Source organism: Acomys minous (assembly GCF_964271855.1).
Source record: "Acomys minous genome assembly, chromosome: 6".
Lineage (NCBI taxonomy): Eukaryota > Metazoa > Chordata > Mammalia > Rodentia > Muridae > Acomys > Acomys minous.
In genome coordinates, this window is record NC_140487.1 from 4,570,127 (window position 1) to 4,714,305 (window position 144,179).

At 41.6% G+C, this 144,179-nt stretch overlaps 3 protein-coding genes and 1 pseudogene across 11 annotated transcripts; 3 read left to right on the forward strand and 1 right to left on the reverse strand.

Annotated features, from left to right (window-relative positions):
* Positions 1-2,785: 2,785 nt before the first annotated feature.
* ASB15 (ankyrin repeat and SOCS box containing 15) lies at positions 2,786-48,108 on the reverse strand. Of its 3 annotated transcripts, none has more exons than XM_084785385.1 (11): positions 47,975-48,108; positions 23,742-23,813; positions 18,431-18,539; positions 16,725-16,777; positions 16,505-16,636; positions 14,901-15,059; positions 11,322-11,567; positions 9,662-9,833; positions 7,616-8,186; positions 6,636-6,789; positions 2,786-3,430 (listed from the first exon to the last, which is right to left on the reverse strand). In XM_084785385.1, exons 2-11 carry the CDS (start codon positions 23,806-23,808, stop codon positions 3,258-3,260), a joined length of 1,836 nt encoding a protein of 611 aa, XP_084641511.1. In that variant the 5' UTR covers positions 23,809-23,813; positions 47,975-48,108; the 3' UTR covers positions 2,786-3,257. The 3 variants fall into 3 exon arrangements, with proteins under 3 accessions (XP_084641511.1, XP_084641513.1, XP_084641512.1); XM_084785387.1 differs by lacking the exon at positions 47,975-48,108 and adding an exon at positions 47,408-47,487; XM_084785386.1 differs by lacking the exon at positions 47,975-48,108 and adding an exon at positions 47,193-47,359.
* Positions 48,109-48,563: 455 nt separating this feature from the next.
* On the forward strand, positions 48,564-57,660 carry NDUFA5 (NADH:ubiquinone oxidoreductase subunit A5). The gene is made up of 5 exons (XM_084785388.1): positions 48,564-48,717; positions 48,957-49,001; positions 54,049-54,165; positions 57,129-57,194; positions 57,504-57,660. Exons 1-5 carry the CDS (start codon positions 48,697-48,699, stop codon positions 57,603-57,605), a joined length of 351 nt encoding a protein of 116 aa, XP_084641514.1. The 5' UTR covers positions 48,564-48,696; the 3' UTR covers positions 57,606-57,660.
* A 135-nt stretch (positions 57,661-57,795) lies between these two features.
* IQUB (IQ motif and ubiquitin domain containing) lies at positions 57,796-112,148 on the forward strand. 6 transcript variants are annotated; one of them, XM_084785378.1, is made up of 16 exons: positions 57,796-59,634; positions 61,536-61,585; positions 66,395-66,450; positions 67,572-67,968; positions 69,785-69,919; positions 71,323-71,484; positions 71,571-71,743; positions 72,362-72,517; positions 74,762-74,972; positions 86,151-86,326; positions 95,835-96,005; positions 99,721-99,897; positions 100,662-100,877; positions 104,201-104,449; positions 105,160-105,345; positions 111,340-112,148. In XM_084785378.1, the coding sequence occupies exons 1-16, from the start codon at positions 59,603-59,605 to the stop codon at positions 111,529-111,531; spliced, it is 2,739 nt and encodes a 912-aa protein (XP_084641504.1). In that variant the 5' UTR covers positions 57,796-59,602; the 3' UTR covers positions 111,532-112,148. The 6 variants fall into 6 exon arrangements, with proteins under 6 accessions (XP_084641504.1, XP_084641509.1, XP_084641508.1 ...); XM_084785383.1 differs by lacking the exon at positions 100,662-100,877; XM_084785382.1 differs by lacking the exon at positions 95,835-96,005.
* An 18,773-nt stretch (positions 112,149-130,921) lies between these two features.
* On the forward strand, positions 130,922-131,483 carry LOC311599092 (peptidyl-prolyl cis-trans isomerase A-like; annotated as a pseudogene). Its single transcript has 2 exons — positions 130,922-131,274; positions 131,328-131,483. The product of its transcript is annotated as a peptidyl-prolyl cis-trans isomerase A-like (transcript).
* The last annotated feature ends 12,696 nt before the right edge of the window (positions 131,484-144,179 follow it).

Below are 144,179 nucleotides of genomic sequence, written 5' to 3' on the forward strand. Positions count from 1 at the left end.
TTTTTAAATGGTTGTTTTCTCTGTGTCATGAATCTCTTGAATTTTCATGCTGTCTGATGCACATATTAACCTTTTTTAAAGCCTGCAATTGAAGGGAGTATTTCACATTTAACTAATGGTTTTCTCATCTCCTATATTGTCTTTTTTTGCCTGAAAATATGTCCTATAATCAGTTAAAATTATTAAAGCATATTCTTCAAGAAAATGGCTTCAGTGCAGCTGTTGAATATGTTTAACCAGAAATGAAAGTTGAATGGACTGCAGTCTATAGACATACTAACCCTGAGCCCACTCAGATAAGAGACCATTTCACTCTCCCCCACCCAGGTTCTCTGAATGGCACTAAGCAGGAGCTACAGTGACTAAAGCAGCCACACACTGCTGGGCAGCATGGGGCGATGGCATGCACGCCTCGTCTTGTCAGTCACAGGGGAGACACTGGCACCACTGCAGAGTCCTTGGCTTCTTAGCCTGACTGTGGGGGACAGCTGTTGCCCTCTTCCAGATTAAGTGACAGAGGAGGAGACTCACAGTTCTAGTGAGACAGGAATTCACTCCTCTTTCCATCCAGCAAAAACACTGCTGGAAAATGCGAATTGCAATGTGCTTCAGATAGAGCATCATTCCAGTTAAGAAAAATGTTGTCCTTTCAAAAAGTGAAGGCCATAACTTTAAAGACATTTACCATGCGCACCCAGTTCGCATCTTTATATCCAAGTAGTTCTTGTACTTATTTACCCCAAATACCTTTAATATCTGAAGTATCAAACAGCAGACTTACACCTTCAATTCTATTTCTCATTTATTTGGAGTAAAATTTATAAGAAACAACGAATTTTAAGCACAATAAAGAAAGCAACACAGGAATTATGAAACATTGTACATAAAACATCACAGTTCAAATTAAATGCATTATGGTATAATTTATATTAAAAACATACTCAAGGAAACCAATACATTAAAACTATAACCTTAATTATACAGTTTTTTTCCAGACTTACTTATCTTTCAAAGATAACTGAAAGTAAACACAATTCAGAAAATTTGCAAACTAGTGAGATTTTACTACCAAAAATCACTCTTATGATAAAATAAATATAAAAAATAACTATTAAAATGAAAGAATAATCAATCTAAATAATTAAATTACTAAGTTTATACACCCAGTCGGAAATTCAAGCCTATCATGTCCCCATGAAGTCACTGATTATTTTAGTCTGGTTCTTGTGTAACATTCACATTCCAGGAAACGTGTTTGGCTCTGAGGATACACAGGGAGATAAAGCAGACATGATCCTGCCCTCACGGAACTTCCAGTCTAGTGCAACACAGACTGCTACAACAGCACAGCTCTGGGCAGTGAGTGGCCTCTATGCCGAGGAAGCGATGGCTGAACCAAGATCTGCTGTGTAAGGGTCAGTTAGTCAGTGGGGGAGGGGCAGAGAGGAGAGGAGAGAAAGCCTCAGGTTAAAGGGCAAAGGAAGCACAGAGGCCCTGCTTCTCAGTGGTCGCCACATCAAAGATGCCCATGTGCTTGGGGCCCACAGTGAGATGCCGGTTTTCAGTGAGGAGCAGAGAACAGCATGGTCAGTCTTTTCAAGGCTAACATCAATCCATTTTAATGAGTGAGCTCACCACCATCTTGTTTTCTAGCATTCTAAGGAATAACCCCTTTTAACAATGAGGCAGTGATAATAGATGGTATCCTTTAAAAAGATGACCTTTTTTTTTTTAATTAGTAAAATGAAAACCTCTGGTCTTCTAAAACCACAAAGCCTAGGGAATCCCTGTAGAAGAGGTTTACCAACGACACTGCTGAAAAAGGCATGGGGGTATGCAGGCAGGCTACACGGGAAGGGGGTCGTTAAAGCACAGAGGTCACGTGAGAACTCGGGGGATTTTTAATCGCAAAATAATGGGAGTGATTTTCAGCAAGGAAATGAGCTATATTAAAGTCTCTGAAAAGACCATTCTGAGCTGTGGTTAGGGACTCTGTAGAGGACAGGGAAGACAGAAGGCAGAGGAGCCGGTGAGCAGCCCTGTAGTGTTTCAGGAAGAGGAAGAATAGGGTCAGGTGCATAGTGAACTTTCTGGGATGGAGTAGGAGGAAATGCATCGAAGAAAGAAATCCAGTGGCATTTGGTGAGTTAGCGGCATGCTGGGTGAGAAAATAGGGGGGCGGGGTGTCGAGACTGATGCCAAGCCTTTTTCATTTGGATACTGGATTGACTGTTAATACTGAATTGCACAACTAAAGAGAAAAGTGTTTGGTGAAGGAAGTACGTGAGAACGTGCTAAATTACAGATATTAGGTCAATGTCAGAAGCAGAGGAGACAAAAGGTTGAACCTCGGCTGGAAGTGCTGCAGTCCCCAGCAAAGTGAACGGAGCTTCTCAGACAGCACGGGGCCTCAGGAAAGGACAGAGGACATCCCTTACAAGACGGAGGAAGAGGAACGGCGTAAGGAAGCAGAGGCGGAGAGGCCGGGGAGGAGGTCAACATCGAGAGATCAGTATGGAGAAAGCCAAGGATGGAACAGGAAATGGAGTCAGTTGCTGCAAGAATCAACAGGAAGGTCGGGTGAAAGTTGTTTATGGAACCTAGAGGCAAGGAAGTCAGGGCTTCTGAGCGCAGGAGAGGTGAATCTGCAGGTAAAAATGAACTCTTCTAAGGCAGTGGTCCTAACAACAGAACAGGGCGGCAGCTGGCCTGTGTGTGTGTGTGTGTGTGTGTGTGTGTGTGTGTGTGTGTGTGTGTGTCTCGGGGGGGGGGGGGTTAGGGGGTAGGGGGCTGGGGGTGGGGCAAGGCAGGAGTGGTTATTTACCTTTTAATCCTAGACTACTTTTAGTTTTTGGTTTTTCAAGACAGGGTTTCTCTGTGTAGACTTGGCTGCCCTGGACTCACTTTGTAGACCAGGCTGACCTTGAACTCACAGAGATCCGCCTGGCTGTACCTCCCAAAGTGCTGGGATTAAAGGTGTGCGCCACTGTGCCTGGCTTAAGGATAGACTCTCAGTCATTGATAGTCAGTTGATAGGGAGAATTTGAAGACTTGTAACAACTGAAGACAATCAATAGAAATTAATATACAGGATATTACTTATCTTAGAAACTCAAAAGTCTTTAAGAATGTGCGTGCTCTTCCCATAGGGACATGACACAACTACAAAATTCTCAGTGGATTTAAGTACACGTAAGAATATAAAATGATTCCAAAGACATCTCTAGGGAATCACATTTTAAAATATAATTTTAAAGTTATATTAACTTTAGCTGTTGTCCATAGAGATCATATTCTTTAAATAATAAGTATCTTCGAATCGCTGCTGGGAGAGGAAGCTTCTCCACGGAGGCTGGCTGGCAGAGCCGCTGCAGTCCCATAACGCGTCGAATTTTTAGCCGACACAGGTGCTTTAGTGAGCAAGGATTCTCTAAAACAAACAGGGAAACAAACACAAAATTGAAGGATCCTATTGGCTTCACATCTGAGATACAGAGTGTTTTAGAGTAGCATGCGGAGTGTTTTTCTGAAAATACAGCCGCTAGCAGCTGAAGGCTTTGACCTCAGTTCACACTTCAGTTAAATGGTCCAGCCCTTTCCTCATGATCTCAGCCCCACAAGGGCAGGGACTCCACCTGCATCTGTGCCAGGAGCGCCTGCTCTGCCTCCTGATTTGTGTCCAGCAACAGCTTGTTAAATAAACAAATTGATTTGATTATTAAAAAAGCAAATGGTCACACATTTCTCTCTCTCTTTTTTAAGGAACTAAATATTATACAGACATATTTATTTCCTCTCTTTTCTACTACTAATTCTGATGAATAAAATTATCAGTGAAATATTGCTAGGTGGTTCCACAAATCATTTATGATTCAATCTGAGGCCTGTTTCCAGTGTCTGATACACAGGATACTAACATGTACATATCTGGTGATATGTAAATATATCTTTCAAATTATTACTTTATATTAGAATTATATATAACACGGATGGTTTATGCCAACAAAAAGAACCAGTGAAGGGCAGCACAATGCAAGTACACGAATAAATGTTGGCTCTAGACTCCGTCTGCTGGGATTAAGATCCAGCCTGTTACTTTGTGTGACCTTGCACAGTGGCTTTACCCTATAATTAGTATTCTCATTTATGTAAGGTGGATAACAACAGTACCTACTTCATAGGATTGTCTGAAGGCTAAATGGCTCATATAAACTACTACAAAAATCTCTAATACACTGGACTGTAGCATTCAATAAATGTTGGGGGGCGGGAAGGGGGGTGGAACGGCTCCATAGTAATATGTTTGCTGTGCAAGCATTAAGACCCGAGTTTACTAGGGAGGTTAACAGGTAGATACTGGAAGCTCACTGGCCAGCCAAGCTACCTAATCAGAAAACCCCACAGGAATGACATCCAATGTCAACTTCTGGCCTACAATATGTACAAACACGTTCACTTGAGCTGCCACAGTCGGGTGGGTACACACACACACACACACACACACACACACACCACAAAAAGGAACAGGAGGGATCAGTCACTTCTTTGCTGAAAGTGACCAAATTTTTGTTATATTTGATTATAAAATTTCAAATTACATTCTTTAAATATTAAAACAAAGTTAGCTTTGCTGGCATATACCTATAATCCAGGATTTGAAGGCTAAAGCAGGAAGGTCACAGGTGTGAGGTCAGCCTGGGATACAGAGAGAGTTTCAGACTAGACTGGGATGCATAGAAAAATCCCATCTCAAAAATAAATTAGGACATTTTCTACAAATGAGGCAAAAATATTATGCTCAAAACAGCCATCCTCCCACGTTTTAATGAAATGACAATTTAATCGTGTTCCTTGATGGTCGAACCTCCTTCCCACCAGCTGGAGATGCTGACATCCAGTGGGTTACCAGGCTCACAGCAATGAGCTGGCAAGCTGCAAATAAGTCACTGAAACAACAGAAAGGCATTCTGACTTCCTTCTTACCTGGAATATCTTTCTAAAATCATTACAACTAGGAGTTCATTTGCATAAAAATACACGGACTGTTTACTCTCATTTCCCAGAGAAGCCTGTGCTACTTATGACAGAAACAACAGAAATTATTGCAGAAAAAGCCAGAGTTACCATGTAGAACAAACAAGGTTCAACCCCTGGCTCTGTTGTTCCCAGTGCCTAAAACTTGAGGAAATTAGTTTATTTATGCTGGTGTCTTCATTTTGAAATAGCCAAACCATGTAAGCATTTGCCTTTGAGAAGCTTAAATGTGAGGCTAGCTCCAGACACGCCTAGTCTCATGAATCATAAGCATCAGGCAGACGAGCCTCTTGACTACCTCTCAGGTTATAAAACGGAACTTCGTCAGCCTTGGCGACCTTCGTTCCTCCTTCTCCCACAAACCACTGCGACTCACACTTATATAGCCATCACCCCATTTGAAGTTTCTTCACCTAAGTGACCTGTCCCTACACTAACTACAGGGTCGACACAAGTGGTGGCCTTCCTGCCTCGGCCTCCAAATGCTGGGATTTCAGGTATATGCCACCAAGGCTAACTTTATTTTCATATTTAAAGAATGTAATTTGAAGTTTTATAATCAAACATAACGTTGAAGTGACTGATCCCTCACATTTATTTTGTGTTTTGTGGTGTTTGTGTTTGTGTGATGTGTGTGTGTGTGTGTCTGTGTGTGTGTGTCTGTGTGTGTGTGTGTCTGTGTGTGTGTGTGTGTGTGTGTGTGTGTGTGTGTGTGCACGTGCACGCCGGCCTGACTGTGGCAGCTCAAGTGAACGTGTATGTGCATACGTAGGCCGGAAGTCATCTCCAGATGTCTTTCCTTGGGGCTTTGCTACTGCTGTGGGATTAAAAGGTTATTAAAGAGTTAATACCCTTTAGATGCCTTCTGATCTAAAAGTTCTTTTTTCTATCCATTTTTGCCATGTCACATGACCGCTGGAGAACCCTGATGCCTGTAAAATGACAGTTATGTAAATTTCCACTTATTACTTGAGACACTTTGATGATGAGAGTCTCCTCACCTATTTTTGGTTTCTGGTGACATGAATCATATAAACAAGGCAGAAAAGCGGCTTAAATGTTTTTAGCAAATTTTAAAATAAGTTGATTTTCTATAACCCCCCCCCTTCTTTTTTAAATATAGACCAGGCTGGCCTTGAACTCATGGTCATCCGCCTGCCTCAGCCTACAGTCAGGTTTTATCACATATGTAGACATTTTGGACATATTTATGTTACTCATTGAAACAATTGTGGTTTTGAAACTTGAGTGGTTCTGTTTGGCCCCCGAGAGTGTCTTCAAGTTGGCTATGGAGTCTTCTGACTCAGTGCCGGGAGCCCCTGTGTCTCTTGGCTGCCCGCCTGCTCTGAGGTGGTGCCTCCACAGGCATACCCATCCTCAGGCCTGAAGCCATCGTTTACTATTTATTTATTTATTTATTTATTTTAGGAATTAGCTTTTCCACCCTGAATTCCGTGTGAGAAGGATGCTGAGGAGTGCTAGGGTCATTGCTAGCAGTTAAGTTTTCCTAAAGCTAGAAACACACTCGTAACCACACTCACAGCACATACCCACAAGCAAAACGAACAAAGCCCGAAAGTCAAGAGAGCGTTTGTTTTCACCTATTATTCGGCGGATTTCCGGCCATTCTCTCTGTACTTCTAGCACCGACTTCAGTTTAGCACACAGAGGGACATAATCCATGTAATCTACGAGGGTCCGGACCGTGCTGCCCACCAGGTGCTTCATCCATGGAACTGTAATAAACTCACAGAACTGAAGGAGCCCACGAGTTAGCTTAGTAGTGTTGTAACATAGCGCGCACATAGTCAGTACATAGTTGCACATAGTCAGTACATAGCGCGCACATAGTCAGTACATAGCGCGCACATAGTCAGTACTTCTGTGAGAAGTTACTCTTTGTATTTTTTCAGGAAAGAAAATATTCCTGATTATGACGAACACAAAGGAAAAGGAGATGCCACGATTATCGCTGTGAGCTGACAGTACCACAGGCACAGTCACACTTCTGTTACGGTCAGAGTGGACATGATACAGAAGGCCCCCGCCTCTTGCTAGCCCCTCTGTTCCACCAGGTGAGTAACTGCATTTTTACATTATTTGATACTCTGTTTCCAATCCAAGAAAAGAAACAGCCTTGTTTCCTGGCTCATTGTATGCTTATCTGTCTATAGTAATATGAAGTTAAAAAAAAAGAAGCACATAAATTAAAATAGATTTTCCCCTGCTGTGCTATCCTTAAATGAGTGACATTTTATGAGTTAAACTGCAGATTCTGTATTTTACTTAAAACATAGTATACCCTCCAGAATAGATTCAGCTATCAAACAAGACCTAATGTCTTTAATGCTAAAGCCATTTTGATGCTATTTTATGACTACAATGGTATATGTCTAAGAATCAGTAACAGGAAGAAATGTGGATATTTTATAAATTAATAAAAGATAAACAACACACTCTTGATGAATTTTGTCAGTCAATGAATAAACCAAAAGGGTTAAAAAAAAAACTTAAAGGTCCTTGAGACAATTATAAGTTAGGGTGCTGATCCGAAACGAAGAAGGAAGAGGATGCAACTCACCGGGTTATCTTTTATTATGCAAGATGTCCATCCTGGCAGTCCCTCCCCTTCTGTCTCGGGCCACATGAATGAATTTCCAAAGACGTCGCCGTGCATGCAGTCGAAGCACAGCTCCACTTGGTAGCCGTTGTTCAGCAGGAGCCTCAGCATAAGCTCATCGTTCAGGGCGTACTGAATGGCACTGGGGAAACGAGTGTCGTTCACGTGCATGAAATAGCAGTTGACGTTAGCCCCGTAGGAGAGAAGCAGCCGGACGATTTCATGTCTATTGGCCCTCACTGCCACAAGTAGACAGTTGAGGGGATCTAGGTTGGGGTCTGCCCCTGCAGCCAGGAGGACTTCGGTGCAGTGGATATCATTGTTAGAGACAGCGAAATACAGCGCAGTCTTTCTCTCGTCGTCGTAGCTCTGGGAAATGTGGTCAGCAAGCAGGGCGTTGACATCAAAACCGTTCTCAATGAGCAGCTCCAGGCACTGGGCGTTCTGTCCGTCTGCTGCTGAGTGAACTGGAGTGAGGCCGCTTTTCCGGATTGCGTGTTTGGATGTTACTGGGATAAGGTATTTCAGAGCACTAGAGCAAAAACCAACCAAACAAAAACTCTTTAAATATCCCATTGTATAAAGAAAAATCAATAACTGAATAACATTTTCTCTTCAGACAAGTGAATTAACTTTGTTTAATATAGTTTAGTTGAGTTTTTTTTTAATTTAGTTTCCCATTCTAAAAATCCCTAAGGAACATCCTGGGCCTTACATGTTTGCTTCTAGGATTGAGTCCGCAGGACTCTGTCACCTTTCCAGTTCTGCCTCTCAACAATAAAGTTGTTGTTTTTTTTTTAAAATAATCAACAGGTGCAACTGCAAAAATGGCAAAGCCAGTTAAGCGCCTCTGATGGCACAGAAATACACTGCACAGTCCTGACCACGGGAAACCATGCGAGCTTGGCAAATGACCTTGGACAGCTTACATACAACCTCCTTGCTTAAGGATGAACAATAGAAAGGCTTAGGAAGGAATATAACTTGTCCAAGGGCCTAAGCTCCCTGTGAAAGGAAGGGATAGAGCTTTAATCTTTTGATTCTTATTAATTCTTTCTTTTTCACGGACTCTTAAGCCACTTATTCATATTGTCGGTGTACGTCTGCCACTCACAAGTGAATTCTTAGGGAAAAGAAGGGTCTTCAATGTCCCATCAGCGTGCATCCATCCAAATGAAAGAACTGTCCCTAGCTCATGTTTCTAAAGGCATTCTTGTCAATTTCACACTTCACTAACCGTTTAGACACCCATGAGAGCCACAGGCAAGGATAACCTGATCTCCTGTGCCTAATTCAGACCTATCATGTGTGAATTTATGAACGCTGGGAGTAAATCCAGGTAAACTTTAACAACATGTCACTTCACATCAATTATGCGTCATTGGTCCCTTAACTTTGCCAATATGGCTACCAGAAATAATAAAGCCTAGTTACCTCAAAGGTTTTGAACTTGTAAGATATTTTTAATTTCTTGAAACCATCTTTTCTTGGTGGATAGTTTAATGTTGTGACTCTAGACTCCTATTACTGTGTTGGTGTAACATATTTTGTGGTTGAAAATTCCACTCAATCTAAGTTACAATGAATATTTTCTATTCAATAATATATTCACCATTATAGTATTGTGTACATCCTGGCAGTGATAGGAAAAAAAAAACCTGGAATAAAACACAGTATCATTACAAGCTATAGTCCTCTATCAGTGGCCATTTTTGAACCATTTTTATTTTAAAACAGAAAGATATACCTGCCAGTTGGTGAAGATTTTTCAATTACAACTTTATTCCTCTACAAGGAATACTTTATAGTATAAATTCACTCTGTGAAAATCAACATTATACAATGAAAGAGGAAAAGCTACAAAATCAATTCCAAGCATTGAAATACAAAATGTGTGAATATTTCCCTTTGAGATTTGGGAAGTATCACATATCGAAAGATTATACTGTACACACAACTTAGCTTTTTAAAAAAAATTTAAAGCAATCACCTCAATCTCTTACTTACAGGTAATGTCCCTCATAGGCGGCTCGGTGTATTGGAAGATGCCCTGCTCTGTTAGGCACATTGCCGCTTCCTCCGTATTTCAGCAGGAGGGAAATGCAGTCAGGGTTTCCACCTCCTGCTGCCTCAAATAGCACAGATGCCCCATCATCCGCCAAAGCAAACACATCACCACCTGGCGGTGTAAAACACGTGGCTTAGCTGGCTGAGTAGTGTTAAGAGAGCCTGTTAAAGTAATCTGTCATTTTCCTTTCTGATTAACACTGTAGAATTTTGAGTTGTTTGTTTTTTCATTTTAATAGCTTCAATAACAGCTAGGCAACATGCTTCATCTTACCAAACTTTCAGGGAAAGGGAGTCACAAAATGTGACTTTTTTATTTGATGATAACAGGTAGCATTCTTTCAATTCAACAAATATTAATGGACATCTATGAGGTGTAGACACTGTGTGTGGCCCTAAGCTGAATAGGCCCAACTGAAGGTGCAAAAAGAGGAGATGAGGCTGTAACTAGAGGACATGTGATGCAGGACGCTGGCGTGAAGGCTTGAGTGGAATCGTACTGTAGAGGGGAGACAGCCATCTTTGATCTGCTGCAATAGGGTTTTCATGCATCTCTGTTTCTTTATCTGTAAACTAATTAGCATGTTTCCCAGGGGTTATGTGGCAAGTCAATGAAGTTACATTGGGAAACACAAAAAATGCTAATTTTCACCTGTACAAGATCCTTTGGGGATCGTGTGGTTCACTTATGGGGCCTGAGCATGTAAATAGACAAGTGCCTCATAAACAGTAGGTGGAGGTTGGAGCTAGGAGCTGGGAATTGAGTTTCTTTATTCCTTGTTGTACAGTTGACGCATTCTGAGGTCTCAGGACTGGGGAAAGACACCGTCTGTTGGAGGGACTTAGGAAAGGACTTATGAGACTGTCTCAAGAGACTGGCTTTCAATTTTGCTGAGTACTATTCCAAATGAGAGCAGGAATCCGACCTAAATTAAGGCTGAGAATACCCATATTTTCTCTTGCCCAGAGTAAGATACTGAGGGTTGGAATAGTGAAACATAAGCCTGGAAAAACAGTTCTAATTATCAAAAGCAGTTGCGGCGGTGCTTTGAGTAGAACGCGTCATTGATGTTGCACTTGCGTGAGAGGAACTGAGCTGCAGTGCATAGTATGGCTTCGCTGACAGGCCGAACGGGAACCTAAAGAACAGTTGGTAAATGATGACACTGGTCCAGGGAAGGTGGGAAGGACCCGGCCAGGAAGGCAGGCCGACCGGCAACACAAAGACAAGAGAGACTTCAGTACTATGCAGCCAGCTGGATTTGGGAAAGAAAGTGATAGAAGACACAGAGGTAAACCTGACCTCTCTCGGTCCTGGTTAAGAGAGATTGACACACCAACAGGTGGAAAAGGAGGAGGAAGTCAGCAAAGATGACAGTAAAAAACCTTCCCACAAAATCTGCACGGGAACTGTGCTGTCTCTAGAGAAAGCAATCGGAGCTGGTCCTGCAGATCTCGGCAGGTCACAAGGAACAGAGCTTTGGTGGTGAGACGGGGGTTTGATGTGGGCCTGGGGTAAAGTCTCACCCACTTGTATCTAGAAGAGAAGGGGACGCCCATCAGCGATAAAGAGCGGGACAGATTACCTCACCTCACATACCTTTGTGAATAAGATGTTCTAACACATCGCAGTGGCCGAACTCAGCAGCAACTCCTAAGGGCGTCACTCCAAAGCCGTCTCGCAGGTGGACGTTGCCTCTGTGGTGCAGGAGCAGGGCCACGATGTCTTTGCGGCCTTGCTTTGCTGCTTCATGCATCGCTGACCATCGCTTGACACAGGGCTGGTCAAGGCTGGTGTTGTATTTAATCAGTGCAGACACCATGTCATAGGAGCCCCTTTTTATAGCTTGAACAGGAATGTTAACACAAAGTTTGCCTCGTCAACTTGAGTACTTTACATGCAATTAAACGAATAGGTAAAAAACTATCCCATTTCTTCTACAAAAGGATATTGTACTACACATGTGCTTTCTCTCTCTTTCTCGTGCTCAAATTTCTGTTTGTGGAGCCTAAGTCTTTTGGACTCAGAGTGGGTAAGGATTTCACAACAAATGCTCATCATCAAGGTGGTGCATGCCTTTAATCTCAGTACCGAGGAGGCAAAGGCAGGCAGATCTCCTTGAGTTCAAGACTGGCCTGGTCTACAGAGTGACTTCCAGGACAGCCAGGGCTACATAGAGAAACCCTGTCTTAAAAAACAAAAACAGGGGGGAAAAAAGATATAATTTTGTGTGTAGTCATTCCAAACTTCATCCTCTTTTCCAAAATATGGGAACAGTGTACTATAGGGTTGTACAAATTAAATAACGTATGTCAACCATTTAGTATAGTGCCCAGTATAAAATATGATTACAATAAATTATTCTAAGTACTGGCATCATTTCTAGGACTCTGGTGCTCCATATAAATATTTATCAGGTTTCTGCCCTTTATAGCGCAAGTATCATTTTCCCCACCAAAGATAGTATTTGTCAACAGATTGTGCTTCAGACAATGGACAGAGGAAGAGGTAGACTCTGCCTCACAGGGAAGTCCATCTCCTCCTCCTCCTCCCTGTCTTCCTCTTCCTCCTTCTCCTCCTCCTCTTCCTCCTCCTCCTCCTCTTCCTCCTCTACTTGAAAAATGTCTCTCCCTGAACTGTTCGCCTGCCACTGTGGCACAAATTGTGCTGTGTTACCTCATCCTCACTTCTGTCACTGTAGAGACGAGCGAGCTGGATTTTTATCTTAACTACTGCCGTTTCAGATTTTTAAGTTTTAGAGGAGAACAATCTCATGCAATGAGGCACTTCCCTTTAAGACACTGCCTTTCTGCTTCCCTCTGGAACTTGTTAGTAGCAAGATTAACTGTTCTTCATGAAAACAACAGTGTATGCATGGAATCTACAACTTAATTACTTAACATTTGTAACATCTATGAAATACTTTGTAATAATATAATAATGTAATAATGGCAATGGTAGGGACTCATTCTTTACAGATAACCTGTGAAGACAGTCTAAACCAATGCCAACCAAAATAATTAAATCCATAAGGCACATTATTAGTTTATTATAGTTGATAATAATATATAAATGTATGTATACAGCTTTATACATAAATTCTACGTAATTTGAAAATCAGATTTCAATTGCATTTTTAGAATTTATATGTAAAGCATATAGAATCTGAAGTTCAGATTTCAATTAGAATTGATTAGTGTTATTTAGGATTTCTTTGGAGATCTGTGGTTGTCTGGCTTTCCCTTTTTACTTCTATCTTGACATATTCTCTCTTTTTCTTAAGGCATGAGTTTCATTGGTAATTTACATAGCAGCTCCGAATGATTTTCTGACTCATAAAGCACACATGAGTTGTATTCCACTGGGATCACACAGACCTAGAAGGACTTTGGATGTGATCTCTTGCCAGAGCAGCCTTGTTCTGAATTAAAATTCCTCTACTGTCATAGAAAACAGATGCCTGAAAATGGGACCTGGGACCCCAAGGGAAACAGGTCTCAGAGCTTCTTCCACAACTAACTGTGCTGCCTGGGGCAAACATGCCTTCCCAGCAAAAGAAAGGTGAGTAGGGGGTCCATCCAAGAGCAAAACACCATAAAAGGTGTCAAATGACCACAAATCTGATACCCACCACTCATCAAGGAATGCTAACATGGCTGTGATAATTCAAGCATTGCAAGTTAGAGCCAGATGGCCAAGCAGGAGTAAGAGCCCTGGGTAGATTTAACGTTATTTTACTTTTGCCATCTGAACATGCTTCATGAACACATGCAAAGATGAGGAATTAAGTCAAGAAAAATGTTAAAGAGGGAGTGACATGGACCAAGGATTTTCGCCCTCTTATCTCTGTTTTGCAAGTTAATGAGCCATGGGTAGCAAATTTTAAGGTAGCCCAAGAGCAAACTTGATAAACTCATATGGCTGAACCAGTTTCTTATAAAACTTAAAAGTCCCATTGGTGCTGTCGCCATGGTGCTCAAGACAGTTCAGGGAATCAAGTCCCTGTAGAGTTTTGACAGATGCAATGAGTTCTTTTATTCCCTTCATTTATGTTAAGTATGTGCCTTCATTATAGCATTTACATTAATTTTCCACTTAGGTTTATCGAGCTTTCCTACAATCTTGAAGCAGAAGATTATTCGATGTCTTTGTACCCAGAATGCCCAGTGAAGCATCTGGCTTCACATGACTTCTCTGTCCCTAGGCAACTATTCTATATGTGGATGTGAAGCTTATTAGTGCAGAGTTGCAGCCAAGATTAGTCAGGTGCCAAACCTCAAGTTCTTATTCTACCCCTGTATCCCCCAAAAAGGCAACGATTATTTTAGGTCACATACAGTCAATCTCCTCTCTCTCTCTCTCTCTCTCTTTTTTTTTTTCCTTCAGTCATCAGATTCTCTTTGTTCGTTCATTTGTTTTCATTTTTTCAAGACAGGGTTTCATTGGGTAACCCTAGATGTCCCAGAACTTGCTCTGTAGACTGGCTTTGAACTCAGAGACCCTCCTGCCTCTGCCTCTCAAGTGGTGGGGTTAAGGGCATGTTTGGCTGAAGCTGCCTTCACCACCACCACCACTACCACCACCACCACCACCACCACCACAGGGCCTGTCATCAGATTCTTACTCAACATTCACAGAGGATGTAAGATTGAGAAGTTGATGCACGGTAAGTTGTGACTGCCGTCCTTTCTAGACAATGTCACTGCTCTAAGCCCTCATGGGGATCAAGCTCAATGCCTCCCAGGGGATCTCCTTTTTCTTTCCTTCAGTCTTGTTTGACTATTCCGATGTGGAATTCATGCTTTTTTTTTTTTTTGGTCTCCCCTTTCTTCCTCTTTCTTCTGGCAGTGTTACACACATAACCCTCCCTTTCCACTTGACCCTACCTCGAGGATATTTCTATAGAATTGACACCTTTGGTGTCACTGAACTAACTTAAGTCCCTCCCAGTTATCTGCACTCTGTATTTGAGAGTTAAACTATGTGGCCTTCTTTCACGATGCTCTTTGTGGGACAGGATAATGAAATTCATGGGCGGGTAGGATAGGGCTGGGAACATGAAAAGGGAACATGTCCAGGTAGCAAAATTTTAGCCATTGCACCGTAGTTTCTAATAAACACTTATTAGATATTTATGTTTGTTTAAAATTATAAAAGTTCTAGAAAAAAATTATTTACCAATCAGAAGAGGTGTCTCTCCTTTGTCATTTTTGGTGTTGGGACAGACCCCCTTTTCCAGCAACGTCTTGACATTTTCCACCAGACCAGCTTTGACAGCCAGAGTCAAGGGTGTTTCTCCATCACTGGTTTTGAATCCCCAGAGTCTTTTATAGGATGCTGAGATGTGAAGGCATTTTGTTGAGAAGTTAAAAACCATTATCTGCTTAGGTGATTTTATGTAAATCAGAATCGCCTAACATTATACACATAGTATTGAGCAAAGTAATTAATGTTAAATTGCTTAATAAGAGAAGATACAATAAAGAGATTACAAAAGGCCAGTGATGATTAGCAGACATACAGACCTGCTAACCCAGTTGACAGCTAGAGAGCCAACACCTACGCATGAACTTGTTTTCCTTAAAATGAGTTACTAGTTCTCATTTCTGAATACATTGGAAGTTGCTTTCCAACCCTTTTAAATACATAAATTATATATGAGGTTGGTTTTGTCAAATAAGGAATATCTTATGATACAGAAGAAAAACTATCAGGGTCATCCTATATATGTCAGTGTGGCCACTTCATTCTCTAATTGGCTGGCTACTTATCAAGTATTTCTCATCTCTCAAAGTAAAAAAAAGTAGGAAGCTGGGCTGGAGAGATAGCTCAGAGGTCAAGAGCAGTGGCTGCTCTTCCAGAGGTCCTGAGTTCAATTCCCAGCAGCCACATGATGGCTCACACCATCTATAATGTGATCTGATACCCTCTTCTGGCCTACAGGTATATATGCAAGCAGAGCACTATATGCACAATAGTAAATAAATAAATCTTCTTTTAAAAAGTAGGAAGTAACACTGAAGCTCAAAAGGTAAGACATTCTTATATGTTCTATAAAATATGGAGATGTAAAAAATATGTAAGACAACACTGTGTTGACAGTGATGTTTACAGTATAAAAAAGTAACGTAGTATAAGGATAATCATTATTTATTGTAATAAACAAATATAAATAATGTATATATGTATATATGATATATATCCTCTTGGAAACTAGATCAAGAATAGTCAAAGATAAACATTTTCTAAATTAACATTTAGAAATCCTTTATTTTTATTTCTCTACTTATGCACATGTGAGAGCCTATGTAAATGTATGCCACACGTGAGCAGGTGCCCACTCAGGACAGGAGAAGGTGTCAGATCCCTCAGAGCTGGAGCTACAGGTGTTGATGAGCTGCCTGATGTGGGTTCTGGGAACCAAGCTCACCCCATTTGTAGGAGTGGCAAGTGCTCTTAACTGATGAGCCATCTCTCCAGCGCCTCAAATTAACCTTTAAAAGGAAAAAGTAACTTCCTATTTGAATCAACTAAGCTGTGACCTATGAAGCACCTATCGGTCACACGTGGTAGCAGTGCCTCTCTCCCGCCCTGCACAGCAGTCCTAGGTGAATGGATGCAACTGCTGACTTGCCGAAGCCTCGGATTGTGCTAGCCTTTTATTCTGCTTTTTATTTTGGCTTCTTTCTTATGCCCATTTGATCCACCATAACGTCTACATTTTTACTCTAGTATTTTTTCTTCTTTTTTCTTTTCTTTTTTCTTTTTTTATGTTTTCTTACCATCCAGAACAGTCTCAAGGATCTGTTGAATGGGTTGGACAACGGCCTCGTGCAACGGGAACCACCCTTTCTCGTCGGCTTCATCCAGAGCAGACTGATATTGCACACACTCCTGGAGCTCAAGAATGCGACCTACATGAAACATGTGCACCCATTACACACTGGTCGTGACGTAGGGCGTGCTCGGCTCCACCCCACTGTGGAATAGATGCCCACTCACCTCGCCTTATGGCCTCTACAAGCTTTCTGTTTTGATCACTTAGTGGCACAAACCTAGCAGAGAAGAAGAAAAACAAGCTGTATTTGTACTCGAGGTGTATTTTAAGGAGTTTTTATAAATATCTGTAATAATGAAATTACAAAAAAAAAAAACCATATAGAAGATTTTCTTCACCTTAAAAATTTTCAGGAGCCAGACACAGAGTTTACTAGTGAAGCGAGCAAATCACAAGATTAAGAAGGTTTGAGGGTCCCTCTAAGAAATACAAATGGGGTAAGTGAGCGTGTTAGCCTTCCTGGGTATTGTTTTCTTCATCTAGGTGGGGTTCAATAGGAAGACTCTTCCAACTTTCAAAACTATGTATTCAGTAAATGTTACCTGGGTCTTAGTAGCTGCTGAGAGGCCCTTGGGAGTTTACGGCTCACATGCATGTTACAGGTATTTAACCAAAAATCAATTAACAGGCAGAACATGTACTGAATGTGCTTCATTTCAGTGGCCCAGCAGGTCAGGGGTTAAGCTCACAGAGCGATTATGTGGCATGTGTCCTTCTTGAATGGCAACAGGCACATGTAATGCAGGCATTTGCAGTGTTAGGCAGGAGCACCTGCCAACATTACAGGGTTCTGAGTGCCCTGTTGGGAGTGCTCAGGTCTGAGGATCTGTCACGGGTTTCAGTGCTATGAAAAAGTTTAAAGACCATACATTGTATGTAGCATGTGCCCTTTTAAAAGTTAAAAGATTTATGTGCTCTGAAGAGAATCCAGAGTATTACATGTCTCAAAAGTTCAAGAGGAGGAAAGTTGGAGAGATGTCTAGCTCATAAAGGGCTAGCTGCATAGGCGGAGGGATCCGAGTTCAGTTCCCAGCATGCGCCTGTAATCCCAGCACTGGGAGGTGGGGACAGCTGGATGCCTGGGGCCTGTGCAGCTAGGCAACCTAGCTAGACTCCAAGCTCAGTGAGAGACCCTGCTATAAACAGAAAAGCAAGAGAAGCCACTCAGTATCGATCTCTGGCCTCCCTAGAGTCATGTGCACACATGCCCATGTATCTGTACAAACACCCCCCCCACACACACAGAACCACCCATCCAGACACAGGTGCACATGTGTGTACACACACACACACACACACACACACACACACACACACACATGGGCACTGTGCACACAGCTCAAAAGCAATAATCTCATAGCAATGAGTATACTCACAAGCACTAGTAAGTTCCAGACTATAAATTTCTAAACACGAGAATGTAGTGTAAAGGTAAAACAAGGTCTATTTTTTTTATTGTGTCATATATAACATATTTATTTTTGTGATTTTAGATTCTATTGATACTATGCTTGTAATTTGTATGTATGTTTTAGTGTGCCTACTCACAAAGGTCGGCTGACAAGGTGGCAGGACGTGTTACACACAGACCCCTGTCAATCTGTCTATTTTATATTCTTCTCACAAATGTCTTCCAATTCTATTCATTGTCCTTCTTAACTCCACATTAATTTAGAATAAAGGCAGTCTCCAGACAAGTTCAGCTAGGGATTTTCCACTTGGGAAATTTCCATTTTCTACACACGGTGAGTATTTGTAGATTAGATTATTAAAATATCTTCAAAGTTGACATTTTAAAGTTGTTAGACCAGAAAAGAGTATGCATGTTGTGGGGGAAGTAAGTGTTGAGGGTAGTTGGTCCAACTGCTACCTTTCGGGATGGAATACAGCCTGGCTCGCTTCAATGGATTCCTGGATGCACAGCTGAATGTCGTAACTTGCAAGATGGTCGTCATTAGGGTCAGCGTGAATATCCATACCTGCAAATCATTTTGAAAGAGATGACTTCTTATTCTCCACAAGGGGTTCAGAACAATAGGCGCAATTAATGTAACAAATGCGAAACAAAAACCAGAATATATTTACCTTTCCTTGGTAAATACGGATAAACACCTGAGATCTTAATCCACGTGAATGTAAACGCCACCCTATTAGCTTCAGCTACTCTGCTGAAACTCTGATTACCTGCTCCTTCAGTGGCTGTGCCATTTAACTCGGACTTCCCGGCACTGTCTACAGAAGGGCTCTTGCCTTTCGTTGGCTTCTGACGACTACTGTCTCGGGCCAATCATCTTACACAGCCCACCAAAACCTTAGAACTCAGCTAGAGGTGGAGGGCTCAGTCAGCAGCGGCTCTCTCCTGCTCTCTACAGTCCTCACCAGTCAGCGCCTGCTGCTCTCAGAGTAACATCGTTTGCACATTTGAGATGAGGATCACCTTAATGTCAGCTTTACCGAGGTCTAGTGCTTTTGTAGATGCCCATTAATTCTACTGATCATTTCTGCCCACTCATCACAAGCCACAGCTTTTGACTAGCCTGACTCCCCTGGGGACAATATACAAAATGAAAGTAAGTGATGTTTTTTGTTTGTTTGTTTTTTGTTTTTGTTTTTGTCTTTTACTATCTAACTAAAAGAGTAAATATCTCTCTTTAAAATTAAATCAGACCCTTTGGTTATTGGCATGGATTTTAGTAAGTATAGAGGCTGAAGATAGTCTTACAGTTGGGTGACTTAGCAATATGCAGTTATCATTAGCTGGCAGAACTTGCGAGCCCAGTGCATTCCTTCTGACAGCTGGCATAGGACTGTGCTTTTTAAAGGGGGAGAAACAGAAATAAGGTCTGCAAGCAATTTCCAGGCACAGATGACAACGTGCTGTGTGTCTTCTCAGCTTTCAAGGTCAGGTAATCTTGAGAGACAGCTCTAAATGTGCTGACAGTCAAGATCCCCAACCTCCGGACAGACTGCACAGAAACTCTACAACATTTTGTTCTTCGTTTTTCTGTAAGAAGCCTTGCCTGGTGGGATGCCTTCTGTGGTCCCAGCACTCAGGAAGTGGAGACAGGAGGATCACAAGTTTCAGGCCAGCCTGAGCTGCATCAATGAGACCTTGTCTCAAAGCTTCAAATAAAAATAAAAACAAAAAACATTGTCCCGTATAGGCAGCCTTACAACTGTTTTAGAACAGGAAATATGGTGGTGACACTAGGAGACTGAATGGGAGATTGTCCCATGCTCCACTGGGCTTACTCCTATTGCTGCCATAACTGTCTCCTTGCAGGCCAATGTGTACATCGGGGGTCTTCTTCACCAAAAAAATTCAAATGGACTTATTTATTTATTATAAACTGGCCCACTGTCTCTTGTCTATCAACTCTAACCACACATGATCAGAGAACGATGGTGCAACCTCCTCGGTGTCTGGAGAAGCACGTCCTCATGGTCTGGGGTCCCCACAGGTACCTCGAATGACGAGTGAAGGGGCTGATGAATGAACGAGGAGTCATCTAGCTCTTCCTTGTTCTTACAATTGACCGCTTCTCTCAGGGATGCAGTTTTTCTTCCAGCTGAACAGACTGACCGCTGACTCTGGGTCTGGCCTCATTTTCCTGGGACCCATGGATTTACATCCGCTTCTTTCTTCACAAGGCTGTCCCAGCTGCTCTGTACCCTGGTCCCCACAGCCTCGAGCCTGGCACAGGAGGCTTCCTCCTACTGCAGGCGGGGTTGGAATTCTCCACTTCCTCTCTCGCCCTCTTTCTGTGAATATCTCTTCTGATGTGACATTTTCCTGCCATTTGAATTAACATGCGTTCCATATTTGCTTTGCAAGTTCTTCACATATTTCTGTATTTGTTCTAACTGGACTATTGCTTTCCTGAGAGAGAAAGGGAACAAACTGCTTTTCTCTCTCCTCTCCCCTCTCCCCTCTCTCCTCTTCTCTGTCCTCCTCCCCCTTTCCCTCCCCCTTCTCCCCTCCCTTCTCTCTCTCACCCCCTCTCAAAGTGCTGGGGCCTCAGGGCATCACACCTGTGAGGCAAGCACTAAGCCACACCACTCCATGCTTTCTCCTTTATAGCGCTTTCTTTGATACCCCCACCCCTAATTTATCTACTCTAAGTGACAAGTGACTTTCATCAGTGGTGACAGGAAAAGTTCTGGACTCATTCCTAGCAAGTATGCACTGAGTTCTTCAGATAACACAATTCAACAGCAGGGTTAACCCTTAAGCGGTCTGCCTTACTTGCGGATGTAACCGCAGAGGCGGAGCTTGGCAGAGGCGGGGCTTGCTCAGAGGCGGGGCTTGCGTGGTTATGGGACTGGCGTGGGATGAAGAGCAGCTCCCCTCTTCAAACACCCAGTTTAAATCTAACCCTGTTTTAAATGTGGGCAGCCGGTGCCTGATGCACTGCATGCCCCTTAGAGGCTAGAGTTAGTCTGTCCAACCGATCCCTAACATTTTTCTGTTGTATTTTAACTATTGTCAAGAGGGATGTTATCAGCTGGGCCTTGTGGCCCACGCTTTCAGTCCCAGCACTGGGGAGGCAGAGGCAGGCAGGTCTATGTGAGGTTTAAAAGAGTTCCAGAACAGCCAGGGCTGTTACACAGAGAGACCCTGTTTCAAAAAAACCAAAACCAAAACCAAACAACCACTACCACAACAACAAAAACAAAAAAAGGGATGTTAGTAAAAACCTGGTTACTGGAAAGTCATGACAGAACAGCTTGACTCCAGAAGAACTGAGCGTTTGGATGAATGTTGTTAAGGCTCTCACTTCTCAGTCTAGAGAAATCACTTGGCACTCTCTTAAGAACGGTGCGCCACAGAGCACTGAACTTTCTTCCAGAGAAGCCAACTAGTGAGAGCATCCACTCTTCACTTGTACAGTCGTAGCTGACTTACAAAGTGACTGAAGCAATCCCCGCCCCCACCCCTGCCTCTTCCCCTCTGCCTGTCTTCCTTCCCCTCTCCTCTCTCTCGCTATAGGTCAGCAGTCAAAGTTGGGTGTCTTCCTCTATGGCTCTCACATTATTTTTAAAGAGACCTTCTCTCGGAGCCTGGAGCCCACAGTTTCAGACTGACTGGCTGGCCTGTGAGCTCCCAAGATCCAGATGTCTTCTTCGTCCGCGGCACGGAGGTTACAGGTGTTCACCACCGAGCTTGGTGTTTGATGTGGGTGCTGGGGATCTGAACCCAGGTCCTTACAGTTGCTCAGCTGACGCTCGTTTTCCCAGACCAATACTCAGAATGTTTGACCTACACTGATTTCATTCACAGCACTTATGAACCTCGCTAAGGGTGGAAACACACTTCATGACACATTAAGGATTCTTTCTCTGAAAGGCCATGCCAACTTTGAATATAAAGTTAACTCATGGACACTCTGAAGCTTTTTTTATGTTTTAGATATTGTTTAAAAAAAAAAACAGCTGAATTCCAGATTTCTAAATGCTAAGTCCCCAAATGTTTAGTTAAGATTTAAATGGTTCTCAATTTGTTTTACAGATGCACATGAGTTCAGTCCCACACTTAGATGTAGAGAAAAGGGAAGTTTGGTGACTCTGAAAACTATAAAATAGGTTTGGAAGGAGTAAGCATGGCGCCGAGCGGTGCTGGCGCACGCCTGTAATCCCAGCACTCAGGAGACAGAGGCAGGTGGATCTCTGTGAGTTTGAGACCAGCCTGGTCTATAGGGTGAGTCCAGGACAGCCAAGGCTACACAGAGAAACCTTGTCTCAAAAAACCAAAAGAGAGAAAGAAAGAAGGAGAAGAATAAGGAAGACGATAGTGCCGTAAGCCGTGAATCATGGAGGGCCGGCTTTGTCTCAAGAACCATGCAAAGCGCTTTTCACCCATGCCTGGTTTTAACTCCGTACTCTAATTGTATGTGTTACGGACCGTTGCAGATAAGTGGAAGTTGAGCCTTATCCCTTTAAACTCTCACGCTGCTAAGCGAGCCTGAGCAGAGCAAGGAGCATGGACTCCTCCCAGGCCTCTCAGAAGCCGCAGACTGTTGCTTTTAACAGAAAACACGTCGATCCTGTACTTGACAGTCAGCTCTCGGTGACAATAACTTCCAAAAATAAACAGCAGCTTCCCAAGGCACATAAATCACTTGCTTTGGCTCTGCGAGGGGAGGTGTTGTGTTGCATAGGGTGGTCTGAGGTTTCCTAAGCTTGTCTTCATTCTGGACTTTTTTGTTTGTTTGTTTGTTTTGGAGTCTAAACATCACTGTCTAGAAAAAAAATAGGATGAGCATGCTATCCTGCCTGACTGAAGTAGTCAGGAGGTGGGGATGCTGGAGAGAGCACCAGGGCGTGTCGCCTCGTTCCATCAGGCTCTCTAAGCTGCCCCCAATCCTGCACCTGCACTGATGCCTTCCTGTCCAGGTGCAAAGCATCCCTAGGATTGTGCTAGCTCCTGTGTCATGAAAGCACTGCATTCCTCCCCTCCCCCCCAAAAAAACAAGGATAAAAACAAACGATCACATCTTTCATGAGCTGTTTTGTAGGGTCACTTTCGATTACAGCCAAGTCTGTTGCCCTACCTGCCATGACTCTGTCTTGGGCATAATAAAACAAAAACTCTCATCAGTCGGTAACAAGGGTGGTGTGAGAAGCAGCTGAGTGGACAGCTGCCTCCACTCTGCAAGGAGAGGCTCTGTGTCCATAAATATCGCACCGCGCTCAGCACCTGTCAAGTCAACATCATTCTGCCACACTGGTGAGGGATTCTGTCCTTTAGGGCACATTGTCCCCCCTTCCAGTGTCCTTTTTAAAATGCCAGTAGCAGCCTGGTATTGCGGCACAGTCCTCTAGTCTTCGGCCGCATGCAGATGACTGAAGCAGGAGGTCAGCCGGAACCATACAGCAGAGAGGACTTCAAAACAGACAGACAAACAAATCAAAACGTAAAATGTCTGTGGCACCATGCTGGCCCCCACCACAGAGGCAGAAATTCTAGAAAGAGTTTCAGGCATATGAAGCAAGAAGGCTGATGGTCAACAGGCCGAAATACAGTGGGAAGTGAAAGTGGATTAAAGCAAGCACAATCCTGAAAGATTGTGTCTTCTTTTCTGCAAGTGTAGGCCAGACTCAGACCCTGGGTTCCCAAAAGAAGTGCAGGTGTCTGCTGTGTGGAACGCAGAGCCTAGTCCACAGGGGGTATTTTCTTTTACCTTGAAAGTGTTGTGATTCCTGACTGGTGAGCTGGTCTCCTGGCATCCCAGGGAGGATCGTGGACATTTCCCCTACCAGAGGAAAGGCAAGAGTTAAGGGGTTTTTTTTTTTGGTTTTGTTAAGAAAAAGGTTATTATATTATATAGTATTAAATGATGTTCATTTTTATTTATCTACATTATGCCTTTTGTATTTATAACTTTAAATACATAGCAAAATAAAATATTTTTTATGACTTTGATGCTTCGTGGTAGTCATACCATTTATTTTGCCAGAGTCCCTGAATACTAAATAGCAGATCGGATACATGGTTTTAATTGCTGATCTGAGCAGCAGAGTTCACTAGCCCTGAAGAGTTTCCGGAGAGAGGCATGCCTGTCAGAATTGGGCTCCACTTCACAGTCACGTCTGACCCTGGTTTACAGCTGACACAGTATAACTGACAATTCTTTCTTTCTGGCACTGGAGTTGTCTCTAAGAGAGACACCCTCTGAGTGACAGGAAGAACTAGATAGATTCAAATAGTGTCTGTCTTTCTTAACACACACACACACACACACACACACACACACACACACAGAGAGAGAGAGAGAGAGAGAGAGAGAGAGAGAGAGAGAGAGAGACCTACCTACCTTAGTCCAGAAAACAATATCATTTTTGTATTGCCTCAAAGATGTGTAATTTTCTATTTTGGAAAAAGAAATGAAAAGCCAGATGAGTCCTAGTGTGACAGCTGGTACCTGGTGAGAATTTAGAAAGAGCTGGCTGGATGAATGAAAACTTACATAAGCTGGTATACACAGCCCTTAAGATAAGACTGGAAGTGGATTTATCTTTTTTCTTTTTTCTTTTTCTTTCAGTTTTTCAAGACAGGGCTTCTCTGTGTAGCCTTGCCTGTCCTGGACACACTTTGTAGACCAGGCTGGCCTGTTTATTTTTTCTTTACATCATACATATCTTTTTTGGGCCCAGTTCACTTCCAGGTTTGGGAGTGCATTTATTAATAATTGATTTCTGTATAAATTCTCTATTGACAGGACCTGCTACACCAGCTTTGTTTACCTTCCGTTGCACATTGCAAAGGTTGACATTTTCTTCTCCACTATTAATTTCTAAATCAAATTCATTTGTGACAGAAAGGTAGGTGGAATTATGCTAGCTTTAGGAAATGACTCAGAGTGTAGGAAGAAGCTTTTCATGATACCCACATGGACTTCCGGAGGAAAACAAACTCACTAGAAAGGGAATAGCCTTGTGCAAAGGACGACTGATGAACACAGAGCCTCGTCTATTGCACCAACAGAGCCCCTCCTATTGTACCAACAGAGCCCCTCCCACTGCACCAACAGAGCCCCTCCCACTGCACCAACGGAGCCCCTCCCACTGCACCAACAGAGCCCCTCCCACTGCACCAATGGAGCCCCTCCCACTGCACCAACAGAGCCCCTCCCACTGCACCAACAGAGCCCCTCCCACTGCACCAACGGAGCCCCTCCCACTGCACCAACAGAGCCCCTCCCACTGCACCAATGGAGCCCCTCCCACTGCACCAACGGAGCCCCTCCCCTGCACCAACAGAGCCCCTCCCACTGCACCAACGGAGCCCCTCCCACTGCACCAATGGAGCCCCTCCCACTGCACCATCGGAGCCCCTCCCACTGCACCAACGGAGCCCCTCCCACTGCACCAACGGAGCCCTTCCCACTGCACCAATGGAGCCCCTCCCACTGCACCAACGGAGCCCCTCCCACTGCACCAACGGAGCCCCTCCCACTGTACCAACAGAGCCCCTCCCACTGCACCAACGGAGCCCCTCCCACTGCAAGCAAAAAATTAAAAATAGTTTTCTTCTTTATATTGCTCCATTTAGACATCTATCTTATAAAAACTACCAGGGTTGTAGGAAAAGATATGTATGTGAGAAACTTTCTCTCAACTTAAACAACCAAAACCTTAGAAACAACTCAAATGGACAATGATAATGAATGAATATGAAAGATTGATGTGCATGCAATACAATAGAGTTACCAAAATTAATAGATGAGAAGAATCCTAGAGTCACACTCAATAGTCATCATTAACCAAATATTACCAGATGCTTATAAGAAAAAAAATGAGATCGAGCATTTATTCCCTCAGTTTTACTAAGATAAAGGAAAACAAGACTTGGCTTTAAAACTCTTTGAAGCACTGTAATACTTTTCTACTGTTGTGATAAAACACTATGACCAAGGTAACCTATAAAAGGAAAGGTTTATTTTGGGCTTATGATTCCAGAGGGTTAAGAATCCATTACCACCGTGGCAGGGAAGTGTGGCAGGAGGCACATCTGAGAGTTCACATCTCAAACCACAAGCAGGAATGGCACCACAACTTGAAATGGCACTAGGCTTTTAAATTTTCAAAGCCAGTTCCCAGTGACACACCTCCTCCAGCAAGGGCACACACACACACACACACACACACACACACACACACACACACATTTACCACAATATATATATTTAGTTGCCACAATACAGCCAATTTGAAAATACCATCCCGCATAGCTTTTAATTTTCTTTTGGTAAAAACAGTATGGGGTTTCATCAAAAACTAAAAATAGAGATAGATGATGATCTAGTCTATTTCTCAGAATTTCTGGAGGAACTGAGGTCTGCACTCCCATGCCCACTGTGGCATTCATTATTCACAATAACCAAAGATGTAATAAAGCTAACTGTTCAGGTGAATGGATAAAGTAAATGTTCTGTATATTACTGTGGAATGTTATACTGTCATAAACAGAAGGGAATAAAGTCATGTGACAAGAAGGACGAAGCCATAGAGCATTATATTACATACAATGAAAAAAAAATCCACCAGAGAAAAGATACTGTAAGATCTCAAAACACGCAAATCCAAAAGCGTTGACTCAAGGAAACAGAATTGGATGATAATTGCCAAGGGCTTTGAGGTGGGCATTTAAGGAGGTGTCTTTCAAACGGCATAAAGTTTCAGTTATGCAAAATGGAGGAATCCCCGGACTTATCATATGGCAGTGAGTCCACAGCTCACACACAGTGCTCTACACCTGAAATGCTGGAATTTCAGCAAAGCAGGTGAATTTCAGAAAAGCAGGTGGTGCCCCATGGGGATGTTTCGTGGTCTGGGAAACAACAGATATCTGACAGACGAATCACTTAACAGGTCTCATCAAGCACAGGAGTCCTTTCCTAAGGTGTTACATCTGTGTGCATGAGGACAAATGTTTATATTTCAACAATTAGTGAGAGGCAGCTCCGCAGGGAAATTTCAAATAACTTAAAAAGTGCCTTTGGCTTACTCAGCTGGGAAAGGTGAATGAATAAATTAGCTATAATTACAATAAATACGTCTTAAAGATGATCATGTGTTGCACACATGTCAGAGACAGAGAGAGAAACAGAGAGACAGAGAGACAGAGACAGAGAGACAGAGAGAGAGAGAGAGAGAGAGAGAGAGAGAGAGAGAGGGAGGGAGAGAGTGAGAGAGAGAGAGAGAGAGGGAGAGAGAGAGAGAGAGGGGGGGGGAGGGAGAGAGAGGGAGAAGGGCTGTACATGTATGTGGAAGCTAGTGCTTTCTTTGTGGTCCTCCACTTTACTTACTGAGGACTAAGGCAGGGTCTGTTTCTGAACCCAGAGCTCAGCGACTTAGCTGGTTTGCCCCAGGGATCCTCTGTTCTGTCTCTGGATGGTTGGGATAATAGCTGATCTCCATGGCTACCTTGATCTTGTGTAGACACTGGGAATCTGACTCTAGTTGTAAGCACTGTATACATTGAGCCATTTCCCAAGCCTCTTATTATTCATACATATGCACATATGCACACACATATAAATATGCATAAATATGAGTATATACAGATCTTCTCTCTAAAAAATTTTTTCCGAGGCATGGTTCATTTTGTTGGACATAACAATCCCAGTGCAATATTCAACTCTATTCCAGACTCAAACAATGCTGAGGTGTTGTATAACTTAGTATCTTATGCTAAAACCATGCACGAGCCATTAACTTTCTCCTGCTGGAGACAGTGGAGATTAGAGGCTGGACCTCTGCCCCAGTACTGGCCTGTCCACATCAGCTGTCAGTAAACACTATTGGATGTCTGACCTTTTCCGGAATGAGGAAGTAGAGCTTATGGTGTCTGAGCAATCTTGATTCAACTATGGACGTGTCCTCTGACATCTCTATTATTTTATTCTTCTTCCTTTTCCATGGACCAAGCCACCCACAGAGCTGAAAGTCACCGGGCAGCCCATGCAGAAGCCCCATTTTCAACATGCCCAGTGCTTGTCTGGCTTCATCTTAAGTCCAGTGCCAGGGAGCTGCCTTATCTCTGCCAGACCCCTTGATACCTTGTCTAGGTTTATGGGTTGGGAGAAACATAAAACTCCATCCTACCTCGAAACCAAAACTGAGTAGCCTGAGTTCTTTCTTCTTCAGAACCACGCTGAGAAACTGTGGCTCCTCTGGAGCCCTTTTAAGCATCTCCTGAGAAGCTATCAGGACTCCATTGAGCCTTCTCTTCCCAAGGCTGCATAATTTCTCTCGCTGTGACATGGTTGAACCTCTCGTCATCTCCACAGCTTTCCTGTGAACACGCTCATTTATCCATCTCTTTCTGAAAGAGACCCTGACCTGTAGGGGGCTCAGCGGGTGCAAGGCAGAACAGCGCGCCACCAAGCGGCCATACCCACCTCCTGCTTATGCGGCAAGCTTCTGTTAACTTAGGCAACATCAGATAAGCCTGGAGGCTGTCATGCCACACAGTGGAACCCCTCCTGCCCCCACGACTACAATCTATACCTCCCCCACCATCTGCTAAGCCACCCTCCGCGTTGCTCGTGGCTTACTCCTACTGCCTTTCATCTTGTTAGAGTTAGACCTTTATTCCCATCTGCTAAGACTGAATGCATCTCTCCCCTCCCAACTACTCTCCTAGTCACAGACTTCATAAGCATGTCCTTTATGTTCTTGTACCCTGTTGACGAGGACAAAAGTGGAACAGAAGTTAGCATAGGACAGAGGCCTCCAGGCTTGCGTGGCTCTGCTGCTTAGCACCCTTGGGAAAAGCTGTTTATGCACTTACAAATCCTCTTACAGACACTACCATGCGGTCTTCACCTCTCAATTTTGATATCCAGATCATCACAGAACGTCCTCAAATCCTTCTTGAAAGACAGACGCGGAGCATGGGCAACATTCTTCTACTTTATATTTATTTATTTATTTATTTATTTATTTATTTGAGACAGAGTTTCTCTGTATGTAGCCCTGGCTGTCCTGGAATTTGATTTGTAGTCCAGGCTGGCCTCGAACTCACAGAGAGCTATCTTCCTCTGCCTCCCAAGTGCTGGGTTTAAAGGTATGCGCCACCACACTTGACTTCTATTTTTTGTTTCATTTTAACCTTCCTCTACTGATGGAGAAAAACACCAAGGAAAACTGGCCCATGGGTTCCCAAGGGATTCGGGCTATTCTATCCACCAATCAAAATCCACATTCAGTGTCAGTTGTGTTTCAGGCTCAGGGCCCTCCAGGGCCTACCCAGTCATACAGTACGGACATTAGTAGAGTTTCTTGCTTTTAAATACTGTGTTCTAGCTGCTGGGCGATGATGGCTTAGTCAGTAAAGCACCTACTGCATAAAAGTGTGACGACCTGAAACAGAGTGCCCAGCACCCACACAAGAGCTAAGCCAAATACAGACAGACAGACAGACAGACACAAAACCCAGGATGGCAGGCAGACTTGTGGAGATCACTCTCCAGGTCCAGCTAAAGTCCCTTTCTAAAGAGCTAAGGTGGAGAGTGACAGTGGGACAGTCTACGGCCATACCACCCTGAAGGTGCCTGATCTCGTCTGATCTCGGAAGCTAAGCAGGGTCGGGCCTGGTTAGTACTTGGATGGGAGACAGTGGGACATACTCAGTGTTCACCTCAGGCCTCCACATGCACATGCACATACACATATGTAGACACATAGACACACATGTGCATGTGCAAATAAAAAATAATAAACAGGCTATCAAAATAGATTAGTAGGTAAAGTTGTTTGCTGCCAAGGACAAATGACCTGGGATCAATCCTTGGTTCCCATATGGTCGGAGAGAACACACTCCTGAAAGTTCTTTCCTGAGCTTCACAGTGTGCCAATGGCATACACATGCATGCACACATGTGTATACATATGTAAATAAGTGTGATGAACTTATTAAAATAAATAAATAAAACTTTTAAAAAGCAGTGCATGGTAGGCACTCTCCCCATTCTTTCTCTTCTCTTTCAATGTTAACACTGAGGCAGAGCTGCTCCTCAAGAGTGTACATGTTTAGTGAATTTAATAATTACCACAGCAAATGGCTACCGAGGCCTCCTGTATATGCATCGAATGGATTGAGTAATTCAGTGTTCACAACAAACCCCTCCAGTTTTACAGGTGAAACCACAGCCAAGCTGGTCAGACAGTCTGCGCATGCTCACACAGTCTGCGCATGCTCACACATCAAAGGGACGGTGAGGATGAGGTCATCTCTAACTGAGCACACAGGTGTAGCTGGTTCCTACAGCTGAAGGGATTCATGAAGCACAGGTCTCATTTCATAACCTGAACACTCATACGTGTCAGAAAGAGTTTTGTAAAGGAATTTAAACAATCCACAAACTAATTAACTCCAGGGGGGAAAGTAGGCATATTTTAATTTGAAATTATTAGGTTTTCTTATAAAAACAAAGTATCAAATTATGATTTTTTTTATGCTCCAGCCACAAAGCAGTGATAGGTATGTTATAGAAATAAAACCGTTTTCTGCATAGCCAATTTCCCAGAAATTCTTCAGTTAATAGCCAATAAACACCAGCCTCTGCTGCATTTTAAGGGCTTGCAGTGCCATATGCAGGGGTAAATTTCCAGATCTACTGAGTTCAGCTTTTTTCTTTTCTATTGTAAAGGGCATTAGAAAGAAATCTGAACACAAAACATCAATCTTTGCAATTTATGACAAAAAAAAAAAGCCTCCATAGGAATTTATGTTAATTACTCACAAGTTGTTCTCCCCCCCCCCCCCACACACCTCAGAAACCATGAGAACAGATAAGGCCCCTGGGGTTTCTTTCACATGGGTTTTCTCCATGGGTATACTCCTACTTCAGATGTTTTTCTCATGATCTAGTTCTGTGACGCATAATAATTACTGCGTTGATAATCATTGAATCAATCTCGGCTTTATGCTATAATTAGATAGGTGAGCCCATTGGTGATCAATCAGACTTCAAGTGACAGGTTTCCACAACACCCTGTGTGTCCATCTGTTACGAATATTTCCAGTGCTGATACTCCAAAAGCAAGCTGATGAGGTGCAGATCAAATATTTCATAATCTCACCTTTTGGAACGGTCGTCTTGTTATTCCTATCCAGGGCCTTGCCTTCCTAAACCAGAGGAAGTGCCGGGGAGCTAATGTGTTCCTCGGTGATTCTAAAATTAAGCATCCAGTCGGTTGTTAAATTAAGATCTGACCTTGTGCAGCAGAAAACACAAGTGTTCCCTGGCACCGGGAAAGAATTATGCATGACTTCTGTTGACTCCCATCAAAAGAAATGCAAGCCCATAGAAGACTAATAAGATTAACTGTGTCCTGATTGGTTCAAGGAGTTTACAGAAACCATGATCTGCCAGCCCAGCTCCAGGGACACTTCTTAATGAAGGAACAAGACCTTCCACCCACACCAGTCGAAGTGTACAGTAGTATAAAACCAAGAGGTGAATTTGTGAGTGTATGTTCCAGCAGATCCCCCTCCTCCGGGTAAGTCTCAGTGCCCGTTATTTTTCATTCTTCAACTTTTCCACCCAAATCAAATGGCATTGGATGCAATCATCTTATACCAATTTACTACTGTCTTGAGTATGGTTTGCTCTTAGTAATTGCCAGTTACCAACAGGTACAGCGCTCTCAGCTGTATCCATTTTGACCAAAAATGCACAGGTCAACAAGCAAGTACATAGAATATACATACATTCATACATACATACATACATATATACACACACGTGTGTGTGTAGCAGATGTAAAGCAAACAAAAACAAAACAGAAAAATATTTTAGTTTAAGGAGCTAGTTCCTTAAAGGACCACAAAATCAGAAGAAAAAAAAAATTAACTACAGCTAATAAAACTTGCTGCCTTAACTGGCTGACGGATGGGAACAACATGCCTTGAGTTTATTTTGACAGGGCTATCTTTGTGTTACCCAGGCCACTGTCAACATTCACAGAGCCATCTGGCTTCTGTCTGTCCCCCCTCCCTTCCCCACTGACACTGCCCTACCCAAGCATGTCTGGCCTCCTGGCTTCTGGCCTTGACTGACTCCTCATTCCTCCTCTCAGAGCTCCATGTTGCATTAGTTGGCATGGATCTTCCCGAGTTTTCCACTGTAGGATTCTGGAAGCAGAAGCACGCTAGGCTTCATTTTTCTTCTCAACTCTTTGTCTTTTGTGCCACTGAGTAAATATGAATACTGTACCAAATCTGCCATTGACTTTCCGTTTCAGAAACACACAAGTGTGGAAGGAGCCTGCCTGCTCTTTAGCTGTGATGAGCAAGGTGTGCTTCTGTGGTCCTTGAAGAAAACTTAGAAAAACAATTGTTTACATCACCACTAACTGAAGACCTAGAGAGTAAAGGATGGGAATTAAGAGTTATGCACATTTTCTAAATTACTAACTGGATGGAATGTTTCCATAAAAATTGTTATGAAAGGCACCAGAGAATGCTAAATACTTCAATTTTCATACAATGCTGTTATCATGTCCATATTAAAAATTCAAATAAATCTTCAGAGTTTAATGGGATTTATGGAAAAAAATGTAAACTCAACATTTTCAAATGTGGTTCAGTGCATTGCAGTAATGTGTTAGCACCTGAATCATTTTGGGCTATCACACTTATAGAATAGTGACTGTAGATTCCTGTTCCAAATCACATTTAATGTAGTGTTTAAAGCAACTCAGAGAGGGAAAGCATGAGAGACTCCGTGGTTAAATCAGTGACATGGGCTACTGAATAACAGACTTACAAGTGCACATTCCTTATCTCACAGCCTCTGACACCTTTGACTTGCTTTAAAATTTCGAGTTCCATTTAGTGGCAGACGCCTGTAAAACTAGTACTGGGGCAGCAGAGGCAGAGGGACCATTGCTCAAGGCCAGCTTGCTACAGACTAAGATCTGATCTCAAATAGCAAGAATACAGAGACTCAGTGTACTCACCAGATTATGGAAACAGTACTAACACTGGGACTATGCCATTGACCACCTTTATAAGGCCATTCCTCGGGTAGGCAGCCATCCATCCACATGCTTAATAACACCCTCTGAGCAAAGACTGACCTGCGCATGCTATTAACGATTATCCTCACAGCTGAGTTTTTAAGTGTCATTTCCCGTGCATTTTTCTCAAAGTGGAAATGAAATGAATCTGACTTCAAGCAATGTGCCTGTGAAATTTTAAAATAGTAAATATTTTTTTAAACTGTGCCTTTGGTTGGCTAGTGGGGGTGAGTTTCAGAGAGAAGTGTGACTGAACAGCAAGCAAAGGATTATTGGACAGCACCATTCTGATGAAGGTTCATGGACTGTGAATGAAGTCCAGAGACACCTCCCTTCTCTCTATATTTAGGAACACATGCATGTCTTGGTTCGAGGTGATAATTATAGCAAAGGACATGGAGACTCTGAGGTTAGAATGCCTGCTAGAGACCGCCCTTGGACTCAGCAGTTTCTATTTAGGGAATTGGGGAGTTTGGGTGGTATTGAATGGGAATTCCAACGGAGTGGTGGAGTATCCCTGTGTTCATAGCTAATTAAGGCACTCACTGCCCCCTGAATGCCTTTACCACAGGTCCTCCATGTTCCTGAAAACAAGTGTGAGGTCGGCAGGCTTGTCACCATGAAATGAAATATATCTCTTGCTATTGTTACACACAATCCATGCATCATCCCTCAAAGCCTTTTATCACACTCCCACTAGTCCAGGTCACTTTTATAAAGAACTGTAGATCAAGTTCTGCATTCTGGAAAAAAAAACCTCATATTATTCAAATACCATGAGGAAATCTTAGTCCTTGTCATCCTAGTGTTGTGCTGACAGTGAGCAATACGTGTATATACCCCATTAGAAACAAAGTAGAAAAAAAAAAAAAGAAACAAAGTAGAAATGCAAGAAAGGAAACCATCAGTTTCCAGCTTGATTCCAAAGTACTTGGATGATTGTCCTGTTGTTTCAGGCTGGAACCCAAAGAACTGACATTGAGTCAAATGTATTAGCACCAAGCTCCCGCATGAGTGCTGATGTCATACGTCTGTGGGGGACCCATACTGCTGACCCCATCCTAGTCATTTCACTGACAAGTAGCATTACAAACTCAAATGCAGGAGAGGAAGTTAAAAAAATAAATAAAACTACAATATGATCCAGCATTCTTTTTTTTTTTTTTTTAATTTTCTGGTTTTTTGAGACAGAGTTTCTCTGTGTAGCCTTGGTTGGTCTGGACTCTCTTGGTTGACCAGACTGACCTTGAAGTCACAGAGATCTGCCTACCTCTGCCTCTCAAGTGCTGGGATTAAAGGTGTGTACCACCACACTTGGCTCTATTTCTTATTACATGGCCACTGGACTTAAAAAACTAGCATCTCAAAGAGAAATATGCATGTCTGTGAATATCTAGCAATAGATGCCCAGTATTTATTATAATAGAATGTTATCCAGGCCTACATAAGAAAAAAATCTATCATTTGCAACAAGATAGATGCGTCTTGGAAGACCAGTGTGAAATAATCCATATACAGAGAGACAAACATCACTTATATGTGGAAACTAAAAAACATAATGCACAGAAACTGAGTAGAATAGTGTTTTCCAGGGTCACAAGGCTAGGCAAAAACAAAAACAAAAACAAAAACATAATTATTTCAGCTATGAGATGAATCATCTTAAGTGTTCTAATGTATAACATAATATGTTACCCACTCATAGCTTGGTAAAATAGTAGATCTTAAGTGTTCTCATCATACACAATGGTAATTATCCCAGATGACATCAATATTAATCATGACAATTATTTTGCTTATCTAAATACATCAAACCACCACGTTATATATTTTAAGTTTAAATAAATTCCACTTGTCAATGGGACCTCTACAAAACTAAAGTCTTTTCTTTTTTATTTTTATACACTATATATTTTGACCATGTCCTTTCCCTCCTCCAACTTCTCCAAGATCCTCCCCACCTCCGTAACAACCCAACGACATAACCCTTCCCTCTTTAGAAAAAATCAAATCAAAACAAAACAACACAACACACACCATCACCACCATCACCATCACCACAACAACTACAAAATACTACAGAGTCCATCCTGTGTTGGCCAGCTACTCCTGAGTGCAAGGTCTCTCCTAGAGTGTAGCTGATAGACCCGCTGAGGATCCCTTTTCAGGATCAACTGCAAATAGCTTCCTAGTTAGAGGTGGGGCTTTGTGCCCATTTCCCACCCTTCATGCTGCTGTCTGACAACTCCATACACGAATGCATGGTTTTCTGATCACCTCCCCCTGTATCTCTCTCCCGGGTCTATTGATCTTCGTCCTCCCTGGCACCACTCATCACCCTTTTTCTAGTTCTATGACTTTTGACTTAGTTTTTTTTATAAATTTAGTTTAACCAGGGACATCAGTGCGACCACTGGATCAGAGCTGTCCGCTGGAGTTTGCGGGGGGCGGGGAGCTGTGTGTGTGTCATCAAGCTTGAAATTTTTTAAAAATAAAAACAAAATAAGGTTGAAATCCAGGTCGGACAGTACAATGTTAGTCTAGCCGTGTTATATATTAGTTCTTGACTATCTATACTAGTTATTTCTAAATCGTTTCTTAGGGCAAAGGGAAAAAAGTTTCCTCTTTTTTTGTGAATAAGCTTGTTTCATCAACACTTAACAAAGTTAAACCGCTTATTGTTTTTAGAATTGTTAGTCTACAACAGTAAGAGGAGGAACATATATAATTTAAATGCAACATTATTTGGTTCCTTTGTTCAGTTAATTACATCTCACAAATTTATTTGCCTGTCTATTCCCTTTACTGGTACCACAGTATCTTTATAATTGCAACAGCACAGAATGATGTGGCATTTGGAAGAGCAGGCCTTTATTTTTATTTCAAAATCGTTTATGTCACATGTTGTTTCTTACATATGATTTTCAGAATCATTGCCAGTAATAAAAATGAAATTGCAACTGAAAGCACACCAAGAATAAATTCATTTGGGAAAAAACTGACATGCAAAACACTGACTCTTCTTGGGAAAATTCTGCCTTCTCTAATATACTTGAAATCACAGAGTTTGATATATCGAGTGCTAGCTTTCTCTGCATGCTTGTTTTGATTCCGTTGTTTTTCAGTGCTCTTTTCTGGTCCAGTGATTTCAGGTTGGTTTTTTTAACGTGTGTGTGTGTGTGTGTGTGTGTGTGTGTGTGTGTGTGTGTAGTGTCTCAGCATTATGGGTGCTGAAAGGTTGGAGATCTCTGTCTATGACTGACCTGCTGTGGGCTTGGAAGGATAGATTTTACTAAAATTTTGGAACAGGAAACTAATATGTAAGCACCAGCGTTTGATAAGCTCATGAAGTAAATATATCATAAAGAGACATTTCATGGCTCAACCTGGCAGCTCAGAGAAGAGGAAAGGCCTTTCCTTCCTAACCACAGCTCCAGAGACCACCAGGAAACAAAGCGCCTGGGCCCTGTCTCCCTGGGGTGGAGCCTCCCACTTACATGAAGTGCTGCTGTTGGGCTCGGGAGTTGGATGAACTCTGATTTTCCTTTAATTATATGGTCTATGATGCTGTTGTCAGAAGTTCTGTCTTTTAAGCATTCCCTAATTTTACAGTTTGGGACTTTGCTAAAATATTTAAGTAGTTTTTACCTTTTATATGAGTTATATTTTAATCAGAGGCTAATGATTTCCCAGACGAGATGTACAATGGCTTCTTTCACAGTTCTCGAGTTGCCTCTGGGCACCTGACTGAGATGCATCCCCAGATTGTGTTCAAAGTCCATTCATCTGCTAAGCATGTGCCTATTAGTTACCATGTGCCGGATACAGGACTGTAGCAAGCTCTCATAATTTGGCTTGTACAAGTTTACATCAAAGAACATCAATGGTTGGAGAGATGACAGGGAGAATCGTGCCTGCCATGAAGCCTGGAGCCCTGACTTCAGGTCTCTAGCACTTACAGGCCACCAGGGTGATGGACATCTGCAATCCTGGTGTTGTGAGGGAGGAGGCAGGGTGCGGAGACAGATTCTTGGATCTTGCCCACCAGCCAGTGAACTTCAGGTTCAGTGAGAAGTGTGGTTTTGAAAAAAATAAGGTGGTCATCCATAGAGGAAGATACCCAATGTTGACCTCTGGTTTACACACACACACACACACACACACACACACACACACACACACATGCACACACACATGCACACGCACATACACACACATGCACCCGTGTGTGCGTGCACACACACATGCACATACACATGCACATACACACACACACGCATGCACGCACACATACTTACATACACATACACACACATACACATACACACGCACACACCTATGCACACACCTATGCACACATACACATGCACACACACACATACACACACACACACACACACACACACACACACACACACACATTTTAAAGGGATATTTAGAAACTTATCTGTTGTGTAGTGAAACCTGACGCCAGAACATGGAGCGTCGGATAAAGGTGTAAACACACCCTCAGGACTTCCGCTGGGCAGGATCCCCCTTCCGTAGCCTGAATCTAGGCATCTGGGAAGTGATTTATTTTTTATAGTTGCATAATCAAATGGTCATATCCCACCTCTACTCCAGAACTCTAACTCCAATGAGCACAAATAAAGTGAAAGTGTTAGTTCATAAGTTAATTATTGATGCTATTCCGTTTTCAAATTCTAAGTGCTGGGAGGTTAGAGAGTCTCCACACACAGTTTATGACTCCTAGACTTCTACCCGCTGTGTTTAGGAACGTTGTTCAGCCTGCACTCTCTGTGAGAGACATGACACGTCCCCCACAGCAGAGAGCTGAAGGAGGCGTTGTGGAGAGCGATACTACGCGGCTTCTGAGGGCTTCTGAGGTATCAGAAATAGAAGACACTTTAAAAGGGAAGTAAGGTCTACTCCAGCTGACGCTGGGCCCACAATACAGGCAGCACTAGGGTAACGGGAGGTGAGCTCGCGGGCAGAGGTTGCTGTTCAGCTTGCTTCCCAGTTACGTATTTTGAACTCTTCCAGGATGGAGATACATATTATAAATATCAGTCTCTTCTCATAACACTCCTACATAGGCAGTCTCCTACAGTCCTCAGCACTGTTGCTTTTGGAGTGCTTTGTCCCTTAGTAGTCATAATGTTGGGTAGCATTCGATGAATTTTTGTAACAACTAAGTTCTACGCAAAGCTCTTTGCTTGGGGCTCATACAGCGTTATCCTGTACTAAGAGACTGGGGTGAAGGAACGAAGGCATGAAATCCGCTTTCATCTTCTGGCACCTATGTGGTGCTTCAGTGGCGGGTCGCCTCCCCCAGGAGAACAGCTTCACAGTTCCTGACCTGAGCAAACCAATTTTTATCCTTTATATGAATAATCCCATTTGATTGCCACAGCCTGCCTAAAAGATAGGTGACATGTCCTAACACTGTGACCATTTTCCAGGGAGGAGAGGGAAAATTACATTAAATTTATGCACAGTCATCTAGCTAATGAGAGGACCAGCTATGATTTCAACCCAGACAGAGTTAAGCAACATGCTAGAAGTTCTCAGGAGAGGGGACGTGTGGGGACAGACAGTTGGCATGATCTACAAGGAGCCTTTCTGCTCCTAGTAAAGCCAGAGATGCTGTATCTTCCCACAGGGCTGAGTGGCAGCCTCACTGACTGGAGGCAGAGGCACACTCGGAGCTGTCCCTGTGCCTAGCAAGTTTGGTGGTGATGGTTATTTCTCCCAGTGACTCGAGCCACTCAAGTAGCAGAACTAAGAAGGTGTCAGTTCTGTGTTAGAGAACCTTAGTATGTAACACATCTTAGGGCGTTAACTTTTTTAGTTAACGTAGTTAAATTTTGTTTCCCTCTCTGAACAGGCAGGTGTACAAGACTCTGGAGCAAGAGGGAAGGATGGGTAAAATGAAGGGGCCTCGCCCTCAGGGATCGTGTTTTCATTGCTTGCTGGGTGAGAGCCAGCAATTTTCCTTTCCTTTCTTTTTCTTTTTCTTTTTCCTATTTTTTTTTAAAGACAGATTTTCTCTGTGTATCCTTGGCTGTCCTAGACTCACTTTGTAGAACAGGCTGGACTCGAACTCATGGAGATCCACTTGCTTCTGCCCCCTCAAACACTGGGATTTCAGGTGTGCACCACCGCACATGGCAAGCCAAGAATTTTCTACACAACTCATGAACTCAAAACTGCTGTGAAGATAGACTATATTAAAAACAAAAGCCTCTTTGAGAAATGACTCAAACAAGGCTGTTAGAGTGACACAGGATCAGACTGGAAGCCAACAGCTACCCACTCTGAGTTTAACGTTGTTAGCACTCCTCTCCACCTGAATGCTGTGCCTCAAAAGTTGCTACACAGCTTCATTTACAAGAAGAAATTATTTAAGAGAAATAAACAAGCCAGCTTATATTCTTAACCTAACTTTAATCTTTACCTAATTTTTAAACCTTGCTTAAATTGATTATAGATGTTAAGATAAATCTACCTCTTGCTCAACAGTGGGTCATACTTAAATATTAAAGTATGTTCTATCTTTATTGAAAAAGAAACTTTGTGTCACAATGACTCACTCTGTATAGTCATTTTTTTAAATAAGAATAACCCCCATAGGTTTGTAGATCTGAATATTTGGGCCCTAGTTGGTGAAACTGTTTGGGAAGGATTAGTAGGTGTGGTCTTGTTGGAAGAGGTGGGGGAGGGCTTTGATGCCATTTCCAGTTAGCTCTCTCTGTCTCATGCTTATTGGTTAGACGTAAACTCTTAGCTCCAGCTCCCGTGCCATGCCTGCCCATCTGCTGCCATGCTCCCTACCATGGTGGTCATAGACTAACCTCTGAAACTGTAAGCCTGAAGTAAATTCTTTCTTCTGTAAGTTACCTTGGTCATCGTCTCTTCACTGCAATAGAAAAGTAACTAAGACACTGAAATTCTATTCTTCAGAATAAGTCAAGATACCGGCTGCACTGAGGTTCATGGGAGAGGGTTGTCTCAGGCTGCAGCCCACTGCCTCGGGCTGCACCTTCTGTTGCTCCTAACATTCACTCTAGGTTCTAAGTCACCTGTCACTTGGGTCCCAGGCCCTTCTTGTCACTTTACCATTCCTGTCTGTACAAGTCTTTTTGTTCCATTAAGACAAGACTGTCTTAGTCACTGTTCTATTGCTGTAAAGAGAAACCATGACCAAGGCCACTAGTCCAAGAGAAGGCAATTAACTGAGGGCTTGCTTACAGTCTCAGAGGTTTAGTGCGTTATTATGGTGGGGAGCATGGCGGCACACATGGTTCTAGAGCAGTGACTGAGAGCTAACTTCTGATCTGTTGGCAGAGAGGGAGGTCCAGACACAGTTGGCCTGGTGTGGGCTTTTGAAACCTCAAAGCTCCACCTCCAGTGACACACTTCCTTCTGTAAGCCACACCCACACCAACAAGGCCACATCTCATCCTTCTCAAATAGAGCCACTCCCCAGTCACTAAAAATTTAAATGTATAAGCCTATATGCGTCATTTTCATACAAGCTACCACAATGACTCAGCTTAAGTCTCCTTCTTTTTCCAAGATTCTTCTCCTCCTGCTAGAACCCATCTCCTTCTTCCTTCATTTCCATACGATGCCTCACTAGTCCTCAAGAGTAATTATTTACGTCCCTGTAACAGGTTTTATTGTGAACATTTTGAAGACAGGGAGGGTGACACTTTTTTTTTTTTAACAGTGTGGACATTTGCCAATTATGAATTTAACTAAAGGGCAGGGTCCGAACAACAGCGAGAGGGACTTCCTGCTCCACCGTGCATTTTACACCGTTTACTTCAACTAATATTGAAATAGGAGAAAATAAGCTAAGAATCTTAAACCAAATCCACAAAGCATTCCATAGCAAAGTCAACTTGGTTTTAAATAAGAAGTTAGTGAATAATTGACTTAATTTGTAAGATTTTCCCCCATAATTAACTGTGTTCACAGAAGCTAATGGGATTTCTATAGATATGTGAATCCCATAGGATCAGGTAGATTTCAAATGTGCTCTCAGTTGAGTTTTAACTTTCATTTTAACCATAATTGCCTACTGAGTTGTCAGACAAGAGTCAGGCAGAGATTAAATAAAAGGAGAAAAGTAGAAAAACTACTCAGGTATTTATGTGATTATTCACAATTTATTTTGCATAAACAAAAACTGGTAATGACAAAGAATTCAGAAACAAACATGTAACTATTAGAAGTGAATACACAGCAATACAGAGATTAATGAGCACTACTTTAATAACAATCATAACAAAAAGATATTTAAGATATTCCAACTGAACTCTGAAATAGTTAAGGGAAAACAAAATACAAGTCAATAAAACATTTAAAAAGACAGCACAGTGTATTAAACACACACACACACACACACACACACACACACACACACACACTTGAGAAAGGCCTCAAAAGGTATAGCTAGAGACCCTAGACAAAGAAGATGTTAAAATAACAAGCAAGAATTTAGACATATATCAAGGAAATATGCCTGAACTAAAAGAAGATTTAAATGTAAACTGAAGAGAAGCTACACAAGCCAGGGGACGTCATAGTAGCTGTCAGTGCAGAGGCATGAACTAGCAATACCAGTGGATTTTGAAGAAACAAGAACATGTGAGTTAAAAAATTCTTTGATCTGATATGGAGAGATTTATTGAAGAAGCATGGGGAGAGAAAGAAGTGGGGGTGCCCCAGAGGGACAGAGAGAAAGACAGAGAAATAGGTAAAGTTAGAGAGAGAGAGAGAGAGAGAGAGAGAGAGAGAGAGAGAGAGAGAGAGAGAGAAAGGAAGAGGGATCCAAGAGAGCTGAGTTCAGATTTTTTTTAAAAAAATCTAATCATTTATAAGAAGAAACATGGCTCCATGTAACAGGTCTCCAAAGCTATGACTTCTAAATACTCAAACTTGACACAGTTGGTCTGTTTTCCACTCAGTTATAGGAAGAGTCCCACAACACTTTAGAAAATTGCCAGAGACTGACTCATAAAGACAGAAATTGTGAGAAATGGATTAGTGGAGACCAGTGGAAGCGTCCCACTGTAGGATTAATTATTAAATACACACAGGGCTTGGGATTACCAAGTACAATGCTGATATCCTACACCCTGAAGTCAGAACTGAGTCTATTAATATACTTTAGAGACAAGAGAGAAGTCATGTGGTCCCGGGTATCTCAGCTGGAGTAGTGAGGGTGAAAGCAGAGAGCCTGGGTGATGCAGCAAATACTGGAAGTCTGAGCATATTTACACAAAGGCAAATGCTGAGAAACACGAGCTTTTATTAAAAACAATAGAAGAGGAGATGCGGAGGAGACAAGAGGAAGGATATACTATATAAAATAAATCAGGGTGCTATAGAACAAAACTGGAAACCAAGGGAGATATATAGTAGAGTGACGTACTAAATTAAAAAATAAAAGTCAGCCCTCCTAAACACTTAATGAACTGCAAATAAAAATTGAGTGTATGAAGATATTTTTAAAATAACCGGAGTGTTGCTATATTGATCATATAAAATGCAAATGAACCTCACTGACTAAGAGAAAGATTAAAACGTGCACACTGGATGTTTTTCCTCTCTTCGTATTTTCTTTATTTGGTATCTTAGAAGCCAAAGGACATGCAAGATAACAGGATCACTATAAACCCCATGAAGAATTTAAGATTGAAAGAGTAAAGTAGATAAAGAAATAAGAATGCATCAAGGAAAATGAGATAGGAACCATTTCCACCTGTGAGTAGTGAATTTATTTCTCAAAAACATGTTACATGACATAAAATCTTTTATATGGAGTACAGGGATTGAGGGGAGAAATGTCGTACCGTAAGATCATGGGGGAGACAGGGTCAGTAAAATCGGTAGGTAGGACAAGACACTGGGAGGGAAGTCCTCAGACATGGGCAGTGGGTGCGCTGCTGCTGGACTGCTCCTGAGTGTACTAGGTAGGATCGTGCTAGGATGCCAGCAACAAGGGAAAGATGTTTCTGGAGTGTGGTCCACCCTCTCCCCCACATTATCACCTGGGAATTACTTAGAAATTCATCTTGAGGTCTTACCCTAGACTTCAAAACCCTGCTAAGCATCAGAAACTGGACTATGAGAGGTCCTTTGGGGCAGGTGATCATTCACGTTGGAAGAGCAATGTTTTGTAAGTTGTCTGGGTTGGTCAGTTACTTAGAAACAGTTTAAAGTGCTGAGAAACTGGGACAGAATAAGGAGAAGTATTAGACCATGTATCAAAAGCAGCTGGGACGTGCTAGCCAGTCTTACCTAAAGGAAACAAGAGGCAAAGCGACCTCGAGGGACATTTTGGGGGAAAAACTAGGAACAAGGAAAAAGAATGAATGCTGAAGTAATAATCAGTAGAGAGGGACTTGTTCCTTTTTTTTTTTTCACGAAATTTCAAAGTATAACTTTTATTTGTCATATCATCAAAGATTTATAAAAGTGGTTATTGAGTGAAATTCAGTAAAAATAATATGGTTGTTTGAATTTCCCTTCTCCTTGCCCCCTCCCAAACAAAGCAATGTAAGTGTTTTGCTGGTTTGCTGACTTAGTAAGATGTAACCATGCTAAAAAAAAATAATAATTTCAAACCTGGGGTGGAGGGAGAGGTGTGCAAGCACACTTCCTGGAGTACATGAGGAGACTTGAAGGCAGTTTCCTGTTCCAGTCAGCCTTACCTGGTCACCTCTTAGAGAGCCCATAGAGAGGACAGGACTACTCAAAAGAGGCAAGCCAAGGGGCCTCATGATGTGTCCAGCAGTAACAGTAGCCTGGAGAGGGATTTTAATTCAGAACATGGCTGTTCTGGCAAGAGATCTCATCCAAAGACCCAGGTCTGTGTGATCCCACTGGAACACAGATAAACCTTTAATCCCAGGAGACAGAGGCAAGCAGCTCTGTGAGTTCTGTCTAGGTAGTTCAGTTGAGTCAGTGAGTTGAGAGGGAGTTGATTTCCTGGTAGGTAGTGGAATTCAAAGGCAGTTATTATCAGGAGAGCTTTACAGAGAGTGGTTGAAGAGAGAAGAAGCTAGACACAGGTGAAGACAAAACAGGCCAGAGAATGAGAAAGAGCCAGAAGATTAGAACAGATTGCCAGAGTTAGTTTGAAGCCAAGCAGAGCAATATAGTGATAAACTGAGAGAGGCCAGATTGAATCAGTCAGCGTGGAGAGGAGTTTGAGTCACAACAGCTGACTTGAATTAACCAGGCAGAGTTCAGAAAGAACTAGAAAGGGTGAGCTTATTCAGCAGTAAGTGTTTCTCAGAAGCTAAAACATTCTAGGCCTAGAAAAGAGTTTATGGAGGCTAGAAGCCTCCAGGAAGAGGCCAAGGTTAGCGGACAAAGGCAGTAAGGCTTGGAGATGACAAATATATCTGGTGAATAAAAGTGACTTTAACAGCAGCCTCAGTGAAAGGACAAATTGAAAGCCACCAGGAGGGATAACATGGGATGACAGAGGGAAAAACCTTCTATACCTAAGAGCAGGCAAAGATTTAACCATATCCCATCATAATGCATTTTCCTTTAACAGAAACAAATTCTTTTTACTTTGTATTTCTAATTGTCTAAATCACTCCCTGAAGTCATTTTCACCAGGCTGTGCTTCCCGCCTGCATCTTTTTTCTGGTAACTTCCCAGGCAACCAGTTTAGTTTTGTTTGGTTTTCCTCCCAACGTTTCCTTAAAAGTCTCTTCGCTAGCCCCTCCCCCACCCCCATCCAGCACAGATTTGCTATGCTCTTAAGACATGATGCAATCCCATTTAAATTTCTGTCTCCAGTTCATTGGTGTTGAGTGGCTGGGAGCATTGCTGTCGCATCTCTTGCTTAGCTGGATTTTATTTTAATCATATACCCCTTTCTCCAGCCCAGTCTCGCTCAAGGTTCTCTTATTTCCCCCAGCTTCTTAAGTCAGTCTCACACATCCTCTATTAAAAATGTGTGTGACGTAACACACTTAAGCATCGCACAAGGCTGCATGAGCAAGGCTGCTGTAGTTACTTAGTTACTAGCTATGAATGTTTGAATGGCAGATGGACTCTGAGTTCATGCTACTTGGGATAGATGTTTTCCCCCCTACAATCAACACAATGCTGAGATATTTGGGGCCAGGTTCTTTAATGCTGTACTGATTATATTTCATCTCAAATGAATCTGCCAGAACACGTAAAAGAACTCACACACAGGCATGCACGAGCATACCACAACACACACACACACACACACACACACACACACACACACACACACACCAAACAAACAGCAAAGTCTTCCATCATCTAAGTGATATAAGATTGTTATTAACCTCTATCACCACCTGCTGGTCAAAAAGCTGTATGTCTTACGAATTAACTGGGAAAGGCAGAGGCAGTTTGGGATGTTTCCACTATTTCTGCATTACGGATTAGACTGTAGCATAGAAAAGGGAAAGTTGTTTAAATAAAAAGATTCCTAAGACTATTTCTTTCTGCATTATGAGTTACACATTCTGCATTGTGTAATATTTTATGCTGCAAACAAGGAAGTTCTCAGGCCTCAGAGCTATGCTGACTGTGAAATTTTAAGGCCGGTGGACAGGAGTGGGGCTGGGGGCAGGGAGCATATGATTAAAATATTTACCCTGGCTTTCAAAATATACAGAGTCGTATGAAAATTTCACCCTGTACCACTCTAAAAGACTTCATAATTTTAGGCAGAATTGGGGAGGTTTTGAAGTTTCTTTCCCCCAGTAGTTAATGAAGATGTTGTTGTCCATGGCACTGTCCTTGTTAACAGGGGTGTAAATTCTTAAAGCACGCATCACACTTTAAATTCATTCCTCCGTTATGCCACTGTACTGTTCTTTAAATGTCCTCAGCAGTGCTCATTGTAAACAAGACATTTTTGTTATTGTTTGCTTTTTTTTTCTGGTGGAAATTTTCCAAAGATGTAAGTGAAAAGTGGGAGGGTCAGGGTTAGTTGGAACAATGTTACAGCTGACGGTTTTGCATTTATCCAGAAGGTGCATTGGCCAAATGACTTTGGCCTTGAAGCTGCCCAGGGAACAGGACTTTCTGTCCTCAGCACTTGTGCTGTGACTGCTCCCTCTGGCTGCAGCATCCTTTAGCTAGTTCTGTGTGACAAGAATTCCTTACTCAGCTGCCTGTCACCACATAAACATCACCGCCTCACAAACATGCCTGCCCACTGTTCACTCCCTTTGAAAATGGTCACACTGGACGACTTTACTCATTCGTTGCTGTGCTGTTTCTTCTCTGCCTCGCCACCACAAAGCTTGGTGGTGACTGGCAGCTCCCTCACTGCTATCAGAGCCCTACTGTCCCTACACCTCTGAGTCTCTGTGACAGAATAAACTATCTGTACAACAGCCTGGCGAGTGATTAGTTTAGCCTTGCATTGTGTGATCACACTTCAACTCATTTGCAAAGTCCCATCTATGTATTAGTTATTCTGTGTCCATTTAGTCTTGTTTATGTCATTTAATTTACTATTTCATGTGAGATGAGAGAAATTAGTCAAATATGAAGTATTAACACTTGGGAAATATTTTTACTTTCTGCCATATTTAAACTTTATTCCTTATGCCTAACTTTATGGTTTTATTTATACTTTTAATATTAATATATTCACATATAATAATCTATTAATATATTCTTATCATTTACATTGACCATGCTTGTTTAGCAAAAATATTCTTGTCTTTTATACTGTTCTTTCTTGCTTCTAAATGAGGTTTGCAGAAGTGGACTGAGACAGCTTCCAGAGCAGGATGAGGTAGCCACAAATCTTTATTTGGTGCCCCATTGGATTTTCTCCCTCTATTTTCAGTGGACAATATATTTAAACTCAATATTTAACTTAATTTCCCTCCGGGTCAGAGTATTAGATGTTACCATCTTCATACTTTCTAGGAGTATCCATAGCAACATTGAGAAATGCTGGGGAAAGTGTAAATAGTTGGAAACAAGCCTGTTCCTGGACAAATGGTATAAGAGAGAGATAGATAATCTCCAAATGTCTGGGATTTTGTTATGTTTATTCTACTTTAATGACTCACTTGAACAGGGCTTTTTTCTTCCTTCCTCTTTCTTTCTTTCTTTCTTTCTTTCTTTCTTTCTTTCTTTCTTTCTTTCATCCTAGCTTTTGGAAAGGGATGCAAACTGTCTGGATTGGCATTATCATCGCCTTTGCTACACTCTATGAGAGATAAATGAGCGATGTCAAAGGAAGGAACTGTTGTCCCCTTGGGCAGGTTTTCAGGAATGACCTCACCTTTGCCAGGGAACTAAGGCACTTCCCTTCAGTTGTTTTCCTAGTTTTCCCTCAGTCAAGTCAGAGCCCTGGGGTCCAGGGCAAAGGTTTGACCACCTAATTTTGATAAGACGGAACCTCTCATAATAAAAGCCTCCATCACCAGAAGCAGGACGGAAGGCTCCAACTCTTTTTGGACAGGCCACATGGCCTGAAGAATAAATTCTGTAAGATGTGGCTCTGTAAGAGTTAGGCTCTAGCTCTCCCATCTCTAATCTCTCTCTAGCATTGACAAAATTTCCTAACAGCCATCTTTCCCAGCTTTGGAACATTAACTCCTCTGGTCCAAACATGCACCTCTACCACCTGAGAGCCCTGAACATTCTATCCTTACAATGTTTGTTAAAACATTCCTAGATCTCCTGATATCACAGATGCCATGTGATGTGTCCCTTTACAGTGAATCCTACTGTCACTAGCTTAGAATACCTTTAGCAAGCCTTCAGTCACAGCGCGCCCCTCTACAAAGGCTTGGTTTAGAAACCTACTTATTTTTGTACCACATGGAAGCGATCGGTTTTGTAGTACCTTATAGCCAGGATCAGCTACCCTCGGTGTCTTTAGCAAATATCGCTTGAATACTGTCTTTAGCAGACAACTGAATCCAAAGTTACAAAGAACACATGCATCTTTTATAAAGCCATGATTCCACATTCTACAACACATTCAACAACAGGCATTCTTAGGATCTGGAGGGACAGAGAACAGAGACTGTGACCTCATAAAACTCCCATTGGAACAAAACCTATGACTTCGTAACATTCCGTTCATCAGTCTCCTCAGGAGCAAACCAATGCATCAGATGGTTAATTCCACTTTATTGCTTGCATTTATGAGTATGTATTCACACAGGTAGAAAGCGTTTTTGTTTTCAATGACGCTCAGGCCTGCTTCCACCCTCATTTCTACAAGCTGAGGAAGTGGGGATAAAATATTAATCAAAGGCTAAGCAAAATCAAAGTCCCTGCAGTGACGACATTGGAGGTTTTCCCGTAATGTGGCGGTTTTCTTAACCTTTAGCCCTAACAGTGGGGCCAGTCAATCTCCGTAGCGCCCAAAGCCCAGCATAGAGCCCGGGAGCACGAGCTGCACATGCGCAAATCTTTCCATTCCAGATGGGCGGGAGTTATCTCCAGCTGGAGCCAAGTCGTTGCCTAGGTGACGCTGCGGCAGCCGCGTCCACGCTCGATTGAGCGGGACTGGGAAACGTTCCCAGAGGGCCGCGCGCGCTGCAGGCTCCGGTAGCTGTCATGGCGGGCTTGCTGAAGAAGGTGAGCGGACGGAGGCCGCTGTGGATGGGTTGTGGGTGGGCAGGGGGCAGCCGCGTCTGCCTCACCTGTGGGGGGACTGCTCCGCGGCTGTGGGAGGGGGCGGCGGCCGGGCTCGTGGCCAGCCAGCCGGCTGGAGACCGCGGCCCTCCGGCGGGGCGGCCCCCGGAGTGGCGGGGTGGCCTTTTCTGCGTGCGTTCACGCTTGGGCTTACGGCGTGGTCGTGTTTTGTTTCTGTACAGACTACTGGCCTTGTGGGACTGGCGGTGTGCGACACTCCACACGAGGTAAGCCCGGCTTCTGGGGTCTTTGCCAGCGTCCTTGCTCTTCTTGCAAGGTTAAAGCAAGGGCAGCAGGACACCCTCCTTTGATACTGCCTTTGCCATGACCTCTTTATTAAGACATTTTTCGTGATCTTTTTCTTGGCATTCTCGTGGCTTCCGTTGAACTACTCTCAGCTCCCTCCAAATAACAACATTTTAGTTTTCCATCCTTTCCCAGCCGTAAACATCTCTGCCTTGGTCTGTACACATGGCTTACCCCGTCACCCTAACAGTTGCCTTCTCCAGTGTCCCTGGGGTGGGGGTGGGGACGGGGAGGGGAGGCCATACAAACCTAAACAAAAATCCCGTAACTTCCCTCTCTCTTTAGCCGTTAAACCATTTCTCTCCTTCCTTTATACATACGTAACTCGAAAGAGTTGTCAATACCCACTGTCTCCAGCGTCTCGCTGCTCCGTGAATGTACTTTAGTCGGACCTGGTCTGAACGGTTCTTTTTCGCTGTTACCTGTGATGCTAAGTGTTCTAGTCAGCACACATTTCCCTTAACCGTATCAAGAGTGGCGTTGAAGACAACACGTTTATTTATTTGTGTGTATGCCAGTCAGAAAACAACTCTCTGAAATTGGATTTCCTCTTTCCCCGTGTCGGTCCTGGGGATATAACTCTGGTTATCCGGCCAGTGGCAAGCACCTTTACCCTTGCGCCATACAGCGACCCGAGAGCAGGATATATATATATTTGACATTAACTACTTTGTTTACTGGGTGTCGAGGCTTCTCAGCTGGTTTGGTTTGGTTTTGTTGTTTATTGCTTTTTTCCTGATCCTCTGCCTTCCTCAGTTGTTCATTTTCCCACTTTCCTACTTTGTTGTTGTAGTCAAGACGAAGTTCTTAGTTTTTAAATTTAGGTTTGCTCTCATGGAGTGGAGACAACCTAATGATTTCAAACACTGTAAACAGTTAGTTTTTATATTTCCATACCAAGTACTGACCTCTCCTTTTATAGTCACATATATGCACATATATACACACACGTATGCTCCTAGTGAACAGTTGCACTTACCTGTCAGACAGGTAGCTACATTTAACATACCCACTAAGGTTTCCCATTTGAAGTGATACTGCATTGCTTTCGGTATCTCACACCTCACTTGCTACTTGAGTAAATCTTCTGGATTCTGCGCCCAGAATATATCTAGATTTTGTACCTACCTTACCATCTCCTTTGCTAGGGCTATTTTCTTTTTCTGTCACTGTCCTCACTCCTGTGATAAGTACATTTCTTCAGTAACTCCTTTTCCTTGTGCACCTCACCCCTAACCCCCTTCCCACCCGCCAGGTGATTTGCCTAAATGTGTTACTTTTTTTTTTTTTTTTAACCCTCCAGTGGTTTTATCTTAGGGCCTTTCAGGGCTTCTCCAGATGAGTGTGTAGTAGACCACATTCTGCCGACAAGTCTTGTCCACCCAGGTTTCACAGAGATGAAACTTTATTGTGTGTTCGCCGCTGAAATCTGACTAGTACACGGTGTGTAGTCGGGTCATAGTGAGTGGGCCTCTGGTATTCTTCATGAGTTTGTACTTCAGACTTGTGGAGAGCAGGACTCACAGTTTTCTATTTCTAAATATTCTTCCTCTATGGTTTATATTTCCCTTGATGGCATATGAATCTTTCTGCTCCCAGCTCAAGTTTGGATGTTGTTATGGTATTGAAACACTTCACCTTCACAGTTATTCTAGTGATGGATTGTGCTGAATCTCTCTGTGACAAGTTCCAGTTTGACCTCTTCATCTTCCTTCAGTTACTACTGCAGGTTAAGCCCTTGTTCTTGTTTAAACTATTGCAACAGCTTTATTATTGGCCTTGCTGATTTTGTTTCTTTCGTTCCTTTAACTCATGACTTAAACATAGACCTAACTGCACTTTAAAAAAAAAAAAGCCTTTTAGTTCCCCCCACAAAAAGACCCAAGTGCTTAGACTTGGGATATAGCATCAGACATAACTATCATCGTAGTATTCAGTCAGTGTGGAAATTAGTACTGGTCTCCAGCCTTTTTCACAGTATTGTGTTCCATACCTCATAGCCCATATGCATTTCAAGCACGCAGCAGCCACATTTGACTAGTGGCTACTTACTGCCCAGCTCAGCTATGGAGTAATATACTTTTTCCTTAATGTTCTGGTGTTTTTGTCATCTAGTCCTCTAATACTTCATATGTCAACTGCTTCTTCCAACATCTTCAAGTTCCCAACTCCTGTTATCTCTCAGGCTCATCTCAGATGCATCCTTTTTATGAACTGTTTGCTGCTGGAGTGATTCTTCCTCATAGGATGCTAGTTCTGCGAGTGAGACAACATGTGGCTGGTGCTGCTCTGATCCAGCATCCTATAAAGTATTGTGTGCATTTCATTGATGAAGAGCGAGGGCTTCTGGGTAGAAGCAGCTTGTGTGGGCAGCTGGGCAGTGGAGCCTGTGAATGCAGGTAGTCGGCTCTTACTGTTGGTTAGCAGCACCTCTCTGCTCTGTGTCTTACCCTGGCCTGCCGTAAGTGGTTTTGTGTTTTATGATGCCTATCATCTTTTCCTTCTTTTTTTTTTTCCATATAGTTTCTTATATATAGGAAGAGTGGAATCCATGTCCAGTCTGTCTTTATATACAAAGAACACATTATATTTTACATGGCAGCACTGAAGAATTCATGGTTACTGAAAAAGAAAAGTGTTCTTTACAAGAGGAAGTTGCTTGTGGTTGCTGAACTGTGCAGGGATGGGCTGGGCGTGTCTGGTGTGCGAGGACTGCTCTGGTCACGCCCGTGTTCTGGTGTAACCATGAGCAGTCTCTTCTCAGTCTGGATAATAAGTTAGACAGCCACCTTTTTACAGCATTCTTTTCATTGTCCTGGGCTGATCATTCTGACTCTCATCTGGATTTCTATAACACCTGCTTTCTTTTTTATCCTGAAAGATAAAAAAATTGTTTTCAATTTGTTTGATATTTGTATGTATGAGTGTTTTGCCTGCATGTATGTATACACACCATTGTATGCCTGGTCCCAGTGAAGAGGGTGTCATAGCCCCCAGGACTAGGGTTACAGATGTTGTAAGCTGCCATGTGGATGCTGGGAATAGAACCCAGGTCCCCTAGAAGGGCAACCAAGGCTCTTAAGCACTGAGCCATCTCTTTTTTTTTTTTTAAAGATTTATTTATTTTATCATTATTTATATAGTTGTATGTACACCTGCATGCAAGAAGAGGACACCAGATCACATTATAGATGTTTGTGAGCCACCATGTGGTTGCTGGGAATTGAACTCAGGACCTTTGGAAGAGCCACCAGTGCTCTTAACCTCTGAGCTATCTCTCCAGGCCCACTGAGCCATCTCTTGACCCCCTTCCTCCAATCTTTTTAAAAAACTCAAGACTTGAATCAGATTGAAATAATAAAGTATTTTATTAAAAATTAATATATTATATTCATAAATTTGAGAGGATAAGAGTTAAAAGGATGTCAAAATGAAGAGTTTAAATCAGATCACATTCTTTCAAAATTCTTTGAAAAAAAATTCAACTTACCAAACTTAAATCTTAGAAACTATGTAAATGCTGTGTGAGCCTTTGGATATCTATCTGGCACTATCTCAGAAAACTGGGAATAGAGCTTCCTGAAGACCCAGCTATTCCACTCCTTAGAATATACGCAGAAGATGCTCCACCACACAACAAGGACATATGCCCAACCATGTTCATAGTGGCCTTATTCATAATAGCCAGAACATGGAAACAGCCTAAGTGTCCCTCAGTAGAAGAATGGATAAAGAAAATGTGGTACATTTACACTATGAAATACTGCTCAGCTATTAAAAACAAGGAATTTCCAAAATTTGTGGACAAATGGATTGAACTAGAAATGATCATAATGAGTGAGTTAACTCAGAAGCAGAAAGAGTCAAATGGTATATACTCACTTATATCTGGACACTAGCCCAAGGGACAGGTCTCATGAAAGTCTTCACTTACCAGGAAAGTAGGATAGAGATAAGGACATCATATTGGGACTCTAGCTGGGAGAAGTATGGGAAAATGGGGAAATAGAAGGATCCAGAGGGTCCTAGAGACCTACAAGAAGAACACTATGATGGGCGGATCTGAGCCCAGGGGTCCTGCTCAAACTACGGCACCAGCCAAGGACAATACATGCAGTAAACTTCAAACCCCTACCCAGATCTAGCCAATGGACAGGACATTCTTCACAGGTGAGTGGAGAGTGGGGTCTGACTTTCACATGAACTTTGGTGCCTCATATTTGACCACGTCCCCTGGATGGGGAGACCTGGTGGCACTCAGAGGAAGGACAGCAGGTTACCAAGAAGAGACTTGATACCCTATGAGCATATACAGAGGGAGGAAGTCCCCCTCAGTCACAGTCATAGAGGAGGGGAATAGGATAAAAATGGGAGGGAGGAACAAGAGGATACAAGGGATGGGATAACAATTGAGATGTAATATGAATGAATTAATTAAAAAATTGTGATACAAAAAAAAATGCTGCATGGGCGTGTCAGCTAGCTGTAATTCCAGCGTTCGGAAGGCAAAGGTGGGATCTTCAGAGTGAGCTCTATCTTGTCAGTCCTGCCCACTGCCCCTGAGTTCCAGCAGGAGACCATCCTCAATGGATAACGTGGAAGCATGAAGGTAGATTGCCAGCATCAGCCTGGGTTCTCCACACACATCCATACACACCTGCATGCTTACACATGGAAACATGCATGCATATGTACATACATAGCATACCATGTTATCCAAAGTCTCTTAATTACGGTCTGCTTTAAGATCAAAACCACAATTTTTCATACAGGAAGAATTTTCCTATCTGTATACCACTGTTCCTTAGGTTATAAAGAGTGAGATTGAACATACATATGAATTTCAGTAAAGCACAGTTTAAAACTGTGAATCCTCTTTCAGTTTTTCCTGTGAAATAGTTAAAAGTGTTGTGTGTGATCTTGCGTGGTGTCTGCAGTTACTGAGTTGTGTACGGCTTGTCTTTGCAGAGGCTCACAATATTGTATACAAAGATTCTTGATCTCCTGAAGCACTTCCCTCAGCATGCCGCCTACAGAAAGTACACAGAGCAGATCACCAGTGAGAAGCTGGACATGGTCAAAGCGGTGAGTGCCTGTCAGCCGGCTTCGGTTGGCTTTGCACATCCAGCAGGACTCTTAAGGAGTGTTTCAGTTGTTTGTTTAGCTCTCAATTTCCTTTAGTGCTGTTCTTGTATTTTTCCCTCCTTTGCATTCAGCAAACATACGCTTTGACTGGTTACTATGTGTGGAGCACTGGGAAGGGACAGGAGTAAGCTCAGGCCCATGCCCCGAGGTGACACTGCAGGTCCTGCTTGCCAGTGACCTTGATCTCTGATGGCAGCACAGAAGAGCTGAAGCACAGCAGGAGGACCGTGTGCTGCTGAGGCTACAGGAAACTGTCAAAACAGTTATTTTTATAAGTACTTTGTCCTGGGCCTGGTGGTGCAGGCCTGTAGTTCCCAGCTTCTAGGGAGGCTGAGGCAGGGGGATTACAAATCTGCCGTGGACTACAGAGGAAGCTCAAAGTGAGCCGGGGTAAGTTTGTGAAGCTTTGTTTCAAAATCAAAAGCCAGATCTGTGGCCCAGGGGTGGAAATCATCGCACGTGTGAGCCCTGGGTTCAGCCACCAACACCAGCGACACCCGAGCACTTTGTTGTATAGGAAGAGAGTCTCATTTGATTCTCTGACCTACCCAAAGCTGCAGTGACAGTGTCAACACTGAAACTGAATACTCTGTCCCTAGAAATCTGTATGTCAAAGCTGTAATACATAGTATTGCCTGACTTAGAAATAAGCCAGTGGGAATAAGGGTGGAGCACTAATTCCATAAGGATTAGCATACATAGAAAGTAGGAAAGAGAAAATAGATTTCCAGTGCTTGCCCCTTGCGCGTGAGTGCCCAGCAAAGAAAGGAAGCGGGAGCATATAGCAGTGTGCAAGCTGGGTGTGACTTCAGGGGAAAACACCCTCACTAGATTCAGTTGTGTTGTCACCTTGATTTTGGACTTCTGGCCTCTATAAGAACTATAAGAAAAGTGTGTGAGAGAGAGTGTGTGTGTGTGTGTGTGTGTGTGTGTGTGTGTGTGTGTGTTGCTCAGGATTGAGCCTAGGCCCTTACACAAGGGAGGCAAGCACACCGTCTGGATCCCAACCCCTCCTTCTACTTTCTATTTTGACACAGGGTTTCACTTAACTGCCGAGGATGGACTTGAACTTACTTTGTATATGGCTCAGGCATGCCTAGAACTTGTAACTCTCCTGCCTCAGTACCCAGAATTGGTGAGATTACACATCTGGATCACCAGGCTCAGCTGAAATTTCTGATGTTTAATCCAGTCATTCTGTGTATTTTGTTGTAGTGGCACATGGAGCCTTTTACATCTTTAGATCCAGTGCCTGGTGCGAGGGCAGTGAGAGCAATGACATTTTGCTTAGAACTTGTCAAACTGTGCCTAAGTTTTCACCTCTGTAGTTATTTCACAGACCTTGAAGAATTCAAAGCTGTTCATCCAGGCACAAGTGACAACAGCATAGAAATTATTGCTGGGTCAGTCAGTGAGATCTCATCCTCATAGGTCTACAGCAGTTTGGGTTTTAACTTTGACTCTTAGCTTGCCCAGTCTCACAGTAACTTACAAACTGTCTTTGAAGGAGTTTAACAGTAACTTGATTCACTCAAGGAAAAGGAACGCTCACTTTGACTGGTGGGTTTGGAGGTAGGGTTGTGATGGGAGCTACAGTCTCGCAGGTTCATTTTGCCTTGGTCTGGAAGGTCTAACTTTCGTTTGTCTTCTTACTCCCCTGTCATTTCCTTTGGGCCTCACACGTCAGCAGCTTAGAGTTGCTGGGGTTCTGTGGATCCCTGCACTTTCATTTTTGTGGTCACTTCATTTTTTTTCTCTTGAATGCCCCTTACCTTGTAGACTGGTTTGAATATGTTCGCTCCGAAATCCAGGTGCTCTGGGGTGTAGCTTAGCAGGTGCACATCGCCTCACATGCAGGGGCCTGGCTTTCTCTCCCACACTATCAGAGGCGAAGAGCTGCTACTAACACTTGTCATTTCATTTATGAGTATGACTGTCTTATTTACGCACATGCATAAATTACAGTTCCTGGCTTTCAAGAAGCTCAGCCTATTAGAAAAGGATTTCCTTGGTTATTCTAGGTACCATATTAGCAATTTTCTTAAAGAGTAATATACATTAAAGTTATGCAGAAATTATAAGTGTAAGGCTTGATGGATTTTCAGAATTAACACATTCTAATTAATACCAGACAAAAAAAAGTGACATTTCCACAACATCAAAACACTTCCTCTAAGATATTACCTTCCTAATAGTAGCTACTATTTTGAATTTTTCTCCTATTTTAAATTCTTAGGAATGGAATAATTTTCATATACTATGAAAATTCATGAAATATGTGGTATACTCAGGTCTGTTTTTTTGTACTTAATCAAACATTTGAGAAAATCACCTGAGTTATTGCATATAGTTATAATTTGTCTCTCATGACCTTATAGTATTATAATGGATCAGTTCTTTTGATGGTGGTAATTTAGGTTATTTCTAGCTTGGGGCTGTAATTTGTGGCTGCTATGATATATTATTTATTCATTATTTAGTATATACCCAGAAGAGTTCTTTGGTCATATGATAGCATTTACTGTTAATTCTTTTATAAGTATAGAAAATATTTACATAAAATTAAATAAATACAATTATTAGTTAATTCATTAAATAGATTAAATAAATAAAATATTTAAAAATCTATTTTAGTAAGTCTAAATTGTGCATCATATATCTTACCTTTGCTAAGTATGTCAATATTTAGTAGTTCTTAATATTTAGACAAAAGTAATGGAATAGCAGAGAAGTGAAATGGATTTCCATCAAATTTTGGTAAATTAAGACCATGGTGAGTGAAAAAATGATTTGTTGTAGGAGCTTTTATATATGGCTTTTTTGTTTTAACATGTAGGATATTAAAATATTCAGATATTATGCTCCTGTATTTAACTTTTTTCCTTTTCTCCTTGAAATTGTAGGAGCCAGATGTTAAAAAATTAGAAGACTTGCTTCAGGGTGGTGAAGTGGAAGAGGTGATTCTTCAGGTAAAGAACCCTGAGCACCTAGTGCTGCTCCTGACTTGCACCCTGGCTGAGTGAGGCCCAGGCTGACATTGGAGAGCAGCTGATGGGCATGGAGGACAGGCTTTACATCCTCAGAGCTTGTGAGTTCTAATTCCTGCAGACCCCGAGCTGAGAAGTCAGGTATTTATTTGATGGTAGAATATGTCATGACTTTGGAACCCTGACTATGAAAGTCTGAGTTCTAGTCGTTAACTTCCAGGCAGTACTCTGAAAAGACATCTTGAATAATCAATTGAATGATCTTATTTTCAAATTTTGTTTTATTAATAGGCTGAAAATGAACTAAGTCTGGCAAGGAAAATGCTGCAGTGGAAGCCGTGGGAGCCGCTGGTGGAAGAGCCTCCTGCTGACCAGTGGAAGTGGCCCATATGATCAGTGTCTGATGGCTGATGCAAATTTAATGTGCAATTAAATTTTATGCGCTAAACTGTGTCCATGTTATTGACATCTTATAATTAAGAAAAGTAGCGCGTATGTATCCTATTTCAGGGACATACTTAGGAGACAGCATTGGCTATGACTTGGTTAAGACAAGTCGGACCTTGTGAATTCTTTCACACTGGATTCCTGTTTTTCATTTCTGAGGTCTCGCAGTGAGCTTGCTGTGTCTTTGTCATTCCTCAGTGAATCTCCGCTGTCAGGTTTGAGCATCTTTGAAGGTTCCCTAACAGGGCTGCTGTAGCTTTGTTTAGTGGGAGGGGGGTTTATTGGTATTTGCATAGAGTTGCCGGTGGTTAAGGTGGTTAATCTGTCAGTGTGATGGTAATGAGCTTTGAACCTTGAGCATGAGGCCAGACGCTGTTACTAGTTCCTAACTAGATCACAGCACTTTTCAGAGTGGGAGCCGTGGTTTATCGCTGTTGTTCTGATAAGGAAACTACAGGCCTCCGAGTGCTGTGAGCACCATGTGGCTCCTTGCTCACTCACTCGGGGCATCACAGTCAGACCAGCCCACACAGTAGACTGTTCCAAACACACCAGGCTCCCTTTCTTGACTGGCCTGGCAGAGGGCCTGAGCTGAACACTGGGAATTGTGCAAAGATCTTTACATTGGGCACAGACAGAGTAGACGTAGCTGTCTGAAAGATGTCTACGCTTTCACTCACATTGCCCTTCCTACGGCCCACACAACCTTACACTTGTTTTCAGTCCTTCAGTTTTTCCTGGGTTTTTTTTTTTTTATAAACATCCAGATTAAGTGTCCTGATGTTACAGATGATCCTGCTAGTCCTAGATTTTTACTGTTGCTGAGTGTCTTGTAGACTAATTAGTTTTTACAATGTCTGTTCCAGTTCCGATAGCTCCTGTTCAAATGCTTCCCATGCCCTAGGTGCTCTCTTTCAAAGGAAAACCAGTGAGATTAACTGTGCAGACAAGAAAATGATCTTCCAGTTTGAAGCCTCCTGGCCTTGTTTCACACATGTGGACTGAAGGCTGACTGTTTCACTTACTGGATGGCCTTCCTTTTGGAATGAAATGGCCTTTTCCTTGATAGCCATATGTGTATTTAGCTTGGAATGATTGTGAATGGGTGTGAAATGATTTCACTATACACTAGGACTCTGCTGCTCAAACAGCTTGTGGGACACTCACAATACAGGAGTAATGTTACAGTGCCTCTGACTGTTGAGTGTGGCATCAGCAGGATGCCCTGTTAGCCTCATTCTCCCCTCCTAAAGCATAGTCAGCAGTGTGACGCTTAGTCTGGGCGTCTCTTCAGAAGGATGACAACGACTATCTGTGGGGCTAGGCTCATGTAAAAGCTGCTCTCAGCTTCTTAGAGTCTGGTTATACAAGGTATGACCCTGTATAAGCATGTGTGGGGCATTACTGATAAATGCTAAGTTGCCAAAAATAATACATTTTTGTTTGTATTAAATAAGTACAGTCTCCCATAAACATTTCTTTAGTGAGATCCTAAATTGTACATTCAGATTGATAAGGAATTCGATGAGTTAATTGGTGGGACTACAGAAATGTATGTGAAAGTCTCTGTAGAGGTGGCCAACTAAAACTCAGTGAAATGAAGCAGTATGGAGCCACGTAGCCCAGTCCTGACTCAGAGGGCGTGTGTGTGTGTGTGTGTGTGTGTGTGTGTGTGTGTGTGTGTGTGTGTGTGTATGTGTGTGTGCGCGCGCGTGCGCGCACCCTCGTGCGCTTCGGTGCACAGTCCTGACTCAGGGGCACATGTGTGCGGGCGCTTCTGAGCCGTAGGACAACTTGGGGTGTGGTTTTCCTCAAGTACAGTTCACTTTTTTTTTCTTTTTACAATTTTTTTCTAGACAGTTATTTCATTGATGTAGAAAGGTTCCCTAGCCTTGGAATTCAAAGCACATGCCAGCAACCCTGCCTTCTTTTGTTCTGTAAACATGGCTCCTGGGGGTCACCTGGTCCTTGCAAGGTAAGCATTCTACAGACCTCTTTTCTCCAGGTTCCTAGTGCGAATTTCGTGTTGATTCATAGTACATGTGGGAAGGATTGACAAAGAGTGCTCCTAAGAGTTCTTCCAAGGACACAGGCTGAGTCACTGCTACCAGAACATTCTTCGTGAACATGGCTGTGCAGAATGTGAACATATCAGATCACATGAAGAAAGACAAAGTTAAAAGTCGGCTTTGAATGTGCCATTATGTTCCCCGCATTGCTGGTTAATTTTCATAGCAGTTTTCAAATGTGGCATATCTAAATCAATGGCATTTATTTCTGTATATGTAAATTACAAGATGCATTTCAGGATTATAGTACATAGTGTTGTGCCTGCATGTGTGCCTGTGCACACTAGAAGAGGGCACCAGATCTCATTACAGATGGTCATGAGCCATCAAATGGTTACTGAGAATTAAACTCAGGACCTCTGGAAGAGCAGACAGTGCTCCTAATCTCTGACTCATCTCTCTAGCCTGATTCTCAGTTTTTTGTTTTTGGGTTTGTGTGTGTGTGTGTGTGTACCTTGTAGCTTTCTTAGAGTTAAACTTACACTACTTCTTTATAGAATGTCACATTTCACTCTTGGAGCATGGATTCCTTTTCTTTAGGGTAAAATAGGCCTGCAAATCTTTTTTAAAAAGATTTTAAAAGCTTTTTAAAGATAAAAGTTTTTAAAGATAAAAAAGATTTTTTAAAAGTTTTAAAAACATCTGGAATATTATTACACAGGTAAAATAAACTACAGCAAGAAGAACCATGAAACAATCAGGAATTATATTAATGTTACATTCATAGTGTTTTGGCTATTAAAAAATAGCGTATATAGAAGTATATAGAAACAACATGAAAATGCATGTTTACAGTGAAAAGATGACACATTAAAGGTTATATCCTGATACCAAGTTGACATAATTTGCATATTCTGTATATTTATTCATTCAGTCATTAAGAATGACTTAAACATTAAAAAAAAATCTAGAATAGGAAGTTTTCCATAGCTCATTTGTAAATAAACCCAACCTAAATTGATATAAGGCTATTTGTGGTCTATATCCCACTTAAATATGAGTAAATGGTTTTGTCACACAAGTGTCAATGTATTTGATTTGGGATTGAAGATGTGTCCACAGTACCTTTCAAAATTGATTGAAATTTTAAATATCAAACATCTGACACATCTCAAAAATTTTAGGGAAGTGAGATGGGCCTTCATAAGTTCACAAATTTTGCAAATTTAATCCAGAGATAATTTCCAAACAATTTTCAGGTCCTTAGTATTTAAATAATTATATAATAACATTTCTACTTACCCATTTCCATCTGGAGTTACTTTGAAATGCTTGATTTCATAAGGCCACTAGGTGGTGTCTTTGTAAAAGTGGAAGCACATTAAAAGAAATAGCATAGAGTAAATGCCAAGATGATAAGATAGATGAGTCACTTTGAAAAAAAAAAAAAAGACCTCAGCAAGTGCACAGATTTAGGGTAAAAAGTAAAATCAGATTAAGTACAGCACTTTTTATCGTGTAATGTAATAATATTTTTTCTATTGCTGTTTTCATTCGAGGGACATTGACACTGATATAGCCAAACATGTTTATGTGTTTGTGAGAAAGTGTGTGTGTATGTGTTTGATGTGTTAGTAACTTATTCAAGTTACATAGACCACCTAAGAAAAGTACATTCTAAAAAGACTGTTGTAAAATTGAGCATATAAAGTGAAGTTCATAGCACATTATCAGTAAGTTATTAAAACAGGCAGTAACTGTTAGGCTGCACTTAACAGTGGAAAGGACACGAACCTGTCTGCTGCCTATTTTTGTGCCATTTCCGGCCTCTATTTCTAACCCTCGTGTTTTCACATTGCCCCTGTAGGAGGACGGTGAATGATGATGACCCTTTGAAGGTGACGATGGGGTGCGACAGTGAGTGCTACTGCAGAATTGAGAGTGTAGTTGTAGCACAAGGTATAAAAATGACAGTGACTGTCACAAGTGAGGGAAGCGGACTGTATAACAAGTTTTTAATTTCATCAATATCTTTAAATATCAAAGGATGTTAAATATAGTATCACACTATAAAGGTTTAAAATTTGACTCTCGAATCAGACTGCGTTTAATCCTTGGCTCTCTCATTCAGTCTTTGCCCTATTTTTCTCAGTAGTACAAAAATGCTAATAGCGGTCCTTCAGTAGAATTGTTGCACTGACTGTTCCAAATACAGACAACGTGCTTAATAACGATATTTAACTAACATTTGTTGCTATTGTGAGATAACCACATGAAATTTGTGCAGGGAACATATTTGATCCTTTCTCCAAAACTGATGTTAAAGCTTTAAAGATTTTTCATGACAGAAAAACAAAAGCTTGCTTCTCCTGATTTATAAATGGAGTTAATAGGTCTCTTCCTGTTCTCGCTGGCTGCCAGGAAGCTAGAGCAAAGATCCGGGACAAAAGCGAGTAGATAGACACTGCTATAGACTAGTGTTCTTCCAGTGTTCATATTGGCATTTTAAAAAAAAATAACCCGTAAGCTTAGACTGCTTACAGACTGCCTTCTCAGAAGTGAGAGAGCTCCCAGAGAGAGGTTAACTTTGAATAATCTTAAAGTCTATGTCCCTGGCAGCTAGCTATCTCCACTTCTGGCTCCTTGGCTTCTGCTATTGTTGGTTGGTTCCTTTGCAACTGCGCGGGGCTGGTGCCCTGGCTGGTGAAGCTGCCGGTTGCTAGGATACGGCCAGCAACAGAACATCTAAGCAGAAAGGTGCTGCCTCCCAGGACTGGAGAAACCTCTTGGTCTGTAATAGCTGTGCTTCTTTAGCAGGTAAGAGGACACTTTTGGCAGCCCTCTTCTATATGGCTGCTGTTTCTAAATGGGGGTGACTCTGGTGTGCTAGACTCTGCAGGGGTGCGGATCTCGCTTGGGCACAGGGCTCTCTGGTCAGGGGATAATGCTCCTTAACTTTATTAAAAAACAAAAGCCTTACAAAGAAAGCATCGCGCCTCTTCTGACCTTCTCTAGTTAACCCCTCCCCACTGATTTGGTATCTTGAATCAATAGAGTCAAGATGGGAAGTTTACTTAACCCCACTTCCTGGATGCTGATCATGGTAACTGTAACGCTACCATGGAGAGGAGGGTGCCTGGATCTGCCCTTCTACGGAGACAGGTTGCAGTCTGCAGGGAATTCAGGGCCTTTACGCTTTCCTCGCTAGGCACGCTGCTTTCCTTCAGTCATCCGCTCACCTACTAACAAACGCTTCATAGGCCTATCCCACAGAAGGTAAGACGTGATCTCTGCCTTCCCAGTATTCCAGAGGCAGCAGGCTTAAAGGGAAGAAAAGAAATCAAGCTGAGGTTTAGGGGCAGATTATATATTTATTTATATACATTCTTAATAGTCACTGAGTTTTATTATTAAACCAAAGGCTAAAACCCATTTGAATAGATAATATATATAAAAAAAGAGGAAGTTCCGCATTCTTGGGGATGTATGCCCCTAGCACTGAGGAGATGAGGCAGGAAGATGGCAGGTTTAGGGCCAACCTGGGGTACATAGTGAGCTGCTGTGTAGAGGTCTGCACCTCCACCAAATAGTTTCACAGTCTTAGTCACTGTTCTATTGCTGTGAAAAGACACCACGACTAAGACAACTTTATAAAAGAAAGCATTTAATTGAGACTTGCTTACAGTATCGGAAGTTAGCAAATTATTATTAGGGCAGGGAGTATGGTGGCATATGGGCAGGCAGCTGAAGGAATAGCAGAGTGCGCTATATCCTGATGCGCATGTGCACGCACACAAACACAGAGAGAGAGAGAGAGAGAGAGAGAGAGAGAGAGAGAGAGAGAGAGAGAGAAGAAGAAGAAGAAGAAGAAGAAGAAGAAGAAGAAGAAGAAGAGGAGGAGGAGGAGGAGGAGGAGGAGGAGGAGGAGGAGGAGGAGGAGGAGGGGAGAGGAGAGGAGAGGAGAGGAGAGACTGTTTCTGACATGGGTTTTTTGAAACCGTAAAGCCCACCCCCAGAGACACACTTCTGACAAGACCACACCTCCAAATCCTTCTAATCCTATCAAAGAGTTACATTCCTTGGTGACTAAGCATTCAAATATATGAGCCTATAGGGTATTGGGCTATTTTTTAAAATCTATTTTATTTGGGTTCCTGTATCTACCACCTTTCTCCACTTTAATCCTTTTCAACAACCCAAAACCAGGTAGGAGAGACAGGAGGCTAGTAGGGAGAGGAGGCATTGAGATCTTTTCAGACTACTTCCTGCTGATTAGGGGCGTTGAGTCCAATCTTTGTCTCGTCAGGATATCTCCAATTTCTTATTATCTCTTTTCTCATAACCACTTGATAAGTTAGCAACATCAGCAGCAGGAGCAGGAACCAGCAGAAGGAAAAGCCACCCCTAACCCCCTCATGGCTCTGGTCTTTTTATACCCTCTCAAGAGTCCCCAGAATTAAACTGTCTTCAGCTGGCAGAATCACGCCCCTGCCAGAGCATGAGGCAAAGAGTCTGCTGCTGTGGACAGTCTGAAGCAGCCCCATATCCCATACCTGGTATTAAAACAGAACATAGTCACACAACAGAACTGAGTTTTTAAAGACACTAAAACTCTCACTACAGTAAGGGCCATTCTAATCCAAACCACCACATGCTTTAACAATGAAAAACTGAATAGCAAACATCTCTCACCATTTCACATCTCCACCCATTCACCTTCCAGAAGTGTTCAAAACGTGTGTGCCGCATTGCTGAAGCTGGCATGTGTGCGCACCGTTCTGTGCTAGCACTGTGTGCCTCACAGTGGCTTCCTCTTGGTGTTGCCTGCTCTGCCTTAGTTTTCATATATTTGTGTGAGTCCGTGGAAGTTCTGATGCTACGTTGTGAGACAGCGTTTCTAAGCACACTATGAAACTTGGAAAATCGAAAGCAGAAAAACTCATAAATTTCACTACCAAAGAATCCAAAACTTCACTGGAGTAAAAGACAATATAACATCAAGTATATTGGCAGTGACATCATAACATAAACAAAGGGATATTAAATGAAGATACTTAATTTTTCAATACAAAGATGAAAAATACCAAGGGACTGCAATATGGTGTTGAATCTTAAGAAAACAATTTTATGGAATTTAATGGAGAGCTGCAAGTTTTTTTGACTTTCTACCTAACTAGGAACTTTTTTGTAATATTTTAAACTTGAAAATAAGAATGATGTATATTTGTTATAGTCCTAATTTTTACTTGTATAAAATGTCAGTAGATCAACAATAGACCATATGTGGCTCACTTAGCTCTGTAATGAAGTTACTATACAATTATTGAGAAAAATGAGGTAGAAATAAATGTTTAAAATGTTAAGTATATAATAACTGAAAAACAAGTAAAATTGAATCAATGTTTATAATATACAGAAAAGTTTATATATTTAAAAATAGATGATTTCAATTATAAATTAATCACTGAACAATTTGTGGAATTATATTGTTTGACACAGAAATAAAACTAGAGTATTAACAGTATGAGGTTTATTTTACCCTTTCTGTTCTATTAGCTTAATTTTTCTTTTAAGCACATTCTGTTCTCATAAAACTATATTAATTTAATTATAATAATCTTATAACATTAATTTTAAAACTTGAAAATAAAACACTACAAACCAAAATTAGACAGACCCAAAGTCTATGCAGCTCAGTGGACTTCTGTGCAGTTAGAACAAGCATCTGGAACAGAAGCTGTGAAGCTGGACATTAAGTTTTATACTTTCAATATGAAATCTATTTAAGCCCAAAATACTTCACGACAAAATTAGAATTACAAGATAGTTATCTTCATATCATCTTTCATAGCTTGTGCTATGAAAATTGTAATAACGTTTATAAAGTTGAAAATTAACTTGAAAGATCTTTCCAAATTGTAGCTGGGTTGCTGCTGTTAGTATTTAAGCTGGAGCTCCCAGGAGCTCCTAGAAGCTCATACTGTAATATGTGTGCTTGATCATTTACATGTAAAACTTGCTACAGTGGGTGTTTACACATGTTCATATATGTAAGTGGAGTGTGTTAAGAGACATATGGGGAGTGTTAGGAATAGATATTAATTAATGGTTTGTCCTAGCTAAGGGAAAATAAAAACCTGTCGTACACCCCCTGCTCCACTTTAAATCATTCCCGTGTACCTGACTTGCAAATACAGGATATTCTCCGATTGTGAAATGACTGTTTAACTTTGGAGATGACCCCTTGCAGCATACAGTGCAGCATGGAAATATTAGCTTGTTGATATGGCCAGAATTGGCGGTCCCAAGACCACACCTGTTATGGTGCCGTCTGATCTGAGGTGATAGAGCGAGGGGGTCCTTGCCAGGTAGGCACCATGTAGTTTGGACTTCAGTCTTCAGGACTGTGGGGTAGATAAGCCGCCTTTCTTTCCAAAACATTAACCCCAGGCTCCTGGGATAGCTGCCTCCGTTCCTTCTGAAGGCTACGCTGGTGACCTTGTGCTCGGTTTCATCATGTAAAGGCTGGCCACTTCCTTCTAGGGCCAACCTTGCAGCGCACAAATCCCTGCTTACACACTCAACCCAAACCCATACCAGTTCAACGAGACAAATGGATGTCTGTACACTCGCTCTTAATGCTTTTGTGCTAAACCAAAGGAAGCCTGTTATATTTGTTTGGAGAAGAGGTTTTCTCAGCCTTCATTTTTTTTTTTTTAACCTCAGTAAACCAAACCTCATGTAACTGTCTAAGCAGTGGCCGTAGCTTTGCATCTGTCACAGTAAGTAAGAGCATGAGAGGACATGCAGGGCGTGCCTGTGTGGCAGGCTGCTCCTGTCCGCGGGATGCTTTATATTTTATTCACTCACTTCACTAAGTGTGTTTTTTACTTCAAATACACACATCCATGCACAGACATAGCACACTCGCTCGCCTTCTAGTAGTGAGATAGCTCCCACTGATATTTTTCTTCATAAGGGTGGTACTCAAAATGGAAGACCCAGACAGAGCATTCAGCCCTCCCTGTGGCCGCACCAGAGCACCTTAACAACTCAGCTCACAGGCTGCAGCATCCTCTGCTGTGGCTGCCACCTTCTGAGCCGGCTCCTTCTGCAGCCTGGCTGTGGGGTGCGCTGGACCACACTGGTCTAAACACAGAGGCGCTGCTGTTCTGCTTCCCAAGCCCAATCCCCTCAGTTACCGTAACTTTGACTTCAATTACCTTGCAGCATGCCCTGCATTTGACTTACATTTGATATGATCCCTGTGTTGGGGTCAGAGGTCATTAAGGTCTCTTTCTATTTGTGAGAGTAGAGCTAATGCAGAGTCTAATTTTTATCCAGGGGACATTGCCTGGTTGGTTGCTTGAAATATTTAATCCTTTCTATTGCCAAAGTATATATACCATATCAATTTTCTATTCCAAAAAATATTAACAAGTCCTTTCTTAAAGAAGTATACTTCATTGAATAATAAAGAAATAAGGGTTTTCCCCCTCCCAAATGCCCTCAGCGAATATCATATTCCATTTCTATTTTTAAGGTTCTCTGTTATTTTTATTTTTTGTAATTTTTTAAAAATTAAAATCTTATTTGATGCCTGCCGCTGGTAAGAAAATAAACATTAAAAAAATAAGTACCAATATTTTAGGTGTCTGAGAGTTTTGTCTGCATATGTTTCTGTGCACCACATGTGTGGCTGGTGTTCATGAAGGCCAAAAAGGGAGAGCAGATGCCCTGGAGCTCTAGTCTCAGGTTGCTGTGAGCCAGGCTGTGGTTCTGGACAACCAAACCTAGGTCTTCTGCATGATCAGCAAGTGCTCTTAACCCAGAGCCATTTGTCCAGCCCCGGTGAAGAAACACTTACATGTGTAGTAACTTTATTTATTTGTTTTAATTTAAGAAAATGTCTGATACAGAGGAGAATGTTGATCATAAGAAAGAAGTTGACACCACGGGCGACAGCGAAGCAGCCGCTGAAGTCATCAGCATCCCTCGCCCTTTAGAAGTGGAAGGGTCAGATGTAACTGCAGAGGAAGAGTCAGTGCTGGAGGAGCTCACCACCGAGAGTGAGGGGACCACGGAGGGGCAGAGCGAACGCAGCATTTCCACTGCGAAGTCGTATGACGTCAGACACATGACAGAGGACTTGTCCTCTGAGACTGCTGCGCTATCTCAGGGACAAGAACAGAAACATCCCGAGAACCAGACAACAGAGGATGACGCCATGTCATTTCTGACTAGAATAAAAGAGATAAAGGAGAATGTGCAGATATCAATAAGAGACGCTTCAGCAACAGGTACCAGCTGTAGGGGACCAGATGTGTGTGTGTATTTATTTTTTGTTTTTGTTTTTGTTTTTTTCTTTTTCGAGACAGGGTCTCTCTGTGTTGCCTTGGCTGTCCTGGACTCACTTTGTAGACCAGGCTGGTCTCGAACTCACATTGATCCACCTGCCTCTGCCTCCCAAATGCTGGGATTAAAGGTGTGCGCCACCACACCCGGCGGACCAGATATTTTATTTCTTTGTTTCAAAGGGTAGTTTTTTGTTTTTTGTTTTGTTTGTTTGTTTCATTTAAAATTCTATTAAAAGATTTAAAAGTACAATTAAAAGCCTTTCTTCCTCTCTCTCTCTCTCTCTCTCTCTCTCTGGTTCAAATAGAGTAAATAGGAATAGGTTCTGGGTATAAATGAATTATTGCACATAGTTAGCAAGGTATAGTGTGGAACTGGAATCCAGATATCCTTTGCATTTGGTATTCCCTTATTCCATGGTTGATTTTTGTTTTGTTGTTTTCTGCCTGGTACACACTGTATATACAGATCAGGAAAACACATTTTGGCTTTCATCATAGGTCAGTTTTAATGATATGCAGAGAACAATGTGGGTCTCATGTATGCATTGTCATTGCTTGATGACAGAGCAAGGGACAGTGACACAATGGTTGCACAGCTGCTGGCTGCTCCTTCTCTTCTTTGCCATTGACGTTTGAGAATATCCACCTGCGATAAAAGAACATGGGATCTGATTAACAGCAGTAACAGTATCAGCAGTGAGGGGACAGAGAGAGAGGAGAGAGGAGAGAGGGAAGAGAGAGAGAGAGAGAGAGAGAGAGAGAGAGAGGGAGAGCACACTGTCATCTTCAGCAGCAATCAGGCTCCCTTGATCTTTTTAAGGAACTCACTCAACTTAGGCCAAACTAGGATCTGTACCGCCATCATAGAAAGAAGTTTTAGAACAAGCCCCAATGCTGCAGAGCTGGAGGCTTTATTAAAGACATCTTACGACAGGCTTTAAGCATGAAGGTTAGAAGAAAGAGAGACACTCAGCGGGAAACCAAGCTGCACCTGAGGGCGTGGACTCCTGGGACAGCGTCCTAATTACTTGTCTTACCATTTCCCATATGTACCATTTTCTGTAGTTTTCAAGCAACACCTCAAAAAGTTGCTAAGACACACTTCTTTCCTTTTCTCTCTCTTTTGATAAGCAAGGTCATAGGATGGCTTCCGAGCTGCATTGGATGGAATTACAGTCTGATAAAGCAGAATCACAAGCCAGCAGGGTTACATAAGGGGGCTCACCTTAGGCCCTTTTTCTGCGGGCGTATGGTATTTCTGGTGAGATTCCTAGAGGACTGCAGGCATAAAGCTGGTCTGGGGGCAAGGCTGTAAGAAGTTTCAATCGTGCTGGAATCTTCGCTTCTCACCCAGGGAGTGGCAGCAGCCCGACGGGTGAGGAGCTCCTTTCTCGTGGCCCCATGGTTCCCCTGTCTTTCTAATCCACACCAGCAACAGCAGTTTGTTTTTGTGAAATGGTAGCTCGGCGGTGTCTCAGACGACCTTTGTGCCGAGTCTGCACAAGGCAAGAATGGCAAGGAACAGGGCAAGGAGGTAGAGTGAGGCCGTCTCACCAGGCAGGACTTAGTAGCTCTCAGTTTAGTTACTCCATGTGAATTTCTGGTGTTTTGGGTGTTTCAGTCATCCCCGATATTGTAACTTATACCAAACACATAGTGATTTTAAAAAGCCTGTGTTGTGTTGCCCCTTCCTCTAGATATAGGTTGCTGACCCTTGCTGCCTTTGATGATAATTACTCTTTTCTCTTTTTGTTTACAGTAAAAATTGTACTCATCCCTGTGGCCCAGGAAGTTACAATGCCTGTTAGGGTCGATGTCCCACTTAGATTGCTCAAGGAGCACTTTGCACGCTTATTACGTATCCCACATTATGTAGTGCAAATAAGTCATGCAGGTAAGTTAGAGTGCCCATGAATTTATCGAGACTATCCTGGTTTTAACATGCAAATTACCCAAGATTTTAAATCTATCTCAATATTTAGCATTTCAGCATTAGGTTGTGATTATGTCTTCATTCATTTAATGCATTTCTATAAACATACATTTTATTCTAGATCCTTTGGATACAACTGAACACTCTCATCACTGCCAAGCACCATTCCTGACCTGAAGTCGTTTACAGACTAACAGGGAGGGAGTGCACGAGGCAGCTACCATGTGCTGTGTGCCACGGAGATGCTTTCAGGGCCACAGCCACCCAGACTTGAGTATTACAGAGGAAGGAGCCTGGGTGGCTGTCGAATGGTTCCGTCAATAAAAGTGACAATTATTGGAATAAGTCCCAAGGGAGCTGGAGGACTTTTAACCTCTACAAGAATGAACAAACTCTAAACATTAAGATTTTAGGAAAGCGTCCAGAAGATTTGAGTGGGTGGAGGGGAAATGAGATTGAACAAAAAAATGGATGATGAGGAAGAGCATATGGAACACAAATAAAGATCATTTCTGAGCTTTCTTAAACATTAAGGCAATTTTCACAATGTAAATTTTATTACATTTTGTGGATGTTGTTGATAATCTTTGCTTGAGTTATCCAGCCTTATGCTATAATTAGATAACTTGTTTATAACTGTGGTAGTCTAACAGGTTAGCACAGCTGACATTTTCACATAGGGCACATATGAACAAACCCTAATATTTTCATTAAAATAGTTTTTTTTATTGACTTATAAAGATGTTACAAATAGTTTACAGAGCATACATTTAGTTCTAAGTTAATTTTTAAATTCTGCAAGGAGGCTGGTGGTAAGGTGGCACAGCAGGTCAAGGTACTTTATACAAACATGAGTTCTACCTCTGGGACCATGTGGTGGGAGGAGAGAACTGACCCTTTAAGTTGTCCTCTGTATGTCACTTCTGTGCCATAACATGCACATATATACATGAGCGCACGCACAGACACACACACACACACACACACACACACACACACACACACACAATAAATAAGTGAATAAAAATGCAACAAAAAGTTTTAACTCTTACTAGAGTAAATGAACTCCAAACATTAAGATGTATTGAAATAACCAGTTAAATGTTGATTGTGCAAACCAAGCAGAAGTATAGTGATTACAAACAAAAATTGTAGTGATGATCGCAAAGGTTGGTATGCTGAGTCCTTAGCATGCTGGTACTTCTACAGAATATTCTGCTTATTTCATCATTAACTTATATAACAACCCTCAGAGGAAGATACTATTGCTGAAAAGAAACACCCACTTCCTTGCCATAAAACACCCTGACATTTTCATTCATTCATTCATTCACTCATTCATTTCTTTCTTTCTTTATTTTAAGGACTTGTTGTTGGGAACAAGGAGACACTACAACAATATGGAGTTAAACCTCAAGACACTGTCCAAATGGAGGTGTTTTCCACAGATCCCAAGCAATATCCAGTCAGAAGAATAGAGGGCTTGGGTGAGAGCTCCAGGGTCATAACAGTCACCGTACAGAAGAGTGAGTCCTCTCATGTCTGTTAGACAAAATATGTCAGTGTGCCCTTGTGTTGAACTTTGCTTCAGTCTTGGTTTTCATCTCCTTAGGCACTGATCACTACGAGGAAGTAGTAGTTGAGATAATAAAATCTGACTTCCACAAGCCGTTTCTCGGTGGATTTAGACATAAAATAACAGGAGTGGAATATCACAATGCTGGGACACAAACTGTACCTAAAAAGATTCCCGAAAACTTCAATCTGTTCTGTAGGGACTCACAGGTAATATTATTATTTTCCTGTTTATGTGCGTGACTTTATAGGAGCAGCAACCATATACTGTATGGCCCCCTCAAATATTCTTTATTGTGACCCAACCTGCACAGCTTTTGGATGGACCTTCCTGGGGGTGACAGGTAAGGAAGGGATGGCAGGGAAGCTGACATCCAGTGAGTCATGTGCTCTGGCAGAGATGTACCAGTGGCCCAGGAACTCAGGGCGTTTGTTATGTAGCACTAAGTATGGACTCTGCTGTGGAAGGAGGAGCTGTGTGTATTAGGAACAGCTGGATAAGGAGTCAGCCAGTCTCCCGGGGCCTCCAAGGGCAGTGTCAGGCCACCGTGCCTGGGAGGAGGAAGGGGTGCATGATATTTTCGATGTACACTGTCAGCTTCCGCTTTCCGTGAGCCTGACCTGGCGAAGGACTAGCCATTTCCACAGGTCTGAGGCACTGGGATTGTTGACATGGCTGTGCTCGCTCTGGACTTCACCCACTAAGATAATAAAAGAACGACCAGTGTAAATATGTTGACAAGCACTCTCCACTTGCAGATGTTTATAAGATTTTCCTTACTGCAGAAATTGTGTGGTAGGTGCTTATTTTCAATGGTTTTATTTTAGACAGTGTTTCAAAGGAAAAAGACACAACAAACCACAAATACAACATCCACTCAGATGACCAAAATTGGTGTGTATGTATCAAACATGACGGATAAACTGCTCAAACCAGGGAAGTACTTCACGGCAGAGGAGTACCACCGGCGAAGGTTGAATGCGGTAAGATAGCAGCATTCCCTGGGGTTGAACACTAAAAATTCGCTGTTTAATGCCGGTTTCTCTTTGTGTATTTCTTAAGTCATTATTGTACCCCAAGTGTCATACTATGCTTGTTGTTGTCATACTATGCTTGTTGCTGGTATGACTCAAAGACATCCTATCTGGGTAGGATTGGTGGCTGCTTCCCTCCTTTGGAACCTTGTGTGGTGCCTTCTGCTACCATGGAAGCCAGTCCTCAGGGAGAGAGTATTCAGGGCAGTTCCAGCTCAGGGATCTTTGTACCCTGTTTCTTGAGTGTATAGTGTCTTCAGCAATAGGGATTTGCTGCCCACCTCTTGCTGTTAACCAAGGGCAATTTGAAAAGATCATATTGAGTGAGGTAACTCAGACCCAGAAAGACACATGTGACACGTTCTCTTTCATTGGAGGCTCCAAGCCCCAAATCTTCAGGTGGGAACACGTGGCCTGTAGTAGTCACAGAAACCAAGATAGTAAAATGGTACCATTGCCAATTAGTGGGAACGAGGAGCACGGAGTGTGGACCAGCAGGGTACAGTGGGTCTGGTCAGGGAAATGGCAAAGGGGGGGGAGAGAAGCTAAATATAGAAGGAGGTAGGAGGAGGGTAAGGAGTAGTATAAGGACAAAAGCGATCTGATAGGAGAACAGGGGAAAGAAGGAGGGGACGTGGAGGGAGGTAATACAGGAGGAGGAGGTGGGTAAAATAACAATATGAATGTCAGACAAAGCCACAAAAAAATCATCGACTTAACCATTTACCTAAAACACTACAGTACACGCAATTCTGTGTATAAACACACATATACAGTTTTAATGAATTTTTCTAATCTGGACTGATGATGGTGCTCCCTCATAAGCCAAAGACCACTGAACACAACACCCAGTACCAGACATGTGAAGCCCCCTTTCAAGTTGTTGGCCAAGGCTGTCCAAAGACTCCCAAAACATGCGACCTATTCATGTTGCCCAGATTTCTTAGGTAAGAATGGGAAGGCATTTGAAATAATGCAAATGAGCTTACCAACTTCGAAAGCACCCTGGTGCAAATATGTATCCTATTTATTTACTTATTTTTAATTTTGAAATGTATTTTTTCTTTTAACACTGACTGTCTTATGCTGACGTCTTTTCCTTTACTCTAAAGACATCAACTCTGTCTAGTGTAGTGCTATTTTTGTTGTGTTTCGTGTTAGTAAAGTGGTTCAGAGGCTTCGGCTTTAGAATTAGCTGAAGAGATTGTTGCTGTGTTGGATGCTTTGTTCCTCAGCAGCTCTGGGTAGCACCTGAGAATGCACACTGGTGGAAGTTTCCAGACAACCAGTGATGCTGTCGACCCCGGATCTATTCTGTTAGCTGCGTTTACCAGTGATTCTCTCCACAAAAGAACATTGTTCCTATTGTTCCACGAGGGGCCTTCTCTTTTGTTGGCTCTTTTAAAATGGTCAATTATTCTTCGGTGTATACTCGAAGGAAATTCTGATGTGGTCAGAGGGATTAAAACAGAGAGCAGTTCCCCACTGACCTCCAAGGTTAATTTCCCCAGGGACCCTGGGGCCACAAAGTCTTGTAAACAGGGGGTGGGGGGGGTGGGGGGGGAGAATCACCTGTTCTCATGCTGAGGGAGGCTGTGGAGACACCATTAGGTAGACTACGTCTTGTGCAATCAACACAGGGAGGGTCCACACAGGAAAAACTTCATTCATGCTTCCAAATAAAACAATGGTCTAGCCGGAAGAGCCTCAACTTGTTTTTGATGATATACGTGTAGACCTCCTTGTTATGTGTTTAGAAAGTGCGGCTGTATTGTAACTATGTGCTCAAACTTGTAGCTGTTCTGTAAGCCAGAGACAGTTAACATTCCCAGCTGCTGTAATGCTTATCCAACTACTTTGGGCCAAGCCTGCTGCTATTGTAGAGAGAATGGTTAGTTTCCCAAAGCCAGACATGGAGGAAAAGCAGAAAGATGATTTGTGTTAACCGCCTCTCCAGAGTCTGTGCTCTTCAGCACATACTAATAGCAATGTATTGCTAGATTTCAAAGCTAAAGAGTAGTGGCACATTATTCATACTTTTTAAAATTATTGTGCATAATGTCTCAGAAAGAATTAAATACTGTGAGTATTGTTTTGTTGTAGTCTTTGAATCAAAAGCATCATTGTTGCTGTTCTTTATGCTCTGGTCAACTTGCTAGGGACTCCTTTTGTTTCCTTTTGACTTGCACACAGGTGTTAGTGATACAGACAAACTACAGGCGGTGGCATGCTAAACGCTACGTAGATAGCTTGAGAAGACGCAAGCAAATAAGGTTGCAGTGGGAGGAAGACGAAGAGCTCAGGAAGATGGCAGAAAAGGAAGAGTGGATACGAATGGACTATTACCGGAGGCACAACCCTAAAACAAACGAAGACTTTGAGCTCGTTTACAACGCTCTAGAACGTAAGTACTGTGAGAGCTTTGTGTGACAGACAGATGGGAACAAAGGAAAATCTATAAAACTACACATAGGTGTATATACATATATTTACAAACATATGTATGTGTATATTTAAAGGCATATACACAGGGTTATAAACGGCTGCCCTGGGACGCCCTGTGTAGAGTAGCCTGCCTTTGAGATGTCATTTGTGTGTGCATGTGTGTGCCCCGGTGTGTAAGGAGGTTGGAGGACAATTGCAGGGTCAGCTTCTTCTTTCCATCACGTAGGTCCTAACAATCAAACTCAGGTTGTCAGGCATGGCAGCAAATACCTTCATCCACTAAACCTCCTGACAGTCCCAGTAATGATATATTTTTTTTGTTCTGTCTTTCTTTTTAGATTTATTTATTTATTTTACATCATTCTTTAAAAACTATGTTTTTAAGCTGTATGAGGTGGTGCACACCTGTAATCCCAGCACTGTGAGTTTGAGGCCATCCTGGTCTACAAAGCAAGTCCAGGACAGCCAAGGCTTCACAGAGAAACTCTGTCCCCCAAAACCAACCCGCCCCCCCAACCAAACCAAGCAAACAAAAAAAGTTTTAAATTCAAATAGAATTGTAACACAACACCTCTTTCCCCTTTACTGCAATCTCTTCCAGGTACCCCGGCCCCGCCCCCCCCCCCCCCCCCACCGCTCCCGCAACCCTTCCCAAGCTCACCTCACCCATAAGCTTTGTTACTTGTGTGTGTGCGGTTTCAGAGCTGACCACGCTGCACTGGACAACCAATAAATTCTCCTTCTGCCAGCCAGCATTAGTTGTCTGTAGCTCTTTGTCCAGAGGTAGGAGCCCATGAAGAGTTCCCCTGTGTGGCAGCATGCCCATTGATAGGTACTGCAATTGTTCCAGCTTGTTTATGCAGCCATTTGCAGGAGCAGGCACTTCACTGCAGATTTCTCAGTGTTCTGCCCCCTCTTCCACGATGTTCCCTGAGCCACAGACGCAGGCGCTGCGATGCAGCTGTGTCTCGTGGCTCTGGGCTCCCTTCCCCAAGCCACAGACGCAGGGGTTGCGGTGTAGATGCGTCTCTTGGCTCTGGGCTCCCATGGATGTTGATGTTTGTATCCTGTCTGGTTGTGGTTTTCTGTGCCGGTCTTCATTTTCTGTAAAGAGAGGCTTCTTTAGCCGGGGTGGGGTGGGGGTGGGGTGGGGCAGTAGCTGTTCATATCTATTGTGGTTAATTCCTGTTTTATATGGATCAATTCTTAAATTGATGATGCAATTGAGATTATTAGCCACATTTCTTTAAAAAAAATCCTATAATCATAAAACATGTTCTATCATAGCAGGAATCTATGAGAATAACGTTTCAAATCATATATGAATTAGCCAAAGATGTCACTATTATTTTGTCATGTTGATGAACAATTGTGAAAAATATCATAAAACAACAAATTCTGCCTTTTCCGCTCGTTGACAGTGATAGATAATACACAATGCTCCCTTCCTGTGAACCCCAGTTCCCCAACTCTGGGTAGAAGACAGACATCTCAGCCACATCTTATTCAATACAGTGAAAAACACAACTATAGCATATAGGGAAATACATATAGGGAAATACATACTGACTTCCTGTCCTGAGGTGACTAATCCTTGCATGTGTTTTATATATGACCACATAGGAATTGTATGGAGAAAATAAAAACAAATAGAAGTTTCTTACATAGAAAATTTATGTCAGTTTTCCCATCTTAGAATTGTAAATTAAAATATGTGAATAATTTAGAGAATTGGGAAGTTACTTAATATCTGTGTACATGCTGAGTGTAAACCATTGCCTAAATTTAATACGTTTTTTTTTTCATTCCATTTTCCTAGCTGTGCCTTGTAACTGCTGCCCCCTTGTGGCTCCCAGTGACAATTGCATGCTTTGCACTGCAATTCATAAGTCAAGTTTCCGTTTTAAAGGCAGTCTTTCTTCAGTAATAAAAGCAATATTCATTTAAGAAGATAAGCACTGTTATCTAATGTACATCAGACAAGATCATCTCCAGCTGGGGCTTGATGTTTGTGTCCTTTCTATAGCACTGTGGCAGGGCTGATTTCCATGGACCTGAACTCCCACGAATGTCAAGAAGCCGAGAAACTTTGGTTTGAGTACTTGTATACTCGTATTCTTTTTCTTTTCTTAACATAGTATTTTTACTGACTGGGAATTTTATATATTGGACCCGGTTACACTCACTTCTCAGTTCTCGCAGGTCTGTTCCCTGGCCCTTATGACTCCCACTGCTCAAAAGAAGAAAAAAGAAAAAAAAAAAAAAGATCCCAAGAAATGAAAACATAAGTCCAATTTGTTTTGCCCATATTCTTGCTGGAACGTGGTCAAATTCCCCGTAGCCGGCTCCCAAGTTCCCATATTCTACAGAGGGCCTGGAGTCCCACAGCTTGTTTTGCTTGTTTTTATGTAAGTAGAATTATTCAGAACAATTTTTTACGTCTGTCTTTTAAATGTCAGTATTCTGTTTATGTTATTGTACACAATTCAGATTTTCACTTTCATTTCTATAGCATATGCTATATCAAAAAAGGATCACAATTATTTTATCCATATTACTGTGGATTTGTACCCAGGCTCTGTTTTTCAAAATATAAGTAATGCTTTTTGTTGAAGAAGACAAGTGTGCTTGTCTCTAGGGTCTAAGACCTAGGACTGGGGAATTCTAGTTCACAAGACATGCATTTTAAAGCTTTCATGTGCTGATAGACAGCCTTGCAAAGATCATACCTGTTTGTGCTTTTCGAGGAAAAGTATAGACTGTAATTACTCCCCCATCTGATCCAATGTCAGACACTTCTGTCCTCTGTGCTCTTTCTGGAAGATGTACAGCACTATCACCCACACTCATTTTTGGTTTAGAGCCCAAGAGTTGGGACTCTGTGTTAGGCATTCTCTCCCCTTGTAAGGACTTTGTAGAAGAAATAAATCAAGAACCAATCCTTGGCTCATGTACCCCTCAGTAAGCTCACAGAAATTAAAAAAGAAGGACAGATTGACGAGGCTAGTCGCTGTTTTTTGTTTTTTGTTTTTATTTTTCAAAGCGAGCCATTACTTTGAAGTGGTTTCCCAGAGAATCGTGAGAGGTATTTCAAGGGAGCGCCCTCTTGGGTGTTTTCGAAATGCGCTCCTTCAGTCTGAGGAGCGCGAGGACTTGGTGGTAGCCCTTATCCTGGTGTCTGACTGCAGCCCAGGGGGCTAGCGGCCTGGAGGAGGACATGGCCACGAATAGCACTCCAGGGTGTTTTGAGTAGAACCGCGCAGTTGTCTACCAAACTGCACAGGGGAGGGTGAACAAGCAAGGCGAGCCCCTCCGGCATCCTGCTGAATGGGTCAACTGGAGACACATGGGATTTTGTCGGTAAGCAGCTCCAGGTGAACTGCTGACAGCCGCAGCAGCAGCTACCTACCTGGGGTTTAGGCTTGTCTCTCTGGGCCCAGAGACTTGGAGAATGGGGACGTTTAGCTCAAGTGCCCGAAGGCTGGTAAGCACGGATCACAAGTCAGGCTGGGTGGAGAGGGGCTCTAGTCAGCCGAGAACACACCTTCTCATCCTTCTGAGCAGTGGGCAAGAGAAACGTGAAGACGAGAGGCTGGGCCATCAAGGGTGCAAGGCGTCCATGTTTTCCCCAACCCCGCTCCGTGGCTTCTGTCCTTTACAACCTTGGCTTTGGCTGTGTAGCTGTTTCTGCTGGATCAAACCATGCCGCTTCAGAAGGAGGGTTCACAAAGCTCATAAAACTCCACAGGAACTTGCTACATTCCTGCGGCTCCTCCCTTATAAGCACTGTGTTACAATCATGTAACAGTCGCTGGGGCAGAGGAGCGGGGAGCACTTTTAGTGCAGCACAACTTCCCATCTGTGCAGGGAACTCCAGATTCCGGGAGTCATGGCGCAGGGTGGTGCAGGGAACTGCTAAATCACTCCCACTGTAAGGAACCCTAATAACTAATTGGTCCCCCAGATTGTAATGGAACGGAATACTTTCTTTAGTCTGACACTGCCTTTGTGTGAATAGGCATTTCTGTGATTCTCCTCAGGAAAAGCCATAACAGCTTGTCTTACATTTTTTAGTGCTGTCTTTGCTAGAGCTCATGTCTTCACCATTGATAAAGTTCAATTTATCAACTTGTATATATATATATAGATATATATAGATATATATATATCTATATATATATATCTATATCAGGTAACCAATATTATATATAAAAGTTCTCCAAACTTAGGTCACATAGCCTTTCCTCAATGTTTTCTTATGGAATTTTATAGTTTTGTATTTTATATTTAGATATATAATTCATTATGAAAATTATATGAGGTATGAGATGTAAATTCAAGTTAATTTTGGTCTTGAGCATCCAGTTGTTCCCTCTCTCCAGCTGTTGGAAATACAGCCTTCTCTCCGTTGAATTGTCTTCTTATCTCTGTCAATGTCTTATTATTTGTACGCTTCTGAACAGAGCATGATAGGGTGTGTAGCTTATAAGCAACACACATTTAAGGGTGCACTGATGCTTAGGCCAGTTTCATAAGAAATTGATTTAATTAGTGAGAGTTTCACTACCAGAACCTAGTCACTTTCTGGAAACTCAACCTAAGACCATTGCCTTGAGGACAAAAGTTGACATGTGAATTTTGGGGCACACACACATTCAGACCACGCCAGTAACTTGGCTGTGTGTGTGAAGATCAATTTCTTAGCTGACCACCCAGTTCTGTCTCTGTCTCTCTCTCTCACTAGCATCACAACCTGTCCATTCTGTATCTCTATGGTCGGCCCTGAAACTGAATAATACACGTCTTCTGTTGTTCTTATGTCTGTTCTGTTTCCTGTCTTTACACTAAGATTTTATTATTAGCTTTATTCCATTCAAAACCTTTTGCTGGGAATTTGAATAGAATTGTGTTTAATCTAATCTATAGATAAATTGTTACAACCAATATCTTAACAATATTGAACCTGTGAACACTATATCTTTCCATTTGTCTCAATTTTTTAAACTTCTTTTGTCAGTGCTTTGCCTTTCAACACATAACTCCTTCACATATATTACTTTTTCCTGATACCTAATTGATTTGGTGTTATTTAAACAAATTCCAGGAATAAAGATGTAGTTCAGTGGCACGGTACTTGTCTGGGTTAAATTCCCAACATGGAAAAAGAAAATTCAAATAAAATACCAGGTGTTTGTTTCTGCTGTATCAGAACACAATTGATCTATATACATTAATCTTATATCCTCAAACGTCACTAAATTCACTTACTAATTAATCTTGGATGCTTTATTTATTTTTTTTTGTAGACAATTAGAAACTGTGTTGAGTGTGAATAAAGGCAATTGTTTCCCTTAGGAAGTATGACTTTAAAAGTTTTCCTGGCTCAGCTAGTTAAGACTTCCTACATGAACAAGAATGACAAGAGAGCACATTTTTTATCTCATTTTGTAATCCTCTAGAACTAGTTTACCTGATTATTTGTGTGTGTGGAAATCAATTTGTTTCAACACAGTTTAGCTTGTAGCTTTTATTTTTAACTGAATAACTTTTTCTCCATTGACTTGGTTTTTTCATCTTTGTGGAAAATTAGTTAACTGTCTACTTGTGGGTCTGTCTAGAAATATCTAGAATCTTGATCGTATTCTATGGAGCTATTTGTTGGTCTTTACACAAATATCACACAGCCTTTATTATTGTAGTTTTATGAATCTTGAAATAAGGGGCTATTAGTCCTCTTGAGTTTTTTTTTCAAGGTAGATTTGAGTATTTAAAATCTTTCATTTTTCTAAGTAATGTTTAGAATGAGTTTGTAGACTTAGGGTCTGCTAGTGAATTTAGAGACAGTTCACTTATCCATGTGGACTGGTCCAGTGTGATGCTAGGGAGAGCGCGTGCAGGTCTTCACAATGGGTATTATCGCACCATGGCACAGGTGTTCAGTGACAGGCTTTATTTCACTGAAGACATCCCTTACTATACATTAACGACTGAGAAGGGTTTTCCTCATGGAGAGGGGTAAATACTGCATTTTTGTTACCAGCTTTTTCAGTATTCTAACAATTTTCAGCATTTTTGTAGTGCTCTCTATAGTGATTTATACCAACTGATTTTTTAATGCATTAAACAAACCCTACATTCCTATAGTGAACCCTATTTATTTCTAATGCATAATCTTTTTTATATAGTCAAAATCTGGTCAGGACTTTTATATCAATTCTTGAGGGATATTGGTCTATAGATTTTATTCCCTTTTTTATTGTCATGTTGTTATTTAGTTCCTATGACTGGATAATTCTGTATTCTTTTATCTTTATTCTTTGACTGTATAAAATTATTATTTTGTTTTGAAAATGTTTCTGATTTACCAATCAGGGTATTGAGGCCTTGAGTTTTCTTTGTGGGAAATGTTGAGATTCTAAACATATCTGTCTTTGATGATAGATATAATCCTATTCATGCTATTTGTTTCTTTTGAACTGAACTTTGTTAGTTTGCATAATGTAAGCAATTAATTTATTTTGTGTATATTTATGAAAATATTGGCATAACAAGTTTAAACAAGATGTTTCAGAATGAATATGGAATATTGATAACAGCTCTAACTTGTCTAAGCATATAAGTTTAAGGGACAAATTAAACTTATTTCCAATTAACCAATTTCTTTGATATGTTTTGCCTCATAATTATCAGTAGTTACTGGCTTTCTTTCTTTTTAATTAATTAATTTATTTTTTGTTACTGGCTTTCTTATCTGATGAAATTGTACCCCCACCAGCCCCAAATTCTTATGTTGACATCTCAATTCTTTGTACCTCAAGTGTGGTTGCATTTGGATATATATTTTTTTTAAAAAATATATATATATATTTTAAAACCATATTCTTCTTTTGTTTTTAAAAACATAGGCTAGTGTCCCTATAAAAAATATTGGATTAGTATATAGGTGGAACACAGGGCAGAGCGTTAGGAGAAAATGGCCACCAGAAGAGAGGCCTCAGGAGCTACCAGACAGACAGCATTTAAATCTTGGACTCATGGTCTTCAGAACCGTCAGGAGCTGGGATTTTGTTGCTTAATGCACAAATCTCTGTAAGTACTTTGTTGTGGCAACCCCAGAAAACTAGTATGGCACCCAGTGTTCCTGATTGTTTTCATTATTATTCCCAGGGAGCACATGAACTATATGCTGTACCATGGTATAGTTCCGAAGTCACTGTCCTGTGACTTTCCACTCCTCTTTGGTCATTGGGACATTGTACTGACATGTTTTATCATCTAATGGAGAGTTTTTTTTAATTGAAATTAAAATTCAACATTTTCATCTCTAATTATCACTATAGGTTACTTTCTTTTTAAATGTCATAGTAATAAGCTAACAAAAATGTGAAACAACTGTATGGATATGTGTTTGAATATACATGCATATTTCTAGATTCCAACAAGTCTTAAGTATTGGTATAAGAGGATGCCCTATATCTGTCTGAACGCCCTACATAAGGTCTGAAGTTTCTAGACTAGTTTAGATAATAACCTCGTGGCCTAAACTTACTTAGATGCTGGGTGTTTCTCATGTGATACTGCGAAGTAAAATAGGCTTACAAATATCAGTCAGCTTTTATTTGCCATTTGGGAGCAACTCTGTAATCCTGTGAGATAAATATTCTCAGTTATTATTTCTACAAGGAAACAATTTTCCTTTATTCATCAACTGACTTTTGGTATATGGGGTCTGTCATATTTCTTAAAGTTATTCTGGTTGGTGAAGCTACTTTTAAATAACAAAGCCATCAATCATAGATTCCCTGAACTTTCATAATATAATTTAGCTCTCAAATTCCCAATCTCTTTGCTGAAGATAATTTAACTTTTACTGTTTAAGGTCCTCTTGCTGGCTGGATCAAGCTGTGCAGCATTTGAACAATATACCCCCATAAGCAACAGAGCAGATTCCCACAAAGGGCAGGACTAGTAGCCCCTGGCCTTCCTGAGTGTTTTTAGATGTTTAATTTTACAATTCCTGGTAACTATTAAAGTAAACCTGACACTTTTATAGAAAGCAAATGCTTTATAACTACATAAGTTCATATAAGTGAAGTGCATTTTGAAATATTCCTGCAACCTCATAAGAAAGTAACCATGCCTGTAACACGCCAGTTGGGGGAGCACACAGGCTTGGCTTATGGCTGTAGATAAGACATAGCCTCTCACGTCAAGAAGCTTCTACTTTCAAAGAAAGTCTTAAAACCCAGTGGTAAAAAAATGCTGGGTATTGAATGATGACAAATGGAAAGAAAAGAAGACACTCTGTTCTTTTGGATTTTTTTTTTAAATCACCTATCCCATTAGAGAGAGGCTAGAAATGTGTTAATTCCTTGAAGAAGAAAGTAAAGCCATCTCACTTTATGCACCATAGAATCTTATAGTTTCTTTTACAAAACAACCACAGACACATTAGTGAGTATTTTGCATCAGCAAAGAAGTGACAGGGTATTGGTAGCTACAATAACCATACAAGAGAAAAGGATTTTTAAAGTTCAGAAATAAAATGGTTTGTTAGTGTGAGCAGAACAGACCTCGGGAGCTTCTTTAAGGGCGTCACCCTGACACTGTACTTACGCGCTATTTCCACGGTGAGGGAAAGATTTAGCTGACCACTGAAGTGAACCGTTGACTGTAAGCCAACTGGGAAGTTGCCTGTTCAAAAGAAAAGATATCATGGCTTTGATGGAAGGGCATGTCCCACACAGCTAGACAGCCTGCGTTTGGGTCCTTGCCTCACCACTCTCTAGCTACGTGTCCTTGGGCAGGGTGCATGGCACTCTTTTCCTCAGTGCCCTTTTCACTAAGAGATGATAGCACCTGCTTCATTGGCTTGCCAGGAGAGTCAGCAAGCTCCTATGTGTGAAGTGCTTATAAGTAAACCAATTGTACTTTGTCCTGCTTTCTGTAACATAATGTGCTACAGTTGTGTTTGTAACCGGTAATTGCTGTGATGTGGATGGATGAAACATGATCACATGATTGCTGGTGTAAACATTGACAACAACCAGGTCATAAGATAATCTTTTCTGTCAAGCACTGGTCTTTGAGTTCTTCCCTCTTCTGTTTCTTACATGCTACGTATTCCTCTTTCCTTTTGCCCATCTTGGCCAACTTTCCATGTCTCAGTGTTGTTATTTTGTCGCAGGCATGCCTCTTGAGACTCCCATGCCATTGTGACCACACAGGACTCCTCTATTCTGCGTGATGGAAAGATGGCTTAGTGGTGAAGGGTGCCTGCTGCTTTCCCGGCACACTTGAGTTGGGTTCTCAGCACCTGTGCTGGTTGGTCCACAACCACCTGTAACTCCAGCTCTAGGTGATTTGTTGCCCTTCTCTGGTCTCTGTGGACACACACTGCAAACGTGCAAGACAGACAGACAGAGTACATAAGTATAAATAATTGTGAGAAGTCTTCAAGGTTATTCTGGTCAATCTGCACAAAAATATGTCAATACAATCATCTCATATCTAAACATAACTTATTACCTATTGCTTTATTTCCTTTTCTTTACACTTTCTTTTTTTTTCCTGTACAAATCAACATATGTACCACTTTTTTTTTTACTGTCATTTAAAATTCTGACATATTCTTTAGGTTTTTAAGGCATAGTCACTATCAAATGGTTTCAATTTCTGTAGCTCCTACTCAAAATTGAGAGTTGCCACCTTCTTATATGAGACCCACTTTCTGAGGTGATACTGGTAGTTTGGGGCTAGTGTTTGCATATCTTGGGGATGATTTATTTTCAATTTATCCACTCAAACCTTCATTATATCTTCTGGCAACTGTGCTTGCTATTGGTATATCAAGTTATTTCCTTATTTCTAGTGTTGCTTTACATCTTTATCCTCCTCCCTGCTCTGTATTTCTCGTCACATTAGTCAGGAGAGGGTGTGGCAGGTCGTGCAGAAGCCTTTCCCTATCTTGACAGAAGTTTGGCCGTGTATTGTGAGTAATGTGGTAGGAAACAGAAAACAGTTGACCAAGATGTGAGATGAAATTATGTCACATGATACACAATTTTAAAATGAAAGTGTTTCTGTCCTAAGAAGGGAAAATGTAAGACATGACACTACCTTCAGCCTCCCAAAGGAACTCATGAAATTGGTTCTGTGGCAGGCAAATTACTCCTGTCCAAGTCACTGAGAGGAGGATGCGTGATCAAATCTCGGACTGAGCAATTTAATTTCTAAGATCATTCCTGTTCTGTGCTCTGTCAGTGTAAGCCTGACATTTTTGAAATGTGAAATGACAAAGAATTTGCTTCTCAAAATTTAGTTTGCATAAGGATTGAACAGAACCTTTATTAAAAACATATCTGAGTCCAGAAAATTTGAGTTAAGTTGGAGGCATGATGCAGAAGTTCATATATAATGATATAGGTACATATTTAGATAGAATGAGTTTACAGAATTATTGGTTTTTGGAATTTTATGATATAGTCTTAGGATGTACTCATGCGACATCATCTTTATTTACAGCGACCTGTGCTTTAAAATATCTTAAAGATTATACTAGCATAATGCATTGCTTGACTACAGAGCAAATGCAGTTACTCTATATGATCTGCTGATGTGACTCAGGGTTTTGTGAGAAATAGAAAGTGATACAATAAGTGTGATCAGTAATGTAAACTATTCTCTGTAAACCTACTATTTTGGGCCTTCAGCGAGGCATAGACCAATATGGACTAAGAAGTAATAGAGAATGGGGCGAAAGAGAAGATGTCAAAGAAAGTCTTCAGACTTGTAGAAGACAGAAAAGGAAATGAAAGAGGATTGGTTGTGGAGGAACCAAAACTGTTCGGAATACTTAATGCTCTTGAGTTAAGATTTTTACTAAGCTGCTTCAGTTTGAGTGTTGGCAAACAGGCACACGAGTTTAATTTCTAGCCATCATGCAAGGTGGCTTACAACCACTGGTAGCTCTAGCTCCAGAGAGATTCGACTGCTCTCTTCTTTGAGGGTGTGTATACTCATGTGCACACTCCTGACATAGCCATAATTAAAAAATAAGAATAAATCTCTTTTTGTTAAAAAAGAAGAAAAGCTGTGTAATTTGACAACTCAAGAGCCTTTCATGTTATTCCTCCAGTTTGGCGGCAAGAAGAAGTTGCACAAGTTGACCAGTATTTAACTCCAGCTGAAAGGAAGGCTGCTCTGTGTGAACTTTTGGAAAAAGAGGCACAGATAATTGCTTCCATCGGGAGACACAGATATGTTGCTCGTATGGAGAGGCAGGAGGCAGCTATACAAGCTTTCCTGGATAAGGTTAGTGGAGTTATTTTAACATTAATGTATTCTGGGTTTAACAATGTGGAATAATAGACTAAAGGAGTAGACCTATACCATAAGAACTTCAAAATTTAACTTTTTGGTATCTCTTTAAATCCTACACAGCTACTCTTTTGATACAGCCAACCACTTGAGCTGTCCCCTCAAATAAAGACCGACAAGGACCATGAAATTCTCATGTTCCTTACTAAAGGGGGCTTAGACATGGGAGAAAAGGTACAAAGATTATTTGAATTTGGAGAATTTCTCACTCTAATAGTGTGTAAAGCAGTAAACTTCCAGAAAGGCTGGGTCTGTAAAAGGTTACTGAAAGGCCCAGTAACCAGCTTGAGAGTTATCTGGAGACCCATGTGTACCCTCTGGCTCACCACTGCCCTAGTTGACTGGACATTTCTGACCAATGGATATACAGTTATTGAAAAGCAAGAAAACACACAATTAAGAGGAAAACTAAAGTAATTACCCTTTTGTGGTCAAACTGCCTGTTTGATATTGAAAGCCTGTTTCCATAGTAACAGATTTCCTTTTATAAACCTGATCTTTCCAGACAATTAAAGACTAATCCACCCAGAAGAAGAAAAGGGTAGTTTTCTATAGCACTTGTTTGTAGTAATGTAGTGATTGCACTTCTGTGACTCTTGTCATTCGAGAACGTTTTTTTTTTTAACTACACTTTTTATTACTTTTAATGCCCATTTGTCATCTCATTTGTGTACTCCTCTACTTGACTTCAGGTTATAATTGGCTTTAATTTCAGTTCTGGTTCCAGACTAGATCCTTAGGACCTCGAAAACCATGCAGCCAATTCCTACTGTTGTCTGCCCTTTGGAGAGCTTAAGAGTATATATAACTAAGGGTGATGTGAGAACCCTAAGTCACACCACCCCACTCCCTTTTGCTACCCTCACCTCCATATGAGCCCCGTCCTGTAGAACCCATCTGCCTGTCTCTGTGCGTGTCTCACCACTCACTTGCTGTACATCAGCAGTTCTCAGCAGGAACCGCAGTGAAAGGTTGTAGCATCGGGAAAGTTGAGAACTGCTTCTGCAGACAGAAACATGAATGATGCTATTGCCTTCTCCACCTGCCGACCAACCTGCCCTTTGCTGTGGTTTATTCTCCCTCTAATTATTTACATGTTCACTTCCAAACCTGCTCTCACTGTCTGTCAGGAGACTGGCTCTGTTCTGCATCTTGATGACGCTGCCTGTGTCAAATACGTCATTCAGGCAAAGACATGACATACTGAGTTCTGGGTCTGATTGGAATGCTTCGTAATGTCCAGGTACGAGGAAGATGGGAGCTGTAGCAGCACCTCTGTTTTCCCTCCCTATCTTTCCAGGGAAATTGCTTGAGGTAGCATTTCCTTTCTTGACTCTGGCATCCTGTAATGGACACTCACTGAAAGGAATCTGGATTCCCTTCTCATCTGGACTATGTTGTTTCCACGTAAGGCCCTTACCTCCTGTCTAAGTCTCAGTGCTCTGCTCCATCACCCAACTGACTACTGGGGAGACCTCACTCAGCACACATGGATCCTACCTGTCTCTACTTCTTTGTGGGAGCAATGGTTTTAATCACCTCTTTTAGTGGTTTTTAATGCACCTGTTTGCAAAGCCCTCTTATCCCATTGTTGTCTTATTACTATTATTATTATTTAACTTTTGTGCACTGCTACATCATCTGCACTGCTCCACCCACGCTCAGTTGCTTGCACTTCTTTGGAAAGGCCGTGTCCTTCTGATGCTTCTGCACCTCATGCACCTCTGTGTGGAGTTTCCTGTCCCAGTTTTTGTAGTTATCAGATACCTCTCTTTTCAAACAAGCCTGAATGCTCCCCTTCTTCCAGAGGAGGAAGGGTTAATGCCCCCTTTCCTTTAGATTGTGCTCCTTGCTCTCATGAGACTCACCATTATCCCTGACTTTAAACATGATAGTTATTTGTTTTAATTGTATATAATAGAACCTGGTCTACATAATGAGGAGCAGGCCAACCAAGGCTACATAGTAAGACCTTGTCTCAGAAGAAAAACCTTGAAAGGCTACCATAGCCTAATTTTATTGTATTTAATGTATCATAACCTGCCCTTACAACACCTCTCTCTCTCTCTCTCTCTCTCTCTCTCTCTCTCTCTCTCTCTCACACACACACACACACACACACACACACACACTTTGTATTTAATGTTTCCATTTAGTTAATAAATAGGTTATGATAGCCCTTCAAGATTTCTAGGTTATAATAGCCTTTAGTATTTTTCTTTTAAGACTATGTCTTATTATGTAGCCTTGCACTTCATTATGTAGAGTGGGCAAAGAGATCCAGTTGCCTCTACTTGCGGAGTAGCACATCCAACTGGCCAATTATGATATTCATAAAGTGTGAAATATATATTATCTGTGTAGCCTCATACCCTTACACATTCCTTACAAAGATTATCAATACATATTTATGGAAGAAGATAGGAAAATATCAACAGACAATAATGCTGTGAGTCTCATATTCCAAATATAGGACAAGTCATATAGACATTACCATTGCTAAAATTCTCAAATAGTATAGGAAAGACAAGTCTACAGTGGGAAACTGTAATAGTCATATCTGTGATGGTTTGGATAAGAATGGCCCTATAGGCTCACATATTTGAAAGCTTAGTCACCAGGGAAAGGAACTCTTTGATAGGATTTAAAAGGACTAGGATGCATGGCCTTGTTGGAGAGAGTATGCCATGGGGGGGGGGGGATGGGCTTAGAGATTTCAAAAAAGCCCATCCCAGGCCCAGTCTTCTGCTTCTCTGCCTGAGGATGGGGATACAGCTCTCAGCTACCCTTCTAACATCATGCCTGCTGCCATGCTGCCCACCGTGATGACGATGGACCAAACCGCCCACAATTAAATGCTTGCTTTTATAAGAGTTGCCTTGGTCACAATGTCTCTTCAATAGAACAGTGTCAATTGTTCCATTGACAATAGAATGAGACAATAATGTTTTGAACTAAATCGATTGCTTCAATAAGATGTTCTATCTTGTACCTGCCTTATGACTAGGAACTGTGATTTCACCTGTCTTTTAACTTTAGGAAAGGTGATGGCATGGGCCTGGTGCAGCCAGGGTGTTTTCAGGAGATGGGGGCTTCTGGGTACCAATGGACAAGAAACGCAGGTAGCCTGCATCCATCCTTATTTGAAACTTGGCTTTTCAGGACTTCCCTTTCATGCTGTCCTGGCTTCATTCTATTTCTTGTAAGGTAGTCTAAATTCTACTGTGAACATTTACATGGTGTCTTTTGTTTATGCATTAGACATTTTACTACTTTTGCCTCAAATCTAGCATTGCCTCTAAGACATTTTTGAAATTATATACGGGCAGAGCCCTTCAGTATATCAAAGCCCAGATATGAAATTGACTCTACAGTCAGCTGATTCTCATTGGGTTTTCTAATGAACAATGGCATGCTAAGGAGATTTTTATATTTTATAAGAAGATTTTTTTATTTTATCTAAAATAAAGATAAGATGGAGAAATATTGTTAAAAAGAATTTCTGTGAGGAAGATCTGGTTTTGAATTCTGAATACTTGATGAAGAGTGGACCCCAAGGCCTTGAAGGACTCTGAGTATATGCAGCTCTCCCCTGTGACAAGGGCACACAGAAGGGCTGAGAAGGAGAGGTAGGATATTGTCCTGGGAGGTAGACTGAGACAGCTCCACGTCAGGGAGGGGGGTTCTTTGACTTTATTGTCAAGTAAATAAAACAGCAAATGCAAAGTGCTTGTGGGCATGTGAGCGTGTGTGTGTGTGTGTGTGTGTGTGTGTGTGTGTGTGTGTTGTGAAAGGTGGCAAAGGCAGAAAAAAGTGCAACAACAACTGACTTTGTGTGCTGAACCAGCCAAGCCGACAACCTTGACAGTACTCTAAGGCAAGATAATCTAAAGTGTGTTTTATATTTGAAACTGTACTAAATACCTAGAAAAGTAAGTAAATGATGCAGACTTTTACAGGAAATATTTATGTGCATGGTCTGCTCGTCCCCATGTCTGGCCCTCCTGTCTGTCCTCATGACTGCCATTGTCACTAACATCGAGGAGGAGTCGGTATTCATTTCATAAATGTTAAAGCTTACAGTTAATCCCAGAAGTCAATCAAGGTCAGTTATTTTAGATGTTAACAGTAACAATCAAGCAGAGCCACAATGCTACATTTATCATCAACAGTGTTGTAACGTAGATATTTAAAGCAAGTTTAATATTTAAAGTTAGTTTCAGTTTAAAGTAATTTAGTCCAATGACTGCGAGATCTATTGAAACAATATTTTATTTTTTAAATTTTGTACTGAACACACAATTTCTCTGAATAATGACTGTCATAATTTTGTTGGTGTGTTCAAGAAATTGAACTAAAAAAAAAAAAGAAATTGAACTTAAGGTTCCTACAGTTCTCATTCTTAATAACAAAGTCCACTCTACGGACATTTAAAAGCACTAATTAACTTGTCATTTACCACACTGAATATTGACTTCTGCAGTTCATCAGGTATTAAGAAGTGACAGGTGGCCTGAGGTGAAGGAACTCAGGTCATGGCATCTAAATGAAAGGTCACCAGTGGGTTTCTGCTCTTAATGCTTTCCTGGATTTTACCAAACTCTGTGAAGAGATCATTTGCATAGCTGTAAGAGATTATCATCCCCGGAGCTGAGGCCATTTATTTCCTTCATTCATACATCACTTCTCACAGTCAGAAGCTTAAAAAAAAACTTGCCATGTATGTGAGCTGTGCTGTGTCAATGCTTTTTCTCCATGCTCAGGTGGCCAACATCTAATGGGACAAAAAAACCCAGCTACCCCCCCCCCCCACCGCCCTGCCGCCCTGCCACTCCCCTCTCCCTCTCTCTCTCTAAGGTGTACATTTAACAGAGGGTCGCTGCGAATGGATAAACCTCTTTGCTATATAAAAGAAAAGTTGATCACCACCCAGTGGCTTTTGGGGGGCTTAACTTCATGCTTAATCTGTACCCTTGGGGACATGAAAATTAATTCAGGAGGAAGAAAGGAGCTATTCCCGCGGTGTGGCCACTTTTCTTCTCGCGGGAGGCTGGCTGCTCTCGAGGCTTCTGTCATTGCCCCGCCTTGCCTTCCTGTCCTGCTGTGCTTCTGTTGCTCCCTTCCACAGCCTCTGCTGTCTCATTTGTTGGCAGCTAAGTGGAATTTATTACCCTTCTATTTCTGAAGCAATTTAAGAACATGATTGTTGTACACCTCTTATTATAGCTGCAGCATTCAAAGAAAAAAGGAACTAGGGAAGAGAAATAAGCAAACTTGACATTTTCTCTCATCAGAGTAAAAAATAAAAATACCTTAAGGCCTGAAATCAAAGAAGCCTGTACTTGAAGATGAAGTTATCAGTGTTGGCAGAAGGACAGGCAAAGATAAAAACAGCTTTGCTGAACATATATATATATATATATTCATTCTTTGTGCCAGCTCTTGGGAATTGGAACTTCATATGTAGGATTATCTGATTTTATCATTCAGTTCTCTTTAATCTGGCTAACTCCTGTTTATTTTCTTGGTTTAATCATAGGTGCAGCCTTCTTTTTCAGGAGTTAAGTGCTTTATAGGCAGACCATCTTTTACCTATTTATCTGCAGCTATCAACTGTGTTCACGCTTTACTTTATTTATTTTCTTACCTTTATATCCTATAAGATTTGAGAGCTTTTCAAATCAGGACAGCATTTTATTTACTCAGTCCCCAGTGCACTGACTAACATATAGAAGAAACAATAAACAATTGTTAAATGAACAGACGATCATTGTAGACCCTGTGAAATATACAGAATTATAAGAGGAATTTATTTTTTAATAACTTTTAGAATAATAAAATTTAAAAGCATAAAATTGTTTTGATCCAATTTCCCTTGCCATGAGTTATTGAAATAAAGACACTAGATAGGTGTGTGTGCATGCTTGAATGCATGTGTGCACATGTTTGTGTGTTTATAACTGTAAAAGGATTTCAAATGTAAGTGATGTTGTGGATTCCGGCTATAGTCCTAGAGGGCATTTCTTGGAAAATGTAAAGGTTGATTTCAGAGTTAAAAGGTTAGAAGGATTTGGATGTACACTTGAAAACCCCAAACCATTGATGTGGTATCTTGTATTCAGTAGAGCCATAAAAAGCCAGTGATTGTGATAAACACTCATTTGGAAGTAGAATTAAGCAGTGTACCAACTGCCAACATACAATAAATTAGATAAAGTAGAGATTTCAGAAACATGTTGTTAGAAGGATTATTACAAATGAAATAAGTTACCAGCCTGCAGAGTAAAAGATATTGTCTTTATAAGTGGTAGAAAAGAAATTATATTTTATAGAATCCTGCTGAGGAAATTAGCGTATGAAGATTAAGATATTAGACTTGGGAATATTACAGTTTGAAATTTAGCCTAATTATTCTTTAAATCTGTAAAAATGAGCCTTGAAACAAGCATCTTGAGTAAAATACTCAGTGCAAGGCTCTTTCAGTTATACAATTTCATTGTTTCTAAGTGATAACAAAGTATCTTGGGGGCTGGAGAGATGGCTCAGTGGTTAAGAGCACTGTCTGCTCTTCCAGAGGTCCTGAGTTCAGTTCCCAGCAACCACATGGTGGCTTACAACCATCTCTAATGTGATCTGGTGCCCTCTTCTGGCCTGCAGGTTTACAAGCACACAGAGCACTCATATACATAAACTAAATAAATAAAATCTTAAGAAACAATTATAGTATCTTATTACTAACCCATTTAATTTTATAGCTCTTCAGCTAGCTCAACTCTATGCTATCAGCTGTGGAATTAATGTTACCTATTATTCTATTTCTGATGTGATGTCACAAACCAGTCATAGTGCCACAACATTTGCCAGATGAAAACTTGAACCAAGAACCTGAAGTGCCTACTGGGTATTACTAGCTCTAAGCAACTTTGGTTCTGCCTGTAGCTATAATGAGACTGTTGACTTGAAAGTGTATCAAATATAATTGTAAGGCATGACTTTGTGTTTTTGCAGTCTCACATGCAAACAATGGAGGTAAATTGATGCTATAACTAAAAATTTCTTTGTAAACTGTCATTCTAAACACAGTGTATTATCACCATGAATTTCTAATAATTTGCTCCAATGCATAGAGAACTCCACTTAAATTGAAAATTAAACCACATCTAAGATTTAAATGGTTGCAATTATGGCATAAATCAGGATACAAGGACCCCAATGCAATGACTAATTAGCCTACAAAAACATCCAATATCTGAAAAGCCGGTGATTGTCATCAACAGAGGCTTGTTTCTGAAGGACTGTAATTAGGCAAAGAAATAGAGCAGCTTCTCACTCTAAAGTGAAAGAGAGAACAAATGGCCAGTGAGTCCCGAGAGATACCTACTGAATCCTCTGCTCCTAAGGTCTTGACAGGAAGAGACAGAGCAGTGCTAAGCACAGCGAAGCATCTTAAGAGCCACCCAGAAGAAAAAGGGTCCCAAGGGCAGATGGAAGAGTCAAGGATGCCCACTCCCACTGTTAGGAGTCCCACAAAACCCCAAGCTAACTACCATGATGTACATGGTACATCCTTCTCCTAGTCCTTCTCATGCTGCCTCGGACTCTGTGTGGCCCCGTGAGCGCTGCTTAGCTGCCGTCTGTGGCTGCTGTGTTGCCCAACCCAGCCTTGATACGACTGCTAGTGCCTAGTCTTGTGGCTTCCTGTTATATGTGTTCAGTGGAGCTCCCCGGGAGGCCTGCTTTCTTTCTGGAGGGAAATGGAGAAGGAGTGGATCTGGGAGAGAGGGAAGATGGGAACAGGGGATGGAAGACTGGAAGGTGGGTGAGCTGCAGTTGGGGTATATATTCAATAACAACAAACAAACAAAATAGAGCGAGCAAGCCATTCAGCTAGCCATCCTGGCTCTCCACTCAGAACACAGCTCAGACCCTGTGCTTTGTCTCTGACTTCTTGCTCTGGGAATTCTTAGCTGAGTGTTAGGGAAAGTGCCGCTCATCTCCCAACCCTTAACTGAGGATGAGCACTAGGCTGCATGCTCCATGCCATATTTGCTAATAGAAAGTGAGAATTTCTGGCAACACTTGTAGTGTTCACCATACTGCTAAGACAGCTGTCCCTCATATGTGCACTGATTGCTTCCTAGAGCCTGTAGATACCAAAATCCACTGTTGCTCCAGGCCCGTATAAAAGGACACTATATTTACTTATAATGTATTTCCATCCCTGTGTAGTTTAAGTCATCTCCAGCCTTTTGTTTTTAAGTACTGGGGGCTGAAGTTAGGGTTCTATGCTTTCAAGGTAAACATTCTGCCACTGAGCTATAATCTCAGCTCCAGATGACTTTTAAACACATACACTATAAATGCTGTACAATTGATACTGTAACTTGTTACAGACTTGTTCTATGTCAGGTTCTAAGACATAACTCACACCGCCCCTTTCTGAGATACCTGTAGGTCTTTAAATATTGGCAATTACCACGGCTGCTCTATGACATTTGTCTTCATTTGGCAAGGCACATGACCAAGACACATGAATACACACTCAATATAGAGCTAGGCAGATAATAAAAAAAATACATGCTAAATGTGTGCTGTTCTTTCTATGGAGTCAATGAGTAATTCCTAATATAAGTTAAGCCATTCACCATGTGAAGTAATATATATCATCCCCCACTCTCAATCTTGGAGATGTGTTTTCCCTTTTGCAGACTGAACAGCACCCCCACCCCCTTGCAAAGACTGAAGGGTTGTCTCCTGTGTTACAGAGGTACTTTTAATGTTTTTTTAAAAAAAAGATTTATTTTTTCAGTTATGTGTTAATGTGCATGAGTTCACATGTAACATGTATATGCAGGAGCCTGTGGCGCTTAGAAGATCTTCTGGAATGGAAATTAGAGTTGGTTGTGAGGTATCACATGGGTGCTGGAACTGACCTGAACCAGGGACCTTCTGTAACAGCAGTGAGCACTCCTAACCAGGGAGCCATCTTTCCAGCCCCCTGGGAGTCATCAGACCTGCTTGTGTGATATGTTCAGTGGCGTCCAACTATGTCTTGCTGGGTCATCTATCTCCTTCCTGACAAGGGTGCTAGGAACAGAGCAGGGGTCCTCGGCAAGAGCAGTACACACTCTTTTCCAGCTGCTAGTAAAACCTGCCGATCTCAGGCACCAGGACGTTAGGCCTCAACAGTAGAGCCCTTATGTAGCATATAAGGACCCCTAAATGCAATCTGCAGTTCTTCAAAGATAAATAGATGGGTAAAAAAAAAAAAAATAAATGTTTTACTTTCCTGTGGTATATAAATTCAATTATATTTATTATTTATTATTATTATTAAAATTTAGTGATGGTTCTAGTTATGACGAGATAAATTCTCATGGACAGGACAAAATGATAATTTTCGGTCTTTAACCATAATTGCAACAATGATATTATTTTCAAGTGTTCAGCTCCAAATATCTGGAGAAGACCTGATGGCAAAACCATTGAGATGGACACACAGTTCACGCTAAGAGCCAGAGAGCTGCAAAGCATCTACAAGTGCATCATACTGAAAGACCTCTCTCAAGATGAGCGGCTGGACATACTCCTGACACTTAAGCACACTGTAAAGGTACATCAGCACTCTCCCTTAGTTTTCAAGTCAAGTTCAGCATCAATAAAATGATAACCATTAAGTATAAAATTATCAATGAATGCTTGCATGCATTAAACTGAATAAACAGCTAATTCATTTTGGTAAATTTTGGTAGAGATATTGATTATGAATTAATACATAACTAAAAGTCCTCAAAATCTGCACTATGCTGATGACAATCATGTGTAAAGTCGTGTGTCTGATCTGCAGCCCTGCGAATAATTACATAAATATTTTATGATGATATAACAAAAATGTAAACATAGTATGTTCAAATGCAAATTCATCTTTGTATAGGTGTGTAGGTATAGAACATGATTTTTAAAAATGGGATTAAAAGCAGAAATTGTTGTCTACATTTTGGATAGTTTTCAATGAAAAACTTTTTGGTCAGTAAAATTTTTATTTTATCTATTGTTAGTGTGTGTGTGTGTGCATCACAGTGCGCATGTCGCGGTCATGGGATAACTTTCAGGACTGGTTTTCTCCTTCCTGCCTCTGAGTGGATAGATGGAAGTTAGGTTGCCATGATTGTATTGCCAACTCTTAGCCACTGAGCCATCCAATGCGCTGTCTTCAGCGGTTATAACCGTATTAATGTAAGTATGGTTGCCTTCACTGCTCACATATGATTAATTTTCTGTTTTTAAGGGAAAATTATGATAATGGATGTCTGGTTTCCTCCAGAAACTGACTCCTTGACAGATTTGAGTTGACAAGTTTCCCGGGGCATGCTCAAACACAGAAAGCTGTTAGGAAAAACGTCGGTTCTCGGAAGAGGAAGACTCCAGGGTCATTCGGACGTTTAGGGCCATTACAATGGCGCCAGTTTCACCAGAATTTTGAAGCTGGGCCTGCCTTGAGGGTTTGCCCGTTGTCAGAGCAAGGGGCAGGACTGTTTACTTGTTTCATTGAATTAAGGGTGTGTTTGCCCAGGCTTTGGAAGCTGCGCTTAAAAGTGTCTTTGGAAGCTGCGCTTAAAAGTGACTGAGTTGAGAGTTGTCTTCCCATGACTTACCAGGAGGGGGCGAACGAGAGCTTCCAGTGCTGCTGCTAAGATCAACTTTCTTCGCGATTAGATCCTTTGATTTGGATAGCTCTGGTTTTTTTTTTTTTTTTTTTTTTTTTTTTTTTTTTTTCCTTTCCTTAATAAAACCACAGTAGTGAAGTTAATGAGCAAAGTATAGAGTCTGTCGTATGTATCAGGATCAAGGTCACAGCAGACTTCTTGTTTTCTCTCTTCTACCTATTTTAATGTTTCCTCACCTTGGATAAGTAAGCATTGGTTGGTCTCACAACCTCCCTTTCTGTGGGGCTTAAACCTTCAGAGATCTAGACCATGGGGCGCTATGTTCGGTTCTGAAATCCAAACTCGAGATGCCAGATCTGAGTGTCGAGCACGTGATTTCTTATCCCCAGTTCATAATAACAGCTTTAGTGTCTTTTGGAAATCAGAGTCAGTTACCCCATAAGGATGCGACACTGCCCTTCTCTCCAGGTCCCTGCCTTGAGGAGCGTTAGTTAGAGCTCAAAAGAGACTATCTTCTACTGGAAGCATTTTAACCCAGGAACTAGGGCCTCTCAACTGGAACTGCCCAACATTGCCAAAATATCTCTGAGAAGCAAGTGGTGCTGTTTCTAACACTCCTCCCCACCCAGCTGACATCACTGGTCAAGACAGTAAGAGCAAAGAAGACACTGTCAACTCCAACGATGTCACCACTGACCAGCTTAATGAACTCCGGATCTCTCTCTGAACCTGCTTGAGATAGATCTACGCCAAACACCTATTGGCTTTTAATTCCTATTCTCTCATGGTTCAAATGGAATCCTGGGCCTTTTTTTCCTCCCTCATTGATTAGTTATTTGATTTAGAATATCCCCCGAGAGGGTGCACCATGGCCCTGGGTGAGGCTGGATTTGGGAGCTAATATAGTAGCTATCTTCAGCCAGGATGTCTGTGATTCAGAAGCGGGTAATGAGAGAGAAAGAGGACAGAGAGAGAGAGAGAGAGAGAGAGAGAGAGAGAGAGACAGACAGACAGAGACACAGACAGAGACACAGAAAGACAGAGACAGAGAGAGACAGAGACAGAGACAGAGAGAGAGAGACAGATGGAGACAAAGACAGAGATAGAGACAGAGAGAGAAAGCAAACACACATGTAGGGAATAAAGAAGAAATCCTCCTACTTGATAATTAGAACCAGCCCCTTGTTGACTAAAGATGCCAGGGATGAACCCCAAAGATAATGCATGAGTCTGAATTTGTTTAGCATAAATTACTTGCATGCAAATTTATTTAACAATATTTTGAAGAACAATAAAGGTATAAACATAACTCAAATTCTAACTCTCCTGACTTGGTACAACCATATATAAGCTACTTGAAGATGTATATGTGTATCTATCTACCCAAATATTAGAATAAAGACCATTGAATTTTAAACCCGAGTACACACTAAAATCACCTAGAGTTTCAGACACAAAAACACAAACACACACACAGACACACACATACACACATAGACACACACACACACACACAGACACACACACACACACACACACAGAGAGAGAGAGAGAGAGAGAGAGAGAGAGAGAGAGAGAGAGAATGGAGTATGTGACTATAGAAGTAAGAATAAGATGTAGACACCATTTCAGAGAGAGCTAAATTAGGAGTGAAAGCAGGATTAATAGAAATCTATTCATATTTCTTCAAAGCCCTTCTAAAATGCCTCCGGGGTGGGGCACCACTGATTTCAACTCTTCAATTTATTAAAATTGCCAAGTATGAAAATGTTGAAAGGGCATTGTTTTACAGTCATTCTGTTTACCCTTTGTCTCTTCCATGCAAGCTGTGGGCCGTCCAGTTTCCCCCCAGATAGTGAGATGGACATAGCTCTGTTCTACTGCTTATAAATAACATCCTAAGCTCTTAACTCTTATGCAAAGTTTGTTTGTTCAAACTACACAGTCTTAGGACTTTACTAAAAAGGATTGGGTAATATAATAGACATGTGGAATAATATATAAATAGCCAAAAAAATGTTGAACAGGGCAATTCAACATGGCTAAACTATATATTTTGTACCACTTTGTGCCCTTTTCCTTCCTCACTTTAGACTTCCTTTTGTCTCCTTGAAGTAATCACAGTCATTTTCATGTGCGTCTTTTCCTTGTTTTTTCTTAATGGTTTTGATTCCTCTGTACAAGCCTATAAATAATTTGGTTCAATGTTTTCACTTTTGACCTTTAATGAAATTATATTGCATGTACCAGTTTTGTATTTTGTTCATTTTACTTGCTTTATAAGATTTAAGCATTAAGATTTGCTGCTATCGTATAGTTTACTCATTTCTATGAATGTTTATACTGATAAACTATTACTTATTTATATATTCAATTTGCTTATAAATATTAGGTTGTCTGTAACTTTTGGCTAGTGTGAACAATAGCTCTATAGACACATGTTTCTAAAGCATCTATGTGGAGAATTGCTGGGTTATATGTTACATATTATCAAACCAACCGTTTAATACTAACTTGGCCCCCTTATTGGTTGTACCGAATTTTACCCCTGTCACCTTTTAAGATGTTTTAGAATGTAGATTCGGTTTGTTTGTGTGGTAGTTTCAAAAAAAAAAATAGTGATTAAAAAAATTACAGCGAGTCCTTTTGTGTTTTGTGCAGGAACATGAGTGTAAGCTGACCCAGGAAATCCTAGAATTGATTGACAGAGAGGTTGACCTTATGATGAGAGGGGTCAAACCTCACAATCTTGAAGGACTCAGGAAGAGAATCACAACCCTCTTCTTTCACTACATCAAAACACCCCTGTTTAACCCTGAAGTTTCAAGATACCTTAAGGTACTCTGATTTTCAAAATCCTAAGACGTTATATTGTTAACTGAAAGATGTTCAAAAGTTGCTTCTGTGCTTTACTACAAATTGAAGCAAGATCACCCTTTGGTGTGCCCTCCGGATGTACTATTGGGCCGACAAAGCAAACGTCCTCTTTAACCTCCTCTGTATGTGAATGTTCAGCCTTGAGTTCTTTTCTAAGAGCTGAATGGACTCTCCGGTTGCTGCACAGTGTTGAAGGCACTGTGATCACTCACACCCGCAGCTGTTGTACAAACAGTTGCTTCCACCTGCAATGCTATGCTCTATTTGATTTAGCCAACTCCTATAAATTTTCAAGAATCAAACTCTTTTTTTTTTAGTTAAAATTTTACATAGTGTATTTGTTTTCATTTTCTTTTTCTAATTTATTATAATTTATTCATATTACATCCTGATTATTATCATCCTGCCCTTATCTTCCTGTTCCCACCCTCCCTCCCTCTTCTGCCCTATTCCCCTCCACTAGACCTTTGATGGGGGAGCCCTCCTACCACACTGTCTGGCCATAGCTTATTAGGTCTCATCAGGATAGCCTGCATCCCCTTCCTTGGTGTTCCCACAAGGCAGTCTAGCCTAGGGGCAGTGGACAAATCCTGGGCACCAGAGTACGTGTTCATCAGCAGCCCACCCCCTCTGCCCCGCCCCCACGTGGAGACTCAGCTGTCATTGGCTAGATCTGAGCTGGGGGTCTTACTTCTCCGTATGCGTTGTCCTTGGTTGGTGCATAGGTTTGTGCAGCGGCCCCTGTGTCCAGATCCGCAGGCCCTGACGGTCTCCCTGTGGAGCTCCTGCTCCCTCCTGGACCTGCCATGGCCCCATTCTCCCCCATGACTCTCAGCGCTGCTCCCCCCAGAGGCCAGCTTCCAGTCCCAGTGTCTGTCCCAGTTCCCCGCTGGGTGGAGCCTCTCAGAGGACATCTATTTTGGGCGAATGTCCACTTACTAGTGAGTATATACCATTCCTGCCTTTCTGGGTGTGGGTAAAGAAGCTGTGGTACATTTATACAATAGAATACTACTCAGCTATTAAAAACAAGAAAATCATGAAATTTGCAGGCAAATGGATGAAACTAGAAACGATCCTGAAGGAAGTACCCAAGAATCAAACTCTTGCTCCTCTCTCATTAGGCCTCAGAGAGAGTTAGGCTTCCCATTTCTGTAATTCTCCCATCGGCCCGCGTCTGCCTGTCTTTAGCACTTACGGTACAAACGTAAGAACCAGTGACTGGATCCACAGAGGCAGCTCAAAGAGCTCCAAATGGAGCTTGTGCTTGAGTTACCTTGTCTTTTCCCGCCAGTTTTTTTTTTTTTTTTAGACTTTTTAGGCTTTTAGAATTATAATCTAGGAAGCTGACTATCTTTAGATTTTTGGCAAAAGAAAAATCTCAAAATGTAGACAAGACCTACAAAAATAAAAAGTGCTTACTGTTCATATTCTTTTAAAATTAACTAAAAATGATTAACCTGCTCAAAAGAAAAGTCTCCCATTGTATTACTTCAGTGAGTTTTACGTGTATTCAAGTTCTATTGTTTATATATTTGCAACAATATAATAAGAAAATTTTATACTCTACATAATTATATAATGTTGTATTTCTGTTTTTGCATTTTCTTTGATAAAAGTTCACTCTTCCAGGTAAGTTTTAATAAAACATAGTTATGTAGCTAACATTACAGTCCACATAAAACTTCATTTTGATAGACAGCCCTGCTGTCAACTCTTAGCTGACTTTTAATAAATGCCGACTTATGTTTTATTTCAGTAACTTTATTTACTCAAGAATATATAAATTCATATAAACGGAGTGATTCTATCAGGGAATCACTGGCAGCTCCTTGAGACAGACTTTATTCCACTCATTTCATTTGAGAGTCACCCAGACTTTGATGTGTAACAGGCTTGGTACATTCCAGAGCCTGATACACAGTCCAGACATGCAGACATGCAGACATGCAGGAGTTTTCTTATCTTTTCACTTCAGGGAACAACAGTTGTCTTCTGTTTCCTCATAGATTTTTTTTTTTTTTGCCACTCTAAGTTTTATAGCTGGGACCTTGATTCCTTTTGAGTTATTATTTTTTTTATACCTCTTTAGTCAACAAGGGACAGGTTCTAAACAGTCAAGACCATTTTCTTGTTTAGTTATATCAGCCACTTTCATATTTTTTTTAAAAAGGCAAATCTTAAGCCAGGCACGATGGCTTTAATTCCAGAACTCAGTAAGCAGAGGGAGGCAGATCTTTGTGAGTTCAAGGTCAGCCTGCTCTACAGAGAGAGTCCAAGACAGCTAAGGCGACACAGAGAAACCCTGTCTCAAAAACAAAAAACAAAAAAACAAAAAACAAAAAAACAAAAAAACCAAAAACCAACCAACCAATCAAAGAAGAAGATAAAACTGCACTGAAATGTCATGACTTTTTTTGTTATATATAACATCACTCTTTTGAATTTCTGGCCAACACAGGCTGGCTTCTAATTGGCTACCTGCTTGAAGTAAAGAACATTAATGTTTTCCAAGACACTAGACATAAGGCAGTGGGTTTTGTGATCCCTGGAAGAAGAGAAACAAAAAGGAATAACCCTATACTGATTCCACCTGGTTTTGAGCAAGAGCCTGCACTCAAGGGTTAAGGACAGGCAGGCTTTGGGTTCCTTAAACTGGCTGGAAAGAATGAGCCTGTCTTTGCCACTGAGACTACGTGACTAAAGCATGAAGAACACAGGGCTAACAATGAGTAGATTGCACAGAGAACTCCACAGGAGTTCAGAATCCCTCTTACCCATTCACCCAAATTATGCCCAGTGCCTGAGGAAGAGTAACACTCAAGGTCACCTAAAGGATAAATGGTAACAACACTCAACACTTAACTCAGAGCTGGTTACGTGTTGCCTGCTCCCAAGACAGACTGGACCACTCCAGTTCATGGGGTAGTTGGCAGGCATACAAAGGGACCAACTCAGGAATGGGAAATGATTAATCCCAAATGGATAATAGCGTTATTCTTGCTTAAAAAAATACAAACTTAAAACTAGGACATCAATGGATCAAATTTATGAGTAATTTAACTGTGCCTCAGAAAAATGTATAAGGCTATTGATAGGAATAAAAACATTCACAATTAAGGTAAAATTCATAATGTCTAGCATCCAAGAACATATGAGACACATAACACAAGTAGCTAAATCATTATTCAAAAATGGCCTTATATTGACAAATGTTGGGATTAGCTAAAAAAAAAAAAAAAAAAAGGAGAGGCATTTGATCAGTTCTTAAAATGTTTTAGATGTCCAAAAAATTAAGTGAAGACATTGAAAATATATTGTGAAACTTCTGAAGAAGAAAACCACACTTGCTTAAATTAAGTGGAGATTGGTGTCACTGATGAAGAAAAAAACCCTCCAAATGAATTAGAATACTACAATAAAAATGTGTGCAGTGATACATATGGGGACAGCATGGTAACCAAGCAGGCATCATCATGCCTACTGTGGGGGAAGTTCAAGTGCCTTAGTATCTGTCAGAGTCTCAGATTAGAGGAGAGCGAAGGAAAGAGGAGCCATTTTGTTAAAATAATGGCCGGCTTCCAGTGAAGCACAAAGTACAAGGAACCAAGGAAGTGACCAGGCCATGCCATTGGCCAAGGAGAAAGGGCAGCTCCTACAGAGTAGGACAAGAATAAGGGCGGCAACAGGTTTCTCATGGGAAACATCGCAGATGACAAGACAGCCAGACGGCCTCTGTCAGTGCTTAGGTTAATCACAACGAGAGAAATGTCACCCTCCGCTGCTTCTACTTGAATTGATTTATTTTCCTTCCTTATCACACAGGAAACATCTTTCAGAATAATATTGAATGGGATCACTGAGGGCAGAGAGCCATCTCTTGTTCCCAGTATTAGACGAAAGGAATATATATATATATATACACACATATATAAATGTATGTATGTATGTATGTATGTATGTATGTATGTATGTATGTATGTATGTATGTATGTATAAATGTATTAGGAGTCAGTAACTTGATTTTTTAAATATTCTACCAATGTCTATCCAGGGGTTGGTGAATAACACAGATTTTAAAAAGTATTTTGGCCAGGAAAATGAATCTTGCTAGGAATTTTGCTCTTATACAGAATAAGTAGTTAAAAGGAAAATAAGACTTTTAAAGTGATTAATTGTAAGATTAATTTTATGCTGTCCTCATGCATCTGCTTAGGATGTGGCTTGGATTGTCATCTTTTTTTTTTTTTTCTTTTCTATTTAGGTCCCTCAAGATCCACTGAAGTTTTATGATAAGATTTACTTTTGCCACAGTTGCCAGTTGTATCTGCCTTCTGTAGAATTTTCCGTGTCGCCCACCTCTCATCGTGTATACCGCTGCCGCCATTGTGTCAACCTTGAGAACGAGACCAAGAAACGGGAGTCGTTCTTGAAGTACAAGTGTTTGCTCCAGCGGCTCTACTACTCGGAGGCTAACTACGAGGATGATGCCCAGATCGCTTTTCTGATGCAGGTGTGATCTTTAAAGGATACTGAACAGGAAATGTACCTGGGGGCTGGAGAATTGGCTCAGTGGGTAAGATCACTGGCTGCTTTTCCAAGGGATCCAGGTTTGATTCCTAGCGCCCAGGTAGCAAGTCTTTAACTCCTGTCCCAGGGGATCTGGTGCCCTCTTCTGGCCCCGGTGGGCACTGCACAGGCCATCCATGTGCAGACAAAGCAGCTCTGTCAGAGGGGCTGTCTTCTAAGGGGCTGCATTGACATGACGGCCGAGAGAGTTGGGCATAGTTTTGTATGAGAACTGTTATGTAGGATCTCCTAAAGCAGATGGCTATTGCACTTCCGAGGCTCATGAATAGCTGTGTTCTTGGTATTTAAGCTCTATACCACGCTCTGAAAATTCACTGGTAAATCAGACAGCACATCCTAGAAAAGAAGGCAGATGTTTAAAGAGAATGACAGCAAGGATGATAAAGAATGCTAGCCATAAGAGGCTGGCAGTCACAGTCAGCCAGGGAGATGTTTGATAGCAGATTTCACGTGGGCGATGCTGAAGGAATGACAGTCTGGGCTGTGGCACAAGAAAGGAAAGTCTTCTGGATGTTGCTCCCCTTTAAAAATTCATTCATCACAATTTAGCTTTCCCCCCAATTAATATGATGACATTTAACCCACTTATTATAAGAAAAGACAATAACTGTTTGAACTTCACTTGGCATGCAGCTTCAGGATATTAAGTACTTGACAGAGAACATCTGGGCGTCCCAGTCCGTCCTCAGTGCCTGGGATGATCTCAATGACCTGGTCATGGTCAGGTGGGACAAGAACGTGGAGTGGTCTCCCTGGAACTGCATTCTCCTCACCAAGGATGAAGGGGCAGCTCACCTCAAGCTAGAGAGCATTGAAGAGGTAAGGCGCCGGACTGGGAGGTCTTGGTTTATCCAGTTAGGTTACGACAGGCATCCTGAGTGCCCTTTAGTATGACCGAGACTGTCGGCAGTGTCTCTACTGAATCAACAGGCAGGTATAAGACTTACAGTAGCAAAATATGTGAGTATTGTAGAAGTGAAAATTAAAAAGGAAGTTAAGCCACATGTGGGTAAAGATGAGAGACTTGAGTTATAAAGCAGGTAGCATCCTGTCACCCTCTTCTACCTAGGTCAAGTGCATCTATTTCACACTGAGTCCTGGGAAGGAATGTGGTTCACTCAAGTATATCTATCCCTTTATTACCTACAATAATGCCCTTCAAAGGCCAGGAATTTGATAAGCATTTGTTGAATAAATTTTGTCAAAGATGCGAGAAACACACCTAGTGGAATGTCAACGGGTACAACCACTATGGAAATCGGTGCCTCAAAATGCTAGTACTAGGACTAGCATAGGACGCAGCTATGACACTTCCGAGTATATGTCAGATGGGATCCAAGGCTGAATACCACAGGCAGACCTGCGCACCATGTTTTATGCCACTATTTACCAAAGACAAAATGTGGAATTAACCTAGGTCCAGTCAACTGATGAATAGGTATGCATGTGTTTGTGTCACATGTGTGTGTGTGTGTGTGTGTGTGTGTGTGTGTGTGTGTGTTAGAGTTTTATTCAGGACATATTGTTAAAACAAGTCAGACTTGAAAAGATGAATAGCATATGTTCTCTTCTACACATGAAATCTAAAATTAGAAAGTAAAAATCACATAGAAGTTGAAGAGGAACTATTTTGGAGGAAGGGGAGGAGTCAGCCATGGCAAGAGAAGAGGAGAGGAGAGGAAAAGAGATGGGGGTGAACACGAACAAAGTGTGTGACATTTTTATCTGAGGATGCCATAGTGAAATTTATTACTCTGCATGTTAATTTAAAAACACAAAGCCAAAATAAGTACCTATATAATGAATGCTTATTATAAATATATGAATACTATGGAACCCAGAGCTTGTCCTTTGATTTATCAGCAGGAGTCTTCCTAAAATGGTCCTCAATTGTTAAATTCCAGTCACAACTTTGTGATCTAAATGGCAGCCATACTGATGAGATACCATTCTTCCATTTGCTCCCACTTAACCAGGAGTGGAGAAAGCGCTGCAAAACTTAACTATTATTTAATTTCAGTAACTTACAAAATGCAGTTTGTAAAGCATCCTAATGAATGAGTTTGAGAGGCCGTGAAGTATCCCTGAAGGGCTCCATTCACACTCGGCACAGAATCCCAAGAGCAGCTCGATTCTCTCTCAATTTATTGTAGTGCTGTCTCTTTAATTCCGTGAAAGATGCATCTCAAGGAGAATAAAGAAGCAAGATCAAATGCAGCCATTTTGAACACGCTGTCCCAAGGTGCTGCTGGTGTTTGTTTGCTTGTTTGTTAAAGGAAGGGAGGGAATGGCAGAAAGGGAGGAAACTGGTTACGGTTTTACACCTTTCCAATAATTTTTGAGTTTTAAGAAGCCAGGCTGTGGAAAAATTCACTCTAGGGATCGGAAGAAAGGGCAGAAAGAAATTGAAGCCGTGTTAAATGTTATATTTAGTAAACTAAGCTGCTTCATAAATATTTAATCATCAGAAGCACAGCCAATACCAGCACTATCATTTCATCTAGGACCCTCAATGAAATGGAAGTTCATTCCCAAAGCTGATATTCCAGTTCTTCAATTCATCCACACAGCCCCTTTGTGTACCTAATCAAATCGCTGCACTCTCAAATTAAATGTTCCATTCAAGCGCGTTTCCCATCTCAGGGCGCCAGGATTTCTGCATTTCTGCAAGCGGGAGCAGCCGCTCTCGCTCCAACTCCGGAGCTTTGCCTCTCTCTCTCTCTACGGTCTCTACTTTGCGCTGTCCTGCAAGCCTTACTGTCCGCTCTGTTTTGAACAGTTCAAGATTTTTGCATCAAATCAAAGCGTTTCCAGAATTATCTTAGAATACACACACAGGTTTCCCCTGGAAGCAACAGCAAAGAGAACAAAGAAACAAACACAGCGATGACAACGACGATGAGGAGGAGGAGTTTAAAATGATCCTGGCAGAGGAGAAAGAGCTCTGTTCTGGGAGGGCTGACAGAGGCTGATGAGGCTCATCCCACGCAAACTGGCCAGTGATCCACTAAAGATCACCTACCATGCCCCGGCTTCTTTCCTGTCTTTGTCGCCGTCAACCTGTGGGACATAAAACCTTACCCTGTATTATGACATTTTAAAAAAAAGATTGGCTAAATATGTGGAAATAGCAAAAAGAATGAAAACCGCGTTGGCCTCAGGAAGTAGGATTGGGCACATTTGTCAATGCGTTCACGCTCTGGTTTTCCCATCTGTAGGTAGGCGATGATGCTGTCTCACCTTAGAGAAGTTAGGACGCCAAATGATCTTCACATACGGTCCGGCATTGGTCCTTGCGGGCAGTGCCTGTGCCTGTGGAAGTATTGTGAGCCAGGCTGTTCCTGCTGCATACTTTCCTTTTTGTGGTCTGTGCCTCCACCTGAAGCCATGTTGGTATCTGTGGGCCATGCTGTCACTGAGGCCATCTCTGGGTCTATGGTCCTACTGCAGTCAGGGCTTAGGGGGTCGACATGATGTCCATGGCCAGTGTTACCATCAAACGCTATATCAAAAGTGCCCTGTGGTCTGTGGCACTACCTGAGGCCATGCTGATGCCTTCGGCTTGTGCTGCCTCCAGGAGCTAAGATGGCATCACTGGCCTGTGCTTCAGCAGAGGGCGGTGTTGATGTCTGTGGTCTGTACAGCCACCAAAGACCGTGTTGAGGTCCATGGCCTGTGCTGACAGCAGAGGCCACGTGGAAGTCCAGGATCCATGCTCCCACTGACTGTAAAGGGCAAGTATGCTACCTTTGCAGTGTTATCAATGACTACGACTCACAGTTAAGAAAGAGGGACATAGAAGGTTTCTGTGGCAAACCCTGCCCCACCGCATCCCCCCTCTGAAAACTTACAGCTTAGACGGAAAGCCATAGAAGAGTATGCTTAAAAATTGTGATAAGAATGCTGAAGTGTAGCTCTCCACAGATGACGGATGCTGGTGGACATAGCTGAGGGAAGACTCGTGTACCAGGGAACTTTATACTTGTGCCGTGCCTGGGCAGTAGATGTGACACAGAGATGAAGTTGCCATCTTATCCCTGTGAATCCCTAGGCATGAGGGAGAAATCCGGAAGGTAGAGGAAGCTAAAGGAAAGGCTCGGGGACTTGAGTTTCTGAGAACACTGTGGAAACACCATCCTCACTGGAAACTGACCTTGCTACATAAGAAAACTAAGCCTGGATTTTATTAAGCCATGATATATTTGCTCATTTTCTTATATTGGACCCAAGTGCAACTAAAACAGTGAAAAAATTATGTCCATTCCATTTGTTGTTTTTTAAAAAAAATTTCCAAGCACTTTACATAGTATTTGGCACATTCAAAGTAAGTCCTGGCTAAATTAATAAGTATTAGCCATTCTCTTCAATGTTCTAAATCAGACCTCTGTTCACCCAGAGCACAGTGCTACCACCTGTGTCTCTTTTTAAATTTATTTTCTGAGAGCAAGGCATTCTCCACATCAGATCCTTTATAAGGCCAAACAGGAAAGTCAGAGAAATCCCCTAGAAAAAGAAAGAGCGTGGACATCCGTACGGCCTTTGTAGTAATGCCCCGGCTTCTGTAGGACCACGGACACCCACATGAACCTCCAGCTTCAACTAGGCCTGGGCAAGGGACCACAGATGCCAACACTGTGGACCACAGAGGGCTTTCCAGTGATGCACTCTTCATCTCAGACGTTCCTGTTGCTCAGCAACATGGTTAATTGTGTGTCTGGGCAGCATGTTGGAGGACTCTGTAGGCTCAATTTCCTTAACACATATACTTTATTATGAACTTATTGAACGAGTGTACCGCTCTTACAACCCAACTAGCCTAAACAAGAGGGAAAGAAGATTAAAGAAAACAGGAATGAAACCTTCTGGGTATCAGTTCCTAGGAATGATTCCCCTGGCGTAGTCAGCAGGATTTCAGCAGACCAGCAATTCCACCAAAGTTGCTGCTGGAACTTGGAGCAAGCGGAACCTTGAGCCTCAGCTGGAGCCCAAAGCCTTGAAGCCTTCCCTGGAGCAGTTCTCTTGAGGAGCATCTCCAAGTGGAGTGATGAACAGCCAAACAATACCAAGTCCCAAAAAAGTCCAGCCTCCTGTTTTGGCTATATATATACTTAGACATATATATACACACACACATACATATATATATATACATACATATATACACACACACACACACACACACACATACACACACACACACACACACACACACACACACACACACACACACACACATATCCTCCCAGAGTCTGTTAAGGATGTTTTTCAGCTGGCAGCAACCAAGCTTCATAATGAAGTGGTTCGACTTCTGAGTGGATAGACATCACTTGCTCTCTCATGTCTCTTCTCTATCCCACACTAATGATAAAAACAAAAACATGTTTATCTCCCCTACATGGCTCAGTCTGCAAAAGCTCCAGGGTGCTGTACACCACCATGTCAGCCCTCCTCAGCAAGGACGTGTTTTCCCATGCCCTGCTGCAGGCTTCTCTCACACCTGCCACAGCATCAGGTCTCCAGCTCCACCTCTCTCCACTGAGCACTCACCACTATTTCTCCATCTCCCCACCTTTCCAATGCATATTCATTCCTTTTAGTAACACTGGAAACTGCAAATACATACATATATATATATATTTTCTTTACATGGAAGTACTTATTGAAATGAGTTGTTAGTCTGGTTCAAGGTTTCTGGTTTCTGAAGCACCATAAATATTGAGCCATTGCCCAAGACTTATTACAGATATCTTGCTGTTGCCCATAGTCAGGATGATGTTCTTGTTATTGTGTGTGTGTGTGTGTGTGTGTGTGTGTGTGTGTGCATGTGTTAGGTTCTGTGCAAGCTCCTGGATTCTACACACCTCCTCACCCTTGGTGTATGCTGCCCCAAGGCTCACTGGGCTCAACTTCTGTGCCTGTAGGCTGAAGGCAGTGGTGCTGACCTGCTCTCCCAGCGTGGCAAGCAGGGCATGGTTCTTCTGAGTTCCAGGCTGCTGCACACCCCCCTGTTGGTGCAAACATCCTGAAGGCTCTTTGGGCTTTTATGTCTTCAGCCTGATGGCAAAGATGCAGCACAGAAGGGTATAGATTTGTCCATTTTTCACCACACACAGCTCTGTTGTGCCATCTTTTCTTCTAATTTTATGAGTCCACTTTTTAAAAGCATCTTTCCAGAGACTTGCCTTCCCCACCCCCGGCCCCTTAGTTTTCTAGAGCTATTGCAGACTCTGTAGACTCTTTTTCTGCATCACTCTTCAGAGCCTCCATGGGTCTCTCAGAGTCCTCAGAGATCTACAGCGGGTGGTGGTAGCTCCCGCCACCTTTGTTTTTTCTCACATACATGTCTTTCTAAGAAATCACCTTAAAATGCTTTTCTGTAAGTGCTGTCTAAATGTGTGCATATGTAAGCATACACAAACTTGTTGCTTGTTACATGCTGCTGGGATGAAGCATAGAAACCTGAGCACGTCCTCCCCCATACCAGGCAACAGCTGCAAATACAGATGGAGGAGAGAAAGAATATAGAATTAATAACAACTATAGTTAGGATGTGTGTGTGTGTGTGTGTGTGTGTGTGTGTGTGACAGAGATAGATAGATAGATAGAGAGGGTGGGAGGGAGGGAGGGGGAGGGGGGGAGCATGGTAGACATGATATTGAAGCACCTCAGGAGCTGAGCTCTGAAAGATAAGAAACAAAGCGAGAACTGGGTTGAAAAAACTGATAAACGAAGCCAGTGAGACATAGTCACATTTCATCTGGCAAAATGTGTATGTATGGGTTTCCACAGAATTTTACTTTCTTCTATTTGCAGGGCTATGGACGCCTTTTTCTCCACAAGATCAAGCACAAGCATATCCTGGCTAAAAACTATTTCTCACAGGTTCCAGTGCTGGCTGCACTTTTACAGGAGGATGATGAAGTAGGAGAGATCAGAAGTAAATACTACGTAGATACGTCACCTAAAATCATAGAGCCTCGTGTGACTCAGCATCAGCAGATTTAGGAATATCAATTTGATGATGATCATTTTTGGTCTCTACTAAAAGAATAGTACAGAGGTCATGTAATATGGAAAACCATCTTTATATTTCTATTGGTATTATTTGTTTTGTTCATAGTATTTAAGTTATATGAATAGAAAAAAGTCTGTATTTATGAACCATTGTTAGGTGGTTCATATTAATCTGTAATTTTGTTACTAAGATGAATAAAGAGAACATCTTTATCTATTTTCATGTTAATTTAAAGAAAAAAATTTTTAAAGTCAAAATACAGCAGCCAAACAAAACTTTGGCCTAACTTTCAATGAAAGTAATTTATTTCATATACTTCATGAATGTAATCATTCTCTATACATGAGCCTGTATTTTGATATAAGTATTTAGATTTTTTACTTTTATTGTCTACTTTTACCTTTTAACTGCATAATCCAAGAAAAGAGACTGGAACAAACAAATAAAAAACCCTGCATTGCATGCCATGAAACAAGGCAAACAGTGGAAATATTATTTGTGAAGGATACTTCCTCTGGGGAAATGTTGAGATTCTGTAAGAAGCGTGAACTTGATCAAATCAGCTCTCCACTACTTCTCAATAAACTAACCAATAGCATTGACTCCATACCTGTCTGGAATATGTGATAATGAATGGATGATGTATCCGAAGGTGGCATACCCCAAATAGCATGATCTACAAAAAGCCTATTTACAAAAGGCTCTGTTCTAAGATATACATGATATACAGATTTTTATAACATAGTTCATGAGAATTTGTCAGCTCTGAGAAGAATTGAGAGGGAGAAATAGCCAGATATGATCAAGTGAAGGACTGTTTGAACCCTCTTGACTCACGGGTGAAGCAGTTGACTAGAGCGCTGGCTCCTTGGAAGGCAGGCGGTACGTAGAAGGAAACAGACACCGGGTCCTGGAAATGAGAGGTTAGGCCAATTATTTCCTCATCCTGTTTCGTTCTCGGCCTGGTGGTGGTGGCTGTGTCCCCAAGACGGGGTCTTGGTTTGGATCTCCCTCCCACATGGTGCAACTCTTCTTCAATTTCCTAGATGTCCAGCTTTCACTTGAAAGTCTGTTTCAATTTTTTAAAAAAAATTTTAAGATGTTTTGCTTTTGTTGATTTCCTTAGTGTCCTTTGTTTTTACAGGGAGTCCTTTCATTAAATAAATCTCAAATTAAACAGAAAATTACTTTTCTGTTGCTAGAATAAAATACTATGACCAAAAGCAAATCAGGGAAGAAGTTTATTTTGGTTTCCAGTTCTAGAGCAGATACAGTTCGCCATTGTGGGGACAGCTGCACAGCAAGTCTGAAGCCAGCTAGGAGTCAAGAACTGGATGATCACATTTCATTCCCACATAGAAAACAGAGAAAGATCAGAGTAGGGGTTCGATGTTTACTACTTGTATTGTCCTTGGTTAGTGCAATAGTTTGAGCAGACCCCCCTGGGCCCTGATCCACCCATCATGATGTTCTTCTTGTAGGTTTTTAGGACCCTCTGTGTCCTTCTATTTCCACATCACCTATATTTCTCTTACCTAGAGTCTCAGTAGGATGTCCTCACATCTATCTCAATCTCCTGGTAAGTGAAGACTTTTGTGGGACATGCCTTTTGGGCTAGTGCCCAGTTATAAGTGAGTATATATCATGTAAGTCTTTCTGCTTCTGGGTTAACTCACTCAGGATGATCATTTCTAGTCTCATCCATTTGTCATGGACAGGACATTCTCTGCAGTTACGTGGAGAGCGGGGACTTACTCTGACATGAACTCTGGTGCTCCATATTTTACCACCTCCCCTTGGTGGGGAGGCCTGGTGGCACTCAAAGAAAGAATAAGCAGGCTACCAGGATGAGACTTGATAGCTATGACCATATAGTGGGGGAGGAGGTCCCCCTCGGTCTTAGACCTAGGGGAGGGGAGAATAGGGTGAAAGCGGGAGGGAGGACCAGGAGGATAAAAGTGATGGGATAACAATTGAGTTGTAATCTGAATAAATTAATAAAATTTTAAAAAGCATTTGATATTAAAAAAAAAAAAGGAAAACAGAGAAAGAGAGTAGGACATGGACGCAGGCTATGAATCGTCAGAGTGCTCCCAGTGATGCCTCCTCCAGCACGGCTCTACCTCCTAATGGTTCTATAACATTTCCAGACAAACGCAGCAGCTAGGGACCAAATGTGCAAACACGAGTCTATGGGGGATGTGTGTATTCAGTCCACAACAGTGTACCAATAGGTTCTCGATGGAATCTGACCATGCAGCTAATTGACCCCATGGAGTAGTCTCAGGAAGATAAACTAAAAATGGAGCCTTAGGCTTGGATTGTTCATGTGTTTAACTTCCTGCCTAGGGAGGAGCCGGACAAACGTAATATGCAGCATATGGTGCCACGAAAATTGCTCAGACTATCACCAGCTGACACAGCAGGAAGTGTGGATGAATAAAACAGAGAGATGAGGCAACCAGTGACTGTGTTAGTTAGCTTCCCACCATTGTGACAAAATGCTTCAGGCAAACAAATCGGATCAGGAAACATTTATTTAGGCTCATGTGTTCAGAAGCATTGGACATGTTTGCTTGCCACTGTGACTATGGGCCGATAGTGAGACAGAACACCCTGGAGGAGGAAATGTGATACGGATGCTACTTAACTAACTCTAGGTGTTCTTTCTCTCTCACACACATGAGAGAGGGAGAGAGGGAGAGGGAGAGGGAGAGGGAGAGGGAGAGGGAGAGGGAGAGGGAGAGGGAGAGAGAGAGAGAGAGAGAGAGAGAGAGAGAGAGAGAGAGAGAGAGAGAGAGAGAGAGGGAGAGAAACTACATTCTCCAGCCAAGTTCCACTTTCTGGATTCCTCCTAATAATGCCCTTACATTGTGTAGTCACCAATGGATTGCTGAACTGGTTGTGCTAGACTGCTCACTATTCAGTCACCATCCCAATGAGTCAGTCAACTAGTTTCAAAGGCATTTCAATTTAAACCATAGTAGTCACTTTGATGACAAAGACTGGGATAGCAGGAGTATCTCTTATGTTAGAGAGAAAAATGATAACTTGAAGGTGTTTAATAGCCAGCCTAATGCCCTGCCAAAAATTGAGAAGGTGACTATAGAGAGATTCCTTATCTGTCTATATAGAAAAGATGTGACTATAGATTAAACCTGGAGTGTTATTGTAAAGTTTACAGGTCAGGCTGCCAGTTAAATGTGAACATATGTTTACTGTGTTCTGATACTAACGTAAGGCTCTTGGGTAGCAAAACCAGGGTGATCTGTTGTGAATTAGCCTATACACTGGAGAAGTTGTAGAATCATCATTTAAAAAATTAAATATGAGAAAAGTGCATATAACTACATTCTATAAGGATTTATACTGTAAAATCTGAAATTAAAGATGAATCGAACTAAATTTATGATCTTGTCTACGATTCAGGATTCAGGATTTGATGCATTGTATTGAGGCTGGCATTCCTGTCATACATGCTTTCTTCGCACTTGTAACACATGACTGAACAGATAAAATAGTATTGCCCATGTCTGTAGAAGAGAGAGATGCTGGGTATAGCTTCTGGCAAATTCTACTTGAGGACAATAGGCTTCAAGACTATTGGAGTAAGCCCTTGCTTTTTCCTGCCAACAAACATCTCATTCCTCTGGTCTCCTTTTGAGTCATGATAGAAACTGAATACTTAGTCATGATTCACTGAGCAACTACACTACTTATAATGCTCATAATAGACTGTACTTTGTTAGATTATCTAGTCTTAATGCTGACTATGTATAGACTATATATATTCCATGTAATCTGTAAATTGTCTATTGGCAGATAGATTGTAGATTGTGGATAGATAGATAGATAGATAGATAGATAGATAGATGATACTTTAGATAGTACAGATATACAGATAATTCATCAATATCCTGTTGGGTCTGAAAATTATAGGTAAATTGCATGAAGCAAGTAGTTCAGAGACTCATGGCATACTATTCTTTCTTATTTTTTCATTTATTCCTCAAATGGTATCTCTGGTTTCCTATAGCCCTTTAATGAAATTTTGAGAAGGAACTGCTTTGCAGAAGCTCTGTATACCCTGTCCGTAGAAGATGTGCTTTAGAATAGAGTCTGCACATATGCTGGCTGTTGTCTTCACCGACACATGAATTGACCATGGAAGACAGAGATGAAGACTTAAGGAGAATTCTCTCATGAGACAGGATTCTTATTTTTGTGGGATGGGGAATGGAAATGGGAAAATCCATCTATGACAGTGACAATTGTAGAATGATTCCAGAAGATTAGGGGTAAGGAGTTCAGGAACGGGGGATAGACACACCCTATGCACATGTACTTCAGGGGCCGTTCACTGCAGAGGAAGCTGTCCTGTGATGGAAGGCAAAGTGTTCACTAGTCCTTCTGGTGCTTGTTCTAAGGGCCAATTTGTAAAGCTGGTCTGTGGTACAGATGGAGCTTCCTAATGGGCTTAAGCAGATAATTTGAGTTTTTCTTCATCTAGATTGACTTCGCTCCCATTGCAGTTGGGTGATTATCCACAACACAGGGCACTAATAATGAATCTACTTTCCAGGGAAACTAGCGTGCCATCTGGTGGCTGATTTTATTGAGTATTTTGCATTATAGCCTGGGTAGAAATTTGTACTCATAAGATACTTAATATGCACTGATTTTTAAAATCTTCTGATAGTATCACTGTCCACACAATGACAGCCGTTTTCACTATGATTATGTCACATATTGCAATGTCTTCAACACAGACCTCATAGAGAGGGAAGGGAGACTGTAGGCTTGGTAGGCTTCCTTTACAGAATTGCTGATCTTAACTCTGCTTATGTATCTCACAAGTGTGTCTTGACAAAATGAAGTAGAATAGTTTGGTAAAGAACAGTTATGGCACCATGTGGTTGACGACACCAGAGAGCTGGGGTTCTGTCTTACAGAAGAAGGCTGTGTGTGGCTGAAGCACCGGGTCAGCGTCAGGGCTTCACAACAGGCGAAGCTCTGCACTTCATGCTGTTTCCCAGCCTGTCTTCAAAACGTATAGGCCCGTGCCTTGGTTATTTTTTCTGTCGCTATGATAACATTTTATCATCTGACAAAAGTAAGATAATGGTTTGTTTTGGCTTCCATCCCATTATTATTGGGAAGCCAAAGTGGCAGGAGCTTAAGGCCATGGGTCACTTTCATCCACTATCAAGAGGCAGAGATAAATTCTTGTACTCAGATCCGTTCCCCTTCTCCTCCCTCCCATCCTCCTCCCTCCCTCCCTCCTCTCCCTTCCCTCTCTCCAGTCCAGGAGCTCAGACTAGGGAAATGGTGCCACCCATAGTGTGTAGGTCTCCACCTCTCAACTCAGTAAAGATAACACTGGTTAGGCAAGTGCAGAGGCCCATCTCTTACATAGTCACACATGTCTTCAAGTTGAAATTGAGATTAACCATCACAACTGGGAAGAAGAATTGAACTGAGACTGGCCTCTTCCTCTGTTATGCTACATAAGGAATTACTGTTTTCTGAGCCCATCAACCCTGCAACCACTTGCTCTGGAAAGTATTAAGGTTCAGGGTAGACTTCCTTAAAATAACACAATATATTTCCATTGAATTAGGATTTTGGACTCCAACATAATTCTTCAGAGACCTGGTTAAGTATTTGTTCCTTAGAACAGATTATAATTTCTGTTTTTCACAAGTTGAGACTTTCTAGTATCTGGTTGAAAAGGAACATATTTTCACTTTTTTTGTTACAGATTATTTTATTCTCATTTTACAAGTCAGAGCTCATGAGGCAACAAAATGTTATCCCACATGGTGTGCTTTCGTGTCCTGTTAGGGGAGGACAATGTGTTGTTTTACTGGCTCTAAGAGAAGCATATAGGGGAAATAGTGCCTTAGTATATCACAGACGTATTAAAGCTTCAGTTTAGATTTCAACATATCTTAGTTTTCAGAACAGCAACATGTGCTTAAATATGTAACTGTTTCAGAAGAAGGTGTTAAAAAGAGTTCAGCCAAGGAATTAATATATATAATAATCTTGGCTTAGAAAAACTTTACTTCTTTTTTACAAACTTAAATGTAATTCACTGAATATCTGAAAAGTGGTTTGTTGGATTATATGCATATATGCAAAATACTAAAATTTATCAATTAATGCCAACGTTATGTGTAGATATTCAAGTTTTAGTCTTAATGACTCAAAAGGAATAATTTCATAAGAGATGCATTTTTTTGGAGTCAGGAGAGGAAAAAGCATAGTGAATCACAAGCCAAGTCTTTCAGACGTGAGCAGTTTGCAACAGTGAGAGAATCAACATCCTCTATGGCATCGCGAGGTGAGCTGCTTTGGATGTTTATGGAACAAAGGCTGAATTTGAGTTCCTACACTCCCATGTACAAAATACAACCCTAGCATGTGCACTCAAGAAAGTCACAACTTCTGTGTCACCTCAAAACAAGTTAAGAGCATCAAAACGGAGTTGAGATGTTCAGTCATTGCTGACTTGAGCGACTTGGTGTGAGGAGGAATCCGAGGGATGCAGCAAAGTCTCATGCGATTAGCAGTCTCTAGTTTCCGTGCTTCGCATGAAATAGCTGGCTGTACATGGTGTTTCATGTCAGGGTTTGACTTGGAAATTGATTTAGACACAGTACCAGCTAACGGGAGGGGACTGGAGTCCGCTGCAGGTGTTAGCTGACTTGCTGTCGTGGTCACTCCGGGCTGTCCCTCTGCAGGTGTTAGCTGACTTGCTGTCGTGGTCACTCCGGGCTGTCCCTCTGCAGGTGTTAGCTGACTTGCTGTCGTGGTCACTCCGGGCTGTCCCTCTGCAGGTGTTAGCTGACTTGCTGTCGTGGTCACTCCGGGCTGTCCCTCTGCAGGTGTTAGCTGACTTGCTGTCGTGGTCACTCCGGGCTGTCCCTCTGCAGGTGTTAGCTGACTTGCTGTCGTGGTCACTCCGGGCTGTCCCTCTGCAGGTGTTAGCTGACTTGCTGTCGTGGTCACTCCGGGCTGTCCCTCTGCAGGTGTTAGCTGACTTGCTGTCGTGGTCACTCCGGGCTGTCCCTCTGCAGGTGTTAGCTGACTTGCTGTCATGGTCACTCCGGGCTGTCCCTCTGCAGGTGTTAGCTGACTTGCTGTCGTGGTCACTCCGGGCTGTCCCTCTGCAGGTGTTAGCTGACTTGCTGTCGTGGTCACTCCGGGCTGTCCCTCTGCAGGTATTAGCTGACTTGCTGTCGTGGTCACTCCGGGCTGTCCCTCTGCAGGTGTTAGCTGACTTGCTGTCGTGGTCACTCCGGGCTGTCCCTCTGCAGGTGTTAGCTGACTTGCTGTCGTGGTCACTCCGGGCTGTCCCTCTGCAGGTGTTAGCTGACTTGCTGTCGTGGTCACTCCGGGCTGTCCCTCTGCAGGTGTTAGCTGACTTGCTGTCGTGGTCACTCCGGGCTGTCCCTCTGCAGGTATTAGCTGACTTGCTGTCGTGGTCACTCCGGGCTGTCCCTCTGCAGGTGTTAGCTGACTTGCTGTCGTGGTCACTCCGGGCTGTCCCTCTGCAGGTGTTAGCTGACTTGCTGTCGTGGTCACTCCGGGCTGTCCCTCTGCAGGTGTTAGCTGACTTGCTGTCGTGGTCACTCCGGGCTGTCCCTCACTTCTCATTCTAGTCCTATGCACTTTCCAGTGTTAGCCCAACTATATTACACCCATTCATCCCCTCAACATGCATTCATGTATGCAGTATAGAATAGCTACATACAGGATGTGATGTCTAGTAACGTATTTTCCATACGTCAAAAAAAAACCCAGATAGACTGTTTCATACAAAAATTATATTCGTTTCATACTTTCTTATTTATAATGTTAGGTAGGTTACATTTTAGGAGCAGGCAAAACTAAGGCAGACTAAAAAAAATCTTTTCAACTTATAGATCCATATTCTGTGTTACATGTATGTATGCATATATAGACATGCATATAGGTATGGCCTGTGTTACATACATATATATACACACATATATTAGTCTAATACTCTAATATATATGTAAACATATGACCTGTTACTTGTATATGTATATATACACTCTAACACACATATACATATATGTATATACATCTTATATATGTATATATGTTAGTGCATGTTGTATATACACATAGATATGTATATGTGTGTGTGTATATATATATATGTAACAGACCATGCCTAATATATGTTAATTGAATAAGCATATGCTTTTCAGAATAATTTTTGTTGTTTTATATGCAGCATGTGAAAGAGAGACTAAAGTGAAATTAGGTTCACCTTCCAGTGGTTGCTGACCTACTTAGTGGTAGGTAGTTACTGTAGACTCGTGCCATGACATTTGGACACTTTCCCCTAGGCCACTATGTCCTGTTTCAGCCAAGTGTCCTCCCTTGTCTACTATGTCTTTTCAATATATACAAAGTTACTGAAGAGAGATGTTTTGGTGTTCTGTAGAAGTGAAGGTTCCAGGTGTGTCATCAGCTCTGAGCAGCTGCACATCCTATACATGTAGGGAAGTTACATATGTTAACATAAACCTTTTCTTGAATGCCTCTATGGCACTGCCTCAGCTTCTCAAGAGCTTTTTTCTAAGAGTGAATTGTTTGACCAGCTTGGCTCCCAGCTAATGCTTCTGTTTGGCAGCCTCCAATGGTCTTCCTAAACCTGTGTTTATCTTTCCCAAATTAGAGGCATCTGGGCAATTTTAGGAGACAATTCACTAATCTCTCTTTGCTAATTTGCAAAGCTAGTAATTCGTTCAAATTTCAAGAGACTGAATCTCTTTCAGAACAAAGAACTATAGTCCTAAACCCTTTTTAGACTTTATTATTTTACAGATATTCTATAACAATGCATGTGTTTGAAAATATCAACTATCAGAATAAATAAATATAGTTCTATTTTATGTGGCTTTTTGTTTTTTGTTTTTTAAGAAAGAGTTTCTCTTTGTAGTCTTGACTGTCCTAGATTCACTTTGTAGACCAGGCTGGCTTCAATCTCACAGAAATCTGCGTGCCTCTGTCTCCCTAGTGCTGGGATTACAGGCATGTTGCATCTCACCTGGCTATGTGGCCATTTTTTAGTTGAACAGGATCTAACCATCAGAGCTGTCTTATTATTGTATGAAATTGTTTACTTTCTATTATGCACAGCAAATAACTAGGAATAGATTCATAAGTTGGAAAAGCCTTGCTAGTTTGACTTAGAATAAAGAATATAGAATTACTTCTTGCTAAAGAAAATCTTATTCATATAATAGTAACAATACATTTTTGCAACTATCTTTAATGGAGAAATATCTAGAGATATTAACAACCTCTTCAATAAATTTAATGTCTGAATTAGTTTTCATCTTTTAAGTCATATCATTGGACTCACTTCCTCTTGGTCAGCCTGTTGTGTGTAGGATGCATGTGTTAACTCATGTTGACAGTCCCCTTATGTGAGTATGAGGGCACATGGGTGCCTATGCCTGCATATGGGGGCTAGCACAGGACCTCAGCCACTGCCTGGAGTGTTGCCCTGAGACAGATCCTCACTGAATCTGACGCTGGTTGGTTGGATCAGGCTGTTTAGGCAGCTTCACAGACCTGACTGCCTCATCCTGTAATGCTGCATGATAGCCACCCTCAGCTACGGGCACTGCTCTTTCCTGTGGGTACTGGGGACTGGAACTCAGGTGCTCATTACTGCAGAGTCAGCACTCTTACCCTCTCAGCTACCTCCACAGCCTCTCCGATTTGCCTTTCTAGCCATCCTTTGTATTTCAGTCTTGAGTGATACTTAGGAAAAAATTCATTAGGTAAGCTAAAGTGTCAGGCTAGGCATGCTTTCTCCAGAAGGCGCCTGAGGATGGAGGAGAAATCAGCCTTAAGTATCTGACACATCCTAAAACACTGGGTTTAAATGTATTAATGCAGTGTATGTACCACAAATAATAAATGTGAAATCACGGTAGCTGGAGGGAAAAGGATGCAATGTGGATATCATTATGTTTAGTGAAATAAAGCAGACTTTAGATGTGTGTGTGTATGAGTGTGCATCTAATTGTATGTGTATTATGTGAATGTATGTATGTATGTGTCTTTGTGTGAGTGTGAATGTGTATATGTATGTGTGAGTGTGTACATTTGTGTGTGAGAATGTGTGTCTGAGTGTGTTTAAGTGTGGGTGTATGTTTGTGTATTTGTGCGAGTGTATGTTTTAGTGTGTGTATGAATGTGTGTGTATTATGTCAGTGTGTGTGAGTGTGTATATTCATGTCTTTCTGTAAGTGGATGTGTGCATATGTATGTGAGAATTTCTTTATGTGGGTACATGTATGTGTGTGAGTGTGAAAATGTGTGTATATATATGAGTGTGTGTATGCCTATGTGTGTATGTGTATGAGTGTGTGTGCATGATGTGTATGGTGTGTGTGTGTGAATCTGTGACAGGGGAGGAGGAGATCAAAAGAAAGAGAGGTGGGGTTTGAATGTACGTGAGTAGGGCAGACATGATGACTCTAGTAGGAGGAAGTAGGCCAGCAAGAGGGGGACAAATGTGATGGTGGAAGCAACTGGGATAAAAGCACAAAGTGTAATGACATAAATATGTGAGAAGCCCAGGGTGAATGGTACAGTAACTCGAAAATGAAAGAATGGTTGATTGCAGATCTTTAACTGCTTGAGTTGAACTCTCAGACTCACTCTGTGCACATTATGGCCCTCAGATCACTAAGAATTAAATGTGTATTTCTGGGAAGGAAAATCTGAGGCAGATTTTTATTCATATGCAATTATATGTTTAATGCATAATTTAATTTTTGGCATAAAATGACTTCCTCTGAAATAATTTATAAGAGTATCACTGACTGAATTTATTAGATTTTAAAATTACTCAAATAAAAATGTTAACTCAGAGTAGATTTATTTTAGAAGTTTAATCAACTGTAAATCTAGGTGAGGAATGTTTTAAAATCGTATCAATATGTTCCAGGACCACTGTGCTTTCCCTCCTCGCTCCCTAGTCTCCCTTGCTCTCTGGCTTGTTCTTACACTGTGCTGTGGGAGAGACCAAACATGCTTCAGCAAAGATCAGACCCATTGGGAAGATCAATTATTACACTACAAGGCAGTTATAGCCAGAAATAAAGTTACCAACCCTCTGAGGTGGTCTGGATTTTCAGTTTCTAGCATTCCTCAGGAAAATAAATGCAACCTCATCTTACCAACCAACCAGGGCCACTGGTCAGCATGTTTGGTTTTAATGTTTATATCTCCCCATGTGAGTGTGAAACCATGGAGATTGGTTATTTGGAAACACTTGTTTTAACTCCTACTTTTGTTTGGCATTCCCCTCCCCATATTCTCTGTCCTCTAACACACAGTTATAATTATATAGGGAGATATGTCTTGGGTTTCTTTCTCTGAAAAAATCTTGACTAGCAGTTTGGTGCCAAGAGTGGGAAATCTACTGTGAGAAATTAAGATGTGGGACTGGCTGCTGGTTGGTAAATGTTGGAAGGGTTTGAAATGTATGAGCATGAAGTAGAAATTGGAACAGTAAGCACAGGCCACTGTCTCAGTGGGTTAGGGAAGTGAGGCATTGAACCAACAATACTATTACTTGTAAGAGTTAACAGCATTTCCCTTCCTAGCTTTGTTGTAGGGAAGTGTGATAGATACTCTTTGTTGTCAACTTGACTACTTTTGAAATTAACTCCAACTCCCAAAAAATGGAGGCACACCTGAGAGGGACTTTTTTTTTTTACTTTTATTTATTTTATTTTATTTTATTTTATTTTATTTTATTACACATGTATAAGACAAACTACATACAGCAGGGAGAACCATGTGACAATCATGAGAATAATGAGCTCTATACATGTTACATTCATAGTGGCTTGGCCATCTGTATTCATGAGAGGGACTTTTGCTTAATTTGAAGTAAAAAGAACCACTTCTAATCCAGATATTTGAAGTAGGAGGACATGCCTTTAATTCAGATCTTTGACCTGGGAAAACCCATCCCTAATTTGAGCCACACTATTTTCTGGAAGCCTATATGAGGACATGGAAGAAGAAAGCTGTCTCTTTTTGCTTGCTTGCTCTATCCTATGCTAGCAAATCCACTACTTCCCTTGGTTAGAGCCCACTTTTCCAGGATCTCAGGGTATCTGAAGACTCTCTGAGGCACCCAGCCTCATGGCCTGTAGAGAAATTTTAATCCAGCAGCATGTCTACCCTAGCAAGGGATCGCATCTAAAGAGTGAGCCACTACTGTATTCTTGGGCTTTCTGTTCCTAGCCAGCCATTGTTAGATTAGCTAGATCACAGCCTGAAGTCATTCTAAGAACTCCCATATATAAATATATAAAATAAATAAAACAAAATTTTCTCTCTATATATATTCACACACATATGAAAACCTTCTGAAACAGTAACATATATTGAAATAAGTTACTGTTATGAAAACTATAATATATATGTAAATTTTTATGTAATATATTATACACACATATTTTATAAGTTCTCTTATTTTAAAGAACCCCAACATACAGATTTTGATACCAAAATGGTCCTAGAGAAATAGAAGTATAAGAAGGAATCTTTTAAGTATCTGGAATAAGCTTTCCAATTAACTAACACCTAGAGTTACCAAAGCTTCCTCAGTTATTGAAGCCTCTCTTGAGAGCTCAGAGAGTCCTGAAAGTCCATGGTATGAAGTATATTACAAACTTAAGGGGAGAAATGCATTTGATTATCATGATTGATTATTCACCAATTGTAGTAAGCAACAGCTTTTTTTTTTTTTTTTGGCTCTGTATATAAAATTTTTGACAGTTTCTGAGCTATAAGGAAAATAAGGATGCTGGTTGATTGCTCTTGGCTGGCATCTCTGAATATATTGACAAAAGATAAGAACAAGCCATGTGATAAAAATTAACCAACTTTTAGCATCTTGGAACACAACAAAGACCACCAATGAGCGTAGTGACAATATTGACCAGCTCCAGATGCACATAAACAGTTTGAAGTTTTCTACATGTGCCCTGCAGGAGAATCTTCTTTTTAGCAGCCACAGAGCTGAACTGTGGAAAAACAAACTGGAACCCTCATTATATGGGCTGAATTATAGTGGAATTTTATAATTCCAGTCTCAGAGGGTGTTGGTGGTTAAAACAAGGAGACTAATTGGAAAAAAGGGATTCCTATAACTTGGGATGGGGAAGTGTGGGAAGAGCCTATTGAAGCTGAGAACTTTGAGCCCCCAGATTCTCAAGGGTTTATCTCACTGGAAGTTTATCTCTTTACTGTCTCTTAAAATATTGCCCCATTCACCCTTTTTTCTGAGGAAATTAATCCTTCGCTGTCTGCTAAACCAGCAGTGACTCTCTCTGAAGGAAATGAAGGCAAGATAATACTGATTTCCCTCAGGACTCACCAATCGTTGCCTCTAGACCTGTAACCAGACTTAAAGCAAAACAGGCTTATAGACAGGAGATAGATGGGTAGTCCACGAGGAGGTACACTATGCTACTAAAGAGCTTAATGAGTTTGCTAATTCATTCAGGCAGAAGTCTGGGGAATATGTGTGGGAACAGATTTTAAGGGTGTTGAATAATTGTAGAAGGAACAAAAAACTGGATCAGGCTGCATTTATTACTATGGGCCTTCTGAGTGGAGATTCTAGCTCTAATATAGAAGCTTGTACAGTTTTTTAAAAAAAAGGTTTTAAAAACATCTTTGAATGGTTGGCTGAAGCATTTTTCAAAAAATGGCCTACTGAAAAGGAGTTGGAGATACTGACATCCGTTGGCTTAGTGTTGCTGAAGGGATTTTAAGGCTCAGGGAAACTGGAATGCTATAGTGTGTACTCTTTGTAAAGCCAAATTCTCTACAATGGGAAGACCCAGAAGACATGCCCTTCACTAATCCTATAAGACACAAAATGGCAAGAGGAACACCAGCACATTTGAAGAGCTTTGTTGTCGCCCTTTTCCTTGTGCCAGACTTGAGGGTTGTAGATGCTATTCAGCTAGATGAATTAAGTGCATTGGGCTTAACTGGGCCCTGAGGTAGTAGGCCAGCTGTCATCACTGAACTGCCAAAGGCAAGGTGATCATAATTATTGTGATAAGCACAGACAAAGCAATGTCCATAATGACCTAACTCATAATGGTCAGTACAGGCAAAGCGAATTTCATGGTGGCTTAAATTAAATGGCCTTTTGGGACTAGTTAATCAATCATGGTGTTTCCAAGCATAAATAAAATAGATCAGAAGCCTACTGAATTTTTCTTTGCTCTGTATACATGGAAAAATTCCCAAATAAATGAAAGAAGGGCTACTCTGGACTATGGCAAAGAGTCTTGTCCCATGAATCAACTTTCAGACTTGAGCCAGTTTGCAGACCCAGAAATCTTTGAATGAAAGGACAGCCAGGTTCTCCTGAGGAAAGACCTTAATAAAATACATAAAAGTTTAGAGGTCTCCATGGGACATCATCAGTCAACAACTCAACCAAATGTAACCCTGCACTGGTTCAAGCTGGTGCAGGCTTGGAGACTTCAACGCCATGTCCTAGTCTCTTTGGTGCTAGAAGGTACCAACAGAGATGCAGAAGCCCCCCCCCCCCAATCCGTCCTGCCAGCAAGATGTGCTTGGGCAATGGTGACCCCAAACTTTGGGATTAACTAACTAACTTGAGGCCCATTCCATAAAAGGAAGCCTGTGCCCTATACAAACTGGATGGCCAGGAACCAGCAACCTAGGGCAGGAGCAGCCATGACTAGAAAAAAAAATCAATGAAATGATGACTTCTAGTGATATTGTGCCATACTTACAGATTGGTACCGTTTCTAGCCATCATCAGAGATGCTTCTTCCAGCAGTAGGTCAGGGTGGGTGCAGAGACACACAGCCAGAAGTTTTCAGAGAGAGAAAGTTAAAATTGGAGGTCTCCATCAGATTCTTCCCCTCGGAGATCTGGGAACTTTATAGAAAAGTAGAAGGAAAGACTGTAAGAGTCAGAGGGTCTGGAGGACACCAGGGGAACATGGCCCACTGAATAAACTAAGCAGGGCTTGCATAGCCTCAGAGACTGATGTGGCAAGCGCAGGGCCTGCATAGGTCTTTACCAGGTCCTCTTCTTATGTTATGGCTGTTAGCTTGGTCTTTTTGTGAGACTTCTAACAGTGGGAGCATGTGTATCTCTGAATCTTTTGCCTGCCCTTGAGACTCTTTTCCTCCAACTGGGTTGCCTTTTATTATCGTCTCTTTACTCTTTTATGTTTGGCTGTTGTGACATAGGGGCCTTCTTTTTCTTTTATGAAGAGAAAACAGAGGGGGAATGGATCTGGGGAGAACGGGAGAATGGGGAAGGGTAGGGAGAATGGAGGAAAAGGAAACTGTGGCTGGGATGTTTTGAATGAGAGAAGAATCTATTTTCAATACAAACAAGCAAACAACAACAACAACAACAACAAAAAAGAAAGAAAAATACCTTAAAGTTCTACTGTTAGCCCTTCCTCAGGCCTTTTCTAGAGAGACCTACAGCTTTTTACAAAGGTAATTGTACATTAGGGTAAATGAAACAATAAGGGTCTGTTGGATCTTGGTTCTGAATTAACACTGACTCTGGAAAATTCCAGGAAACATTGCAGCCCTTCATTTAAAGTAGGGGCTTATGGAGGTCAGGTGATTACGGAGTTTTGGTTGAGGTCTGACTCACAACAGGTCCAGTCAGTCCCCTAACTTATTCTGTGGCTATTTCCCCAGTCGCAGAATGAATAATTGGGACAGAAATACTTAGCAGTTGACAGAATTCTCACATTGGCTCCCTGACCTGTGGAGTGAGAGTTAGTATGGATGGAAAGGCAAAATGGAAGCATTTAGAGTTGCCTCTGCCAAGGAAAACAGTGAATCAAACCAGTATCACATCCTTGGAGGAACTGCAGAAGTTAGTGTCCCCATCAAGGACTTGAAAGATGCAGAGGTCCTGGTTCCCATCACATCTCCCTTAAACTCTCCTACCTGGCCAGGGCAGAAGACAGATGGATCATGGAGAATGACAGCTGACTATGGAAAACTCAATCACGGAAGGACTCCAATTGCATCTGCTCTACTGGAGTTTGTCTTCTTACTTGAGCAAATTAACACAACTCCTGGTACATGGTATTCAGCTACTCATCTAGAAAATACTTTTTTCCCTCAGTACCTGTTCATAGGGACCACCCAAAGCAAGTTGCTTTCAGTTGGCAAGGCCACCAGTGTACCTTTACAGTTCTACCTCAAAGATATATTAACTCTCCTGTCCCGTGTCATAACTTGGAAGGGATATTGATCATCTATCTTTCCCACAAAATATCATAACGATTCACTGTATTACTGGCATTATGCTGATTGGACCAAGTGAGCAGGAGGTAGCAATGACTTTGAATTAATTGGTAACACATATGAGCATAAGAAGATGGGAAATTAGTCCAACTAAAATTCCAGGCCCTTCTACCTCATGAAACTCATATTCATTGGTCTGGGACATGTAGATAAGCTGTTGCTCCCACCACCCTCCCACCACAGGAAAGAAGTACAATGCTCAGAGGGCCCAGTTGGAGTCTGGAGACAGCACATTTCTCATTTGAGTATCTTACTCCAGCCCATATACCAAGTTACTGGTAAGGTGCTAGGTTTGTGTGGGGCCTGGGAAAGGAGAAGGCGCTTCAAGCCGTCCAGGCTGCCATACAGGCTACTTTACCCCTTTGGGCCATTATGATCCAGCAGAGCTGATGTTATTTGATGTGTCAATAGCAGATAAGGATGCTGTTTAGGGCTTTCAGAAGGTCTGTACAGGTGAATCATTAAGGAGATCTTTGGTATTTTGGAGCAGGGCTCTACAATATGCAGACAACTATTCTCCTTTTGAAAGACAGATCTGGGCTTACTATTAGACCTCAGTCGATAATTAGCCACTACGTTAGCATGTGACCTGAGATTCTCATCATGAGCTGGGTGTTATCTGACCCACCAAGTCATAAAGTAGGATGCACACAGCAGCAGTCTGTAATCAAATGAAAGTAGTAAATCCATGATCAGGCCCAAGCAATTCCTAAAGGCATAAGCAAATTACATGAAGAAGTTGTCCAAATGCCTATGGTTTCTACTGCTGTTGCAATCTTCTGCCAAGAATGCACCTATAGCTTCTTAGGGTGTGTCCTGTGATGAGTTGAAGGATAAAGAAAGACTAGGGCCTGGTTTACTGATGGTTCTACATGTTATGTAGGCATCACCCAGAAGTAGACAGGGGCAGCATTGCAACACCTTTCTGGAACAACTCTGAAAGGCACAGATGAAGGGAAATCCTCACTGTGGGCAGAATTTCAGGCAGTCCACATGGCCATACATTTTGTTTGAAAAAGTAAATTGTCAGATGTGTAATTGCCCACTCATGAATGGGCTGTAGCCAATTGATTGACTAGATGGTCAGGGACTTGGAAAAAGCATGATCGGAAAGTTATTGAGAAAGACACAGGGAGAAATATGTGGATAGAGCTGTCCAAATGAGCAAAGAATGTGAAGATACTTGTGCCCCATGTAAACGCACATTAAAAGGGTGACCATCAGAGGAGTTCAATAATCAAGAAGATAAAATGACACATTCCGTAGACAGCCTTCCCCCCCCCCCCCAGCCATTTTTGTCATTACCCAATGGACCCATGAAGAAAGTGGTCATGATGGCAGAGATGGAGGCTGTGTGTGGGCTGGACAACATGGACTGCCACTCACCAAGGCTCACCTGGCTACAGCTGCTGCTGAGTGCCAGATAAGCCAACACCAGAGATAAACATTGAGTGCCTGATATGGTATCACTCCCCATGGTAATCAGCCAGTGACCTGGTGGCCGGTTGGCTACACTGGATCGCTTCCTCTGTGGAAATGACAATGTTTTGTCTTTACTGGAGTAGATACTTATTCTGGTTATGGATCTGCCTTTCTCACATGTAATGCTTCTGCCAAAACCACCATCTGTGGATGGACAGAATGTCTTATCCACTGTCATGGTATTCCACACAGTATCGCTTCTGACCGAGGAACTCACTTCATAGCCAGAGTAGTGTGATAGTGGACCCAAGATCATAGAATCCACTGGTCTTACCATGTTCCCCATTATCCAAAAGCAACTGGCCAGATTGAAAGATGGAATGGCCTTTTGAAGACACAGTTACAGTGCTAATTAAGTGGCAGCAGCCTGGAAAGCTGGGGCAGGGTTCTCCCAAAGGCTGTATATGCTTTGAATGCAGTGCCCAATATATGGCATGGTTTCTCCTGTAGCTAGGATCCACGAGTCCATGAATTAAGAGTATAGAAAGGGAATAGTTCCACTCACTGTCACCCCTAATGACCCACTAGAAAAAGTTTTGCTTCCTGTTCCCTTGACCTTAAGTTCTGCTGGCCTTGGCTTGTTTCCAAAGGGGGGAGCCTTCCTGCCAAGAGCCATAGTAAACATTCCATGAACTGGAAGCTCAGACTCCCCCATGGCCACTTTGAGTTTCTAATGCCTTTAAACCAACAGACTAAAGAAGGAATAACAGTGTTAGGAGGGGTGATCGAAGCAGATTTCCAAGGGGAAATTGAATTGCTTCTTCACAATGGAGGTGAGAAAGTTTATGCCTGGGCTGCAGGAGATCCCTTAGGTTGTCTCTTGCTTATACCATGTCCTGTGATTAAAGTCTATGGGAAACTACAACAACTTAATCCTGGCAGGATGAGAAGAAAAGGGACCCATCAGGAGTGAAGGAGTGGGTCACTCATTCAGGAAAAGAGTGAAGAACTGATGAGGCTCTTGCCAAGGATGGAGAAAACTCAGAATGGGTAGAAGAGGATGGTAATTATAAATACCAGCTAAGGCCATGTGACCAGTTAGAGAAATGAGGATTATAAGTGACTTGAGTGTTTCTGTCATAATTTGTTATGAATGTGTTTGTACAGACATTTGTGTTTTATTTTTCTTAATCTGTTTATCATGTGATATAACATCAATTAAGAGAATATCACAGTTAAGTTTGAGATATTATAAAAGAATGTCCCACCTTTGCAGATGCCATTGTCCCCCGCCATCTCTTGCTGCATCCATGCTCAATCCCATCATGCTCTTTTTTGGTTTGGTTTGGTTTTATTATTAAAATTTTAAATATACATTTATATTATTACACATGTATAAAAATCCCTACCTACAGCAAGAAGAACCATGAAACAATCAGGAATTATATAAATGTTACATTCTTAGTACTTTGGCTATTTGTATTTGGCAGCTTTGAAGAAAATGTCATTCCTATCTCGGTGTGTCTAAAATTTTGAATATAAATAAATATCTATCATTGTTGACATCACGGTTGATAGTGAGCCCTTGGGCTGCGTCTCCTTCAAGCTGTTTGCAGAAAAAGTTCCAAAGACAGCAGAAAACTTTTGTGCTCTGAGCACTGGAGGGAAAGGTTTTGGATATAAGGGTTCCTCTTTTCACAGAATTATTCCAGGATTCATGTGCCAGGGTGTTAACTTCATAATGGCACTGGCAGCAGGTCCATCTATGGGGAGAAATTTGAGGATGAGAACTTTATCCTGAAGCAAACATTTCCTGGCATCTTGTCCATGGTGAATGCTGGACCAAACACAGATGGTTCCCAGTTTTATTTTTTTATCTGCACTGCCAAGACTGAGTGGCTGGATGGCTGGATGGCTGGATGGCTGGATGGCTGGATGGCTGGATGGCTGGATGGCTGGATGTGGGCTTTGGGAAGGTAAAAGAAGGCATGAGCATCGTGGAAGCCATGGAGTGCTTTGAGTCCAGGAATGGCAAGATCAGCAAGAAGATCAGCATTTCTGACTGTGGACAACTCTAATTCTTTTGACTTGTGGGCATCTTACCCACCAGACTGTTCCTTCTGTAGCTCAGGAGAGCACTCCCACCCCATCTACTTCCAGTATCCTGTATCCCTGCTCTCGCTGAAGTTCTTTGGTTTCCATATTGTCCTTATTCCCCTCCAAGTTTAGCTTGATTGCAGAGTTAAGTTTATGATTATGAATAAAAAGTAAATAGAAAAAAAAAAAAGAATGTCCCTCAAGGGACATTGTCACTACACTAAACTTAAACTTTGTTTGTAATTTTATGAGGGATAGTTTTTTTTATCATATTAGGCATAATTATGACCTGATTAAATATATAAGGCATTTGTGGTTGTACACGGGATAGTTATAAAATGTTTAGGTGTTATTATGACCTGGTGATTGTTTTCAATTCGAAATTAGTCACAACATACAGAGATATGATTGTGTGTCAAGTGGCCAGAAGGGTGGAGTTGTGATGGCTATTCTTGGTTGTCAACTTGACTACACCTGAAATTAACTCAAACTCAAAGAATGGAGGCCACACCTGTGAGGGACTTTTGCTCAATTTGAAGTAGAACTGCTTCTAACCCAAATCTTTGACATGGGAGGACGTGCCTTTAATTCAGATCAGAGAAAACCCACCTCTAACTTGGGCCACACCATTTGCTGGAAGCCTACATGAAGGACATGGAAGAAGAACGCTGTCTCTTTTTGCTTGCTTGCTCTCTCCTATGCTAGCAAGTGCACATTATTCCAATGGCATGATAGTTCACTTCTTCAGGATTCCAGGGTATCTGAAAACCAGCCTCATGGACTGAGCCACTACTGGATTCCTAGACTGTTTGTTTAAAGCCAGATATTGTTAGATTAGCTGGACCACAGCCTGTAAGTCACTAGAATGACTCCTATACATTTATATATAAAATAAATCCCTCTGTATCATCTATTTATTAATGTATATAAGTTCTGTTACTTTAGAGAACCCTGAATAATACAGGAAGGTTGTCTGAGGAAGTCTATCCAGGTTCTTAGTCTCTTCAGTAAAAGAACATATAGATGGGGCTAGCCTGCCAACAAATGTTTTACTTAGAAGATGAAGCAAATATATACACACTGAAGAGCAGTGACCCTGACCTCCAGCATGAGTAATCTCTTGAGTGAACGGTGGCATAAGGATGGGATAGTTCTGTGGAAAGTATAGAAAAACATTTTTATGAGTTAGAAAGGTTCACCGAGGGCTAGTCTCATTGTGGAGTTATTTGACGATCCTTTCCTCTGGTATAAATTAGGTTCTTAAGATTGTATCTTGGTTACATTAACAAAAAAACCATGGTGCTGGTAATTGACATCAGGAGCGATGTCCAGTGAGATCAAGTTTTGTTTTGTTTTGTTTAATGTGATGCCTTTATTGATCAAGCACCACCAGTGGAAAGTCATATATTTGTGATCTTGTAGGAATCTAAAGGACACCACATGCTCTGGGGTTTTGTGGCGATAGTGATTTCAAAGATCCAGAGAGAGGCAAGCTTCCTCCTTTTGATTAGACAGGAAAAGCAGTCTCTTCCAGAACAATTCAAGGAGGGGATAGCTTTGCTGGGGAGCGTGGTCAGTGCGCCTGTTCTCTGGCTTCCTGTCTAGCAACCTTCTAGTAACCCTGGGGACTTGGGCTTCCTGTGATGCTTCACTCAGTCCTGCTTATCTCGTTTGGGCCAAGAAGAGTAACTCTCATGCTTTCGTAAGAACTTGTTCTGACGACAAACGGAGACCATTACAGAAAACCACAACCAATCAAAATGCAGAGGACAAGTGATTGTGTATACCCATCCCTGACTGATATATCTCCAACACAGGTATTGCCCATCCCAGAAGAGGAGGATGGGCAAAGATTCCAAGAGCCAGAGGAACAGGAAGTCTGTTGTGCGATTGTGTCTCGCAGAATTGTCAGAGAAGCTGTGTGCATGGATTCTGTTTTTTGTTTTTGTTTTTGACACAGGGCTTCTCTGTGTAGCCTTGGCTGTCCTGGACTTGCTTTGTAGAGCAGGCTGGCCTTGAACTCACAGTGATCCACCTGCCTCTGCTTTCTGAGTGCTGGGATTAAAGGTGTGTGCCACCATGCCTGGTTTGCCTATGAATTCAGAAAAACATGTCTGCCTAAACAGAATTGCCAGAGAAGTTATACCCATGAATTCTCAAAAAACATGTTTTCCTAAATACCTGGACAATGACACCAAAAATAGAAACGTTGAAAAGATGTTATATTTACAAGTGGCAATACATAAAAATGTTACGTATACATGTTGTAAAATACCGTTTTCAAAAATTAAAACTATAGAGTATAGATTTAACTGAGTTTGCAATAATTACCTCAAGGAGATAGCAGTGCAGTGTCCAAGTTACCTGCCACTGAGTTTATACTCAGGCTGCTGTGCCTTGGGCTGCCCCAACCAATGGCGAGATTAGTAATGCTGGCCCAAAATCGTGTCTATCAAGCGCTCTAGCCCAAACTTTCTCAGCTGAATTGTTATCTGAGTCTTCTTATTTAATTTGTTTCTCCCATACTTTCACATGTGTCAAAATTGTGTTGTGGTGAAGGAGAGATAAACCTCTTTTTTAGGATCCCAAGTGTGGGGTCGGAACAGTCTTGTGAGAGAACAGGTGAGGTTAATCCACTAGAAGACCACCCACCTCGTGCAGAAGCTTGATTGTTGCCAGCTGAAAAGATCCCGCGAACAGACTCTGGGAGGAGCTGTATAAATGAACTGAAAACTGGAAGTGGAGCTGTTTGGAGACTTGGGATAGTTTTCGCTGTTCATCGCTGCACTTCAAGACGCTCCTAGAGAGAACCGCTCGCGGGAAGGGTTGGGGACTCCGGGCTCCTGCTGAGGTTCTGGGTTCTGGTTACTCCAGGTTCCAGCAGAAGTCCTGCTGACTACACCAGGAGAATCGCTCCTTGGAACGGATATCCTTACGGTTTTGTTATTGTGTCCATTAATCCTCTTTTACTATTGTTTTGGTTAGTCGGGTTATTAGTGACATACGCTCGGTTAATATGTTATGTTTAAATATATTGGATACAAAAATTGAGCCTACATTGTGGAGTCCTGGCTGCGCTGAAATCTCCAGGTCTCCATAGTCTCCATGGGAGCTTACTCTCCAACCGGTCTCTTATACGTCTAGTCTTGTCATATGATTATTGGAGAATCCTAAGATAATTTTTTCATATTCCCACCATCTGGTATGATTTTAAGAATATTTTTAGTTACTTATTTTTTGAGATTATAATATGCCGTTTTACTCTTCCATTTCCTTCTTCTAAACTTTCCCATATACCTTTCTTGGCTTTTTAAAAATTCATTGGCCCCTTTTTAAATATTAGTTGTTATTACATGCACATACATATAACATGATTTTGAAAAGCCAGTTCTTATTTCAACCAGCCAAATTGGACTTTGTTTCTGTCAGAAAAGTGTAGCTTATCATTTTGCATAAAATTGTTAATATGACTTTTGGAATATAATAAAAATACTGAAGATAAATTGTGGGCTATGTTTTATAAAAAAAAAAACAGCAAATACAAACTCAAGCAATATAGGAACTAATGAAAATTAACACTTCTATTGCCTTACGTAATTCATGTTTTAAGGAGAGTATTATTATGAAAATAATTTTAATAAATATATAGGTTGCTATTCATTACCTACCTTTCAATAATGCATTGATTAAGTAATTAAAATAATCATTTATTTACAATTCAAAAAGCATGATAAAAAGTACTGTGTCTCTCAACTAAATCAGTGCACTTACATATATAAGGTTGATGTTCAGCTTTTGGGAATAATTATCAAGAATTATGTATGAAAAATCAGAAACAATTCCATTAACTTCAATAGATGTTATAATTAACTTTGCTGCCTGCTCAAAAGTGAAAAAGTGTGCACTCTAAAATGTTCATTCAGCAGCTGATAGCATTATTATGTTTTTCTACTGGAGTGTGGGAAGGAGTGGATCCTTCATAAGATGAAGTAAAAATGACCTTAATTGGTTTGCCATATCAATAACATATATAATGTGGATATGTATTTTATTATACAATTTTGTCTAATAAGTTAATTGTATTAAGGTGTTTTAATTTTATCACATTTCTATTTTCACATTAAATTTGTACCTGCAAGTTTTTGGTGTAATTTGAATGATGGACACGTATCTCTCTCCTTTACTTTTTGTAGATTCTCCTCAGTCTAGCTAAACATGCTTTCTGAAGATAAGTACTGAGAAAAATGGAAGATAAATATATATGTGCATATATATATTCTGTTTGCTTTGTTTCCCCTTCCCTAAGCAATTTGCTGTTAGTATAAGGGTATTGGAAGTAAACTATAAAGAGAAAAACAATGACCATATATATATATACATATATATATATGTATATGTATATATATCATTAGATCACCCTAATAAGCTCCAGAAATACTCATGTTTTCTTAGCTCACGTTCACATAAGGTAGAGCAACATTAAACTACTTTTATTAGTTTTTAGAGGGGCTTTTCCAATAACAACATTTGTAATTCACATAGGCAGTTTTAGAAAACACTTATATATATTTTTAATTATAAAAGTTGTTACTCTTGGAGAAATGTGCTACAGTGAGATTCATAATGGCTAAGGGAATTATAGGATAGGGAATGTTACGATAAGAGAAAAAAAGTAGATTCACTTTGTGGTAGAAAAGAATGCAAGAGTACTTTAGGAGTATGAAAAGTTGACTTATTTTAAACCACTAGCTTCCTGCGTCTCTTGAAAAGCCTTGCAGTTTGCCCCATTACCGTATCTCTGGTCATGCATTCTCAGGCAGAACATTTTGAATCATCCCTTTCCATGTTGTTGCTGGTCCTTACTCTGCGAAAAGAAGACATTTAAGCTTCCAAATCCAAAGTGCAGTCAGAGGAGGCATGGAAAAAGGACAAAGGTGGAGGACAGAAAGGCAGAAAAAAACCCCGAAAGATAACAATAAGGATATCATGTAATTTATTGAAAATAATGTTCATACACATAGAATAAAAAAGGATGACAACCAAGGACATGGCAAGTCCACAGCCCACAGAATCAGCTAACCTGGGCTCCCAGGGGCTCGCAGAGACTGAAGTGGTGACCAGGAGACTGCATGCAGCTGACCTAGGTCCTCTGCTCACATGCTATTATTGTTGTATGGCTTGCTGTTTTTGTGGCTCCCCAAACAGTGGGAACAGGGCTTGTCTTTGGCTCTTTTATATGTATTGGGGAGCTTTTCCTCCTACTGGGTTGCTTTGTCCAGCCTTGATGTAAAGCAGGAATTCCTTTGGAGCACCATCTCCCAAATAATGACCTGGAGACTTTTTATTAATTGTATAAGGATGGCCTTAGTTTAGGCTTGCTCCCCGACTAGCGCTTAAGTTAAGTTGTCGCCTTTATACTAATCCACAGTCTGCCATGTGGCCTGTTACCGCTCCTCAGTATTTTAGTCCCAGCATCTTGTTTCTTCCTCCACATCCAGCTGGTGACTCCTCCTGCCTGTGGTTCCTTCCCAGAGTTCCTCTCTCTGCCTGATGTCCTGCCCCCCTCTCACCTCAGCTCTTTATTTAACCAATCAGATGGTGCTGGAGAACAGTGCTTATGAAATGCTGAGGCAGGTGACGCTTTATAAAAAAACATGACAACACCAAAGACCATCCTGTACTCAACTCTCTGGGTATAGAAATCAGTATTTGAATAATGTAAAGAGAATCTTTACACAGCACACAAAAAGATCACCCCAACATTGGTGTGAGGATTTGTGTTTAGTTTTATTGCACGTTATTATGCCATGTTTGGTTGATATCCTTGGGAGGCCTGCGGTTTTTGCTTGTTTGTTTGTTTTTTGTTTGTTTTTTTGAAGGGAAATGGAGGAGCTGTAGTTCTGAAGGAGAGGAGAGGTGGGGGGTGGGCACTGGGAGGAGAAGGGGGGGAAACTGTGGAGGATGTAATATATGAGAGAAGAATTAAAAAAAAATTAAAAGAATGTCAATGAGTCAACAATAAGAAAATGCAGTCAGTTTTTAAAATGTATGGCTGAAATAGCTATTTATTAATGAGAAAATTATGAATGAATTGTAACTTTCTTTTGATCCAGTTGTTACCAAGTAAGGTGTCCATTCGAATCACCAATGGGACTTTAAAAAAAAAATACAGGGCCTGACCCCGACTTTAGTCTTGCTTTTTGTCTTTCTCATTAGGGGTAGAATCCTGGGGTCTTTGAAGTTACATGAACAGCCACCATTTTGATGTATGTCAATGCCCTCACAGAAGTCACTTCAAGGTGCAGAAAACTGCAAAGCCAGTGTGGAGACCCTAGCAGAGAGAGAGAGAGAGAGAGAGAGAGAGAGAGAGAGAGAGAGAGAGAGAGAGAGAAGGAAACCAGAAATTTCTGGGAACTAACAAATGATCCTTCTACCGGAGAGCTTGGGCGGATAGAGATGAGGAATGCTGAGGGGCGTGGCACAGGGCTCAGGCCCAAGGTGACCAGTACGTGGATTACAGGGGTGGAGGTGGGCAGGCTGCCAAGGACTTACTCCTTCAGTCAGAAGGGAGAAAGAAGAAGGAGACTGGGGGGGCGGGCAGCTGTGCTGTAGGCACACCGTACCCACTCCTAAACATTTCTAGAGCTTCTCTTCCAACTTTCATCCAGGAAGAGCAGGGTACCTGGGTCCATCCTTGCCCTGGTCCCGCCCAAGCTGCCATTCCCGGCCTCTCTCTCTCTTCTGCCCATTCCTCAGGACAGCACGGCTCGTTCCCCCTTGCTCACTGATAACTTTTTCTGGACGATGCTTTCCCCTCTACAGATGTGATCACGATTCATTTGAACTTTCTTGACACTGAGTAGGACGCAGCACAGGATTCTTGGCCCCACACCGCCCTGTCCAGCTTTATCGTGAAGATGCTTGCCGTAGGGCTGCGCCCCATCTCAAGGGACAAATCAGGCTGCTGCTGGTGGAACGTTTACTGCCTGGCGCCTTCTGTTCTCTTGTGAGTACCAAGTCACAGTTGGCTCCTCGGTAAATCTTCTTCCCTGAGGCTCACTGTTCAGAAAGAATATCTAACATGACGTGAGGCGAAGTCTTTTCTGCAGAAGCAATTTCTCAAACCTCCACTATTCTTCATTCCAGCTATTAAATTCACGGCAGCGACTCTGCGGACACTGCATCTATGTGGGCTGGAGGTAAATTTAGGCCTTAATGGAGGATGCCACTCACAAGGCAAGATAATTTAAGGATGGTCTCTTTGCATTTGAATTTTAAAGCTCTGCAGCAGGAAGAAAGAAACATTGCAGTGTAAATTTATGTATGGTATGGCTTTTGAGAAATATCTTTAGAATCAACATATGGATCATAGAGCGCCTATAATAAGCTTGGATAATGGAAGATTTGCTTATTTTTACTTCAGTTTATTTGTGAAGATGAATTTATAAATTTTAATTCCCCAAGGAGCCAAAATTGTACTTCCATGGAAGGAGAACATGTGTGATAAAACAAGGCTAGAAGCCAATTGCTTTTTCCTACCAAGCTTAAAGTTATGCAACAGTCTCATTTGACCTTTTGGGAAAACAATATTGAACAGATGAATTCTGAACAGTGGCTATAATCTGGAAAATAATTGACTTGCTCTCATTGTATGTTGTCTCTTAGGTGGGGTGACGACAATAATACAGAGATAATCTTGGCACATTCAGGCACCAAAATAGCTTAGGAAGTGTGGGAAAGGGTTAAAGTATCTCCAAGTGATGCAGACAAAGATTATTTCTCTCCCTTTCCTTATATTGTCACAACTCCTTGTCATCACATCTTTCTCCTTATGAGCATGCTGTAGGCTGTACCAAGGAGTGTCCAATAACTTGTCATTTAGGATCTACAAATGACGATTATATTATTCAAATTAATATTTCAGAAACAAAACTGGAATAACAATTATAACTAGATTCAGCTACAATTTAACAAAAAAACCAAATAAAATGAAATATAGTGACCTCGAAAAGAGAGACATTTTCTTCACCCAAAGGCTTAGAAATAGTCAGAGATCAGAACTGTACCATGGCTCTGAGGAATCCTTTGGGACACAAGTTCTGGACAATGTGGCCTCAGCTGAGATGGTAGGGGAGAGAAGAGAAGGGTATGGTTTCTACCTTGTAAATGAGATCGGTTTATGTTGTCAGGCACCACTTTCTCATCTTCTCTTGGACTAGAACCTAGCTGCACGGGGAAGCCTGGATTTAAGGTGGCATGAAAAGTTTGAGCTTTATTCTGAAGGATGGTGTGCCCCAATAAACTTGGCAGTTCTCTACCACAGGAGAGGGCACAAATGTCGGATAGATGGTAATTGATACTGTTTGCCATAGGTGATATATCATTTTCCTTGCTTGTAATCCAATTTCTGCACTTGCTGTTCTCCGAGTTCTGCAGAAGAAGAACGCAGTGAGGATTAGTAGAAAGTGACATCAGACGGGGATGTGGGGACAATGACTGCTCATCCTCCAGGGATGGAACTGTGGCATTCAGTAGATGACAATGCAAAATCCACAAAGCTTTATCACTTAATGTGTGACAATAGAAAACTAGCCAACACACGGAGAGGACTTGAGACAAAAGATAGACAGATATGCGGAAATTATATCATCTGAAATGTTTAAAAATATGGTAAAAATTAGATTTCCATATAAAAATGTTAGGCAGAACAAAGGTATTTAAGCACAAGCATTTGAAATCTCTTGATTTAAAGGAATTTTTTCAAAAGACTCTGCTCGCCAACCCCATGATTTCTTTTTTTAATTTTATTTTATTAATTTATTCATATTACATCTCAATGATTACCCCCTCCCTTGTATCCTCCCATTCTTCCCTCCCTCCCATTTTCCCCTTACTCCCCTCCCCTATGACTGTGACTGAGGGGGACTTCCTCCCCTGTATATGCTCATAGGGTATCAAGTCTCTTCTTGGTAGCCTGCTATCCTTCCTCTGATTTCTTTATTCAATTGCAATTTTATTTGTGTAGTTTGCCGTTGCTGTTGGAGACTATTTGCAGGCTAAGCACAGTCCTAAATGTCATAGGGACTACATCATTGTACCAGGAAGATGAAGTATAAAAGTGCTAACAGTACATACACGACCTTGATCAATGGGACCAAACTCACCCAAGGTGCCAGGGAACAGTGGGGGTGGTGTGAAATTCAGGAGGCAACTGCTATTGGTAGCTTGGTGGGGTCAGAGCACACTTCCAATTTGTCCAGAGTAGGCAAAATAGCATATATTTATTTACATTTTCAGGTCCAAATATTGGAAATAATCCTCTTTAAAATGCCATGCACACCAAACAAATCTCACGTGCTTGTCTTTGATCTAACCATTTTGTCCTGTGGAGAGCCATAGATAGCAGCGCCCCCTGCTGCTTCACCGGCGCAATGCGCCCCCTTCTGCACATGCGCAGTGAGAAAACCCTTTGCGCATGCGCAGTGAGTAAACCTTTGCGCATGCGCAGTGAGTAAACCTTTGCGCATGCGCAGTGAGCAAGCCCCCCTTATGTGCATGATGTAAGGTGGCGTGATTCTGACAAGGCATGGCATGAGGTGGTGTGATCCGAATGCACCAACCAGGAGTGGCGACGTGGCAGTTTCTGATAGGACAGGCACACTATAAAAGGTTCTGTGGGAGCTTTTCCCAGGGTCACTCCGATAGTCAAGGATCCTGAATAAAAACTGCTACAAGAAGAGTTCCCGGTGTTGGTGTCTTTCCTGCTGGACGGGAGCGGCATCGGCATTGTCCTATTTGTATCCTTTCCGTTATCAATTTTCCTTTCTTTAATAAAATTATTTTTCATAATTATACTCCTCCCCTCCTCCAGGCCCACTCAAGTTCTTATTTCCTATCTCTCAATAAAAACAAAACAACAACAACAAAAAATGAAAATAAAAACGAACAACAAACCAACCAGCAAACAAAAATGCCCAAACACTGAGTTTTGTGTTGTGTTGGCCAGCTATTCCTGGGCACGAGGCCGACCTTGGAGTGTTGTTATACCCGCTGACATGCATGCCATTGGAGAAAGTTGATTTTCCCATTCCCAGTAGGTATCATGTGTCTTGGTTAGGATGTGGCCCTTAGTGTACACCTTCCCTTCTCAGTGCTGGGGATTCTTCTGGTTCAAACCTGCGGAGGTCTCACATGTACTGTCACAGTCTCTGTGAGTTCATATATGTATCAGTCCTGGTGTGTGTGTGTATGTGTGTGTGTGAAACACTATTTCCTTGGAGTTATCCATCACCTCTGGCCCTTACAATCTTTCTGCCTCCTCTTCTACATGGAGCCTTGAGCCTTGAGGTGGGATATGATAAAGTCATTCCATTGAAAGAAGAAGCTTCTGTGATGAAGGTTGAACAATGCACTGACCTGAGTCCCAGACTAGTGTGGCCACTGGGGCGGTCACTGCTGGTAGGCAGGACTCACAAAGCAATGAGATAGGCTAGAAGAAAAGGCTGGCAGGAAAGAAACTGCACCCTCAGGAAGAGGTAGGTCTCCAAGGGATGGGGGCGTGCTGGGAGGAGGTCCACCATCGATTTTCTTTACTTGGGCCACTTAGGTAACCAATGTAGAATTGAGGCACAGATATTTTTTGCTATTTGTGTAATACTTATAGAAGCAACCCGTTCTTAAAGTTAAAAACAACAAAACAAAACCATTGAGATTTGGTTGAATTTTATTTGCAAATATTCTAAAAGTTTTGTGTATTGGTTTAAGAAAAAGCCACCATCTTTTCAATAATGGTAACATTATTTTGGAAACATATATGGGAAATAAATATTAAGTTTCATATTATATAAGATAATTTAATTACCAAAACAGTTTCATGGAGAGTGTGCTACTGCTGGCTGATTCTACAAAGAAACAGGCTTTTAAAAGGTTGTGTTACTCACTAAGCTTAGACAGTTATTTTTCTTTGAGGTCATGTGTCTCACACCATGACATAAAATAAAAGCTTATAGGACAGAGGAGTTCTCTCTCTCTCCCTCTCTCTCTCTCTCTCTCTCTCTCTCTCTCTCTCTCTCTCTCTCCCATACACACACACACACACAGAGAGAGAAAGAGAGATAGAGAGACAGAGACACACAGAGAGACAGAGACACAGATACAGAGTCAGACAGAGACAGACAGAAACAGACAGAGACAGACAGACACAGAGAGACAGAGACAGAGAGAGACAGAGACACACAGAGAAACATAGACACACACACACACACACACACACACAGAGAGAGAGAGAGAGAGAGAGAGAGAGAGAGAGAGAGAGAGAGAGAGAGCATACCCAGTTGTGTGTATTGTTCTTATTTGTTAAACCTAGCAACTCCACACTTGATGTGTCTGATTCACTTGGCTACAGATAAACATTTGCAAAGATCCTTCAATAGACCTGAACCAGAAAGACTATTGATATTATGCATATATTCTAACAGGCTTTGCCACCGCTATCATATGCCTTCCATTCAGAAGACCTTTAGAGTACCGCAGAACAATAACCAGGCAGTACATAGTGAAATTCATTAACGGTGTTTTTAATTTCGTTGTTGACTGTGCTTATCCACATTAATAATCCATGCTGCTTTTGTGACTGTGGCAAGGCAAGCTGCTTGTGTTAGGCTCCAACCGACTGCCAAAGCCTTGCCAGAGCGGTGGAAGCTGCTCTGCTTCCTGATTTAACGTCCTCAGTTAAGTGTACTAAATTTTAATCCACGGAGGACATCTAAATGCTGGGGTCACGTTGAGTAAGCATTCAAGGAAGCCAGAGGCTCAGTCAGGTCCACTGTCAAGGAGGAACACCTGTGCCCTGTTATGTGGGCTCTGCATCTTTGCTGGCTGCGTGCCAAGGAAAGCAAGGCCAGGTCGAGAATGCAGTGGGAGGAGCTGATGGGTGAGAGGCATAGTGGAAAACTGTCGGGAAAGGAAAAGGGCCATGCCTGCCTTCTCCAATATCGTCGCCAAGCCAAGGAGCAGCTGCTGCCGCCTCTGCTGGTTGTGTGCACTTAGATTCCTAGCTCTTTTCTCTTTCTGATGTTAACTTCACTTGCCTTGTCATCATTCTTATTTTTATCTCCTTCACCCCCTCTACCACTCCTCTGCTTGGAACTGGCTCCCTGCTCACCACAGGCGTCTCTACGAGATTTCCCTGCAGCTTCTGTGGGTGACTGTGATTGGAAAGCGGCGGAGCTGGCTAACGGATTTCACAAGTCAGTCATCCAGCCGGAGATCTGGGATATATTTGTCTTTAGCATAGTTTATTCTAGTCATGATATTTAGAAGAAAGTGTCTTATCTTCATTGTTTTTCTTTTGGTTCAAATTTGATTGATCCTTTGTCAAATTTTCTCCTTGCAAAGCTCATGGGCACAGCAAAAGTGTTTCCCATTGAACACAAAGCCAAAGTTATCAGCCAGACGGCCAGTTCCAGGGAAAGCTCACCACCTTTTCCTTTTGTGTTCCTCTGCTGTGCCCGAACTTCTATAATTCTAAGAATTGGAGCCTGGTATCTTAATATTATTGTCTCTTCCTACACGGGCTTCCGATCTAGCATGCATCTTTCTATTTCCCCCTATACCAGATGCCATCCATACCCCGGGCTCTGGCAGCTTCCACAGTGTCTTTTACAGTACTGAACACCTTACTGTACTTACCCAGTTATTTGCCCATCCAGTTA

Coding starts and splice junctions, on each gene's coding strand:
- ASB15 (XM_084785385.1), bottom strand. CDS start 23,808: ATGTCCACGATCCTCCCTGGGATGCCAGGAGACCAGCTCACCAGTCAG. Junction 18,540..23,741: donor GGAATCACAACACTTTCAAG/GTAAAAGAAAAT, acceptor AATGATTTGCAG/GTATGGATATTCACGCTGAC. Junction 15,060..16,504: donor CCTTGAGACTGTTCTGGATG/GTAAGAAAACAT, acceptor TTCACATCTCAG/CATCCTATAAAAGACTCTGG.
- NDUFA5 (XM_084785388.1), top strand. CDS start 48,697: ATGGCGGGCTTGCTGAAGAAG. Junction 48,718..48,956: donor TGGCGGGCTTGCTGAAGAAG/GTGAGCGGACGG, acceptor GTTTCTGTACAG/ACTACTGGCCTTGTGGGACT. Junction 49,002..54,048: donor TGTGCGACACTCCACACGAG/GTAAGCCCGGCT, acceptor TTGTCTTTGCAG/AGGCTCACAATATTGTATAC.
- IQUB (XM_084785378.1), top strand. CDS start 59,603: ATGGCTCCTGGGGGTCACCTGGTCCTTGCAAG. Junction 69,920..71,322: donor AGTGCAAATAAGTCATGCAG/GTAAGTTAGAGT, acceptor CTTTATTTTAAG/GACTTGTTGTTGGGAACAAG. Junction 96,006..99,720: donor CACTTAAGCACACTGTAAAG/GTACATCAGCAC, acceptor TGTTTTGTGCAG/GAACATGAGTGTAAGCTGAC.